This window comes from Pleurodeles waltl, chromosome 1_1 (assembly GCF_031143425.1).
Source record: "Pleurodeles waltl isolate 20211129_DDA chromosome 1_1, aPleWal1.hap1.20221129, whole genome shotgun sequence".
In the NCBI taxonomy this organism is placed as follows: domain Eukaryota; kingdom Metazoa; phylum Chordata; class Amphibia; order Caudata; family Salamandridae; genus Pleurodeles; species Pleurodeles waltl.
In genome coordinates this window covers 66,964,128-67,108,306 of record NC_090436.1, presented here as the reverse complement: position 1 = coordinate 67,108,306, position 144,179 = coordinate 66,964,128, and the positions used below count along the sequence as shown (strand labels likewise).

Genomic DNA, 144,179 nt, shown 5'->3' with positions numbered 1-144,179 from the left:
AATATGGTGCTTTGCTGGATTAGCGTCACATATTATGGTGCTAATGCAGCAAAGCACAGGGAGGCCCATTGTTTTCAATGGGAGTGTCATCTTAATGATAATGTTAAAAATGGCACATTGAAATCTAGTACATTACACTGCCCCATTTTTCTGGCCCTCCCTACATGGGAATGCCCCCATGCATACATCATGCCTGGAGCAGGCATAATGTGGCGCAAGGGTTTACAAAGTAAAGCATTTCTTGCATTGTGCCACTTTGGAAATATGGCATAGGGGAAATGCCACCTTAATGCCACATTTGTGTAAAAAAATGATGCAAATGTGGCGTAAGGTGGCACTAGGGGGCATCATAAATGTGCCCCTTAGTATTTGTCAATTACATTACAATTCACCATTCCTGTTATAGCTGTCAGCTTCCTGAAGCTTAGACCTACTTAAAGACCTTTCTTCCATCAACGCCTTTAGGTGGCAAATGCTATGGATTTGCCATCTAAAGTAGGAATCAGGGGACAACAGTGAATAAGAGAAAAACAAAGGATCTCTCTCTTTATTATCCAATCTTCTCAGTGAGGGGGTGGCATAATGCTACTTCAGAGCAGGAGGGATAGGAGCTCGCTAAATCTTGCTGCAGAAGAGACAGAAGACAACATGTAAGAAACAAATACAGCCAGGTGAGGTTGTACCACACATTAGCAGCTGGAGAACCTGACCAGTTTCAGCAGTGGATATTTCTGTGTTGAGTCTTAAGCAGACCTGGAATCCAGCTGAGGGCCCCAGTATGCCACTGCAGATCCACCAGTTGGAACTAGGAGGCAAGCAAGAAAAGGAGCGCTCAATAACAGCACCAGGGAGAAAGGAAGGCCTAATGGGTGATCTACCACTGCGCGATTTGTGAGGGAAGAAAACAACAAATATGAGGCACAGAGAACGAGTGTCAACTGGTATAAAAGCAGAGGGTCACTATAACTCACTACACATTGCCAGGCAGGGACTGCATGTCATGAATTGTCTTAACTTCTGTTCTGTCACCTCTGCCTCTGAATAGTTCTCAAAACTAGGACATGAGTACAGTGATGAGTCTATAAGTTCATGGTCTAGAGTTCTCAACTTCTTCAGTTTCCACTGGGCCTCTCTCCACAATCTCCAACTCCTGTGCATCTTATGCCTGATTGTGCACTTCTGCTTAGCCAGAATCCTGATGGTACCTACTTCTGCCTCCCAAGTGTGCCCCTTGGGGAGTAATGTTAGGGATCAGGTTTCAAATGGTGGTACTTATGAACCTTCTTTACCAACTAAGGGGTGCAAACAGAATCTGTGGTCTGCCATGACCTTTCAAACACATCGTACATCATACAAGCCACCAGGGACTAAAGTTAGCCTCATTGTATACGTGAGTCTATGATTTCCTCTACCGCATACTTCAGAGATCCATCTTTTAAGACACGTGGAAATGTATTACTTACGTTCATAATAGTGAGCTTAATCTGGAATCCATGGAATATGGGGTGAATGTGCTAATGTGAGGGTTGAGATATCTTACAGAAGAAGCATCCACCTTCCCTGTTTGCTGTGAAAGGGCACATAAATTGAGGTATACATTTGAAATGTGTGTTGAAAATGTTCAGATACTTGGTGGTTAGCCAAACCATGTTCCTCATCTGATATGCAGGTGTTTTCTTTAGTGTCTATCTGGAAATCATTTAAATACTGATTTGGCTTGCAACAGATGTTGATAGGCAGCTTTTTGATTGGTGTGAAGTCTTTGTGAAAGGTTGGTTACTGAAGGGACAGTAGAGGTAGTAATCTCCTGTGGTCACATCTGTGGATGGAACCTCTAAGAAGAAAATAAGGGAGATATTCCTTACAAGGAGTGCAAAGAATTGTTATAGTCAAACTTAGCAAATGCAGTCCACTGGTACCAGATATTTTGAAGGTCCATCGAAGAAATGTCTAGATACAGTTATGTGGATTGGTTTCATTATTCTGTTTGTCCATCATTTGCAGGTAGTAACTGATCATTTGAAAAGCCTGGTACCCTCTTTGCTCATGAGTTTACTCGAGAAATGTGCTGTAACTTGAGTTTGTCTGTCTCTGGTTATAGTTTCTAGAGGTTCAATGAAATATAAGATGTGAAATATGAACATGCCTGCTAGTTCAACTGCTGTAGGTAGCTTCTCGATGGGAATGAAGAGTCCCATCTTAGTAAAGTAGTCAAAAGAGATCATGCTTCAAAGTTGTCATGGGATAAGAAGAGGTTGCAATATTCCTGCTGCAAGCATGTGTTATTGTCAGGACTCAGAAAGGCATCTGAGGTTCATCCGAGGTTCTAGAAGGATTACTTGATCAGCTGTGGTATACCGGCCTAGGATGGCTGGGAACTGTGTATAGCTAGCCAGCCTAGTTCGAAAGGTTGGATGTCTGGTTCACAGCAGGCAACATTATTTAAACTTCAGGAAAACACCAGGAATCTGTCTGGCAACTTCACATTGTATGGACTCATTGCTGACACTACTTCATCCACCTTATCTATCCTTCACCTTTGTTGTGTTCTCCCTTTGCTGTTCCTCTGTTCCTTCCTCTTGTTGCCTGTTGACCATGACCTTGCTCTTTGGATTCTGTTTGACTTTGGAGCAGCATTATGGCTCCCTTTAACGCCTGTTGACTCTTTGCCTGTTTATTCTGAGCTTGCTCCTCTGGTTCTGTTTTGACTTTTAAGTTTTACTGTGGATTTACCTTTATGACTCTGATACTTACCCCTCTAATGCTGACTGTGCTCTCTGAACTTTGTTAAGACCTTGTTGTCTGGCTGTGTTCCTCCTATTCCCTTTCTCTGCTCAGGCGTATCCTGAATCTTTGCCTGTGTTTGGGGACTACTGGCTTCACTTTCTCCTGGCTCAGGTTCACAGTGACCCACGTTTCAGAAGTCATTGAAAATACATGCTATTATTTGTGTGTTGGAAACATCATGTATTTTTGATTAACACTAAAAGCCTGCATGTACTTTTTTCAATTAGTGCGTAGGTCTACCTCTTGCTTCTCTGTAAAACCCTACACTAAGAAAAATTGTGCATGCTGCGTGTCTCTCTCTTTCTCTCTCTCTCTCTTTATATATATATATATATATATATATATATATATATATATATATATATATATATATATATATATATATATATATATATATACATTTGCCCAAAAAACAAAAAAGCAAAGGCCAAAGGTTACAGAGGCATTATAGTTAGGTTCACAGTTTACTCACATAAAAACATAGAACTTCAGCAGCTGTAGTTATGGTTATCTCAAATAATTATAACTTGTGCCGTAAGGTAACTTTAACTCACCCTCACACCATGTTCAGTTTTCTCCTCAATAATTTTACTGCAAATGTTACACTGATATTATCAATGGTGTTATAAAACATGTCATGAGTGAGGTAATATCTGGGGTAACTGGCAGTGCATGGCGTCGTCCCTGAGGCCTATCCCCTATAAGCACTCAACCTCATGCCATGCATGGCCTTTGACTGTGTGCGGCGGGGGTCTGCCAAACCCCATTAACCAGTCTTCATGACAACGGGTAGGGAAACAGATGAAAACTCCTCTCCCAGCAAGCAGGAGCAGTTTTACAGCTCCCGCTTGCTGGGAGAGGAGTTAATGTTTGCTCTTGCTTGGTGGAAAGTGTCACTGCTCCTGCCGAGTGAAAACAGATTGTTATCTCCAGAGGGTGGGCACCTCAGGAGATAGCTGGAGTGGGCCCTAATGGATGGCAGTCCCAGGGGCTAGTAACAGCTCCAGGAGGGGGGCACCTCTCCTTTATTGTACTGGCCAGCCCCAGAGGGGAGCTGCTCGGCCCCTGTCCCAGTTTTAAATATATTATTGGCCCTGGAGAGGTGGTGGTCCCCAAATGTAATTTTAGCCCGGGGAGGTGGTGGTCCCCGGTGCATCAAACTGCCATAGGAGGGGGTCTGCACACCCCCCACCCCCATATTACGGTTGAATCCCTGAGGAGGTTGTGGTCCACAGGGCTCATAAGAACCTAATGGACAGGGGTCCTGGTGGCCCCCTCTAATATTTTTAAAAAGTCCCAGAAAGGTGGTGGTCCCCGGAGCTCAGAAGAGCCGTAGGAAGGGGCCCTGTGTGCTCCCCTCCTTTGAAAAAAAATTCTGTTTGACCCAGGGACCCAGCCTACCTGGGGGCAAAATAAAAAAAAAGTAAGCGTGGGCTCCCGTGCTTGTTTTTTTTTCTTTTCCATGAAGCGTAGTCCCAAAATGCCTACCAACATTTCCTGGTAGAAGTGTTGGCAGCCAACCAGATCTCACCATGAGATCTCTGGGATTCGCGAAGCTTCTGTGTCCCTAGATATCTATATTTTTTAAGTCCTAAACTACTGAACAGATTTACAGCAAATAACAAAAAGCATGATCTGCTTGCCAAGATTTAGCTTCCTGCCAAATGTAGTGTAATTCGGTTCAGCGGTTTGAGATGCAGTCATGTCTAAAGACCCTATGAGAAAATGCATGGGAAAAACGCATTTTGGGGCCCTCCCTTTTTCTCAGCCCCTGCTTGGCGAATCACCTCGAAAATTTCAAGACAGCAGCTGAAGTGAGCAGCAAACTAGTTTTTGAGAAATTCTGTGAAGATTTGTCAAACGGTGGGAAGGTTATTGGCAAAACAAAAAATTATTTTCCAATGGAAACTAGGTCCTAACTAGGTCCTAACAATACCTACCTAGTGGCGAAATATATGTTTGAGTGTGTGTGTGTGTGCGTATGTGTATATATATATATATTACATTCACTGAAAAAAACAAAGGTTACAGGGTCGTTATGCTTCGGTAAGCATTTCAGACATACAAAACTAGTGAAATTCAGCAGTTATTGTTATCTCAGCTAACTATAACTTGTGCCCCCCTAATGCACTGCTTATGACCTTACCTATTATATCACTTACAACATGGTCAGTGACATCACTGGTCACATCACTGACAAAGCTGTTTGCTTTCTGCAAGTGAGAGCTGCTAAGCATCTCTCACTTGCAGAAAGCGTAGTTTTCATCTGTCTTCCCTGCATGCAAATATGCATGTGGGGAAGACAGATGAAAACATTGCTCCCGAAAGCAGGGAGCTGCATTTTAAAGCAACTCCCTCCTTGGGGGAGCAATGCTGGCTCCCAAAAGACACAGGGATCTGGCTAGGACTGCGGGGGCCTTCTTTCTCTTTTCCATCCCAAAATGGGACGGAAAAGAGATAGAGAAATTCTCATTTTAATGATCTCTCCATACAATAACGTCAAAGAGTTAGACTGACAAAATGTTTGGTACGAATGTTATAGTTACGTTTGGATGCAGAGCAGAACACAGTCACTTCTGGTCTAATTGTCAAGGTCTTGTGCTGTCACTCAGTAGGCTGAAGGTTCAAATCCTACTATAGCTTGGCAGTGTGTTCGTTCATTTACTACTGTTTTGACTGTTAAACCTTCCTACTGTTAGAACATTCATGTTTCTTACCAATCACATGTTGACCATCATAGGTATGTCTGAAAGCATCACAGTAGTCACCTCTAGCCTAAAGGTTAAGGTCACAGATTCTCACACTGAAAGCTGAGTCGTTCTACTCCTGGTGTGCCAGTGGTTGTTTCCTTCATACAAATCTAATAGACTTCAAATGTTTAAGGTTCATACTGAAAGGTGATCTCACTCTTTTTATTTGACAAATGCATTTTTTTTTTCAATTTGTCCAGACATATCTCATTCTAAGTATATCATCCATCAAAACCTAAGAAACGCTCTCTCTCTCTCCCTCTCTTTCTATCTCTCTCTTTTTTCTCTCACTCACAGACCCACTCAGACCCTTACGCACCTACTCACAGACCCACTCAAACACTCATGCACCCACTCCCACTTAGACCCTTGGGCACCCACTGACAGCTGCACTCAGACCCTCACGCATATAATCACAGACCCACTCAGGCTCCCACACACCCACTCACAGACCCACTAAAATTCTCATGCACCCACTCATGGACCCATACTGATGCACCCACTCACAGACTCACTAAAACACTGACACACCCACTCTCACACCCAGACAGACACTCTCACAGCCACTCTCACACCCAGATACACCCTGTCACACCTATTCTCATACCCAGAGAGACAGGTTGCAGCCAACTCCCGCTGCTCATGGCCAAACATTAAAAAAACATAGAAATTCACTGAAAAAAACAAAGGTTACAGGGATGTTATAGATAGGAAATAGAATTAAAAAACCCATAGAAATTCACTCAAGTAACTGTAAATCATGCACTAAGGTAAATATAACATGTGCCCTGGCCATGCACTCCTAATTACCCCACACATTACCACAATCATGACATCTTTGATAACATCATTGATAATATCAATCAAATATTTGCAGTACACTTTTTGACGAAAAAACTGTGCATGGCGGGGACGCGAGTTATAGTTACTTTAGGGCACGAATTATAGTTTCTTGAGATAACTAACAATAACATGTGAATTTATATGGTTTTGTACGCTTAAAATGTGAGCCTAAACTCTAAAGTCCCTTTAGCCTTTAGTTTTTAAAGTTAATTTCTATGTTTTTTTAAATTCTATTTCCTAACTATAACGTCCCTGTAACCATAGATTTTTTTCAGTGATTAGATAGATAGAAGTTAGATAGATAGATATGTATATACACATATATATACATTGATAGTACACATATAGATATATATAGTTATAGACACACACACATATATATATCAGTACAGACAAGGACACACTCTAGGGATGGAGGTGACATATTGTCAGAAGTGGTCAGATTAGCATTCACACAACGTGAGAGTCATGACTCAACCTGAGCACTTACATTACATTCTGAATGTAATTCTTGACTGATGTCTTGACTGCAGGTTGCCAAAAATCTGTACTGATCAACTCTAACAACTTCCTTTGTTGTGGATATCTAGCGACAGGAGAATCATGAAATCATTTTATAGCCATTAACTGAGTCACTCTGCAAGAGAGAACATGGCTTCTCTTTGTCGAGTTCTAAGAAGTAAGTTTTCTGATACATGGAAATTTCAAGCATTCGTGGTGCGTTGTTTGCTGTCTCTGAGTATTCGGAGTCATCAGTCTGTCAGGAGAATGCATCAGGCTTCTGTTCTACACCGATAAGAGATGGCATAATGAAACCCGGAAAAGAATAGTATCCAATGGGTATGTCCCACATTTGTAAATTTCACAGGCATTAGGCGGAGTACTTAGGCGGAGTTTTTATGATCCGGCCATACTGTGATCCTATGAAAAGCTCTTTCCAAATAATGTCTGAAATGCAAGAAGGCTTATTTGATGGCTAGGATCTCTCTGTCAAGAATGGTTTATTTTTTTTTATTTCTGAAGGAGTTCTGTAATAGTAGGCTACCGGATGCAGATCAATGGCCTCAAAATCTTGTTGAGATAGCACAGCTCTTACTGCTAAGGTTGAAGTATCCATTTCAAAAGCAAAGGGAAGACTTTCTTCTGTTGCCTCAAAATTGGTAACGATAAAGGTGGATTTAATTTGTTGAAGGCTAGTCCTTGTTTCTTATTTAAACAAAATTGCACTCCTTTCTGTGTATTTGAACAATGGGCTGTATGGTGGTGGAGAAGTTATGAATAAACTGTCAATTGAAATTTGCAAATTCAATGAAACTTTATACTTCCTTAATAGATGAAGAAGGTGACCATTTGAGAATTGCTTTTACTTTTGCAGGATCCATGCTAATTCCCCATTCATAAATCTTGAAACCTAGGAATGTGTTGTTAGCACTTTTCAGCTTTTGCATACAGTAAATGTCTCCTTAATCAGATGAGAACTTCTCCAAAGAATTCTCTTCTAATTGAGTCTGCATATATTAGAAAGTTGTCTAAACATACCACCATGATTGCATCCATGAGATGAAGGAAGATATCATTCATGAGGTGTTGGAAGATAGCTCGGTCATTAATAAGGCCAAAAGACATTACAAGGTACTCAAAATGAGGATTGGAGAAGTGTGGCTCAATGGTTAGAGCGGCAGACCGTGAAGCAGAAATCTGGCTCAAGACCAGGGTTCAAGTCCCCCTTCGGCAGGTCTTTGGCTCAATTCCCCTTGACCAGATCATTCTCGCCTCGGTGCCTAATCTAATTCATGGGTGCAACTCTGGGCAATAGCTTGCTTAATCTCCACAACGGCCCCAACAGCGCTTGGATGCCTGGCTTCACCCTGGGGGTGCTCAGGAGTGGGCACCTCACAGGGAAAAGCCAGGAGGGGTTCCATAGCGGTATGAGTACAGCACCTTGAGACCCTAACGGGTGAGTAGTGCGCTATACAAGTGCTAATTTACATTTACATTTAGGATGCAGAGTATTGAAGGCCATTTTCTCTTTATCTCCTCTCAGATTTTTAAAAGGTTATATGCTCCTCATTGGTCAATTTTGATGAAGAATATTGTGGTTTTGGTTAACATCTGGAAGAACTGAGATGAGAGGAAGATGATAACGGTTGCAGATAGTAATAGTGCTCAGTTCTCTGTAGCCAATACAGGTGCTTTATAAGTCCAGGTGACTTGTGTGACAAGTTGTTGTTAATGTCAAGTATATCTAATGGGTACTTGATTGTCTTGCTTTATTTAATTTTAGCAGACCTCCATGACAGCCTTAGTGTGGTCTAAGAGTTGTGTGCCTTTTATTAAGGATTGATAGAGTGCTGCATTGAATCCAATTGCCTATGTAAGCCCATATTTGGTTAAATAGGATAAGTGTTGGAAATGCCTTTTCCCTTTGCATTTTTGCTGAATTTGTTTTTGTTGGCCTTAGGACTCTGTGCACTTTACGACTGCTGACCAGTACTAAAGTGCATGTGCTCTCTCCCTAAAACATGGTTTTATTGGTATGCACCTAATTGTCATATTTAATTTACTTATGAGTACCTAGTACAGTGCATTATATGTGCCCAGGGCCTCCAAATTACATGCTACTAGTGGGCCTGCAGTACTGCTAGTGCCACCCACTTAAGTAGCACTTTAAAACATGTCCCAGGCCTGCCATTGCAGCCTGAATGCATCATTACACTGTCTTGTCGATTTGGCATTTAAAGCCACTTGCCAAACCTTAAACTCCCCTTTTATTACATATAAATCACCCCTAAGATGTGCTCTAAGTAGCCCATAGGTCAGGGTACTATGTAATTAAAAGGCAGGACATGTACTTGTAAGTTTCACATGTCTTTGTATTGAAAAACTCTCAAATTCACTTTGCACTACTGTAAGGCATACTCCTCCAATAGGATAATGTCGGGGATTCCTTATTACATTTATTAAATTATAATTCCTGATTGTAAAGGGGTTGATCTGTCATGTGTATTACCTAGGGAATTGTAATGATAAATCCTCCTTAATGGTAAAGTCAGATTTATTGTTCTAATTTTGAAAATGCCACTTTTAAAAAGTTCGCATTTTCCTGCTCTTAGCCCAGTGTGTCTGCAGCCTGACTCCAAAACACGTCTGGGATGGGTGATATCTGGACTTTGTGCATTCCCTCTAGACACCCACACAAAAAGGGAACTTAGGTGTGACTAATGGGCCACCAACATGCTGATGGATCATCCTATGCAGGACGGAGGAGCTGAGCACAGTTGCACACTTAGGCCCTCATTATAAGCCGCCCGCCAAGATCTGACCGCCGGGCGGCCGCCAATGCAGGCGCACTCCCTCCGCGGTCATTATGAGATCCCCGCTGGGCCGGCAGGTGGAAATCTGGTTTCCGCCCGCCGCCCCAGCGGGGATCTCGACCGCAACACAGAAGCCGGCTCCAAAAGGAGCCAGCGGTGTTGCAGCCGTGCGACGGGTGCAGTTGCACCTGTCGCGCTATTCACTGTCTGCTATGCAGACAGTGAAAAGTTGCATGGGGCCCTGTCAGGGGGCCCGCGACTCCCCGTACCGCCAGCCTTTTCCTGGCGGTTCAAACCGCCAGGAAAAGGCTGGTGGTCGGGGACTCGTAATCCCCTGGGCAGCGCTGCCCAGGCGGATTATCACCACCGGGGCAAATGTGCCGGGAAACCGCCGGCCCCGGCGGCGCGACCGTGGTGCTTCCTCCGCGGTCATAATTCCCTGGATTGCACAGCCAGCCAGGTCTGCTAGTCTGCTGGATTTCTACTCTGGAAGAACTGCTTTCTTGCTGTGCTGACCTGCTGTCTGCTGCTCTCTTGGCTTGGGAAGGAGAACTGGACCTGCAACCCTCCATCTTGAACCCAGGACCCCAGAATGACTCCAAGGGCTAGTGTGCTGGCCCCCTCATCTGAGCTTCAGGGACATAACAGGCTCCCCACAGCTCCTGGACTCATCTTCAACAAGCTCCTCACCCCCCCAGAGGTGCCTCTCAGGTCTTGGACCTTGGAAGTGGTTTCTGGGCTCCTGAAATCAAGCTTTTTGGCTCTTCATGACTACAAACAGGCCTGTTTGCTTTGGAACTGCACTGCTCACCTGAAGAATCAATGCCAGCCGCCACTACTTCATCTCTTCACACAGCATACATTACTGCTCATGACAGTGAGGCTCCAGCCTGCACGTCTGAGACACCAGCCGACTCTTTGCGCCTATGGACCACCACCAGCGATTTTCCCCTTGCTCCTGGTGAAATTCTTCTTCATGAACGGGACTCTTGGCCCAATTCTTGAGAAGGTGAAATTTCAGCTGGACTTTCTGGGACTGTATCTGGCCCACGCTCCATCGTGGTGGGCTTTAACATTTGGATCTAACCCGGTCTAGCACAACCAGATAGCCCCGGGTGGTGCTTTATGCTTTTAAGCACTATATTGTATCTTAATCTTTAAAAATTAACATATTGAGTTCTACTAATTGTATTTTTCTAGTTTTGCTCTTGTTTTGTTTATTAAATTAAGCTCTATTTTTCTACTTAGGTGTGGTATCTTTTTGTGTGGTGTTTTCACTGTTTTACTGTTTGAAGGGCTGCACAAATACTTAACACATTGCTTGTTAAGTAAAGCCTGACTGCTCTGTGCCAAGCCACCAGTGGTGGAGAACAGGTTAGTTTAGGGTCTGTGGTCACTTAACCTGACTAGGATTGTGGTTCCTGGTTGGACACGGTGCATACCTCTGCCAACCAGAAACCCAATTTCTAACAATAACACAAAGGTTGAGTTCACTGTATTGTCAATTTAATGCCGAGTAGGGTCAAAGCATGTAACTAACATTGCTCACAAATTCTGAAACTTTTGCAGATCTTTCACAAATTTCTCAGAAGACACTAAGGCTAAGTTGTCAAATGATGGTGATTTTCTTTCAGTGCTCATTCCCAAGTTGTTACTACTGTCAGGAGTATTATTACTATTAATCGCCTAGGGATTTCTGCACAGTGCGAGGATGTAACATTATTAGGAGAACTAGGCTTAAAGGGGGTTATTACAACTTTGGAGGAGGTGTTAATCCGTCCCAAAAGTGACGGTAAAGGGACGGATATACCACCAGCCGTATTACGAGTCCATTATATCCTATGGAACTCGTAATACGGCTGGTGGTATATCCGTCACTTTACCGTCACTTTTGGGACGGATTAACACCTCCTCCAAAGTTGTTATAACCCCCTAAGTGATAAATTCAAGTTAACAAGAATGCACATTCTTGATGAGTAGTCTCTAATTCTTCATTTATTTTAGCAATAGCTTGCGCCTTCACTTGAAGGGGGCCCATGGATGGACCTAGCATATTGTCAGGTTCCAGAGATTTAGATTCACTGAAAGCCCCTCCTATTTATGAACACATCAGCAGGTGAGCAAGTAGTATTTGTCACCTACAGTAGGAATCAGGGGAAAATATAGGAGAGGAGTGAGAGAAAAGCAATAGACTGGATCTCACCCTTCCAAATGCAAACAGTCTCATTCAAGAGATGCCACAAACCAACCTCGATGCTTGAGCGCACGAAACAAGCAGAGGACCACAGGTAAGAAGAGGCTGGTGGGCACATACCATATATTATCATCTTGAGAGACTTGTCAATTTAGTGGCGTTTATTTCTGTGGTGAGACCTGGAACACAGCTGAGGGCAAACCTACTAGGGGGAGCTAGGAAGCAAGGGAGAGAGTGCGAGCAATATCAGCACCAGGAAGAAAGGAAGGCCCAATGAGAGATCTGCCAGTAGAGAATCAAGGGGGTACACAACAAACATGAATGATGGGGAAAAAATGCAAACTGGTATGAAAGCGGAGAGCCACAACAACTCACGGTACATTGCCAGGAAAAGACTGTGGCCCGCATTTAACAGAAATTGCCGCAGCGCGGTGCTGCACCAAAATTGGCAGCGCCGCACTGCACCACCTCAGAAACACAGGGATGCACTGTATTTATTAGAATACGAGGCACCCCAGCGTTTCCCCTGCACTGGCACTAAATTGAGCTGCCTAGAGCCAACGCAGGCATCCTTGTACCATGGTGCAAGGAGGCCTGCATTGAGGAGTTTGATTGTTTATATGCGGGAAGGTGTCCCTTCCTGCACATAAACAATCTATAATAGCAATTTCACACTTCTGTGTGTGCTACAGAATGCAGTGCACACAGAAGTGCCAAAGTGTAATTTTGAATGATAGGTTATGTACAGGAAGGGACACCTTCCTGCACATAAACAATCATTTCTGGCAGTTTGCTCTTTCTATGCATGCTGCAGAATGCAGCACACACAGAAAAAGCAAAAAAAAAGTATTCCTCTTTATTGTGCCACTCTAACGCCACCCCTGAGATGGCGTTAGATTTACAAAACCAGGTTACGAAAACACGTAAATCTGGGGCAGCATCAAAATGAAGAGGGTGTTGCTGTGGCACGCCCACAGCAACACCCATTGCACGCCCCTTCCAAGCAAAGTGCTGCGTGTGAAGGGGCCGTATTTACAAGGTGGCGTTAAGCCACAAAAAGTGGATTAACGCCACCTTGTAAATACGGTGCAGGGCATAGCTCCACCGGAGCGTCACGTAAAGTGATGCTCCGGCGGTGCTAGGGGCTCATAAATATGCCCCTGTATGCCTTGAAGTGTCTTAAATGCTGCTCTGCCGCAAATGACCCAGAATTGTACCCAAAATCAGAAAGTGGGTATAATGAATAGTCTATCCGTCTGCAATGGTTTGCATACTGGCAGAGCCACGTTCTGGGAGCAGGGAGGATTGTCATCGTACTCTATTCAACATTATTCCAAAAACAGCAGCAGGGACCTTAATATGACATGTTTGTCCACTGGCAACTTTGATACCCTTGACACCAAATCAAGTTCTATGCCTAAGAAAGTTACCATCATCACCAGGCCTTCTTTCATCTTCGGCGCTAGCATAACTCCTAGGGCAGATCTATGAAAAGTGGCACTGCACCCAATGCAGCGCCACTTTTCCTACTTCCATTACCACCCCCCTAACGCCATCATATGTGCACCGTATCTAACATATGGCGCAGCATGGTGATAGTTAGGGGACTAGCGTCATCATTTTTTACACTAGTTCCGAGTTTTGCAGGATTAGCATCAAATATTTTAACACTAATCCTGCAAAGCCCATTGAGGCCCATTGTAAACAATGGTGTGCCTCCTTTTAACGCCTGCTCTGAGCAGGCATTAAAAGTGCCGAAAAAAATGACGCAAAGAAATCTCTTAGATTTCTTTGTGCCAATTTTCGGCCTCTCTAATAGGGGAACGCCCCCTTTACATACATTATGCCAGGCGCATGCATAATGTAGCACAAAGGGTTACAAAGTGGCACAATCAGGCATTGCTCCACTTTGTAACTTAGGCGCTGCGCTTTTGGCTTTGTTGGGCCACATTAGCGTAAAATAAAATGACACTAATGTGACGCAAGGAGGCGCTAGGGGCTCTTAAATATGCACACTAAAATCTAGGCCACTTGTTCCATCACTCTCATCAGGTAAGCTCACTTACCATGATTGCCTGCCCCACCTACAGAAAGACTCAGACTCCACTACCATCTTCACTACACATTCCAGGAAGAAGCTGACGGTCTCCAACACTTCACAGACCACCAAACACCCTTAGGGTAAGATCTTGTTGACAAAGGACCTGAACTGTATTCTCATCAGGAGAAATCATCCGAGTGAAATGGCAGCAGCAAAGCACCGACTATATGTCTGTCTTTTCCATCTCAAAACCCACACTGCAACTCTGCACCATCAACTGCCTCATCAATACCAGTACAACAGGCTCAACATTCCACTCAGGCAGTGTCATCGTTGACTAATTCTGCCACTGGTCACAATATGGTGAATCAGCCTGTATTCTCCTGCTATCTTCTAACAGCACAATCCGCAATGGACAGACCATCAAGGTCAGAATAGCGAGGTCCATGAAGGTCCCTCCACCTGCCTGTCTACACTTCCTTTATCAGGTTTCTATGATTAACATCCTCCAATCCCTTTACACACCTCAAGTTGCTTCCACAGCCTTGCTGACAACACAAGCCTATGGAATTTGAAAACCTAGTTCAAAACCACAACTCAACTTCTCTATGGCTGCCCTCTCCAGGCTCCACCATGGGACCAAAGCCTTCAGTCCTGGCCTTTACCCATGTTCCCTTTTGTACTGCTCTTGCCTCTGAAGTATCCACCGATACTGTGCCCTGCGAATCATTGAACCAGTTGGGGCTTCCCATTTAACTTTAAGCATTCTTGTCTCAACCTGAATGGGGACCTCAAATAGTCCTTTTCTTGAAATTGCATCACATCTATTTAGACCTGTACCTGCTGTAAAACCCCCTCCAAGATGGTTGGGTGGCTCTCAAAGGGCACATGATGCAACAGCAACTCGCTTACTGTATAAACTACTGGTACCGGCCTGTTTGACATTATAAACTGCAACCACAACTCTACCTATGGTTTTTTGGTGCCTTGCTCTAAATACCTCATTGTACATAAATCAGCTACCCCTCTCATCTGTTCCTTTCTGTCTTCCCTTCTACCACCTCTTCCTGTGCCCACCTATCCCCACCAGTCCCCCGCATACTGATGCTTGTTGTCCATGACTTCGTAGCACACAGACCCATCCCCATGTCTGCCTTTTGTCGCCTACTTCATATTTCTCGGGCACCCGCCCTTGTGAAAACTTGTGTTTCTCTGTGTTGTGAACCTTAAATGAACAATGTGTGCTGTAGCTCAGCATCCATCACCCCTCACTGCCTCTCCTGGTCTCCACCAGCCCCCCCTATATCTAAGCTGCTCACTGTTCAACAGCACCAACATTGATGCCAATGTCATCCACCTCTGATGTGCTCTTGTCCTCTTCAAACTTTCTATGTCCTCCATCCTCATTGTCACACAGCCACTTGGCTGTCCTTTGACCCTTTCAAAACTGGTGGTTGCTTAGCCCACTGCCATGGGTACTTAGCCTGTTCTGTGGACCTTTATCACAGCCCTTTCTACTGTGCTTGTTCTCCATTTCTTTTGCCACTCCTCTGTGCAGCCCATCACATCATCACTGCCAAAGCTTGTGTCCTCTAAGTCTTCCCTTCTTGAGGTTTGGGAGTGCCCTATTTCCTTCCGATTAGGCTTGCAACAGGAAGCCTACCACTAGTTCTCCAACATGCTATCATCCTGGGTAAACAGGGTAAATACAAAAGTGATAAGCCTAGAACTGACTTCTCCTAATCTTGGCCAAATTCCACCACTTCATTTTGAAATGAAACTACTTGCTAAACTACTGATGAAAATGCTACTGCAATCCATTATGAGGCTGGTCTACAAGGATCAGACATATTACATGCCCCAAGGACTGCATAACTGGTCTACTAGAACAAAGCACATAAAGAAGCCACTGGCAATCCTGGCCCTTGATGAAAAAATGACTTTGATTCCGAGGTCTGAGGTTAGCTGAATCAAGGCCCATATTTATACTTTTTGACGCAAAACTGCGCTAACGCAGTTTTGCGTCAAAAAAATTAGCGCCGGCTAACGCCATTCTGAAGCGCCATGCGGGCGCCGTATTTATTGAATGACGTTAGCCGGCGTTAGCCGGCGCCGTCTGGTATGCATTAAAAAAAACGACGTACACCAGGCAGCGCTGGCGTAGGGGGATATGGGGCTTGGGCGTCAAGAAATGGGGCAAGTCAGGTTGAGGCAATTTTTTCGCCTCAACCCGATTTGCGCCATTTTTTTTCACTCCCAACCCCCATAGAAATGACTCCTGTCTTAGCAAAGGGAGGAGTCATGCCCCCTTGCCCAATGGCCATGCCCAGGGGACTTCTGTCCCCTGGGTATGGTCATTGGGCATAGTGGCATGTAGGGGGGCACAAATCAGGCCCCCCTATGCCACAAAAAAAATTTAAAAAAAACACTTACCTGAACTTACCTTAATGTCCCTGGGATGGGTCCCTCCAGCCTTGGGTGTCCTCCTGGGGTGGGCAAGGGTGACAGGGGGTGTCCCTGGGGGCATGGGAGGGCACCTCTGGGCTCCTTCAAAGCCCACAGGTCCCTTAACACCTGCCTTTTGCAGGCGCTAAAAAATGGCGCAAAAGCGGGCGTACGTCATTTTTTTTGATCCGCCCACTCCAGGGCGTGAATTTTGCCCGGGAGTATAAATCCGACGCACATGCCTCGGAGTCGATTTTTTAGACGGGAACGCCTACCTTGCATATAATTAACGCAAAGTAGGTGTCCACGCTAAAAAATGACGCTAACTCCATGGACTTTGGCGATAGACGCGTCTATCGCCAAAGTATAAATATGGAGTTAGTTTTGCGTCGGAATTGCGTAAAAAAAAAGACGCAATTCCGGCGCAAACGGAGTATAAATATACCCCCAAGTGTTTAGTCTTGGCCCATCTTTCTGTGCATGGGTGAGCTTTCTATACACAGATCCTACTGTAGCAGTAGATGTGCATCGGACTTTACCCTCTATCTGCGGAATAGGATGAGGTATAAGACAGCACTGTATACTCTCCCCACTCCACAATACATCGAACCTCCTGAGTAAGAACTGACCGCTAATTTAAGGGATGTCAAAAGTAAATGAACTGGAGGTCAGGATATCGCTTTATGTCGATGCTATCCTTCTTTATGCATCGAATCCAACCCCACTGGTCCCCAAGCTGATCTCTGTACCTCTCCACTTAAGACTTCGGGAATAGTGACCCCTTACTGTAACGTTCCCTACCATTAACTCTTGAATAGTGCTTGGAAGTATCCCTGTGCCCAATGGTATGGCATGTGCGCCAATGGCACTAATGAAAGCAATAAAAGATCAATAGGTAAAGAGAGTCTTAATCAATCAAGGAGTAGTAGGGCTCTCAGACTAGTTTATCTGCATCTACTGCCCCACTGATGGCTACAACTCTGACTGCGACAATCATCATAATAAGCATTGGCAAATCCAATAGGCCTTTTCTTTAGCAGTCATTGGCTCTGGCAATGCTTGTTTGCATTGAGGCTGCCCCAAAAATACATGTGCATGGGGAGGCCATTTTTTAATGCAAACATTCAAAGATAAACATCATGTTTGCGCATACATCACCATGCATGTATGCACATGCCTCTTGACTCATGCACTTTGGTGAATGAACAGTCATGAATCGTGATGCACCAGCAGCCATTTTGGCTTTATGTTTACTTTACCTTTCCAAGATGGATGGTGCATAGGGGACACGTGGGCGACCCACCTTGTGAAACAGACGAGAAGGCTGGTGGCAGGCGGAAGGGTAATTGTCTGAGCCTTCACAATAAAATATAATGAAGAAAAACAAAAGGGAAAGAACTGAATGCAAATGTGGGTGTGGACTACTTTTTGTAAGTGATTCACATCTGTGAAATTCCTTCAGTGATGAAAAATCCTGTCAGCCAATGCTTAAAGTGAGCTGAGATGCCATAGATCTGATATGTTCATTATTAAAAGTTCTGACAAAGTCACTACACCTCAGTTATTTATTATGAAAAGGATATGGTAAATCAGTGGCCCTTTAACAGTGGACTAGAATTGCACGGAGTTAAAGCCTGTGAACATGAATTTTGTTACATGAGATCTCATGTATTATCGTCTTAGGCATGACTTTTAGTGATGTTCAATTAGGCTCTTTAGCACACCCTATTGGCAAAGGATTTTCACTGTAATAATTCTTGGTAGAATCTCTCCTGAAGGCCTGACAAGCTTAGTTGTTTGCCAGGAACAAGTAATCAAAAACATTCACTTAAAATGCACACAATATTTAAATAGCAATACATGTAGATACATACAGCAACTTTGGTTCAGCAATGGTATGCCATGGGTCTGTATATGTGTCATTTATATCCAGGACAGCATACAACATAGGGCAATGGGTCAGATCCCTTCAGCCACAGGCCCTCTTGCCCTGTGTGTGACAACATTCTTCTGATCACATGTGCCTATCCATGTAAAAATTACGGTGCTTCAGTGCCAGGGCTGGGAGTCCAGTCCTGTTTTGCCTTTCTTATTTTATCTGTCCCTTTTCATATTTTCCTTCTCATCTTTTTTTATTTTTTAAAACATATGTTAGCTCCTCAGAAAGTGTAACCGGATGCTGGCTTGCCGCTCATTTTATCTGCAGTACACAACATCCCCACAACCACTGGATCCATCAAGGCAACTATCGTGGAACGGTATTTTCTATAGGGCATCGCTGTTTTACTCTTCCAAGATGGCTGACATGTTGGTTCTAAATGTGGTGACCATGCTTGAATTTTGAAAAGATACACTATATACAAGAGCATTGTAAGATGGATGCGTGATAGAGAGATGAATGGTGACTACTCTATGCCTGAATCCATCAATGAATTAAGGGACACTTTACATTTATTCGCCCAGCAATAGGCATTGTCGATGCTCAGAGCTTTAAACGGGCAGGTACTGTAATGGAGAGCATTTGTCTGTAATTACCCTTCCGGCTCTCCACAGCACCACTCCTCTCAGCAGGGTTGGTAAGATGGATTCAGGCCTGATCATGGTCGGCGGTCCCAGCCGTCATCTGTGAGTGTGCGCTCTCTGTTTCTCCCTGCTGTGTGGGAACCGTGACTATGAGTCCAAATGAGTGGGGGTATTGGGGTCAGTGGCACTGCTGAAAAGAATAAAATATTTTGTTGGCCTTTCACCTTCAGGTAACTGAAAATAACATATAATGCAGGCAACTTAAATGAAAAATAAACACAAGTTGAATTATTTGGTGGAAAAAGCACTCTTTTATGATATAAAAGCTACCTTGGTTAATGCAAGCGTTGGATATGTTTCTGTAGGGCCACTAAATGAGATCAGGGTTAGCACAGTGGGTAATAGTGACTTGTAATTCTAGTGCTTTGAGGTCCCAGCCTGCTACAGAAAGCACCGTGGGTACGCAAGTCATTATTTTAAATTGCATTGCGCACAGCATGTCTTCGGAAAAAAATACTCTGAGTTTAAGATAAAAATAATGCTTTCTAAACATATTCTTACAGTAAAACGCAGACTGTACTTGGTGCAAACCTTTCTCACCATTAGCGTAAGCATGGAGGCGTTCCAGACTCTGCTAGTAACACACTTAAATTACCAGTGCCTTGTCAACTCTCCATCAATTACACCTTATAGTGGCTCCCAACCAGCATTTACATTTGCAGAGGTAAATATGAGGGAAATTGGCAAATTATGCTACATAAAGCTGCACATTTTGTGGCTGTATTACTGCATTATTTATTTTGTCTTTTTTACATGTTAACACTGTTTGGGCAAAGGGTCCACCTCTTTAGTAACAGTTTAACACCTGTCCAAGGTCCTTACCCACTATGGATCCCAAGCAGCTGGGCCAAGTACCCCTTCTGTACTTGACTTTCAGTGGTAGCTGTGGATGAGCAGTCAAAGGCTTTCTCAGGGATAGGGAGTGGAGGGCAGAGGGGGGTGGCGTTGCACAGTGTAGATACAAGTTAGTGAACACGACCCATAACTTAAAGTGAACTTAGCAGTGTCAATGTATCAATGTCCATTCAAAAACTTTCTTTTATACTAAAAAGAAGTATTTTATTTCTATCTGTGCACATTCAAAGAGATCCTACGACATTTGTAACCAATAACACAATCCCCTTGAGGTCAGGCTCTAGTGAATAACTAGCAAATCCCTGTCCCGTCCTCTTCCTTGTAAAGTGGTCAGGGTTATTCCCCATTCACTGGTGGCTGCATCCAGGGAATGCTCACTAGTAGGCCTTGCTCAAGAGTCTACTCTGACTCTTAGGGAACAGTCAAAAATGTATTTTGTGTCGCAGCACCGTAGCAGCTAGTCCCTTATCAAATGTTACCTCCTCCAGAAGCAAGGAACCATTCGGTGTTAAGGTGGTTGCCTCATCCAAGGGCACTTGCAATGCTCCAGTCCTGCTTGGTCGAGTCGGTTTGTACGTGGGATATACAGGGGTCGTCGAATCAATCCTACACACGGGCAAGGGACCGTTCAGTGCTCAGCCATCTCCTCACAACTCGCACCGCAGGGCTCCCTACTGGAGATCACTCTTTCCAATGCTGTCCTCTTCCTCACAGGGCACGCTGGTCTTGACAAGCAAAAACAACAAGTTGATTGATGGGATGGTGCAATTAATCTCAGCCACTGGCGATCGCTCGAGTCGCATCCCAATCCATTGTTCTTTTGCCCACCATGCCACCTCAGGTTGGACCCAGCCACACGCAAATCTGTCTTGACCCTGCACCTCATGGGAACAGTTCAGCCCGAACTGCCAGGCCAGGTCCTCCTTGAACCGGAATACAAGCAACCTAGGATCTGTTTCCTCCTAGTTAGGGTCTCTTCAGCCAGTTATAGCTTGGTTCCGGTGGCACAGTGAGCCCGGGACTCACATCTGGGCACAACTGATGCACTTAGGGCCGCAAATGCAAAAACAAGGTGATGGATGGAATGCTTGAATTAATCTTAGACACTGCCTGATCAATGTTCCCTCTAATTATTCTGCCCCTTTGCGGAAGCAGAATGTTTATATGCACTTCACACTGTGAGCACAACTGAGTGATGTGATGTGCAGCAAAGAAGGTGAACCAGCTACTGCTGGAAAATAGGTATGGATTTAGTGAACCCAACTGTCCGGAAAACCCCTTTTTCCATCTACCCGGGTTTTCAGCTTTCAAATGTGTGCATTTAAAAGCACATTTGCCAGTGATATTGTCTGAAATGTCCTAGGTTTAGATACTGTTGAAATTGATGGTTCACAAAATTGTCCAGCACTTCAAAAGCCAATGTAGACAAACCATTACTATTCTGGAACAAAGAAAAAAATTGTATAATATTCTGAAGCATGCTTTGTTTTTCAAGTGTCAAACAACTACATATCACTTACAGGCACAACAAATGTGTACTAGAGGAACCATGCCTATGTGAAAAAGTGCCACTGCAAAAATATCGACCATTGAAGTTAAATGCCAGGCAAAAAAGACATGAGGCATCTTGTATCCAGTGTCAGGATCTATAACTGTTATCAACATATGTCCCTCAAATACCTATGACACAGAATAAGGTAATCAAATGTAATGAAAGAACAGTGCGGGCATACAATTTGCTGGTGTTTGGAATATGACAAAATGTTAAATGTGTAGATGAGAATACATAAAGCTGCTCTGTCTTTGAACTTTACACAGAGAACAAGCACTACAGTGACTGTGCCAGAGTACTAGCCAATGTGCCACGGAATACTTTACCGTAGATGACTGCGAATAGAACCCACACTTCATCTGTTACTGGGCCACACCATATGTGGCATGAAAGGGCAGCTCAAATCAGGTCACAAATCCCAACCCTGTAGTGTCCACAAGTCACCTGTCTGCTCTCTGAGGCAGGGGTGGTTCCTCCGTGGAAGCAGAAGAGTGCCACCACCCTCCACACTGCTGTGCAGAAAGCGTCACAAATAAAATGGTAATAAAATAATTTTATCAGCATTTTATTTTTTACACTTTCTGACAGCAAACGGAGTGCAAGAGAAGGGTGGGGCCAGTGCGTCAATGCTACCAATGATTGGCAGCAGTGAGGAGTGGCCACTTAAGTTTGAAGTGCGCATGTTAGTTTGGCTGGCTACCTTTCTAAGGCCAAACCGACAAGAACAATTCAAACCTCTCCGGGTTGGAGAGCAGACACGGGCCCACAGTGGCTTTTGGAGCAAGACGCCAGCCTGCTCCAGCCAATCCAGATGCTTTACTCACGCTGCTGAACAGCATGAGAACAGTGTCTTGTTTGGATGAGAGATTTGGTTGTGGGCTTCATGATTGGAGGATGTGTTGCAGAACAATGAGGACGAAGCTACAGAACATCAAGTGTCAGTGTAAGGGAAGTGATTTTTTATGTTTATATTTATATTAATGTGTATATTATTGTGTATATTGTTATGTGTAGTTTTTATATGTGTATATTTTTCTGCGCCCCTCCAATGTCATTTGCCACCAACCACCACTGCTCTGAGAGTGGTGGTCGGGAGAACTTCTTATATAGGATGACCATCAAACCTGCCCTCCTGCTTTTAAGGCTTTGGAGCTGTGCACCCTTCCCTGCTGATTTAGAGCTCTGCTCCACTGGAAGTGTTCACATTCCCCTTACTGCACTCTCTAAATTAAAAAGTCCCTAAAGCACCACTTAACACCACATTATCTGTGGTGCAGCTCATCCCTATAGATATCTCCTTTCAAGCTCAGATACTTCTTATGTGCACAGTCACTGTTCAGCAGATATCTCCAGGCTCAATCTCCTTGCTCACACAAATTGCTGGCTAGTGCCTCTATAATGTTAAGTTACTCAAATGCTCCATAATTTATTATGCAGATCTCAGTGTTAAATATATTCTGGAAACTCAACCACTTTTTTACAAACATAAGGTTATTAGTTCTGAAAATATACATTTTTGTGTTGTATACACGCTTTCAGTTTTGGTATAAATCTATTATTTCAGTCAAGAATAAGCTTATAATGTAGTCAGCTGGACTGCATACAGGAGAGCTGCCTATAGGGAGCTTCAACCAGCTACTCTTTGGAGAACCCTTGTCTAGTTGAAAGATCATCTACAGTCCCTGCACCAGGAGAGTTGCTGCCACCAGCTTTTAAAGCTTGGTGAAACATTAAGGTGCTGAGGAAAGACCATTAGTAAGGGAAGCTAACCTGAAGACCTTCCCCTGCCCAGGAACAGCAGGTAATTCCTGTGGTGCTGGAATAAAGGCACTGTCAAGTAAGTTTTTAGTTAAATCCAGATGCACCATCTATTCCCCTGGAAGCAAAATAACCATGAAAATAAAAATTGTCTCCATCTTGAAATGCCACTGAAGAACATACTGACTCAGATCTCTCAGATTTATTATCTGATTATTTGATCTTTTTTCTGCACCAGGAAAATATTGCTAATAAAGTAATCCAGGTGCAGGACCCAAGGCTGTATTGCCCCTTTCTACAACAACCCCTGAACCTCAGCTGGAACCAAATGCTTGCCCTCCTAGGAAACCTACTTATGCATTAGAGCTGCTGTTTACACTGGGGTAGCACAGAACTCTATATGAATACTCCACAGAGTCTGATGCATCAAAGAAGTGTTTGAAATCACATCTCAACAATGTGCAAATTGAACAAAATGCTGCACACTTCTGCATGGGGAGAGGAAAGCACACTTCTCTTGAATTACCCTTACCCTTGTTTGACACCTGCTGATGTAGAAATGTCCTTCCATTCACATGTGGGCCTAGAATACCTGAACTGTTGTCTGAAGGGGTAACAATTGTAGAAGACTGTCCAGCCAGTGAAATGACCCTCATGCTTGCCAGCCATGGGAGAAAACTGCCCGAACCGTGTCGCAAGGAAAAAAAGGGCTTTGTCCAAAGATGTGAAAGTCTGAACATACCATGCATTACCTTTATAGTTTCAGCCCCAAAGAGGAAACGTTGGTTGTTTTGAGTCTATGTGTAAAAACAAGCTCTACTTTGATAATCCTGCACTGGTGTTGCCTAGCAAGTTACATGCTCTTTGAGCCTAATCAAACACCACATCATGGTCCAAATCCTCATTGGAAGTTTTTGCTTGCTCCCTCAAGCATAGCATCCTCGCAACAGGACCCAAAGCATCCAGTGCCTTATCCTGGAATGAAAGGAATGCCCTGCCTACCCCTTTTCTCATCTCCTTATCCCTCTGCTAAGCAAGGCAATAATTGTAGGTTTCAAAGTTGGCACCATAGCTGCTTTATCTGAATTCATCAGCACTGGACATTCCACCTTCATTTTCATTCGTATTGCCCTATCTAAAGAACTCTTAATCTTAATATATTCATTGAAAATGGTGGGTGAAGCGGTCTGAGTTGGATGCCTAATACGTTCAAGTTCAAAATTACAGGTGCCCCCTGCATCCATAATCACGATATATTTTTTGACTTGTTGCAACATTTTTGCCTCTTCATCTTCATCTCAATAATATCATCCAACATATCAAAAGGTCTTTTGTCTGGACCTTGAAATGTAACTATTAATAAGTCTTGCCAATTATACCTCAAGCCATCTCCAATTATACCTCAAGCCATCCTCAAGCCATACCTCAAACCACCAGCACAATTATCACCTCCCACCTTCCTGAGAGGATTCAGTTATTATGTGCTTTATTTTCATTTACCTTTTGCATCCTAGACAACCTCGCTCTGCTTACTGCGGAGAATTACTCCCACTTGTCATTATGTTCAAGGAGTTTGATGCAATAGTTGCCAATTTCACTGGGCACATTTTTGAATGAGGAAGATACCATCTTAAATATTGAATCTGACACCAAAGTGCCCAAAACAATCATATAGGTTTCTTCTAAAAACCTCATACTCCGTGGCTTGTATATTACCACTACTGCAGACTTTTTCCATGCTGGACAAATTTTATGTACAGTTGAACCCTCTTCAAATTATTCAACATGCCCGTGATTTTAAAGATAGTCAAATAGAAAGCCAAAGGCATACCTCTACGCACCAGTCCTCATCTGGCCCGCATTCAGCACCAACCATGCTGGTGGTTTGTTTAGGGATACCCGGGGTAAGATGATATACATTGTCAATGAATTGACAGAGTTAGGACTCCACTAGAGAAGAGGGAAGCGGTTGTTGGCATAGAGACCAAAAATGTGGGTCCTTCATCCAATGCCCCAATGTCCCAATGAATAATATCAATGTGTGTTTGTTAAATGTAAGATCCCTGCTGAAACACTTACTGGACATTTACCATCTCATTTCATCAGATGATTGGGTCATAGTTTTTGTTACGGAAACTTGAATTACCCACTCTTCCTCACCTGATATAGCTGTTCCTCACAATTTCTAAATTCCTCATATATACCTTCAGAACTGCAAGGAGGCCAGGGTTGTGATGATTTACTTTTCCGATAACGTTTGCACCACCTTTAAGGGCATTGACCCCATTATGGTAAAGTGATTCATATTTTCCCTCAAAATCACAGCAAATTTTGACTTCTTGGGAGCATGGATATGTAGCTGACTTTTTCAAAAGACCTGCTGAAGGAAGTGGCTATGAGTAATCTTCAGCTTGTTAATTTTACTGTTCTTGGAGACATCAATGAACATGCGGAAACAGCAGGTTATACTGTATCTCAGACTATCGATGGATAGCCACACGCTGGATCTTGTATTCTCTACTTATTCTGATTTACAGGTTCTTGTTCCTATCCTGCTAATGTGGAACGACCATTATTTGATTCTGATATCTTTTTATCTTCCATCTAAGGTGCCTTCACATGTTAATCTCCCCCATATCGCTCACTACTAGCATGAAGTAAATAAAGTTGACCCGGGACATAACCTTTACAGGAATCCTCCATTATTCATGGGCATCTGGATCAGAATGATTTCCTAATAAATAGTAGGCTTTCGTCAGCTATCGATTCTATTGCTCCTGCCAGATGTAAAGTTTCCTCCAGATCCCCTCATTCTGCTTCCTGGTTTTAGGCCGCATTGATGGTCCAAAAATGTGTAAGAAGCTTGAACAGTCCAGAAGGAAACATTACAATTCTGCAGAAAAAGAGACTTATATATCTGCCATAAAGGATTATTGTTGTGCAATTTTCAAGACTCAAGCTGATTATTTCACTGATCAGTTTGCATCAGTACCAATGAGCCTAAAGAGAATTCTAAAAAGCCTAATCTTTTCTTGTACCCAAAGCATGTATATATCATGTTATTCCTTCTGCCTAGCTTTGTGAAAACCTTTCACTCTTCTTCCAGTAGAAGATTGAAAGAATCTATGTAGATTTAAATTTAGGCACTAGACATCTAACCAATCCTGGTCCTTTTCTGCTGATTGGTAGGCATTGAGGATCGTTTCATTTGTATTCGAAAGCATTTCACTTGAGGCGTAGGCTCAGGCCATCACGGACTGTCGATCTGCAAAGGCTGTTCATATTGTAAATCCAGTCATCACTAATTTCATCACTTGTTGTAACAAGCCTTAGTTCCTAAGGCCTGGAAACAGGAGAGTTGGTTCCTTTATTGAAAAAGCCATCTGAGGACCCTGGGGTCTTTGAAAACTTTAGAATAATTTCTCACTCATCTGCTTTATCTAAAAGGGCTTGCGAAATTAATCAATGTTGAGATTAATTAGTACCTTGAGGATAACAATATTTTGCACAGTCTGAGTTCTGGCCTTGTCACAGCATGATTCACTTGCTTGTAGTCACTGAGGTCCAGATTTATCAAAAGATTGCACTACCCTTTCGGTGCCATAAGGGCAATTGCAATCCTTAAGTCAGATTTACCATGCCACTTAAGGCCACCTTGCATGGTCCTGCATGGCTTGTAAATCTGAAGTAACACAAGGCAGTGCAAGTCACTGCCTTGCCTTACTCTGCACCAGGAATGAGTTACATGGATAGAACATGAGTGGTAAAACCTGGGAATGTGTCAAACTTGAACAGCTCCCCGACAGAGGCACAATTAGAAGAAATATCTTTATTTATGTCTGGTTTTTTTTCGTTCCAAGGCCCAGATTTATACTCGGTTTGCGCTGAATTGGCGTAAAACATTTTACGCTAATTCAGCACAAACTTAACTCCATACTTATATTTTGACGCTAGACTAGTCTAGCGCCAAAATATTAGAGTTAAAGTCATCTTTTGGATGTGTGAAACCACCTTGCGTCAATGAGATGCAAGGTGGGCGTTCCCGTTCAAAAAATGACTCGAATGCCCTAGCGCATTATTTATCCTCCTGTGCAAAAATGGTACACGGGAGGGAGGTGGGCCTAAATAATAGTGCCAAGCCTGCTTAGCGCCATTATTTAACGCCTGGGTCAGGGCAGGCATTAGGGGACCTGTGGAGCCATTTCCATGGTCAAACACCATAGAAGGAGCCTACAGGTACCCACTCCAAAGCCCCAGGAACACCCCCACCCACACCAGAGGGACACCACAGGATGGGGGAACCCATCCCAGGTAAGTAGGGTAAGTATAGGTACTTTTTTGCTTTTTTTAAAGTGCCTTTGGGGGCCCTGAAATGGGCCCTCCTACATGGCACTGGGTGCAATTGCCATGCCCAGGGGACACTTGTCTCCTGTGCTGGCCATTGGAGTGGTGGGCATGACTCCTGTCTTTTATAAGACCGGAGTCATGTGGTATGGATGGTTTTGCATCATGAAATTACGCTAGGCTGGTTAAAGTCATCTTTTTTTACTCTAACCAGCCTAATGTCATTTTGTTGTGCAAAACACCATTCTCCCATACCGCCAGCCCCACCCGGCTAATGTCATTTTCTATGAATTTAGCCCACCCTTTGCTCCAGATTGTGCCATTTCATTAATTTGGTGCCCCGCTGGCATCCTGGAATGGCGCAAGTCAACGCTATACTTTTTGACTTTTTAAATGATGCATCGCTGCAGTTGGGTAGAGAAGAACCAATACATTGCTGTTAAGGTGTAGGTTGGAACCGATGCAACTAGGATTTAGGGTACTTTGGTTCAGCAGGGCAAACTGGGTCCCTGTAGCCAGCCCGCGCTCCATTGCGGTTGGCCTGAACTTTTGTTTTTGTCCCGTCTGGCATGACCAGATATCCCTGGTTAGCACTTCTTCTTTGAAAGCAATATTTTTCAGTATACTCTTTAAAAATGCATAACTCAAGCTTTATTTGTTGGATTTTTCATAATTTTTGTCTTGTTTTATTTATCAATTTTTTTTTCTAGCCTCGTGTGGAATCTTTTTGTGTGGTGTTTTGACTGTTTTACTGTTTGAAGTGTTTCAAAAATACTTAACAAACTGCCTCTAAGTTAAGACTGACTGCTCTGTGCCAAGCTACCTGAGGTTTACACCCAAGTCAACCAATAACCCAATTTCTAACATAACATATATGTTTTTTATTAATGTCTTATTTAGAACAGAAATGAATTATGTTAAACACATTTAAAGATTAACGCCCCAGACACGGAGACTTGGTGAGGTGAGGGCAACTCAGCTCATCCCGAATGGGATTGCCGGCACCCATCAGAGGTGGAGGCCATGAGGACCTGGAGTGCGCAAGGGCCGAGGTGAGGCCCACTACTGCAGCGGACGAGGGCCCAGGGATCAGCTTTGCTGGGCGGAGAGCAGTGGCGGCCTCTGGTGAGTCTGCCAAGTGTAAAGAAGATGCGTGGAGATGCGCAGGTGCATGGACCCGGTATTGGCACGGCAGGTGGCTGCAGGTGAGCCCTAGACACACTATGACATCGCCGGGCTGTTGCCTGAGTGCAGAGCAGAGACACCAGACACTACGGCGAGACACTTAGGTGCCCTGCGGAGTAGGAACCCTTAAGAGGCACCACATGAGTGGAAACCCCCCCTGACCTCCCCTAAACACGTGCTGCAGAACTTCCTACAACAGCAGATGTGCGGTGCCTGTGACACTAGATACTGGGGGATACTCTAGATGGTTCTTTACTGAGGGCCTTGTGCCAATTGTCGCCCAAGCTCTTCACCGGCCTGTGGTTACTGAACCCCTATCAGAGTCGGTCCTGTGGGGGGCTGGCATACAACACGCAGAGTAATTTTCTTGACACCAAGGCAGCTCCACACTGCAAGTTATGGGTCGCACTGGGGGGCCGCCGCCTGTGCTGCAACACCAGAGATCCCCATTGAGATCGTCAATCACCATGGGAGGCGTGGAGTGCCCCAATGCACTACAGGAAAAATTGGATGCTGTGCTACTGGCTATTGACAATACGCGGACCTCTATAGAGTACAGAATAGACACGGTTTCCTCAGATCTGAGCCTACTGCATGCAGATCATAGGAAGCTGGCAGACAGGGTAACGCTGGTGGAACGATACTCAAGCATTCCCTCTTGAGCACAGAGCTTGGAAACTTCCCTGAAGGACTTAGCAGGCAAAGTACGAGTACTAGAGCAGCGAGCAGAAGATGCGGAAGGAAGATCCCACACGAATAATGTGCGACTGGTTGGATTACCGGAGGGAGCCGAGGGGCGCGATGCTGTGCAATATATCAAGGACTGGCTGCGAGCTGTGCTCCTATTGGGTGCATTATCCTGCTTTTTTTCCATCGAACGGGCGCACAGAGTGCCCGCCAGGTGCCCTCCAGTGGGTGCTAACCCGAGGCCGATGGTGGTGAGATTTCTTCACTACCGTGACAGAGACACAGTCCTAAAAGAGACACGCTCAATGACTGAGGTGCGGATGGACAGCGCTAAAGTGATATATTTCCCAACTACACGGTTGCTGTACAGAGACAACGCAATAGTTTCCTCGTAGTAAAGTGGCGCCTTCATGAAATGGGAATCGCTTTCTGAACAGGCATGGCGCTGGATTGAGAGCCCCGATAATGGTGCCACTCATTCGCCATGATCAAAATTATCGGACGGCGGTAAAGCATGAGGGCAACGCAAGGAACAGCGAGGAAAGAGAACACGAGAGGAGGAGAGCCTTCCCGCGGTTCATGGCTTAGAACAGAGAATACAGGAACGGCGCAACGCATTGCAGCGGGCGGCCGCCGGATCCAACTTGGGTCGTTGCTCTAGCCCCGATGTCCAGGGCTCCCACTCCTCAGATGGAAAAAGTTCTGCTGTCACCTGGCCATCCATGCAGATCTCGAATAACCCACCGGACATCACCACGCAGACGTCAGACACTATTATTTGAATTCAACTGTTACACTATCTGGGACCTCTCGCCCTATGCAATTGCACCTGTTGTGACTGTATAACGCTCTCACTGTGGTTGTGCACACTGAACTACCTGCTAGGTGGCAAAAATGAGACCTCCCACATTACTGTATCTAGTAGGCCCTCACACGGTCGCCCCTACTTTAAAGATACCTTTTCTCTTGATTTAATTGCTATCACTTGGTTTGGGCGGCCACAGGTTCTAGTGTGCTGCCCTTTTGGTATTCACTATGTTCTTGTTACAATATGTTACTTGTTGCTACCTGTCCTTACCCCTATTCAGCGCTAGGCAATTCATGACGTTCCTTACCATATGTCGTTCAGCTCCCCCACACACTCCAGTGTCACTGTTATCTATATGGTGATCATGCGCAGTATCTCCATTTGTCGGCCATAAGCAAGATGGCGCACATTAATGTAATGACATAGAATATACATGGCATGCATACTCCTGTGCGCAGATATGCCATATAGCCCTACTTGAAGCGTCACAATGCCCATATATCCATGTTACAGGAGTCTCATCTAACGAGCTCAGTGGTAGACACGCTTAGGAGAAAGTGGTGCGGCGAGGTATACTCCACTAATTATTCATCCTATGCACAGGGTGTGCTGATATGGGTCCGATCGGGGGTCCTGTTCCAACTGCTGGAACACGTTACTGATACTGATGGTCGATATGTATTTATCCGAGGTCGACTGAGTGGTCAGCAAGTGCTCCTTGATAACATATACGCTCCCAATGGAGAACAGACTCTCTTCTTCAACACACTCAGTCGATTGCTGGCACACTGGAGTGATATCCTGTGACGCCGTGAAGACCAGCGGCACCTCACTTACGCATCACGGTCAGATCAGCGGTCTGTGTCTCAGACAGCCGTTTCTGCTGCGGTCCGCTTTTTGGCTAAACTTTCGCCTTTGGGCACTGTTTACGCAGCCCTCACTCTTTGCCCTCTGAAGTTGCTTACCTGTTCTTGCTCTTTTCTTCTTTTCTTCTTTTTTCTTTTCCTTGCCTTAGCCATGTTTCTTCTTCCCAAATGTCTGTGTTCCTTTCCCTGCATGCTTTGCTTACTACCTTTCTATACTATGGCTATTTTTCAATTCACCTGACTGTGGTCTTTCCCAATCCAAGATGGTGTCTTCAATATTTCCTGCATGTCACTTTTTTTCAGTATATAAGCACAAATTTATTTTCTGTTCTTTGTGTTGTAAACACTTCCTTCGTGGTTGTGCTCCTCGCTCCTGTATCCTGTGATTTTAGATGTTTCCTGTTCTTTTTCCGCCTGCAGCTTGTTCCAGCTCTTTTTTGTGCTTTTGTTTTTCTTTTTCAGGAGTGCTTGATTCTGAGGTGTTTCCACGTTGGGTTTTTTCCTCTGGGACTCCTCCTGGAAGTTATGGCCTGATTGGTGTTTTATTATCAGCAGAACCGTGGCTACTGGAAAGGGTCGCCCCTACCTCGGTCAATCCAGAACAAGCAAGAAACCAAGTGGTGCCCAGAGAATCCCTGATTGTAGCGGTAAGAAGCACTCAAGTCATGACAGATTGCAACGCCCAAAATTTCTGCGTTGCTCTGGAGCCATGGAAGGTCCACCAGAAGATGTAGTGGAAACTGCACAGTCGATGCTTCATACCGTACAGCAACAGGCATAAGAATTACAACTACGTACCGAAAATACTGCTCTAAACAGGCCCTGATGACTCATTCCATTGATGTACCTACTATCTGCGCCTCAACACCACGTTATTCTGGAGACCCAAACAAGTTTAAAAAGAATCTGGATTCCTTAACAGTATATTTTGCTTTTCGACCCTCTCAGTTTACCCAGGATAAGACCAAGGTTGGTTATTTGATAAGTTCCCTGTCTCGTCCAGCCCTAGCCTGGGCAACCCCCTTGGTAGCCACCAATGACTCCTTATTATCTAACTATTCAAATTTTCTTCAAACCTTTAAACAAATGTTCGAACAACCTGGACTGGAAGCTGCTGCTGAAGAGCGGTATGCGAGATACAACAAGGGAATCAGGATGTCCTGACTTACATAACTAGTTTCAAACAACTAGCAGCCGATACCACATGGGTTGAATGTACTTTGGTGACACTCTTTCGTCGAGGGTTACGAGACGAAATAAAAGATGAACTGGTGCATTCCATCCAGGCATCACCATTGAAGGAACTGATGGATCTGGCACTTAATATCAAGTACCATTTACGAGAGCATAGATTGGAGAAATGAAGGTCCAGGTTTCCATCCCAGCCTGTGACTATGCACCCCTCTGCACATCGTCCTGAAGAGGATCGATCAGAAAAAAATAGTTTATACAGATGAAGAACCTATGCAAATAGATGTTGCTCATGGACCGTTATCTGAAGCAGAGCGAGAAAACAGATGATGCAAAGGCTTATGTCTTTATTGCAGCAGTGGGGGCATTTAATCCAAATTTGTTCAGTCCGCCCCATTAGACCTTCGGGAAACACCAACTCCCATCCCCTGTGAGAAGGAAGGGGATGGGAGGCATTGAGATACCTTCTATCTGCTCCTCCAGAGAAAGTACCACAGCTCTCTTTATATTCTCAGTAATTCTACAGTGTCCTAAACAGGAAGAACAAATATTCACATTATTGGATTGTGAAGCCAGTGAAAGGTTCCTTGATGAGAATTGGCCTAAGGAAAAAGGAATACCCCATGTTACTAAAGAGGTTCCCGAGCATGTTCAAACAGTTGATGGCTCTCCCTTAACTTCCAGACCAATGGTGGATACCACTCCAACTTTTTGCCTGCAATTCGGAAAACATAAGGAATATGTTGCTTTTGAGTTGATATCTTCCCCTAACCATACAATGATTCTCGGTATTCCTTGGCTAACACGACATAATCCATATATCAATTGGGAAACAAGGACCATATCACTTTCATCCCACTTTTGTCAAGTACATTGCTATCTGACAGATTCCTATTGGTCTCAAAGAGGGTACATTTTTTCTTCCACTGATGCAAGCAATACTATTAATCTGATTCAAGGAGTACCCAGATGTTACCAGGATTACTCCGACGTGTTCCAGAAACCTCATAGACCCATTTTGCCTCCTCATCAGGAGTATGACTGCACTATTCCTGTGATACCTCGGGAGGTGGTTCCATTTGGAAGAATGTATTCCTTATCAGAGCAAGAAAGGAAAGTTCTTAAGGAATACATAAAAGAAAACATGCAAAGTGGCTTGATTGTTCCCTCTAAATCACCTGCTGTGGCTCCTCTTTTCTTTGTACCAAAGGAGACTAAAGATCTCCATCCCTGTATTGACTTTCGAGGGTTAAAAAAGATTACCATCAAGGATAGGTATCCCCTACCTCCTATTAAGGATGTTTTGGAAGCAGTCCAAGGAGCCACGATTTTTACCAAGTTAGATTTGCGGGGTGCCTATCATCTGTTACGAATCAAGGAAGGAGATGAAGGGAAGACCGCTTTCCGTACCCCGTCAGGTCATTTTGAATATCGCATCATGCCTTTTGGGCTGACTAATGCACCTTCCATGTTCCAAAGATTTATAGATTCAATTTTCTCAAATCTTTTGACTCAAAGTGTCGTAGTCTATCTGGATGACATTCTGATATATTCTCATTGTCCCAAACATCATACTAAACATGTGCGTCAGGGTCTGGAAAGACTCCGACAGAACAATCTATATTATAAGCCTGAAAAGTGCGAGTTCAACAAGACTGAGGTACATTATCTTGGTTTCTGTATCAATCAAGTTGGCATTTCTATGGATCCAGAAAAAGTACAAGCCATACTAGATTGGCCATATCCCACTTCTGTCAAGGAGACACAGTGCTTTTTAGGGTTATCTAATTTCTATAGACAATTTATAAAGGACTTTGCACTACAACAAGGTCAGATAACCCAGACCATAATGAAAGAAAACCCAAAGAAAGGTTTTACTTGGACAGAAGAAGCTGAAAGAGCTTTTCAGAATCTAAAACGTGCCTTAACAGAAGCTCCGATACTATGTCATCCTGACACTACAAAGAAATTTATAGTGGTCACTGATGCATCAGATAGAGCCATTGGAGCCGTGCTATTGCAAAAACAAGATGATGACGACCTAGAACACCCTGTCTTTTATCTGTCCCATGTGTTATCAGATGCAGAACGAAACTACTCTGTGTTGGAAAAAGAATTACGAGCACTGAAAACAGCCTGCAAGGAATGGAGGCAATTTCTATGGGGTTCACAGGAAACCTTTGAAGTCAGGACAGATCATCGCAAACTACAATGTCTCCACAGTTTTCAATGCAGGAATAGTTGGCAAGCCAGATGGGCTTTTTTCTTTGGCCAATATGACTTTGTGCTAACACATATACCTGGATCCCAAAATATTGTGGCTGATGCTTTATCCCGCCGATATCCAGAAAACACAATTACCACCTTTCCACACATAATAGAACCATGTCGAATAGTGGGGGTCGTTCAATCCTTTCTCGACTGAGTGAAGACCGAGTATCAGAAGGTACCTATGGAAGAATGGAATGCCTTAAGTTTCAATGTACAGAAATACCAGGAGTATTACTATCATAAGAACACCTTCTTTTTGCCTACTAAGAAGGTGCAAACGGAAGCCCTGCAAATGTGTCACGACTCTCCTATTTCTGGAAATCGTGGAATACAAAATGCACAGGAACTGCTCCTTCGCTCCTTTTGGTGGCCCACATTAAAATCTGATATGGAAACATATGTAAGATCTTGCCCGATATGTGCTCAGACTAAGACACCTCATACTAAGCCAGCAGGTTTATTGATGCCATTGCCTGTGCCTTCTGTTCCATGGCAAACAGTGACTACAGATTTTATATGTTCATTACCATCATCTGCAGGATATCAGGTCATAATGATTACGGTAGACTCTTTCGCTAAGATGGCTCATTTTTCAGCCCTAAAGAAGTTACCCACCGCCAAGGAAATGAGTCAAGTCTTTCTACAAAATATTTTCCGATTACATGGCCTCCCGCAAGTAATCATTTCTGATTGAAAACCTCAATATGTGTCTCATTTTTGGAGAACTTTTTGTAAGTTTTTACATATAGAGGTGGCTCTATCATCCAGTCTTCATCCCCAGACCAATGGTCAAACAGAACGTTTAAATTAAGGACTACAACAATTTCTATGTTGTTTCTCTAATGCAAATCAAAGTACTTGGTCATCATATCTACCATTAGCTGAGTTTTTCTATAATAATGCAGTCCATAGTGCAACAAAGTCCACATCAATTTTTTGTACTTATAGATTTCATCCTACTGCTTTTCCTACCATCACTCATAAAGATACCCCTGTTCCCGCAGTTACCTCATTTTGTCCGAAATGTCCGTCAGGTTCAAGACCTGCTGTGTACCAATCTCTTGGTTACAAATTGTTACATGAAGAAGGTAGCTGATACTCGGCGTAGTCCTGTACCATCTTACCAGCCTGGAAACAAGGTCTGGCTCTCTTCTAAGTTTTTGCCTTTTTGCCTCTCCCAAAATAAGTTCAAACCCCGTTTCTATGGTCCTTTTAGAGTTCACCATGTCATCAATCCAGTCTCTGTCCGACTTTGTTTACCAGTGACTTGGAAAGTTCATCCTTTTTTTCATGTTTCCCAACTCAAACCTTTTGTTCCTGATCCTTGCAAGAGAAATGCCCATTGCCCTCCTCTTCTTCTAGTTGATGGTATTCCCGAGTACGAGGTACAAGAGATATGCGATTCGCTGGAAAGGATATCCCATCAGTGATTGTTCATGGGAATATGCCTCTTTAGACCATGCTCCTCGTTTTGTCCGCTCATTTTTTCAACATTTTCCGGACAAACCAGGGGCTTCGGTGAGGGGGGAAAGACCGGCGGCGCCTCACTTATGGCCTGCAGTCAAATCGGCGATCTGCGTCTTGGATGGCCGTTTCTGCTGCGGTCCGCTTTTTAGCTAAACTTTCCCTTTGGGCACTGTTTACGCTGCCCTCGCTCTTTGCCCTCTTAAATTGCTTACCTGTTCTTGCTGTTTTGTTCTTTTCTTCTTTATTCTTCCTTTTTTATTTTCCTTGCCTTAGCCATGTTTCTTCTTTCCAAGAGTCTGTGTTTCTTTTCCTGCATGCTTTGCTCACTACCTTTCTATACTATGGCTATTTTTCCATTCACCTGAATGTGGTCATTCCCAATCCAAGATGGTGTCTTCAATATTTCCAGCATGTCACTTCCTGTTTTTCAGTATATAAGCACAAGTTGGTTTTCTGTTCCTTGCGTTGCAAACACTTCCTTGGTGGTTGTGCTCCTCGCGGGAGTATCCTGTGATTTTGGATTTTTCCTGGTCTTTTTCCACCTGAAGCTTCTTCCAGCTCTTTTTTGTGCTTTTGCTTTTCTTTTTCAGGATTCCTTGATTCTTTTTCCCACGTTGTTTTTTTCCTCTGGGACTCGTTCTGGAAGTTATGGCCTGCTTGGTGTTTTATTATCAGCAGAACTGTGGCTACTGGAAAGGGTCGCCCCTACCTTGGTCAATCCAGAACAAGCAAGAAACCAAGTGGTGATCAGAGACTGGCTGATTATAGTGGTAAGAAGCACTCAATTCTTGACATATCCCCTTGCCCATTGGGGGAGATTTTAATTGTGTGATGGTTACCTATTTAGATAGGTCCTTCCCACCATTAACACGTACTACTGCTATATCCAGTGCTCACTCTCTTGTAACATGGTTGCATCATTGGCAGCTAACGAACATCTGACGTCATCATTTGTTCGCATATTACACTATGCCCCCCCAATGCTTGCCACGAGCGGGCTGCCTAGTGATTGACCTAGAGAAGACGTTTGACTCGCTAGAATGGCCTTACCTTCTTGCAGTTTTACCAAAATATGGATTTGGCCCTCATTTCATACAATTGGTGAACTTGTTGTATATTTGGCCGTTGGCCCGTAACAGAACAGGGCGCCTCGAATCATGCCCCATTCATGTTATAAAGGGCACATGGCAAGGAAGCCCTTTGTCTCCCCTCCTTTTTGCCCTTGCGGTGGAGCCATTGGCAGTGGGGGATACCGCTGGGAGGTGGGTGCCTTGCCGTCTCTTTATACGCAGATAACCTTCTGATTTATATTACAGAACTGGCAAATTTTTCTGGAGACATAATGCCCTTACTCAACACCCATGCGAGGATCTCTGGCTTGCGAGTTAACTGGGCCAAGTCCTGTATTTTCCAGTTATCGCCTACTGTGTCTGGCTCCCACCTTCCGTCTATACCCGCTGACATGAAGTGGCAGTCTACCACATTTAGATACCTAGACGTACAGGTATATCATGAAAAGTCGGATCTTTTTGATGGGAACCTCACAAATGCTATATCGGGCCGGCAACACCAGATGGAGTTTTGGAAAACACTGCCGCTGACTGTCATGGGTAGGGTTCCGCTTGTTAAAATGATAATACTACCTCGCCTATTGTATCATTTTGTAAATCTACCATTATACATTCCAGCTTCATTTTTTCGATCCATGGAGCGAGATGTGCATAGTTTGATTTGGAGTGCTTCCCGCTGCAGACTGGCCCTCGCTAAGCTTTATCACCCACTAAATCAAGGGGGTTTGTCACTGCCGAATTTAGAACATTATTATTTAGCCGCACAATTACAGTGGGTAGCTCGTTGGCTCTCTTCAAGGCACTTGGTAGACACAGCCACTGATCTTCTGGCGTGGTCATGGAGTAGGTTACTAAACCTATTTTATCCCTGCACTAACTTCACAGCACAGGCACCTGTATTGTTAAACCTAGCATATCGCTGTTTCCGAAGATGTTGTTACCTCACGAGAGACACTAAGGGCCTGATTTATAGTTTTTTAGCGCCGCATTTGTGTCATTTTTTTACGCAAAAGCAGCGCAAACGTACAAAATTCAATTATATTTTGTAAGCTTGCGCCGCTTTTGCGTCAAAAAATGACGCAAATGCGGAGCTAAAAAAGTATAAATCAGGCCCGAGCCCTATGCTCCGGCCATATCGTTATTGGGGACACCATGTGGCATGGGTGGTATGTTGGCCCCAGAGCTAGCGACCTGGCATGCAGTGGAAATACATACCCTGGGGGACCTTTACACAGATGGCACTCTCAACACTCATGGCACCGTGATGGAGGTTACTGGGCTGCATCCAGGTACCTTTATGCTCTACAATTCCATCAGACATACTCTGCAACGTGCCTGTGGTGACATCGTGGAGGAGCCCCGAGTGCATTCCACAATTCAGTACTTACATGTGTTTGGGGAAGGGAGACACTTAATACACTGATTAGCAGACTCTCTGCGTCTCGATGCATCTGGCCCACTGGTAGCTCTCCGAAGGAGATGGGATGGAGATGGGGAGGGGGACCCTTCACAGATAGAGAGTGTGCAACCCTACTGGAAACCCCCATACATGTTACTCGTAATATGCGACTTCGACTCATTCAATACTATATCACTCAAAGGGCCTACCTCACCCCTGATAAGATTAACAGATATTTTAACCGTGCAGACGCCATTTGTCGGCGATGTTGGTACCTGGGAGCGGACTTCCTACACATGATGTGGTCATGTCCCACTTTGAGTAACTATTGGACTTTAGTCCATGCCCACCTCGTGCATTGTGTAGACCGACCCTTATTAATGACTTGGGAGGTATGCATTCTGGGTTTATTTCCTAGGGGGAAGAAATGGAAGGCGACGTCCCACTTTTTGTACTTGGGGTTCTTAGTAGCTAAATGCCTTTTAACCCGTAAATGGCAGTCTACTGAGCCCCCGACATATGAAGCATGGGCACAATAATTTTCTGTGTGGGCGAGAGCAGAGTGTACGGCACTCAGACGGGAGGATATATTAGGAGTGCGCAAGTATCCTCTCGTGGCACAGTGGGAGCTCATGTTGACGGACCTCTGCACACCACTAGCATCTGCACCACATTGATCCTTCTTCCGGAATTGGTAGTGACTTGGAAAATTCTGTGCCCAAACAGCATGATATGTGATTATACACAAGGCTAAAACAGATGAGCCCGCCCTTCAAATTGCGAGACACTGAGCCAGCTCCGAACTGCATAGAATAGATGTGTGGGCCAAGGTACTATGTTCATGGGAGTGGAAACACAAATTTGCTAAAACGGTGATGTGGGAATTTAGATTTGATATGCCAGCGTTCATACCCCCATATGTTTACTGTTGTGAAATGACATTGAATATCCACATGAAGATCATATTTAAGTTTATTCTACAATATGTCATGTTAAAATATAAATGCAATAAAGAAATATTTTTTAAAAAGATGAGGGAGAATTGAAATTGGTTGATTATCTCAAGAACTACTTATAAAAGGAAGCTGTGCAATGTAAGTAAATTGTAATAGCTAAAAAGCATGCAAAATTCCACACCATAAGGATAAATTACATTCTTTCTTAGGTCTTGCCAAATGATGTACAAAGTTTATGCCTATCTTTGAGGACAGAGATTTTGGGAGTTTTTAATAAAACCAACTAATTTGCTGGGAGTATAAAAAGTGGATGAGATATTATTTATTGCACCTAACTAGCTTATTTATAAAAAAAAACAAATGTGCCATTGTTTTAGATGCTATAGTGAACAGACTAGGGTAATGGTGATGCAGGAATTACATGGATGTGATCAAGACCCTGCTTCACAAATGCTTTGCACTGGTGACCCAAAATACATTGTGAAAGGGATGGAGGCCCTGGCATGCTACAGAGTTGAAACATTTCAGGGCTTATGTGTGAGGTACTGAGTTTAGCGCAAACATGGGTCAAAGATGGTGGTAAGTTTGTTGTCAGTAGAACCACATTTGGTGGATGAGCAATGTCACATCATGTAGGTAATGTTGCCATCACCTGCATATGGATAGTTGTTGGATGAGGACCAAGATTATTTAGGATGGTGACACATGTTTTGGAACTACTGTTGAGCGTCTCCTGGATAAGGTAGATTTTTTAAAGATCCAGGGAAGAACACAGGGGCAGATTTAGGAAAAGTGGCGCTGCACCTAGTGCAGCGCCACTTTTCTTGCGCCCCATAGTGCACCATGGCGGTAGTTAGGGTGACTAGCATCATAAATTATGATGCTAGTCCAGCGCTTTGCAGGATTAGCGTAAACAATTATGACACTAATCCTGCAAAGCACCCACAGGCTCATTGTAATCAATGGGAACCTCTTTTTGACACCTTCACTTAGCAGGTGTTAAGAAATACCGATAAAAATAGGGCAAAGGAATATCATAGATTCCTTTGTGCCATTTTACGGCCCAACTATCGCTGGAACACCCCCCTTCCATACATTATGCCTGGTGCAGGCACAATGTGGCGCAAGGGGTTACAAAGTGGCACAATGCAAGCATTGCACTACTTTGTAAATATGGCGCAGCCTTTTTCCCCATTTCAACGCCACATTAGCGTAAAAAAAATGATGCTAATGTGGCATTGGAACACCGCAAGGCCAGCATAAAACTGTCCCACAGTGTTTTAACAAAGGTGGATGTGTTTTCCATGAGGCAGTGGCCTACAAATGGAAAGGTAGACAATGATGTAACTATGTAATTACATGGACCTTCACCTGGAGCATTATCACGGTCCAGATCCAGTCTTGTTGACTTTGTGAATTGGACTGAAACACCTAGCTCCTAACCCTTCCTAGTGAAAGCGCAAAGAGTACATAGTCCTCTCTTTTTGTAGTAATTGCATATGAATATTACCTGTAAATTCCCATTTTAGCCCTGTTTTACATCTTTTGGGACCAACTCAGAAAGACATGTAAGTGCATATAAGGAGTACGATAGGAGAACTACTTTGCGTAATGCCTTTGTGAGTAGGGCCCCATGGCTCTCTTTGGATGCAACTTGTTATGCCTGTTGCAGCTGGATTTCAAAGTTTTAGAACATCTTTGGCTTGCTGATGCTGCTTTCTTCATGTCTTTGCGCTAAACTCTCAAGCTAATAAAGGCTGATGTGCATTAGATGCATGAAGAAGATTTGCCTGCAGACGAATAATCCCTTCTTTAAAAAATAGCTGATTTTTCATTTCATCCAATTTATGTTACCCTGATCTCATTTTTATAATGTGTAATTGTACATAGCATAAAACTGAACCCTGGGGAAATGCAACCCAGTGGTCAGTTTTCCGTTTTTAGGTTAAGCGTACGAACTCTTGTAAGCCTAAGCGTATACTTCTTCTATGGGCTTCCAGCTATTTCATTTGTCAGTTTCAGTGTCAATTAAAATCCTTGCTTGCTAGTGGTCAGTCATGCCTTTGTCCCTACTTCTTCTGTGTGAGAGCAGGCACTAACTACTGTATAGTTACGCTTTGTCCTGTTCTGTAGGGGACTTTTGTTTTTTTACTTTGTTTCCTGCTCCTGTCCAGGGAAGCTTCCCTTTTCATTTGCAGAGCATTCTTGCTTTAAACTTAGCTGTAAACAAGGCTATAAATCAGGCTATCTTGGTCACATTTGGTCTTTCTGGGCTCTCTCCACTCTCTCTCAGCTGCCTGGCTTGGATTTTCTCTATCAAGTGTTCCTGCCTGTGGTCCGCAGGGCGGAGGATCGCTTGTAATTGCTTATAGCCTAGGCACCCAGCTCGACCAGTGCTCCGCAATTCTTAGATACAGTGCCTACTTCTTCTCCATACTGGGATCCCACTTGCAGCTCCATCAGTGCACCTCAGTTCATACACTCCAAGCCCTCAGCTGTGCCAGTACCAGAACCCCACACATGCTGTCTGCCAGAGCACCTCAGTTCTTGCAGTCAGTACACTCTGCTGCTCCAGTATTGAGTCATCGGGCACAGCTCCATCAGTGCACTTCAGTTCACACACGCCAAGCCCCTCAGCTGTTCCTGTGCCAGGACCCCACACACGTTGTCTGTCAAAGTACCTCAGTTCTTACAGTCAGTACACACTGCTATTTCAGTACTGGGACCTCGGGCACAGCTCCATCAGTGCACCTCAGTTCACACACTTGAAGCCCCTCAGCCGTGCCAGAACCCCACACATGCTGTCTGCCAGAGCACCTCAGTTCTTATAGTCAGTACACACTGCTGTTCCAGTACTGGGACCTCGTGTGGAGCTTCATCAGCGCACCTCAGTTCACACACTACAATCCCCTCAGCTGTGCCCATGCCAAACACCCACACATGCTGTCTGCCAGAGCACCTCAGACCTTACAGTCAGTACATTCTGCTGTTCCAGTACTGGGACCTCGGTGGCAGCTCCATCAGTGCAGCTCAGTTCTACTCTGGTAAGGTCACTTCCTTTCCTATACTGGGAACCTGCTCACATACAGTTCCATTACAACAGCTCACTTCTAATATTCAGTCCCACTGCCAAGCCAATACTGGACCCAAAAGAGCAAAACACAGCTCAGCCAGTGCACCTCAAGTCTAAAATCCAACACCACTGTTGATGGGAACCATCACAACTCCGCCAGAATCCATCAATTCTAGCACTCAGTGCACGTTTCTTCTCAGCACTAAGGCTCACACACACGCCCCTCGCTTCTGTGATTCAGAGGCAAAGCGACTCCCGTACTGGGCCCCACTCACAGCTTCACCAGGGCACCTCCAGGCTAACACTCTGCAACACTGGCACGCCAATACTAGGTTCCACACATAGCTCCATTAAAATACCTCACTTCTGACCCTGTGTGCCCGTTACTATTCCAGTACTGCAGACCACATACAACTCTGTCAGTGCACTTCAACCCTAACCTGAAGCGCGCCATTATTCCAATACCAGGAATTACACGGTGCTCCATTTCTGATTCTATGTCAGGACCGGAGGCTTCGGATTCTGCTTACTCTTTACTTTACTGACAAAACAGCAGCCAATAAAAAACTATATAACTTAAAACTAACATTCCCATGATGCCAAGTCCACCAATCACTGCCACACCATGAGCCCATAAATAGCCTGTGTGCTATAGTCCTTCCTCTTTCTTTGCTGCTCCAGCAGCCAGTTAAGTGACGCGCGCAAATGTGCTTAAACTAAATGTGTTTTATTGTGCTGTGAAACGCGAGCACGATTGCAAGTGCTTCTGTTTTCAGGATAATTACGTGTTCTAGGGGCTTCAACTCCTTTAATTGGAGCGTTACTTCTTTTCCCCCTTTTCTGCCGGCGTGGAGTGGGAGCAGGCCGTTCGGTGAGCGTGCGCTCACTGTAAAGAATTTCTGTGCCCATTGACGCGCACGAGGTGTGAGCGGATCGGAAGTTTTCCGACCGGCTTTCAGCGCGTGTGTCTCGGAGGGCACTCACAACTTATAACAACAAGTTATACGCCGTTTTTCCGCCCAACGGGGCTGCAATAATACTATAGAGCTTTGCTCAGGGGACATTTTCTTACTTTCTTGCAATTTTTCATAGTCAAAATTATATTTGGCAAGCAGGTGGCTCCCTCCACTTAAAAATAACCGGCTTTACAGCTTGCTAGCTGTTTTTCAAAAATAATATATTACTCACCTGCTCAGGGTTTCCCCCCCGTTAACTCCTCCAATACTTTAGAGGTCTAGTATGGTGTACTACGCCAATGACGAAGAGCAGTATCAAGAACTGCAAGAGAAGCCTTTGGAGCATCAAATGGAGGAAAGACTTGTGGAGGCACTAGGGCATCACGTGCAAGACTCCGTGAATTGGGCACTAATTCAGGCCCTGAAACCTTTTACCCAACAATTGACAAATTTTGCCAAAAGAGAGTTTTTGGGCGAGAGTAGTCAACAACCTCGTTTACAATCTGGAGAACCCAAAGAGAATGTGGGTCTCCCTCTGCAACGCTCAGGTGGCACTTCCTCAGCAGAGATCTTATTCTGCCCCATCTGCTTTCTCTCCTGAGGCCTAGTTATCAATGGAGCAACAGGGGCCCAGAGACCTACGGACCTCACTCAACTCTAATTACTGCTGAATTTTCCTACCGAAATTGCAGTCAAAGATTTTCCTTTCGTAGTCCAGAGCCCATGACACCGTTACTACAACACTTGTCCTCTCCATCTTTAGTCCGTACTCCCTACTCCGTCTTTCCTTTCACCTTCCAATCCGTCCCAAATTATATTTTTGTTATGGTGTTTTGAGCATTAAACTCTAATGCCAAAAGTTTATTTCTGATCAATGTTTACATGATAATTGTATATGTTTTAAGATAGAGGAAAAGGTAAATGGAGGTGCTTTAGTTAAATGCTGGGCCACTGGAAATATATGGCAGGAAAAGACGAAGTTATGAGGCAGGGTTGACCAATTTATGTGGCAAGAAAAGTCCTGTTATAAATTTACAATGCCAATAAGAGACAAATTGCATTGCAAATGCTTGTTTATTTTCTTCCCAATGGAAAAGCTCCTTACCCTACATCACCACCAGTTTTAACATAATCTGTTCGCCTTCCCATCCTGGATGGGGAGTTACTTCAGCCACTTTCTGGAATAAAACTCTCACCATTTCCAGGGTGGGAAAGGATAGGCTGAGTTTGTGAATGTCTACAAACTCAAAAATTTGTGGATGTTTACAAACATACATGTTTTCCAACAACTCTCTGCTACTTGCAAAGGTTCCTACCGCGTATGTGTATGTACTCATGGGCAAGAATTATGCAATATTTAATCCATTTACTACCTTAAAGGGACCTTACGTGAATTTCTGATGTAAACAGAAATATGCATATACTTACTGCCTGAAATGCTTTATGACTCAGACCCACGGTGTTCAAAACTCTGTTGAACACTGGTAATGCTGATGGCTCAATTATAGCCATGCTGGAACTGGTGGCTTATGAGAGCCTGGTCTGGCAGCTATTGACTATCAAAATATTGTCAGTTAAGTAGATGTGTAGCTTAACTCTCTATCTATACTACCCTATGTCTGCTTATTTTGATGGTGCGCTGGTAGAGGATGTTTCTCAGTATACATATGTGTAGGTGCATACGAATGACCTCAATATTATGACAGGAAATCCATCACAATGTGCCATGTGTTGCATGTGACCCTATGCCCTCCAGCTGTACATCACCCTGCTCCATTCTCTTGCACATCACCCTGTGCTCCCCTGTTGCGATCACCATGAGCTCCTTTGTTACAGATCACACTGTGTTCCCCTGTTGTACATCACCCTCTGCTCTCATGTTGCACATCACCCTGTGCTCCCCTGTTGCACATCACCATGAGCTCCTTTGTTACACATCACCCTGTGCGCCCCTGTTGTAAATCTCCATGGACTCATTTGTTGCACATCACCCTGTGCTCCCCTGTTGTACATCACCCTCTGCTCTCATGCTGCACATCACCCTGTGGTCTCCTCTTGCACATCACCGAGTGTCCCTGAGACGTATGCCAGCCTTTGTTCCCCTGCTGTATGCCACCCTGTGCTCCCCTGCTGCACACTACCTTTTCCTACCTGCTTCACATCACCATGTGCATCCACCAATATATTCTGGTATGTGCTGTACATGGGTGAGCAAGTTTATTGGTCTGCCCTCCTAATAGCTCTATGTCTGTCGGCTGTGTGTATGAGTGACTGTCTTTCTGTGTGTGTTTAGGTGGCATGGGTACCTGTATATGTTGGTGTGTGTTCACATGTCCCTGTGTGTCTGTTGGTCTTGTGCATACATGTGCACATGTTGTATTCCTATTGGCATTTAATTTAATATTGCTATAGAAAAAGTTCCTCGAACTTCTGCTAACAAGCCCCACCCCCTTGATCATCATTTTGATAAGGGCTTCCTTTGTACGTGCGGTGTTTGGACAACGCAGCACCTGGTTCTTTCCCTGTCACTGTGAGGATCTGAGGTGGCACTGCAATACATTTGTCTAATGTATGCAGCTCAATAGCTTTGGGGTAACGAGGAAAAATTAAATAAGCTTCACGAGTCTTATGGGCTAACAGTCCATGTTAAGTCCATCACACTAACTCACTATGGACCAGATTTACAAGGCCCTTGCGGCCCTTAACACCACATTTGCCGCAAGTTTTTTCCACAAATTTGACGCTAACGGGCCACTACCATAGCGCCATTTTTAAAAGGTGGTGCAAACTAGGTTTGCGCCACCTTGTAAACCCTTTGCGCCACATCATGCATAATATGTGCATGATGTTTGCAAACGGGGTGTTCCCTCGTTAGAGGGTCACTAAAAATGGCGTAATGGAACCTACGAGATTCCATTGGGCCATTTTTAACTCCTGCTTAAAGCAGGCGTTAAAATAAGGCTCCCATTGATTTCAATGGGCCTCTTAACACTATACTGGATTAGCGCAATCTTTTTTAATGCTAATCCAGTACAGCATTACAATACCGTCAAAGATATGCCACTATTGCCCCAAAGATGATCCATAGTGCGCTGTATTGTAAATACGGCGCTACCATGGTGTCGTTAGGGCACGCAAGGGGGTTGCAAGAAAAGTGGCGCATCGCTAGTGATGCGCCACTGTCTTGTAAATATGGCCCTATGTGTGTTGTGTAGAGCTTAGTGCACGAGGAGACTCCACTACAGACGCTAAGCCTCAGATTGTTGCCCACACCTCTTAAACAACATTCTTTACATCAGCACACAAAAAACAACAAAGTGCTGCACGGTGATTGGCTGTATTATAGGCTCCACAAAAGGACGCATATTTGGAGTGGTAACTGGGACCCGCTAAGAGGGTGAGTGAGATCTGAGGATGGTAAGGACGCTAGAAAAGGATATTTCACAACACAGTGGAAACAAAAATCTAGATTGATGTGTGTGTCTCTCTATTTGTTTACATATCTGTGTCTGCCCATGTTTGTCCCTTTGTGTCTCTTTCTGCAGTTAATTAAAACAACAACATACTGCATACTGCAATTCCCTCTGCCTGATAGACTAAGTGCAAGCCATGTTACCCAAGCAGTCACGACTCCAGGCCTGTCCCCGGCTGTCTTAGAGATATCAGTCAAGATTTAGAAGCCAAACAGGGGCCTAGCTATCAATGGTGCAGCTGGTGCAGTGGCACCTAGCCCAAGCCCTTAGAGGAGGCTTCCTAACCCTGCAGTAGGTGCATTTACTTTAGAAACTGCCCTTTTTAGATTTTTTCAAACTCTGAGCCTGCCTGAGCCTAGCTTGTGTTTACTGTTTGGGGAGGATGGGAAGAATTAGGGGTAAGGCGGCTCCTACGCAATGGCGAAGGAGCGTCATCCCACTGGCTGAGCCAGCAGCTGAAAACTAAAACGATACTTCAATATTGTTTTACTTTTCAGCTGCTGGTTCAGCCAGCAGGTGCAGGGAGGGGTGGGTCTGGTCCATGGGATGGGGGAGGAGGAGTAGTGGAGTCAGTGCACTAAGTGCTCATGTCAGTTTGGGCGGCCGTCTTAGGCCAGCCAAACTGACATGCACACTTAGGTGTCTCCGGTTGGAAAAACTGCACAAGCTCCAGTGCACTGTCTGAGAGGGAGAACAAGCCTCTCAACCCAATCATGTTGCTGCTCTCATGCTAGGTTTAGCATGAGAGCAGGGCCAGGATTGCTGGGGAGTCTGTGCTGGTTTCCCAGGAAATGCTGGGACACCAACACAGTTGCAGCAAGAGGATCGAGGTGGGCGGCAGCAGCCACAGCAGCAGGTAAGGTTTTTATTTTTAAATATTATTTTATTTCTCCCCCCTTCCCATACCTCCCCCTCCTCCTCTTCAGATTTGTGGTAGCCGCCACTGAGTAGGATAGAAATGGAGGACAGGAAAGCGTGGAAAGACGATGAGCAGGTGAAAGAAATGCAGCAGGAGAAGAAATTGCAAAATGGGACATGGAGTTAAGAATCGGCGTGTAAGAGAAAGTAGGTAAGGACAAGCAAAAGGGGCAAGGCAAAATTAAACAAAAAGGGCCAGAATAAGGATGTCAGGAGAAAAGGGAGGAAGAAGGGATGGAAGAGTGAGAGACAGAAGATAGGGAAGAGAGAGTGAGAGGAAGGGGAAAGCGAAGAGGGTGTCAAAGGGAGGATGGTGATAGAGGTAGGGAGATTTTGCTTCAAAAACATGTAGAATGGGGAACTTGGAGACTCTTAAGCAGGGGTGCAGCTTAGTGCATCAGGTGCAGTGACACCTCGGTCCAAGGGTGTGATTAGTCCACTGCACCAAATTATATAATTATCAGGATAATGGCCCATTTCTCTTGCTTGCACTAGGGTCCTTAACACCCAGGCCATGCCACTGGTGCAAATATGGCTACATAGCCATGGGAGCCATTTGAGAATAACCTAGAGAGACATGCCCAGCTCAAACTCATTAAAGTCACTGTGATACAGGTCTGAAACAAAGGAGGATTTTGATAGGGAATGACTTTTAACCAGAGGCCATGGTGCACCACTTCTCCGCCTCCACAACAACCATATAACATTAAACAACTTAAAGTCATATTATTGAGCCAGTACTCAAATCACTATATAAATTTCCATATGACTAGAATACTCAATTGTTATTACATCTTATTTGTGAAGTTCATTTAGGCCCATATTTATGGGCTTTCTGGGACAGGGTATCAATTCACCTTGTTGTGCTGTCCTGCGTCACAGGGAAAGGGCAGGAATGCATATATTTATCTAAACACTGCACATTCCTGTCTTTTCTCCTGTGCCAGAACTGTTTTAGCTGCCTAGTGCCAACAGAAGCACCTTTGCACCATGGTGCAAGGGTGTCTACATTGCATGCAGGAATTTTTTGTGCAGGAAGGAACACCTTCCTGCACAAAAAATAATTGTGAGATGGTTTTTGCTCTTTCTACGTGTGCTGCAGAAAGCAGCTCACATTGAAAGAGGTAAAAACAAAGAGAAATAAACATATATCTCCTCATTACGCCTCTCCTGAGGACACATATCTTTTTGGAACATTCCCAGGATTCCAAGTTCTTGTAAATCTGGAAATGCATCAAAATCCATGGATGTTGGGTGGGAACACCCGTGTAACACCCATGGAAACGCCTACCAGGTGCGGAGTAAGGCAACACAGACATTTGCCCTGCGTTACATCACTCAAGATTTATTAAGCCATGCAGGGCCACACAAGGTGGCCTTGCGTGGCTTCATAAATCTCACTTAAGGTTTGCGCCACCCTTGCACTGCATTGTGTGGTGCACAGGTGACGCAAACTGGGTCATAAATATGGCCCTCAGTGTATTTAAGGTTATTTAAATGTAATGCACAATACAGCATTTTCATCCATATTCTTTTAAATGTGTCAGCAACTCGGTGGAGATCACGACAAAACTAACAAGCAAGGAGACTTTAGCAAGGATGGGGTTATTCTGAAAGAGGGGCTTAGTTTAGTGTAGTGCCTGCAAAGACACAACTACACAGATAAGGTATTTATAGTGAAAAATATAAAATAAGAAGGCAAGATGACAGTACAAACAGAGGCATGAGCAAACTTTCTTGAATATTAGTTTGTATGTTCCTCGGGAAATGATCTTTCCACAAGAGGAAAAGGTTGTGCAAAGGCATGAGCAGTTATTCTCACAAAGTCTGGGAACATAACCAGCAGCTCTTCTGGGAAACGAGTTATGTTGGAGTCTGTGTGCAAAAGGCACCAAGCCTTGGAATCTCACTGGCACCCTCAGTAACAATAATCAAAACCATCCCAACCACAAGATAGGACAAGAGGGAATAGAGCAAGGAGCACTGAAAACAGGAACTGAGTTCAAGGAAAAGAAGGACCAGATTAAAGAACAAGCAGAGGACTGAATCCAAGATCTGTGGAAATAGGAACACTGAATGCCAAGAAAGCTATATACAAACAGGGAAAAGGAAAGGACCCCCACAAGGAGCACAGGGCGAGGACAAGAATCTGAGCCTCAGAACTGACACACAAACAAGGGCGTGCAGACAGACAGAACTAGAAGGAACAGAACACAAACAAAGAACTCACAGTAAAGAAGAATGGGCTAGATCTACTAACATTAGGATTAATGAGTTCCCATTTTGGACTCTCTTCGAATCCCAATTAGGAAATCGGTATTCCTGATGTATAAGTGATTCCTTGTAGGTCACAAATCAACCAACCTCATGAACATTAATGAGGTAAGTAGCAATTTGTGACCCATTAGAGATCGCAAACATCACAGGCATGGTGGCCTGCTGCGGTCAGCAGACCGTGTCTGTGGTTGCTTTTAAATAACACAATTGTCTTTAATGCAGCCATTTTTATTAAAGGAAAAATGAAACTTTAAAGTGTTATTCTTTTTAAGAGTAGGCAGTTGTACATGGGACCACTTCCTGCTCTTAAAAAAAATTATTTTAATTCTCAAAGGGGAAGGGGCTCTCTTGTGACCCCCTTCCCCTTTGTTTTAAACTGGTGGTAATGTATTACTGTTTTGCAATTAAAATTTGGTCGCAAAACAGTAATACACACCATAATAATGCAGAATTTGGAAGGGACCCCTAAACACGCCCCTTCCAAATACTAAATCTGAAAAACAAAATGCGATTTGGTAACAGGTTACTGAATCTTGTTTTGCCTCTTGTACATTGGAAAAGGCATTTTCTGGTCACAAACAGATGTTTGCGACTGGAAAATGCTTTGTACATCTGGACCAATGATCCGAGACTTCAAATCTGCACACGAGGGCAAGAGAGGGAGTGTGTAGACAGAAGAAGAATAACAGGCAAGGAGGGGCAGAAAAGTAGCAGCACCAAGGAACTGAACCATGGAAAGCAAGGTAACGAAGCAGAGATTAGGGAACAAGAAAATAAAAGGGAACCAAGGTAGAAGGAATCGAGGAACAAGCCTGTAATGAGAACATCCAGGCAAAACCAGAATAAGTTGAGCTTCAACAGGAAAGAGATGCAAGTCGCTGCACAGTGACCTCACAGCGATTAAATAGCTGGAAGAACGGGGGCAAGAGCACAGGTGAGAGAGTGAGATAGGTGCGAGTCATCAAGCAGGTGCAGGGAATTAAGGAACCACCAAAGGAGGGGAAGATACAGGGACATGCGAGAAGGGAAGACTATGGAAGTCAACACACACATGAAAGGGAACGGGGAAACCAGAACTGGTGTGCAGAATGGAATGTGACAAGTGAAGAAAGCAAGTCTGAAGGTGTCCATAGAACTAAGCAACACGAAAGGATGATGGACAGAGTGCTGAACAATGCAAACACTCACCCCCAGTCACAGATCTGGGTTTAATCCATCGTTCTTCTGCTCACCATGCCACCCTAGTTTGGACCTAGCCATATGCAAATCAGTCTTGACCCTGTGCCTCATGGGAACAGTCCAGCCCGAACTGCCAGGCCAGGTCCTCCCTGGACCAGAACCAAGCACCCTGGGACCGGTTTCAGGGTATCACCCTTCATCAGCCAGGCTACCTTGAATCCAGTGGCACAGTGAGCAAGGGACCCACGTCTGGGCATCCCCTTCCCACTTAGGGCAACTTTAGCAACACAATAGTACTAAGGAAGCCAGTAACAAAGATGTTGGACAGAACTCCACCTCCTGGACCAAAACTGGGTAATGGTCAACAACAGAAGGAACTATGGGCCAGATGTAGCAAACGGTTCGCCGTTTGCGAGTCGCAAACCTGAGTTTGCTATGCAGAAATGCATTTTGCGAGTCGGGACCGACTCGCAAAATGCATTTCAGAGTTGCAAATAGGAAGGGGTGTTCCCTTCCCATTTGCGAGTCGGAGTGGTATGCAACTCCATTTGCGACCGCGTACGCGGTCGCAAATGGAGTCGCAGTTACCATCCACTTGAAGTGGATGGTAACCCACTCGCAAACGGGAAGGGGTCCCCATGGGACCCCTTCCCCTTTGTGACTGGACCCCAAATTATTTTTTCAGGGCAGGTAGTGGTCCAAGGGACCACTACCTGCCCTGAAAAAATTCCAAAACAAAAGGTTTCGTCTTTTATTTTTAAGTGCAGGAAGAAAAAAAACTGCTTTATTTAAAAGCAGTCACGAACATGGAGGTCTGCTGACTACAGCAGGCTTCCATATCCGTGAGTGCCCATAGTCGCTATGGGGCCGCAATTTGCGACCCACCTCATTAATATTAATGAGGTGGGTCTTTGCGACCCCATAGCGACTCGCAGACGCTGTCTGAGACACCGTTCTGCATTGCAAATTGCGAGTTGCAATTTGTAAGTCGCTCGGACTCGCAAATTGCAAGTCGCAATTTGCAAAGTTGCTACATCTGGCCCTATATGTCCCACAATGCACCGGAATGGTCAGGTAAAAACTAGGACTGGAACGCAATGTGGAGCACTGTGTCGTGTGTGCTGGAGAGTGTACTTTCATGGATAGGTCTGATGGCAGGGTCTCATAGGGCCTACATGAGCGCCAAATGGTGGCCGCAAAACAGAATTCCAGGAATTCTGACGAATAGCTAAATAGGTGTTTGGCAAACATCTTTTCACTTTGTATACTAATAACATATAAATACAGAAAAACAACATCAAAGGAAAACATGAATCAAGAAACTTTGACGAATAATATGTACGTTTCTGTTCATTCTGTTCTGTTCATTTAAGGTCAAGTAGAGAAAAAGCTAAAGAATATATCTGTATAATGGTATGTGGAAATAACCAAAACCCAATTGGAAATTCAGCATTGAGTTTGGCATAGCCTTCTTTATAACTGAGATTCTGTGGATGTAATGTCTGAAGAATGTGGGTATCTGGAAGTATTATTTTCGATTACTTTAGTTATGAGTTTTTGCTGAAAATACAAAAGGGGCTGGATATATAATAGCCAGTTTCAGAGTATTAACTGAAAAAAAAGTCAGTTTTGTGGGCATTTTTAATTAAGGATTAGGTGAATCCTCTACTGTTGTATATCCAAGAAACTAGGAGGCAGATTGGCTAAATTACATCGCAATGCAGCGACCAAAGTAGGGTACCCTTCCAAAACCCTATACGAGACCATGCCTAAAGCATTCCACACATTGGATATGTTCTCTACAGTGCAGCACACATACATTGTGTGAAATGTTAGGTGAAACAAAATCCTGGCCCAGATTTAAGATAAAATGATGGAGCGCGATGCTGTGTCAAATTTAGCACCGCCGCGCTCAGTCATTTTAAAAAAACAGGGTTGCGCCATATTTAGTAGAATACGGCGCACCCCTGTGTTGCCCCCTAAATTTACTGCTGAGCGCCAACGTAGCCTCCGTTGCGCCATGGTGCAAGGATGGCTGCACTGCAGGGGAGATTGTTTTGTGCAGGAAGGAACCCCTTCCTGCACAAAAACAACCTTCTATGGCATTTTGCTCTTTCTATGTGTGCTGGAGAACGCAGCACACATAGAAAGAGCAAAAAACAAGGAGAAGTGAAAGCATTTCTCCTCGTTGTGCCATGCTAACGCCATCCGTGGGGTGGCGTTAGATTTTGGTGCTGCCTCAGGTTTACGTAAATCTAGGACACCGTCAAAATGCAAAGGGTGTTGCTGTGACACTCCTATAGCAACATCCATTGCACGCTCTTCCACGCAAAGTGCTGCGTGTGAAGGGGCCGTATTTACAAGGTGGCGTTAAGCCACAAAAAGTGGCTTAACGCCATCTTGTAAATACGGCGCAGTATTTAGTATTTCACCCTGAGGGTGGTGAGGTTGGGCATGCCAAGGCTTATTCTGGGAGGAGATGCAGGCTAGAAAATACAGAATTCAATAATTCAATGATTTCATCAGCAACAGTTAAAAAAAATAGAAGGCCTGTTGTGACACAAATAACAAAATGTGCCTTTATTCTGTACACATAAAAAATATTACAGCACTCATCATGAGTATCTGTGACTCTCAGGATTCCTTCCACTCTTCACCCTTACCCATTCATCCGCTGTGGTCGCACTTCATGGGAGGTCGACAGGGGGCATGAGCAACCGGCCTGTAATTAAACGACAGATGCTGGTTGTGTGGGGACCTCACTGGACTGGACCCTCCTCACTGATCTATGACCTTTCAACAGGTCACCCTGCCCCAAAACTCCCACCACCGAAAACAGGATCAAGAGCCCACCCATAAAGTAGGAGTGATGTGAGGTGAGAGAGCTCCCCAGATGTACAGGCTCTTGGTGACAACTGGTTCCCGTCCCACAGGTGGTGGATGTTGCTATTCCAAAGTGAATGGGGTACTGCCGAAGTCTGAAAAGAATTTTGGCGTTCTCACTATCCAATTTCAGTTATTTCCACAGTCATTAAGTAATTTCATTGGTAGTTATGGTCCTTCAACACTGATATACCTGAAAATACTCCTTCAGGTAATCAAAGTATGTTGAGAGGCTGAGCATGGCTCTTGTGTCCCAAATTGGCAACCAGGTTGAATGCATTGATTGTCAGTCAAAGCGGGCTTTCCATCTCCCCAAGCAGACCCGTTGTCCTTAGGACCCCATGTAGTCAGGGCCGTCAAAAGGATGGGACTGAGCGGTCATTATTCTGCAGACCCTTACTCTTTCGGGCGCTATCTTTATGCTGCAGTACTTCTTTATAAACATTCAATTATACCTGCCCTCTTAATTCATGCCAGGACAGGTAGTCACACTAGATGACGCCAGATGATGTTTCTGCTGTGGTTTCATTTTCCCCCGTAGAACTTGTTTTTATATACTTAGAAATGGATACTAGTTTATGTGACGCAGTCCTGAAGCTGATGGCCCAGACCTTGCAAAAACTTGTTGGATGCCTAAAAGTGGGACGCACTAAAAGGATCATTAGGGATGATGGGCTGCATTTTTTAAGTGTCCACCGGACAGTACCGGCCCATTTAAAGCACTGAGTGCAATAATAAAATGACAAACAGCAAAGGGAACGAAGCCCTGACTGACGTTAGTAAGGGCGAGCCGCAGCTGTGTTCCTGCAATGAATATGCCACGTCTGAAGCCAGGGGTCGCAAAGGCAGGGCCAGTGGTTGCAGATGGTAAGCCAGGGGTCGCAGCTGCGACCCCTGGCGACCCTTAAATGACGTTCATGGCTCACTTATGTGTAATTTTGTATCTTAACTTTTAACTTATAATTGAAGGTGAGCTCTGGCTTCAGGGGACAGGCGCTCTTTGACACATGCTGCTGAGCCACGTCTCTCTCGATTTGCAGACTTGCCAGAAAGGGGCAAAATCCCAGGGGGGGTAAAAATGGCACCGAAGGAGATGAATCTTCCCTACTTGGCTACTGCACACACCTTTGTTTAACACACCCCTGTTGTAGAATGAAACACAGAAGGGCTTGTTCCTACACTTCAAAAAGGACTTCTTTCCTCCACTCTCCATGCATATGAGCCTGGCTGGCTTCACATGGCCTCAGGCTATTCCCTAGTTTTCCATCAAGTCACATCCAGACTCATCGCAACCTCCATCTTGTAGGCCACACACATACAGGAGACGCAAAGTGCATCTCTGCACGCACATGTTAAGCCCACACTGCCTCGCTCACGCAGAGCAGATATACCCGTGCCCTCCTGGCCCCGTAAGGACGGAGCAAAGTACCCAGGTGAAACATACCCGTGGCCTCCTGGCCCCGTAAGGACGGAGCAAAGTACCCAGGTGAAACATACCCGTGCCCTCCTGGCCCCGTAAGGATGGAGCAAAGTACCCAGGTGAAACATACCCGTGGCCTCCTGGCCCCGTAAGGATGGAGCAAAGTACCCAGGTGAAACATACCCGTGGCCTCCTGGCCCCGTAAGGATGGAGCAAAGTACCCAGGTGAAACATACCCGTGGCCTCCTGGCCCCGTAAGGATGGAGCAAAGTACCCAGGTGAAACATACCCGTGCCCTCCTGGCCCCGTAAGGACGGAGCAAAGTACCCAGGTGAAACATACCCGTGGCCTCCTGGCCCCGTAAGGACGGAGCAAAGTACCCAGGTGAAACATACCCGTGGCCTCCTGGCCCCGTAAGGATGGAGCAAAGTACCCAGGTGAAACAAGCAGACCATCTCCAACAGGAGAAGCTGGCGAGCAACTCTCCTCTCTGGTCCCAAGGGCAACAGGTGAAAAGCCCTGCTCTTCCCACCAAAAGGATGCTCAGCCTCACTGCTGGGCCTGCGCAGCCCATGATGGGGGCAATAGTCACCCGCATACCACAAAACGCTACCTTGTGACCCATGACATTTAACAGTGGAGTTAAGTGCACGTGTCACTGTTGTGTCTGGAAAAAAAAACTACATAGACATGCTAACGAGGCTCTCAGGGCTGGGGTGTAAGCGCTAGGGAGCCATGAGTGGGACATTTCCATCTCAGCAGCCACAAGTTTCTCAACTTTTATACACACACGCGCGCGCACTAAGAACAATGGTGGTATACAAAGGAGCAAAATCTGAAGAAAAAGCGACATGGTGGCAACATCATGTAGATTCAATCACCACACAATACCATACAATGTGACTGCACTAGTTAAACAACCGCACACCTGTTTTATAAATGGATTACTTCACCGCGGGATGCGGCTGGTCATCCTCGAACACAATGACTGATGTGTCGACCAATCTGGGGTTCAGTGCTTTCGAAATTCAATACCAAACTTCGCACTTGTAGTGTTGGTGCCTCTGGGGAAGACACAACAGTTAAACAATGGTGATTACCACTCTCGGTTTTTACAAAGAAGAAACGACTGCTTCTCGTGTTACACACGGGGGATAGGTACACACGCTTCTACACAACGCACGCACGCACCGAAGCGCCTTGCGCTTGTCAAGGCCGCTCTTATCTCTGGCAATAAACCACTGACCCTACCAGGTGCTGGAGGTCATGGATTGTCCTAGGAGTGGACTGTCCACGCTGTTGTGTGCTGACGAGGTCAGCAGAGCCCCCGTGGTCCACATGCAGCCACGGTGGCGCCTCGAGGCTTTGTAACCCGGCTCTATACAATAGGGATTTATAGCGCCGACATTTAACCAGGAGTTTCTTTCTTCTAGGCGCACACTTTCAGCCTTTGGTGTATACTATTTCATTTTATTGCTCCCATCAAAACTGGACCCGAAATAATTAGAAAAAAAAACACTATGGATTAAATCCGATGGCATGCGATACTAATTTAGTGAACAACAACATTTAAACACAGAGAATGGATGTGGCATTATGTCACAATGGGAAGGTTCGAGAACCAGTGCGGGGTACTCCTACTGAAGTTGTGTGCCTTAGTGTCACGAGACCAGGCGGGGTATATTGCTGAAATAATGGTGATTATTATTGAAAAATTCTGCGGGGTGTATTAACTGACAGTTCATGCAGCAAGCCACGAGCATTGCGTGAAAGGGAGAGACCGGAAATGCGTCATATTTTCAAAGATATAGTGCCGCTCGCTCTCTTGTAGAGCGGCGCACCTGTGACTGCCTCGCGCCAATGCAGACACTCTTGCGCCATGTCCCTTGCGCCATGTCCCTTGCGCCATATTGCAAGGGTGCCTGCGTTGCACACGGGTGCGTGCATTGTAGTCAGGCTAGTTTTTGCACAGGAAGTCATGCCATCCCGCACAAACGTTATCCTTTGAGGTGTGGTTTACATTTTACGTAGGCAGAACACATGCAAAGAGGGTGTAACAAGGAGACATAAAGATATCTGTAAATATGGGGTTGCATCAGAATACATGGGTGGATGCGAGGGAATGCCCATGCACTACCCGTAACACCTAGCTGATGCAAGGTAGCACTATGCACTGCATTACTTTTTATTTTTTTTACAAAGCCACACAAATGCAGATTTGTGTGGCTTTGTAAATCCCAAAACAGATTTTGCTTCAGGGCTGTGCCAAAAAAGTGATGCAACCCTGATACAAAATCTTAGTAAATCTGGGCCTGGGTGTTCATGGCAGCCATTTTTATATAATATTATCCATCGCATAATGAGGATCCTTATTGGAATATTGTGGGTATCCATGGCATGATGGTACCCATTTCTGGTATAATGCTGATCCTGGAATTATGATGGTGACTTTTGGCACATATTGGTTAGCCATGGTAAGATAGTGCCCACCCGTGGTACACTTTCGGCCTTACACTTTGATGGTTGTCAGCATGGGTGTCCATGGCATGGATGTGCCCAACCACGACTGCAGGTTTTTGTTGGGGCAATCTACCTGTGGCCGAGTTGACATTCACCCAACCACCTTGTGCCCTCTAAGGGTTTTCTTGTTTGCACCTCAACTTGTGCCTTTTCTAGGTGTTTGCTTGTTTGCACCCCATCCTGGGCCCTGTAGGGGTTTCCTTGTTTTCAACCCACATTCTGCCCTGTAAGGGTTTGCTTGTTTGCACCCCACCTTGTGCCTGTTGGGGTTTGCTCGTTTGCACCCCACCTTGTGCCCTGTAGGGGCTTGCTTGTTTGCACCCCACCTTGTGCCCTGTAAGGGTTTGTTTGTTTGCACCCCACCTTGTGCCATGTAGGGGTTGTTGTTTGCCTCCTACCTTGTTCCCTGTAGGCGCTTGCTTGTTTGTACCCCACCTTGCCCTGTTGGGGTTTGCTTGTTTGCACCCCACCTTGTGCCCTGTAGGGGCTTGCTTGTTTGCACCCCACCTTGCCCTGTAGGGGTTTGTTTATTTGCCCCCCACATTGTGCCCTGTACGGGTTTGCTTGTTTGCAGCCCACCTTGTGCCATGTAGGGGTTTGTTTATTTGCCCCCCACATTGTGCCCTGAGGGGCTTGCTTGTCTGCTGAGTGCGATGCACCCACCACTTTCAAAGCCCGCCAAGTGACAGCGATATTTAGGAGACTGACATCCAAGCTGGTGTTCTGCATCTGTGGGCGGGGCCCCAGCTCAGCCTTCACTCCGACGGAATGTGACTGCTCTCTGAGGACAATGACTGGGGCGTGCGGACCCTCCCACCTCACGGTATTAATGCCAGCTCCTCGAGCGCCCCGTGAAGAAAGTGTCTAGGCGCCTCAGAAACATCACCCCGTGAGAACAGCGGAGTAGCTGTAAGATGGCAAGATGACCGAAACTCCCCAGCGTCCCCACACACTCGTCAGACCTGAGGGAAGGACCAGAGGCATGTAAATACAGAGGTAAGACGTTTGCATCAGAAGGGCCTTTGGGGGTGAAGAATGTGTGAATTGAGACGCCATTAAACCTATCCTGTAATTTTATTTTAATCATACGAACTAGTGTCCTAGATGCCAAAGCCCCATATCATGAGTGCGACATTCAGCTAGTCCTTTTCAACTATAGCACTAAGGATGCTGGGAATGGTAGTCTCCTTTCCCGAGCTGAAGCTTCGCGACTCAACAGGTACTGTGCACACTGATGGCACCCTCGCGCCACTGGTTCAGCTGAGCGCGGTGCCTACCCTGCGTCTGCCTTCAGTTGTTACTATAACTGTTATAAAGTGTTTGTGAAGTGCCATGTCAGCGGCTTCTTTATATTGTGTTTTAAAATCTATTTAGCGAGTAATACTCCTGCATGGGGCACTTGCCCTCGTGGGTAGTACACTACACAGTGTAGGATGTGTGGGGGGAAAGGGTTGGGACCAGTGCTTAATTTGTGCTTGTTTCCGGTGCAGGGCACCGGCACTTATTTTTGAGGGCCGGCGCTTATTTTCCTGCCTCAAGTATTTACTATGAGCAAAAGACACATATGGTAAAAACGGAGGAAGAGAAAAACGAAAAGGTGTCACAAAGGATAAAGCTGCAAGAGTGAGTTGAAGGGACAGGGAGTGGCTGTAAATGGATTAATGAGGCCTGGGATGGCTTCAGGATTACGCTGCCTCAGTATTCCCTGTTCGCTCATTTAATTTCTGCGTGTTTAAGAGGAGGGCTTTGAGCACTGGCACGTTTTTATTTACTAATTAAGCAGTCGTTGAGACCTCATATTTAGGCAAAGGGACCTACAAGGGCGGAGCTCTACAGGGCCCTGGTTCTGTGCTGCATTGAGGGTGGGGTTACATCATATGCTCCCAGGGGAGGCTTGGGGGTGCACTGCACTAAACAAAGTATAAAACAGGCGTCATATGACTAACACAGAGAACTGAAGTGTGTCACTGACGCCACCAGTGGGACCGTACAGTCACCCTACAGACTGGGCCCACCAGAGATGTTTTAAGGCAGGGGCAAAGTGGGCTCTGGCCCAGGCTGCCAGCCTTTCATGGGGGGCCCTGTTAGAGCCAGATCTGTTCTCCACACAGTCCATCCCTCATGATCTCGACTGATTTTTGAAACAGAGGTTATTTCAAATACAATTTTCCTTTATGTTTAATACCGGTATTGTGTGGAAGTCTTTTACAGATATTTTGCAGAAAAATGTTGTGTTTGTTTTTCAGTACCCTGCAACATTCATAAATAGTTCCTTTTAGATCAAAACAGGACCTCACATATGACAAATGACAGCAGGTAAGCTGCTGTGTTACAATATTCAACACACACACTATGCCCACATATAAAATGGAAACACATTTAGAATTAGGACGAGTGTGCCTGGCAAGTGTCAGGGACCTGGCCAAAGAGGGCACGAAAAAGCTGAAACTGCAACATAAATCCAAAGCTGCTCCTCTGAACTGGGGCCCTCAAAGTATGTCAAGCCCAGGGCCCCCAAAATCCTTAAAATGTCCATGAGGCCCACCATGGGCTCCTGGAGTCTGCCCACCTGTCCCAGCTGATCTCTCACTGTACCTGGGTCCTGATCCCGCCTTCTTCAACCCCACCCACCCAAATGAGTGAGTCGAATGGGCTGCAGCACATAGAGGCACTCGGCCGGACTAATGGGGCTCCAGAGTCAGCTGGATACATTCCAAAACAGCAATGGCTTCCTGGAAATGTGGACTCATCTGGTAAAAAGTGGTGCCTTTCCTCGCAATACTGAGATGCCTGCAAGAGACTGCAGGGTCAACACCGGTGTATTTAGGACAGATTCTGGCACAGCCCCGGTGAAGGGACTTGTGAACAGGACAGGGCGCTTTGGAAGCCGTTCTTAGTTTCACTACAAGGTTGCTCTTAGTCTGGTCAAAATGTGTCTGAGCACCTGCTTTTATGGCCTCAGTAGATGTACTTTGCCTTCAAACTCAAGATGAGGGAGGGGGAAAATCAACAACAGAGGCTCTGCAGTTCTGTTTGCATAACAAAAGGAACCCTTTTTTTAAAGGGGTGGGGGTTTTAACGCTGCATCCAGGAGCATTCCAAAATATACCACATTTTTCGTACGCTTGGGTCTCTTTACCGAAGATCAGGAAAGTGTGGGACACACAGTGTGAGGACCCCTTTTGAGGCAAAGTCAGGGATAAGTTTTAGTTAAATTTTGCTGACATCAATGGGGGGATTTATATAGCAAAGTGAAGTAAACCAACACAAAGTCTTAATAAAGTATTTACTTCCCTGTAAAAAACACTTTTGACATTGGAAAGTTACCCTAATTGCAGTGCTTCCTTTGAGCTGCGGTTTCCTGTGCCTGGCACTTAGTTGTCAACATTGAAACTTATGACAGTTTGCCACGTGGCCATCCAATATAGGATGAGCCGAACAACAGTTGTTTTTGAAGTCAACATAAATTAAGGGGCGGAGTCTGGCTGCCATCTGAAATGACCGCCTCAACGTAGCGCTCCGAGGTTCGAGGGGAGAAGGATTACCCAAACAGCTGTCAAAAAGCCTCCTTGGAGTCAGAATGAAAGGAAATATACATGTGATAACAGCGACATAACTCTGAAGTTTTTTTCGAAGTAAGAGATGCCAGTTAAAACGGAGTTCTTCATTGAAGCCCTGAAGCCCGGCTACAAATCACCTGAACACGGACCCCTCAGCTGAGCAAAGAACAACACTTTCTGTCAGGACACAGAGTCAGCTGCTGAAGAGATAAGGGGCTTTCTTCGTGTTTAAACTGGGAGGCTGCACCAGGGGAATTAAATTACTGTTAACCTCTCCACACAGCACAGGGAAGCCTCTGACAAGTGCCAACTCTGAGGTATTTTCTCTTCACTTAACTGTTCAGACTCCATTACCTGAATGTGTGAGCACAGGATTTTCTTGTCAGCCGAGTGTGTGGAGCAAATGCAGTTCGGAAAGTGAGTGCTGTACACCATTTCTGCAGCTGAGAGAGTCTGTGAAAGTTACTCATTCTGTCAGGAAACACAGCCAGTTTCTTAACAGTTAAGTGGAATTCCCTTTCTTGAAAGTTGAAAGGCTGCTGTAGGGGAAACATATGGACTTTCACTTCTGAGGTACTTCTCTTCATTTGACAGTTTAGAGTCTGCTACGCAATTAAGTAAATGCTGGAATTCCTATCAGTAGAGGGTGTAAAGCAAATTTGGATAGGCAGGCAAAACATGTGAGCTATTTCTGATGCACTGATTCTCAGGGACACCTGTCTGAAAGCATTCAGTCATTATTTTTTTTTAAATTATAGAAGTCTGTGGCAAAGACTAATTCTGTCAGGAAACACAGCCAGCTGCTGGTGAGATAAGTGAAAAGGCTGCTGTAAGAGAAGCCTCTGACAGCTCTCAACTCTGAGGTATTTCTCTTCACTTAACTGTTCAGGATCCATTACATGATTATGTAAGCGCAGGAATTTCTTGTCTTCAGGTGTGTGGCGTAAATACAGTTTGGCAAGTGAGTGTTGTACACCATTCCTACAGCTGAGAGAGTTTGTGAAAATTACTCATTCTATCAGGAAACAGACAGTTTCTTAAGAGATATGTGAAATTCCTTTCCTTGAATGTCGAAAGGCAGCTGTATGAGAAGCATATAAACTTTCACTTCTGAGATATTTTTCTACATTTGACAATTCAGACTCTACTACGAAATTAAATAAACGCCGGAATTCCTATCAGCAGAGGGGGTAAAGTGACTTTGGGTAGGCAGGCGAAAACTGTACAACATTTCTGATGCACTGTTTCTCAGCGACACCCGCTTGAAAACATATAGCCATAATTTTAAAATCCCAGATGTCTGTCACCATTTACAGTGTTAATATCTACCTACTTTATGAGTCAATTGGATATCATATTTGATTATTAAGCTGTACTTATTTTTTGTCTTCTCTAACATTAAAATATAACAGTATGCCCAGTGGCAAATCTAATAGAAAGCCTTTGTTTACACAAATAGTAGGGAACACTGTACCTCCAGGCACGTCTACTATTGTCCCACAAGACATTTCTTCTATGGACCTTATTTTAAAAGAGATCTCTGCCGTGGGGCAAAGATTGGGATCTATGGATGTAAAAAATTCAGATCTCGCAACAGAAATGAAGACAATACGGATGGATCTAAACTCTTTTCATACCAAAGTGGAAATTTTAGATCAAAGAACCACTTTTTTGGAAGAGAAATTAGATAATGCAGAGTATTGGGGTCCGGATATCTGGCACCTAAAACAAAAAGTTATAGATTTGGAAGAGAGGGCCCGAAGAAATAACATTCGTTTTTATGGAATTCCAGAAAAAATGGAAGTCAATAATGATGTGAAGAACTTGCTACTAACGTTAATACCGCGGCTACTAAACATATCTTTTGAGCATCCCCTTGAGTTGCAGAGAGCTCACAGAATTCGATCAAGAACTTCAACTTCAACTCTTGAATCTAGACCTAGATCGATCATAGCATGCCTCTTACGTCATGAACAGGTCTGCCAAATATTAACAGCTGCTCGTAAACATGGTCCGTATGACTTGGAAGGCCATAAAGTATATATTGCTGCAGACTTCTCCACTGAAACCAATGCCAAATGAAAAGCGTTCCTGCAACTTAGGCCAAGACTTCGCAAATGGGATATCAAATATGGTCTTTTAGAACCTGCCACAATGTGGATCACAATGGATGGGAACTCAAGGGATTACACAGAGCCTGAGGATCTGGTACGCTTCCTGGACAGTTTGGATGACCAACATATGGACTCAACGCCACTGGACAAAACATCTATGAATAGTCCGCTTCAATTACAGAAAGATCCACAAAGCCATCGCACCGGTAGATTACACGTCCGTACCTTTAAGAAACAGTTTGACAGAGATAAAGCAGTCCACTGCGTAAAGTCAATCACACAGGAAAATCCCAGAGACAAATCGAGATCACCTCTAAAGTCACCCACGTCTTTTAGTAAAGTAACTGATGCTCAACCTTCCACTATCACTTCTTCCACCTAGATGAGTATATTTATACATGCTATGTATTAATATAATGTTATTACTGTTTTACTACAGTTATTAACTCTGATGGATATGATTTATTTCCAATCCTCATATATTGCTGTTCAATAACCATGTACATTTCCTACTGTATTTGTATTTGCAGATTTTCTCTTGGATAAACTTTATAACTCCATGGAGTGGTTTTTCTTATAATCTATTTACCATGAGTGGTTTTCCTTTCCTCCCCTCCAGAGTCTGGGTTTCGAATTGAGGTTTAGACCCACCGGCGAAGGATACATATTATTTGATCTGCAGTGTTCTTTTAAATTTTAGCACTTAGAACGGTGTACTTACACCATTTAGAGTTTAGTGTTAACAATATTTTATGATTATAGTTCCACATATTGGTTTCAGGTTTACTATACTCCAGATAGTTTTTTTTTTTTCCCTCCAGTAAGTTCTCATTATCACATTACCATATAATTTATCTACTTCCTTTTCCCTTTTTTAGCATTTTGACTCTGTTTCACACAGTACAAATATACTCTAAAATTTTTAGTCATCATCATGACAACAAGTCCTATGCAAATTGTCTCTCTCAATGTCAATGGCTTTACTAATTACATTAAAAGGAAGAAAATTACTTCCTATTTAGCCTCCAAACATACTGACATTGCTCTCATCCAGGAGACTCATCTATCTGATATAGAATCTGAAAAATTAAAACGAGATTGGGTAGGCCAGATTCTTTACAGCTGCAAATCCCCTTCTCACATATCAGGAGATGCTACATCCCACACTACTACTAGGAAAAGTGGTGTAGCCATTCTAATACGGAAAACACTGCAATGCCAAATACTTCAGTCATGGTCAGATGAGGATGGTAGATTTGTTTTAGCAAAGCTTAAAGTTGGTTACAATATATTAGGGGTGGGTTCCATTTATGCCCCTGTTGGGACTAAAGCCCCCTTTTTCCTTCATCTAAATAGAATTCTAACAGAAATGGAAATTTCCAGAATAGTTTTGGGAGGCGATTGGAATCTTGCGCCAGATGTGATCTTAGACAGAACAGGTCCCCTGGACACAACTCATGGTAGAGATAGAGCCATACTGGGGGACATCAGAGAAGATCATGGTTTGATCGATATCTGGCGTTTACTACATCCATTAGATAAGGGGTTTACATATCATTCGACAGTACATGATTCCCATTCTAGAATAGATTACTTCCTTATTTCACATTCTATTACACCACAAGTACTAGATTGTGATATTTTAGAAATTGCACTGTCAGATCACGCTCCTATCAGTCTCCAGCTTGATTGGGGTCTGAAACGCCCTTGTAGGAAACCATGGCATTAAACATATCACGCTACAAACTACCGGCAGAAAAGTCACAATTACAATCACATTTGACTACTTATATGAAAGATAACAAAGGATCAGTTTCTTCTCCACAAATCTTATGGGCAGCCGCAAAAGCCACTATTAGGGGGCAAATTATGAGGGGTTCTGCCATAACAAATAAACGCAGAATAGAACAACAGGCCATTTTGGAAAATGATATCAAAACACTGACACATACTAATTTTAGTAATCCAACTGAAGCTTCCAGATGCAGATTGGAAAAAGCTAAGATGGAACTTAATACACTATATACTTCCAAAGCAGAATATATGCTATATAGACTTAAGGCTCGCAATTATGAACAAGGAGAAAAAGCAGGCCATTTACTAGCGGCACGATTAAAACAGCGAGAAGCTATGACAGCTATTTCAGCTGTATATAACCCTGAGGGTAAACTAATAACTGAGACTCAAGCAATAGCTAATACGTTTGCAGATTACTATACCAAGTTATATAGTTCAGAAGTTGATGATGACCTCCTCAAAGAACAGGAATTCTTTGATAAAATAACACTCCCCTGTCTCAATGAACAGGACCGGCTCATACTGACTGGTGAAATAACAAAGGATGAAATTGTGCAAGCAATCTCCAGTCTCCCATACAATAAAACACCGGGAGAAGATGGTTTTCCTGGGGAATTTTACCGTTGGGTAAAACCAGAAGCAATAGATGCCCTTTATGAGGTTTATAAAGAAGCAGAGGAAACTGGTAGTCTCTCCTCTCTCTCAAATAAAGCTATCATAACTGTCCTTCCCAAACCTGAGAAAGATCCATTATACTGCAGTAACTATCATCCGATTTCTCTTCTGAATACAGATTCAAAGCTATTAGCCACCATTCTTGCCAAAAGACTCAAACAAGTTATCTCTAAAATCATACATAATTCTCAAGTTGGATTCATGCCAGGCAGAAACTCTCGTAGCCATCTCCGCACTTTGGCTCACATACTTTGGTTTTCCAAGGATGCTGGAGAAGACAGAGTAGAATTATCCTTAGATGCTGAGAAGGCCTTTGACCGCATTGAATGGAGCTATATGTTCCGTACATTGCATAGGTTGGGATTGGGTGATGATTTTATCTCTAAGGTTAAATGGTTATACAAGACACCATCTGCACAAGTGAATTGTGGGGGTTTCCTTTCAAAAACCTTTTTAGTGCCAGGGTTGCCCTTTATCGCCCCTCTTATTTCTTCTTGCACTTGAACCACTGGCTGCAGCAATAAGACAGTGTTCACAAATAGCAGGCATTCCTACACCAGCAGGCATCTCAAAACTACTTCTATACGCGGATGACATATTACTCACACTTGCAGATCTACCTACTTCACTCTCGGCACTCATGTCTACTATTTCTCACTTCTCAAACATTTCTGGATACAAAGTCAATTGGAATAAGAGTGAAGATCTCCCATTGTTCCGGGGCACAACAAAAGCAGCTATCTTAGGCTACAATTTTCAATGGAAAGCGGATCGCCTGAAGTATCTAGGTATTTATATCAACACTGGTTTAGAACGCATGATTCAAGATAACTTAGATCCACTCATTGCTAAAACGAAGTCAGAGTACGAAAAATGGTCCCATCTTAACCTGTCCTTTTGGGGTAGAGTCCAGGCAGTGAAAATGATTATAGTACCTCGTTTCACATATGTTTTAGGTATGTTACCTTTGACAGTTAAAATACCAATACTGCAAGACATTGACAAAGGTATTAATTTGGGGATCTCTGAGACCTAGACTCAAAATCTCCAAACTGATTGCTCACCGGCGATCTGGTGGCCTTAGTTTACCATGCACTATACAGCCCTCCATTTATCTCAATTGGTTTATCTTTGGCCAATACAGGATGACCCCCCACTATGGGTTATTATTGAAAAGCAATCTTTACAGGTATCTTCAGGTTTGCAAATGTTTTATACTCATAAATCGCCTGCTTTACAAAGTTCTAACCCTATTATTCAGTCTATGCTTAAGATTTGGATACACTCCCACAAACTCTTTAAGAGTAATCCGAGGAAACATAATAAGGCACCAATATGGCATAACGCTGATATTAGAATAGGGAAACAGACAATTTCCCGGGATACATGGGAGAGAGCAGGTATTCTAATGCTGGATCATTCACTTTAGAAGGCGAGCTTAAAACCATTACGATGCTTCAGATAGAATTTCAACTCCCTAGCTCTCAAAAGGGGAAATACTTACAATTGAAACAAGCTCTACTTAGTAGACTAGGACCATTTCCGTGGATACCTGAGGATTCCCCAGTCGTACAATACTTAAAAACTTGGGGGAAATTGAAAGGAGCGGTCTCTGGATTTTTTAATCTCATTGTGCATAAAGTACATTAATCACCATTACTAGCACAACTCCACGTCAAATGGCAAGGATTACTTAATGTAGCGTATTCCAATGAGGACTGGGCGGATGTTGTTATGAACATGGATAAAGGAATCAGAGCGGCAAGAATTAAATTTACTCTTTTCAAAATTCTTCATAATTGGTACTGGTCACCACAAAATCTCAAGGCAGCAGGTTTACTACACCATTCTACCTGTTGGAGGTGTCCTCATGAGGACTGTGATATCCTACACATTTTATTTCGAAGTCCAGTTTTGACGGAATACTGGTCTTCTATAACTTCCTCTATACACAGAGCTATACATGTGCCAATTCCTTTAACAGAAAAATTAGTTATATTACATGATATTACTGATCTCCCAAATCTAACAAACCATACAAGACGATTGATTGCTATTGCACTCACTGTAGCAAAAATTTGTATATTACGACATTGGAGAACACCACAACGTCCTACACATGATGAATGGCTTATTGAAATGTATAACATGGCATCATATGAAAAGCTGATTTACAGATTGCAAGATAATGTTGGGATTTTCATCCAAATTTGGAAACCCTTTCTAGCTAATACATATTCTATTAATATTCACACGTAAACGTTTTCTCATTCTTTGTCTCCTATCTTTATTAAGACATTTTTATTATTGTTTTGAGTCATGCTGTTATTAAGACAATTGACATCTCACCCATTAACACTGTTATTTTAAGTAGGGCTTACTGTTCACCAATTCAACACTGTTGAATTGGCAGGAATATCTCCATTTGAAATGTTATATATGTGGATTTGTATGATATTACTATCTCGACTGTCTTCTAACAACCTATAATATATGGTTTAATACATATTGCATAATTCTTTCTTTCCAGATTTTCTGTTATAGGTCTACTTCTAAGAGTTAATGCACAGTTGGATGCCTTATAAATAATCTCATATATTGCATTTATTGATACATGTATAATGTTTTTTTTTGTTTTTTTGTGTTTAGAAATCTGAGAAGTTAACATTTCATAATATTTTTCATATATGGCCATAATTTGATGTATTGTTTCTCTATTTAACACAGTTTGTATATTGACATGTACTTCTCAATAAACATATACAAAAAAAAAAAAAACATACATTAAAAATGACTAATACCTGCCAACCCAGCTGTAGGGGCCTGGAATAATCTGAATTGTCACATTTGTATGAGTGTGATGGTAGTAGTTGTGCAGGTGTTGTCATTGGCAGCGCTGGCAGGAGCTATGGATGGCAAAGCTGCAGTGGCCTCCAGGCAAGGGCGCTGGCGCTTACTCCCCCCCCCACAAATTCAGCACTGCCTAAAAGTAACACAGATGGCACACGGGAATTTCCATGTCACCACCCATGATTTCTGATGCAAAACCATATCCATTAACAATGGTAGACGGGGTTTCCCTTTGAGGCAGGCGCTAAATAGGAGAAATGTTTCAATTTCTTCTAACTTTTCACAGATTGCATCTGTTGCTCAAAGCTGCGTTCACGGCGCCAGGCACCGTGGTTGTCTGCCAGCAGTGGAGAAGATAGCGGCAGTGCCATATCTTAGTATCTACGGTTCTGTGATGCTCTCTCCCCCCGTGGACAGCGCAACCCAGTGGAGCAACTTTAGAATAATGTGCCAACAATTCTGCTCTGTTGCCTGCTAAGTGGTTATACAGTGGCAACTCCTCAATAGACTAGGATTTCGGGCGATGTGCCCTGGTACAAGACTATTGTAATCATACAGGGCTGTGCAGTGGAGGCCCCTATCACAAGGTATTCCCTTTGTGTCCTGAATAATATAAGCAGATTGTGTTGTCACCATTGTCATGTATCTGAGCTGGTCATGCTGTACAAGCAACTGGCCTTGGTCTGTGTTTGAAAAATCTTCATCCCACCCCAACGTTAACCCACTGATGGTCCCAAGTATGCCAAGCCTTCGATTACACAGTAACTGTCCTGTCAGGCTTACCTGGCTGCACAAGGTGATGTGGTAGTGCCCGGTGTGGGTGGAGCAGGAGACCCCACACTCAGTTTAAGGCAGGGCCTGGGGGTAGGCAGCGGACCATGCCTACACGTCATCGCTGTGGCTCTGTGCATCTGCCTGTCCTCTGAATCTTGACTCTCTTTTTTGGTGGTCTTGACCTATTTATCCTGTTCTTGTGCAAGACTTCCTTTGTTCCAATCTTGAGATCATCCCAAGTTCCACCCGGATCAGTTACATACTGTTCTCACATTATAACATTGCCTGCGCATCAAGCCAAGCTCCAGGATTGTGGGTGTGGGAGGGCTATGAAGAAGCATTTTTGGAGGTCTTCTGTTTGACAACATCTGTCCAACATGGACATGTGTAAGAAGGGAAAGTAACATGTCTTTAGTAATGTTAGTTCTAGTTGGTGCAACCCTAGGCCTTGCACAGTGCTCATCTTTCTATCTTTGACTTACAAGTAACTTCTAATGGATGTTTTCATTCATTGTAGTTTGTTGTAGCGGAGCATACAGTGATAGCTCTGATAAGGATGGTTGATGGATGTGATTATATCAGATTTCCCCCTCACTGGATTCATATCTGTCCCTCTCTGCAAGTTGGTCAAAAGGTATGATGTGGTCCTGGTTCAAAGCTACTTCCAAGGTCCCATTCTCGATTCTCTCCCAACATGTTTACCAGCATCCATAGCAAAATCTGCAATTTAACTGGTTAAACGCTGAGAGCATCTAAAGAACGTTTACAGAAACATGAATGGCGAATCGAGCTTTTTTAAAACAATGTGAGCAAGTAACAATAATCAAAATAAAATATGTGTAATAGTTATGGTGGGATGGAGTCCACTTACAGAATTGTAGGAAGAACTAGTGAATGGTGCATGTTAATGCACACTGGCCAGCAATACTGCATGAAACTCAATGATGGGACCAACAGTTTCTCTTTAAGAAAAAAGAGAATTAATTTAAAATGCGTTTAGTAAAAGGGAGATTTTATATCATCATGGCATCCATGAAAGTAAGGATAAGCTGGCCCTCATTTGGCCACATGTTGGGCAATATTTTCATTAAAGTATTCCCTGACAGGTGATTCACTCTGACCCAGCAGAATCAGCATTTTAGAAACAGCACCTGCAATGAATCATTACCATGAATCATTAAAGTGAAGCAGTTCCATGGTACTTTCTTTGCCTCTTGTTGAGGCCCCACGATGCTCTCCCAGGAGGCTTTAGGCTGGATCCAATCATACATGGAAGTTGGCAGGTGTTGATTGCTGTAAAGTGCAGAGTTTTCATGTTGTGAGTGAGCAACCTTACAGTATGTGGCAACATTGTTGTAGCAGTTTTCACAGCACTCTACACATGAACTAGTATACAAAAGTGAGTGTGAGTGCCATTCTGGGCCATCTGTGTCACGTTTTAAGAGAGCCCAAGTATCTGTAGGTGAAGTAAATACTATTGGCTCTGAAGTTCATTATTCACTGTGGAAATGAGAACCAAGGGTTGCACGACAGGGCAAGGGAAGGTGCACTCTCAAGGGGCTATAGTTGATGTTGTCCATGGTGCAAAAATATCCAGAATTCTGGAGGCACTGCTAGTCCACCAGGTATTCAGTTTACGGAGTCCACTCAAGATCCATACAAGCCTGACCAATGCTTGGCTAGCCTCTCGGGCAGCACCTGGATTCTAGGAGAGGATGAAGAATTCCGCTCCACCAGCGGAGTTTGTGGACTTTTGGCCACTCCATGCTTTGCGTGCAGCGTGGAGTTCGGAAAAATCCACAAAACAATATAGAGCTGTTATTTTTCTCTCACGCATCTCACCAACATTAAGTTGGCAAGCATAAGCAAGAGAAATCAATATGTTGGCAAGCGTGAGCGAGGTTTCTGAACGCAGGCAGTCACGGCAGGTCCCTTCCACCCACCCGCCTTGAGAAAGCTGTTGCTCACGTTGAGGAAGCTGCCGCTTGACTAGAAAATTTACTGAAGTGGCAGAAAGAAGTTAGCGCCCTTTGGCGTGCCGCGCGATGCCATTTGCACTGATTTTACAGCATGGAACAAACTCCTGTCACTGAAAATCAACATGAACAGTGCAACTTACCCAAACTCCGCTCACTTGCAAAATTCCACATAGCGTGGCAGACTTTTTTCGGCACTTTTCCAAGTAGTATAACTCTGCGAACTCCACCCAGGCCTACTGGATATCCTCTCGGGTGATTAGCCATGCTATACAAATCCAGATTGATTGCTTGACTGACCACTGAAGGTGCTTTTACACCACCATTAGATCACTTTATGAAGTCCATTCAGGAACAATAGAAGTCCCAAGATCACCTAGGCACATTCAAGCCAAAGTAGGACACTTGCTACATATTGTACTAAAATCCAGCTTTGTTGTGTGCACTCCACATTTGATTTAGATAAAGGCTAACTGTAGGTGGGAGGAATGAAAGAGGATGAAGGTGAGAGTTGTGGGTTGAGTTCCATGGTTTCTGCTCCTAAGCCATAGCTGCCAGTAACAGACACAAACAGGAAAAATGCTGCAGGAAGAGACTCAGTGAGAAGGAGTAAAGTGAATGCGGTGTAGTTAGGAGACGTGGGTGGAGGGAATGCCTGTGATGTTGCAGGGGTTCAAGAACCAATTAAAACAAAGCCCAGCCTGGAAAATTGAGGTAGAAATGGAAAGGAAGGAAAAGAACAGTCTCTATACATGATCTGTCTAGCAGGCAGATGTGCGAAATAAAAATTAAGGGAAACAGCAAACACAGGCTACAATTTATCTAATTAAATTTGAACTTTAAAATTATAAAAAATTGCATCTTGCATTCAAGCGCTACTTGTTTTTACATTCATTAACTTCCATATTAGTTTCCCAATTTATCACATAGAAGAGGCAATAATTTTACAGATGATACAGGTCATAATATAGAACATATACCTTCACTCAGAGATCATGTATGCAATGGCTTCAGAGCAACTTGAGGTTCGCTCACTCTGGAGCTGTGCATCTTGTTAGCATGAAAAGATACATAGCAATGGAGTGCTGCAGAGAAAGATGTGCACAGGCATCAATGGCAACATTGACAAGAGACTGTTGGAGACATGAGAATAGGAAGTTGGTGGAGAACCAAGGGATGAAGATTGGGGGGCAGGAAGAAGCGGAAGATGAGCAGGAATGAAGATTTAGAACCTCGATTTAATACTCACTCAATAAGATTCTGCCTGCTCCCCACAAGGCCAGCCTACACAATTCTCAAAGGGTAATGGGTGTTTTTGGGCTTCCTACCCCTTTGGAACCCCATTACCACCTCAAATGGAAACTGGTCAATGGAATGACCACTTACACATTATATTATGATTTACAATTAGGAACCCACTTTTATGCCCCTAGTTGCGATTTGTTATGGGTCACAAGAGCTAGAAATTAATTTCTGACTCGCAAAATGGGTGTAATATATCATCAAAATAAATTGTCATTTTGTGTTAGAAATGTCTATGATTTTGCAAATTGAAGCACCAAAGGGTTTCATATGTCTGACCCCTATTTCTCGACCTGGTCTTGGGCTGCAGTAACACGTAGCAATTGAATAAGTTGGAGTAGCACCCGATAACTACCCTAAAAAGAAATCAAAGGGCCAAGACCAGAAACACTGTTTGTCATTACCACTAATCATTATGGCCCGTCTACCCTTGGGAGACCGATGGAAGGCGAAGCGCTGCCCTGGTCGAGGGCCACAAATCATGCTCCTTATGGATCATTCAGTCAATCAATCAGTACTTGTAAAGCGCAACTACTTACCCGTTAGGGTCTCAAGGCGCTGGTGGGGGGTGAGAGGGGCGGGAGAGTAGCATTTACCAGTGAGGTGGTTTAAAAAAGCCATGGATAGGACCAAAGGTATGATGTCCAGCTAATGTAACTGCAGTGTTTGAGAGTCAGTTTAGTGAGTAAACGTAGGACACAGAAGCCTTCACAGCCTCTTTGAGTGCTCTATCCATGTGGCAATTAAAGAAAACTTGGTATAGGTTGAACCCCAAGGCAACAGTGTGCTTTCACTTCTAAGATCACATGCTGATTGTATCATGGGCTACAGGTAGTATGGAAATATAAAAAGTGAAGGTACTCACCATCTGAAAGTAGAAGTGTGCGAGCCAACAAATTAATATGGAGAGTCGAGCCAAAGATGTGGCTCGGCTCTAAGAGCCTTTGCACGAGCCGGGCCCAGGAAATGTTTGCCATGTGCATCTTTCAACAAACATTATGTAAAATATGTTAAGGTCTCTTCAAAGATAAAAAAAAGTCAATTTCATTACCATGCAGCTGCTGTGACATTATTAAGACAAATGATAGGTTCATTGAGAGGTAATTATTGTAAGTGATCATTTTTCAACATGAAGTTACAACTGTTTCGACCCTTGCCTCTGCGACAATGCCATTAGTCACGTAAGAGGCGAGTTAGTGTCATTTCCATCCTGTATGTGGCCCAAAGTCGTACAGATGGAGCAATATTCTATTCTATTAGATCAAACATAATAGTTTTGTACAGCTTGTATTCTAAACACAAGTATTTGAAGGTGCTTTCATATGTGACAATGAAGAACTAGGGGGAAAAAGGGAAACAAAATATGTTTCTAAGCTCACACATTTAGGTAAAGTGGAGAAGCCACGATTTTCTGGTTTCACTTTGTACAAATCATTATATGGGTATCTATTTGTCTCTCTGTGTATTTCAAATATTAACACTCAATTTTTTACTTTGTGCACAGGAGTAGAACGTAGGGTAGCAGCCAGAAGCCACAAATAAGCTTGGCTTTTTTATTGGCTCGAGGTTCCAAGAGGACCAAGAAGGTCGCTAAAAATGGTGCAGTGGAATTTACTAGATTCCATTGCGCCATTTCCAGGGTCATTTTTAACACCTGCTTAAAGCAGGCGTTAAAGTGACGCTCCCATTGATTTCAATATGCCTCCTAACACTATACTGGATTAGCGTCATTTTCTTTTTTACGCTAATCTGATATAGTGTTACAATAGCGTCAAAAAATGATGCTATTGCCCCAAACATGCGCCATGGTGCGCTGTATTGTAAATACGGAGCTACCATGGTGGCGTTAGGGATTTCAAGGGGGCCGCAAGAAAAGTAGTGCATCACTAGTGATGCGACCCTTTCTTGTAAATATGGCCCCTAATGTGTATGGGTGCACTCAACGCTGTTAGTTTGCAGGGCTCGTATTACTATGGGATCTAAAGTTGAAGTTGCCTGCAGATTTTCCTAGTGTAGCTGGTAACTTGCTTTATTCAGGATACCTTTGGCAGAGTTAAAAACATAGAAAAATGTTCTCAAGTTGTGCAATATACCCCAATATCCAAGGTCGACAAGTTTTAGCCAATGTAATCACCCAAAAGAGTCACTTGGCCTTCTTCAGGACTGAGTTTAGACAAGGTCCCTAGATACTTAGAGCTGCATAACACAGTTTCTGTGACTTAATTGACTGTGACAATCTCACATGCTTTGTATCATGCACGCCAATAGCAACCATAAGGGTATGTCCCTAATTTTTGTACCTAAAACAATATGCAAAAGAGACCTTAATTACCCTTTTATCAAACACTGTCTGATCAAGTGACTCTACTAGTAAAACTATAGGAATGAGTGTTCATACAATTCCTTATGTTGTCATCACTCCTAGTGAAGACCGACTATCAAAGTGGTGCGGTAAGAACACTGATCAAACATTGCATAGGACATGTTTACTCTCCTGTAGAAAATCAGGAAGAATAATCACGGATTAGGACCAAAATTCGCTAAGTACGTTCAGTGCTCTATAGGGTCTTAGAGGCGGGCGGACTCTGTAGTCAGACTCTACAAGGGAAATGACCAAATTCATCAGGGTTGCTCAAAGGAGCTCAGAACAGACAGGTATTTGTGAAATAATAGACTTACTTCATCGGCTTACCTAGAGGGTTCCTCTATTAAAGTGCTGCCCTGGGCGGTGAGGTATGAAAGCTCTCTCTCTTCCTGGGCGTGTGGTGCATCTTAAAATGTACCAACATCACCCCACGACCAGAGGATTTTTTGGGAGATGCAGTTCTTGCTCATTGTGGGTTTCTCTTTCTTCCTAGTTGCGGGGTGCATTTTGAAACATGCCAACATCACAGCCAGACTGGAGGATTTTTGGGAAAGTGACTGTACGGCCAGTGTAGAGGGGTTTACTGACGTGTATATATAAGCAGTCAGCACTTCACCAAAATTCAACTCATATTACCAATATAAGATTATTGCTGCCCTCTCTACAAGATGGTGGCTATAATGAAAGTATAATTTCATCCCTCTTTGAAGAGTGATGCTGTTAACGGTCAAAGAGGTCTTTGTGATGTCAGCGCTTGCGTGATCCGCAGTGTGGTTCTTACGAGTCCCATCATTCAATAAAAAAAAAATTCTGTTGTAGGGTGTAGAACCTCGCTTTTCAGATTCTAGAAGGGAACACTTGAAGCATTTACGTCCACCAAAGTCTCTGCCCTCAAATCCTAGGCAGGTCACTCAAGTGAGCCAAGTGAGAAAGGTGTAACCCTCATGGAAGGTCGAAGTGAAGAAGTTCCACCAGTTGCAGAAGGAGTAACCTTCATGGAAGGTCAAAGTGAACGCTATCCACCTGTTGCAGAAGAAGTATCCCTCGGGGAAAGTGTGAGTGATGATTATTTGCAGGGCTGAAGGAGTAACCCTCCTGGATTGTCAGTGAAGTCTCTCCACCAGGTGCTGAGTAACCTTTAGGAAGGCTGTAGTGAAGCATCTCCACCAGTTGCAGAAGAAGTAACCTTCAGAGAGAGATCAAAATGAAGACTCCCCACTAGGCCACCAGGTGCTGGAAGGCTGACCCTCAGGGAAGGTGTAAGTAAGACACTATACCACTGCCGAAGGAGTAACCCTCCTGGATGGTCAAGGGGAAGTCTCTCCACCAGATGCCAAAGACATAACCCTCCTGGAAGACTAAAGTGAAGTCTCTCCACCAGATGCCACACGAGTAACCCCCTGGAAGATCCAAGTGAAGACTCTCCACCAGGTGCCGAAGGAGTAGCCCTCATGGAAAGTCAAAGTGAAAAATCTTCACCAGGTGCTGAAGGAGTAACCTTCCAGGAAGGTCAAAGTGAAGACTCCCAACCAGGGTTGAATGAGTGACACCCAGGGATGGTGAAAGTGAAGACTCTCAATCAGGAACAGAAATAGTAACCCTCAGGGAAGGTCAAAGTGAGGACTTTCAACCAGGTGCCAAAGGAGTAACTTTGAGGGAAGGTTGAAGTGAAGACTAAACTCCAGGTCTGACGGAGGGACCCCTAGGGAAGGGTGAACTGAAGACTCTCCACTAGCTGCTGAAGAAGCACCCCAAGGAGGGTTTAGGTGATGAAGAGGTGCATCCGAGAGAGTGCCAAAGTGAAGACTCAACTGGGACAGGCGGTGAACCCCATGGAAGGCTGAAGTGAACTCTCCATCAGGCATCAAAGAAATATCCCCCTGGTAAGGAAGGAGTGAAACCTGTCCATCAGTGGTGACCTCGAGGGTTTCCCCACTCCTGACTTCCCTCCCTCTGAGAGTTCCCAATTGCATACCAGCAGGGAAACATCTAGGGATTCCAGCTATGCCGCATTTTACAGGTTTGTTTTGCAATTGTAGCTTCTGCCCGCTGTCTATAAAGAAGACCTGTAGGAAGCCAGTTGTCCCACTTTTTGGTTCACCAACACATTTAACCCTTTCACAGAACAAATACCTTTCACTCTTTCAGTCCTTTATGAGGTGCTTCATAAACGAGGTGGCTGTCGGTAGCTGGACGGGGGAGCTGCAGCACAGGAGGAGTCCTGCACCATGCAGCTCCAGGAGTACGTTCAGCTACTGGGATAAAAATACAGCCACTGTCCCATCAACAGGAGTATGTGCTGTTGACCCATCCTCGTAGTAGAGCTTAATTTGTGAATCAATACGTGCAGAGGCCCAAGATTTTGCTCCAATGTCTGTGGCCAGTACTATTAAAAGTTGGGTGCCAAATACTAAGGATCCAAAATTTTGATTTCACTTTAGAGCTCTTTCATCCATCACCAGGCACTCTCTGCCACACTCTCTCAGGTACTTGTTAATCCCCGCTTCCTTTCTCTCTTTGGCACTGTTTTTCTCTGTCATTCACTTCCTCCTCCGTTCCCTCTACTGTCTTCTTCTCTGTCCTCCTCTGGGTCAAAGTCTGACAAGGAAAAGCGCTGGTCAGCCCCACCTGCAACCGCAGGCTCAAAGTAAGCACTGCTTGGGAGTATTGTTTCTTTTTTTTGCAGTTTTATGTAGCACAGAATAGCCTGAGGCCATTGGAGTGCTTTACTTGAGAACCAGATTACATTACACAGGGTCAGATTTTTTTTTTCTTCCAGCAGCTCTGGTCATTAGGCCACATCTCCCCCCCTCGTGCATTTGATGTTTATTTCTTCCATTAAGCATGTTTCAAAGTGCTTACATATTGTGAGATCAGTGGCATTTCGGGGCGGACAGTTCCCATGAGAAGCTGGCCTTTTTCTAGAGTGGTATATTGAGCAAAAACCGATGTGGACGAATGTGGCCTGAGTGATTGCCAACTGCTGAGATTAATTCAAGCATTCCATCTATTACTTTGTTGTTGTGGTCAATGGACAGAGGAACAGGAAAAATGTGATTTGCCCAGAGTGAAACAATTTGGTAAAACAGTAGACTTGAGAGTAGATCACAATGCTACTTGCTTTAAAAGCTATACACATACTTCCATGCTGTATTTTAGGAGTATACCATGAGACTAGTCACTTACTCCCCTCCTGCGTAATAGCCAGTCTATTTTTTAAACACACACTAGCAGCTTGTACACTGATTCCAGTTACTCCCAAACTTTCCAAAAGGAAGCAGAGGTAGTTGTCCAAGAGCTCGCGATTTGGCTAAATGGGAGACAGGGATTAAAAGCCATGTCTTCAAGGGTATAGCGTACCTTAGTCACTAATGTTAGGTGAGAGTGAGTCTGTGATTTCCCAACAAGCAACATGGTGTACCCAACTGAAAAGGATAGGGAGGCTGGGGCCATTGGATGGGGGGGTAATTGACAGGGTTAGGAATGTTAGTTTTGATTTATTTAGAAGAGTAAGGCCAGTCAACGCAGGGCATCAGTGAGACGTGTTGCCCTCTGCAGGCCAGTTCTTCTGCACAGCTTTGTCATAGAGAGTGGCATGGAAAACAAACCAAGCACCAACCCAGACATGGCATCAGCAAACCAGGCTTAGGGAGGGCAGTGGGAGGTGGCCTAGCATAGCCCTGTCTCCAGAGCAGATCATGCTTGACCATGCTTAGAAGGACAGAAGGACCAGGGAGATGAGTCTAGGTAAAAGCTCTGAACCAGCATTAAAAGCTAGGAAATATCAAGCAATAACTTTTACTCTAAATCAGTTGAACACTGTGGTGAACGAGGCAGCAATGAACCAGACACTCCTTCTGTCTCCATTTTAATTGAAAATATACTAATGATATCACAAATTCAGAGGTATGAAGATTATGTGTGATGAATCGTGTGTCGTAGGAGAGTGTTGTTTGTTTCATTACACTGGGATGTGCAGTTGTCCATTGCTCGACTTCAAGTAGTTGTTAAGTTTTGTGATTTCTTTGCTTATTTTGTGGCTTCGATGCCAATCTATGAGTTTGTGACCATGGTAGGTTTAATTTAGCCTATTTTTGATGGCTCTATAAATGGGTGCTAGGACATGATTTGTCAATATAACTTGAAAGGATGTACCTTTGAGGCAGCAAACACTTATTAACTGTATTGTGTGGAACTCTACTGAGCATGTGCTGATGACAAGAGCTGACTAATCTGCACTGTTCTATGCATTATATGTAAGTGTTGCTTGACCGGGCCATGTTGTTTAGGTAGCAAACATTTAGCCAACTATAAAGGTTGGAGTAATTTTTAGTGCATGATGAGCTAGGAGCGTATGTCTAACTTGTACTGATGTTGGTGGATCATGTGCAAGTAAGGTTTAAACTGCATGTACTATTCAGCTAGCAAACACTGAGTCAACTGAACAGTTTGTAGCTGATTTATGTATATGATGGGTGTCTCCTCATCCACTTGCAATGAGGCATGCATAAAATTGGACATCACAGTGCATTATGCCAGTGGTTCCCAACCTTTTGACTTCTGTGGACCCCCACTTTTTCATCACTGGATCCCGGTGACCCCCACTGAATTATTAAGGGATTACGGGGACCTCCCACGGAGTCATTACTGAAGTCTGGGGACCTACTCTGTTAATATTATTTAATTTTTGAAGTAGTCGCAGACCCCCTGAGGAGGCTTCATGGACCCCAAGGGGTCCCCTAACCACAGGTTGGGAACCACTGCTTTATGCAAAAGAGCAGAACTTGAAGGGGAATAACATTACAAGGGGTAGATGGAACCATGTAGGAATACGTGAGACCAGTCTGAGGCAGGACAAAGATGGAAGACTTCATCTAAGGACGTGCGGTCTCCCACCACCAACCCCTTTGCAGCAGATTATTAGTGGTCTCCAGAGAGACGCAAAAGGAATGATGCAAGTGTAGGCAAAGTTCAGAACCAAAAAGGTCTCCGCTCTGATCTGTGGCTCAGAATGGGAGGACCATTCCTTTGCTGCCCTCCAACCCGATAAAGTGTCAGAAAAGTACTGGACTAGTGCCATCTCCCTCCACCTCACCCCCAAAACCACTACTCCGCACATATAAGCAACGCCAGTCAAACTTGTAGCAGGCCTGCTCCCAATACCCCCTCCCCTGCTTTGCACAGACAAAGCAAGACAGGGGAAACCCCCACACAAATGACAGGCAGGCATGCTAAGGAACCCAGTGGCAAAAGCATAAAAATGTCTGTGTGGTATTAAACTAATAATTATCATCTATATCAGTCTACAAGGTACTAGACTAATAATTACCAGCTATGTAACACTATACAAACTGTCTTTTTAGGCAAGTGATGATGTTTAGAATCACTTACTGAACCAACTACATATGTCTCAGAAGAATGACAGTCAAATCCTAGAGGATCAAACCTTATGCTTTCATTGTTGGGTGCAGCTGCGTGGGAGTTCAGCTCACTGAGCTATTGCACTGTACTTTAAACGTGTGTCCCACAGGTTACACAAGGATCTCTGCAATGAAGGCATTAACCCACTGAGCTTTGTTACCAAAAATACAAATCTGAGATCCTACACTACATTACAACCAGTGCAGATTGAACCTCCAAGCTGCTTTATAAGGAATAAAATCTGAGATTGTCCTTGGCAGTATTTTCAGGCCAAGTTAGGAATGGAAAATCATCAAAAGCTGGTATTTTTTACACTTTGAAATACAACTGTAAAACAACTACATGATGAAAACATGTCACAAATGTTCTGGAGCTGTCCAGGCTAATCTTAAATGATTTTAATGCATGTTGAGGCAGTATAGCCATGTAAAAAAATACAGAAAATTGTTTGGAAGCCTGTTATTTAAGTATCATCTTCTGGCCTTTCCAGAACCTCTAAGGCACGCAAAAAGGTGGCATCCCTTCTTCAAAGAAGACTGGGATGCCGACTTGGTGCTCATGGTCAGGGTCACCTCTGTAGACAGCGTTGGCTTTAGCGCTGGAAGTGCCCTGTGCGATATTCTTTTGTGGCATTCCCCTTCATGACCAACTCCTCGCATTGCCTCACTACCACCCTGCAAAAGTGCCCCTCATCTTACCATAGCCCTTCTCTCACATACATTTTATTTATTTTAAACCACTGGTTTTACTAATTCACTCAGCTATCCACATAAAATACAGATCTGTTCTTTGCAGCAGGCATATGAACTTTTTGTGCTACTATACGGCGAGTCAAAACTGCCACTATACAAAAATCCGATCTCTCTCTCTCAAGTGGGACCATTAATCACCAAAGTTATCTTGACATTTTTAATGCTGCCTAAAAGCTGGATGCACAAGGAACTTTGAAGCAGGTGTTTTAAATCATATATCATTGCTAAACACAGCGCCCCATCTGAGGTCAGTGGCCCACTCCAGGCTAGCACCCAATGCATCTTCACCGGTCGCACCACCCTAAAGCCTGACTGTAGAACCTGCATCCAGTTGTACCCATGGTACACCAGCAGATAGGTACCACACAGTGTGTTTGATTAATGCCTGTGAGACAGAGGGGCAGCTTGAGTGCTAGATTCCCTCCCTCAAAGAATATACGCAGCACTAAGTCAGCAGTGCAGGCATCCCTCACAGACCAGGTATAGCCAGTGAAGGTTTCCCAGCTGCCTACTACAGATTCTTCACATTCATCAGTTTCCATCATCATGGACCAGACACAGTGCAAGCTTCTCTCTATCACCGAAGGCCTACAGCACACTATAAGCAGGGCGAGTTTCATCCTCACAGAACAGGTATATCACTGTATTATCAGTGCAAGAATACCTATAGCACTCCTTGAGTAACACAAGCTTCCTAGTGTCACAGAACATATAAAGCTCAGGAGCATTAATGAGGCTTCCTCCCTCATTTCTTATGAAAAGCGTAGTCTGCAGCAGCAATGCGAGCACCCTTACCCAGGGCCACTGCAGCAAGAGTGGGCCAAATAATGCAGCAGAGATTAGTAAATTATGCAGCAAGGAAAGGCATAATGTGGCACGTTTTGTAATAGTAGTACATTATTTCATCATTTTTAGGGTCGAGCGCAAGCGCTCTGGACCATGTTGTAATCTCTCTGTGGGCTTCTAACCACGCCTATGTCATACCCATTCATTAGTTTGTGGGCTTGCCTTTTAAAAATCGATTGATTCCATTTGTGAAAGGCATGCACATGTCATGCCTTTTCCGGTGTTTAGCCCTCCTGGAGCGCACCGGTAAACTACTGAAAACATACGAGGCTCTGTGTTTTCAGCTGGTTTCTGGAGTACTTTATCTTTTCATTTCCTCTGCAGCGTGATCTCGCTGGGTAGAAGTCAAGCACTTTGTATGACATCAACCCTGATACATGGATAATTGCACTTTTGCTGGTTACATGGATAACTGCACTTTTGCCAATACATTTCAGTGCAAGCAAACTTCTGTTTCCTTTTCTGTGTCTCCTTCACGCTCATGGCAGCCATCGGCTCACATTTGTGAAACTGTTTTACTTTTCATTATTAGTTTATGTGACAAGAAAAGTCCGGTAATGAGTTTACAACGCAAATAGCTCTAACTCGAGCAAACGCGAGACCCGTTGCATTGCAAATGCTTGTTAAACTTGGTAACACTGTCTGGGCATCGGCTGCACCTCATTAGTACCAGTTTAAAACCCAAATGTAATAATAAGCAACAGAAAGGTGACCAGTCCAGCTTTGCAATGGGCTTACCATTGCATGGCAACACGTGTCGCTGCATTTTTAGTAACTTTAGAACCATTTCAGTTAGAAATTTTTTTTTGTGAAAAATGCACATTACGTGGCAGATGATGGATTATGTGGCAAGTGTGGCAAATCCACAATGATGCGAAAATCAAAGTGGCCGCACAATCACAAAATTTCAGTGGCTCTGCCCTTACCTAATCAATGCGATTGTTTCTGCATTGGTGTGTAGATCAGTAAGTGCATTAGCAGATGAGAGGGTAAACAATTAAATATGAATGGGTAGAGCGGAGGGGTGAATAGCTGCATCCATACGTAGGGGACCGGATGTAGGAGTGGATGGGAGGATGAGTTGGTGGAATGCTAGATGTCGCTTTAATTTATATTTAGATGAATACTGATGTTGAATGGCAGATTTATGGAAGAGTAGATAAATGGACAATGTGTGTATTTTTTCAAGGATGGGCAGTTATCAGTTTATGGATGTATAGGTGGATAAATGGTAATTCTGTGTATGTGTTATAGGTGTATGGTTGTGTGCATCGGTGGGTGGATTACATGTGCATGTCCATGCCTAGATGGATGCATATGTGTATGGATGTCTGTAAATGACACTGGGGTTGCTCTTCTTATGCATATCCTAAGCTTCAGAAAGGGATTAGTGACCTTGCAGAGGATGCCGTGTCACTGCTGGGCAATGCAGCACGGTACATCACTGTGACCGAGCAGCAGTATCTTTGAGAATCACAAGACTTAGGTATCACATCCCAGCAGTGCTTAATTTGTAAATAAATACGTGCTGGTGTCTGCTGCATTTAAATGTGAGAGCAGGAATACTGAGGCAGTGTAATCCTGAATCCATCTCGGGCCTCTTTAATCCATTTACAGCCACTCCCTGCCCCTTCAGGTCACTCTGGCAGCTTTCTGCTTTCTCCCTTTGTGACGCTTTTTCGTTTTTCACTTCCTCCGTCTTTCCCATGTGTGTCTTTTGCTCGCAGTAAATGCTTAAGTCAGACGAATAAGCGCCGGGCCTCAAAAATAAGTGCCAGTGCTCAGCACCGGAAAAATTAAGCACAAATTAAGCACTGCATCTCAGTGATAGAAGATTCTGAGACCGACAAACACAACGTCCTGATAGGACACTGGTGCTCCTCCGCCGCTGTCTGTACGGCAGAGATGGTGCAGAAATAACAGCGACGAGGCTCCTCAGAATGAGGCATAACATGTTGTGCCACTTCAAATAAAACCAGGTGACAGGTACGTTCCAGCTCAAAGATCACACGCAACTGTGGCCCTAGTGGGAGAGTTATCCACACATTCTGAGATGACATTGCATTTATTATTACAGCACCTAAGAATGACACTGCATGAAGTATTTCAAATTCTATTTTTTTTTTCAACTAAGCAAATGTGACCAGAGTGTTTCTGTCCGTGCTGTGATTTTGTACAAATACCACAGACCTGGACCGAGCTGCCCCTGTCACTCTGTACAAACAGATTTGTGATGGTTCTCTAGAAGTTTTAGGAAAGGGGGCCTTGCAGTGCTGGGGCTTCGACGACCCGATTGCCTGCTGAAATCCCCGGCACACACATCCTGTATCCGATGCTTCTCATAAACAAGGGCGAATTTGTCTGGGTGAAAGCCAGTGCAGCAGCGGGGGACACCGTATTTACAGACGGGATGCTTGAGCACTACGTCACAAGTGCCTGAGTACCACACCCAAGGCCTGACTTGGGCGCCAAACTCCTACGTAGCGCATAGTTTGGGTCACTGTGGGCTCCTCTTCCCGGGCAGCGCACAATGGTGTGAGTGACAGGCAGGGGCTAACACCAGCTCCACGCCCTGAGCCCAGGGCCCCGCGTGCGCATCGCACACACCCTATTGGGTGCTCTCAGCTTCCCAGCCCTAATATGTGTGTTGATGTCACCAATAACTTAAGTTATCCTTAATAGCAAAAGCATACTTGTTTAGCCTACGGGTGCAACCTCAGTCAATTTTAAAAGTACATATTAGTACAACACAAAAATATGTTTTATTTGGAAATCGACTGTGTATTTTGTAGAGCCGGTCCCTCCTAAAGAGCTTAACTCAATATATTCCTTGTCATCAAATCTTCCCTGACAAAATTATCACATTGTTATCTTTATAGAAATCATGATTGTTCACAGCATTAGCATTATTGGAAAAGTCTCTGCCCATTTGCTACAAAAAAATTACCACACTATGGGGGTCATTCTGACCCTGGCGGCCGGTAACCGCCAGGGTCACCGACCACGGGAGCACCGCCAACAGGCTGGCGGTGCTCCCAAGGGCATTCTGACCGCGGCGGTTCAGCCGCGGTCAGAAAGGGTAAACCGCCGGTTTACCGCTGCCCCTTTGAATCCTCCATGGCGGCGGAGCACGCTCCGCCGCCATGGGGATTCAGACACCCCCTACCGCCATCCTGTTCATGGCGGGAAACCCGCCATGAACAGGATGGCGGTAGGGGGTGCCGCGGGGCCCCTGGGGGCCCCTGCAGTGCCCATGCCAATGGCATGGGCACTGCAGGGGCCCCCGTAAGAGGGCCCCACAAAGTATTTCAGTGTCTGCTTTGCAGACACTGAAATACGCAACGGGTGCAACTGCACCCGTCGCACCCCTGCAACTACGCCGGCTCAATTCTGAGCCGGCGTCCACGTTGCAGGGGCATTTCCGCTGGGCCGGCGGGCGCTCTTTTGGAGAGCGCCCGCCGGCCCAGCGGAAATGTTTGAATGGCCGCCGCGGTCTTTTGACCGCGGTGCGGTCATTTGTCGGCGGTACCTTGGCGGACGGCCTCCGCCGTCCGCCAAGGTCTGAATGACCCCCTATATCACTTTTATATGTGACTGTTTCATAAATGTGTATTAAAAAAGGAAGTTGAGAATTAAAAGATGATTAACGTTTAGGTAGACACAATTCCTACGTGGCTCCGATGGAAAAGTCTCTCACATGGTGACAAACGTGTATCCCCCCCCCCCAGTGCCCCAGCTGCAATCTTGGGTACCTGGTGTTGATTTTTGTTGTCATGGGCAAACACGGACCATGGGTGTGTGTCGTGACTTAGGCTGGTCTCCCAGATTGCAGTCTTCTTGGAGTGGGAGTGGAGCCCATGTGCTACCTTCATAGTAGTGAAAGGCCAAGGCCTATGTCAGGAGTTAGCACGAGTGTGGTGGTAGCAGCATACCGTGTAGTGGTCAGAAGTGAACAGGTCCTTTTTACCTGTGTCACTGGAGTGAGGCCCACAGGTTCACTCAAGTAAAGTTCCACTGCTGTGTGCTTAACTCTTTTTTGGCCTACATCAAGTTAGAATGTAGTTCTGTGCATATGGGTTGTATGCATGTGTTGGGTATATGGGTGCCTGTGATTGGTACAATGCATGGTAGATTCCGGGTTCCATTTTGGGACACCCAGGGCTGACTGGAGAAGCATTAGGTAGCAGAGGAAACCCCCACAGACAGTTTTGTGGATTGCTGCATTCCTGTGAGCTGGGTGAGACACACTTGAGAAGAATAGCCAGGCTTTTCAGTACACTTCCCTGGGTGCTCTTTCATTCAGAGAGAGAATACTGGAAAAGGACCTGGGCACATCTAAGGAAGAAGATGTTGCTAATACGAGAATCATAAATAGCAGGGTTGAGGGCCCTGGGGCAATGTTTTCATCTGCATATTACTGTGGCTGACATTGAAACTCTAGCCTCCCCCATGGCCTGTTTTGTGGGGCTTTGGAGTTGCTGCTGCTGTGACATACTGCTTTCTGGAGGAAGGGCAGATCAGAGAAGAGGGCACTTCCAGAGGAAGAAGACCATCCACAGAAGCTTCAAAAACTCAGACCCCTAAATCACATTTCATGTCTGGATATGGCCTATAAGAAGGGTAGCTCCAGCCCCCAAACTTGTCAACTGTCTAGCAGCGTGTAGGGCTGTGGGAAGAAGAGAAGCTGTGCACGGTTTCTGCCTGTGACCAAGACTGCAGGCTTAGGCCTGTCACTCTCCCGACTGGTTAAGGGGACATCACCCATTGACTCCCATCTCCGGAGTCTGAAACACCAGTGCCTGCCTGCCTGCCAAGAGCAGTGTGAGAAATTTGATTATTGATAGAGGGGGGTTAGAATCCTACTCAAACAACAACCACAATCCTTGTCAGGGTGAAAGTCAAAAGTCACTAAATGAACCTGTGCTTAATCTTCTGGTAGCTTGGCATGAAAGCAATCAAGGATAACTTGGTGACAATTTTTGGAGGCAATTTGTAAAGTATCATATAGCACTCAAATAGTAATAAAGCCAAAATACAACATATGAAAAATCCCTATCCAATTTAGAAAAATAGAATACATTTTACTAAATAAAATGACATAAAAACAATTAAAACCAATCAGTAGGATTTGTAAAGTTTTTGTAAAAAATAGCACCTAAAAAACTCAAAGCTCCAACCACAGGTATCTGGTCGCTTGAGACCGGGGCAAAATCAAAAGTTAAAGCTGAAAGCCATGGAGCATGGGTCTGATACACAAGGTGTATTGGGCCTCGCCTTGGCTCACCTTTGACGTTAGAAGAAATGTAGGAGAAAAGTCCAAGAGAAGGTAGAGTTCAGCGGGCCAAGACAGCAGGCTGTGCTCATGGAAGAGTTGTCATTGATCGGGAGCCTGTTGCCGTTGAGCCTAGTGAAGATTTTTGCCTTTCGGCTTAGACAACTTTTTGGAAGTTAGAATCCTCCAGAGGGATGAAGCTGCAATCCGAGGCCGCAGAAGGCTTCATGAGGCAGAGTTGTATTTAATGTACAGGCCCTGTGTACATGAAGTACCATATAGTAAGGACCTATAAGTAAAATAATATGACAATCAGGTGTAAGCTAATTGTACCATGTTTTTGGGGGAGAGCATATGCACTTTAGCCCTAGGTAACAGTGAATGAGGAATAACCATTACTGCTAGTGAAGGGCAGTGGCGCTCAGGGACCTGCGTATTGAACACTAGAGCCGTAACCGCAGTGGGGCTTTGTATATTGTTTTTAAAAATTATTTCTTTATTTATACAAATTTGCACAAACCAACAATAACAGCCGCAAGAGCTACAGATATAACACAAGGAGTCCATAAGTGTGCGCACAATAAGATCCGGGATAACTAAAAGCAAAGTCTGAGGAAACAAGGATCCCAGCGAGGCCGGAACCCTAAGTTCAAGTACCATCCCATATACATGCCAATAGGAACGACATGAAGCACACCCCCCAGGGGGAATCTGAATGCAGAAGTTCTTGCGGTATAAACTAACAACAACCACAACAGCAGAAGGATGTAGGTGGCCGAGCAGACTCAAACAGCAGGAACGTCCACCAAACAGCATTCCCCACACGTGCAGGAGCAATACCCAATCCAAACAGTCATATGCGTGGCCTCGCACACGCCCCAAAAACTCTCTCAATTTAACCAGTTGATTCCAAAAAGGAGCGGAAAGGCACCCAAATGTCTCTAGGGCGAGAGCACGCCAAGGCCATCTCCCAAAAAATGGACAGCTGCTCCTGACAGAATGCGGCATCACGCAGCCAATCAGCCCTCCGCGGAGCCCTGTCCCACCCCCAGCAGATCGCCACTCTTCTCTTTGCCAGCAAAAGTAACATACCCACGAGGTGTCTCCAGTCCGACGGCACCCCGTCCATCAGGCCCAGCAATGCCACCACAGGAGAGAAAGGCAGATTCAAGCCAGCCATGCCGGCTATCACATGCATCACTTCACCCCAAAAGACGCGCACCTCACCACAAGTCCACGCCAAGTGCAGAAAATCAGCATCCGGAGCAAAGCAACGTTCACAGCGTGCATCGTCGCGCAACCCTATAGCCCGTAGACCGCGGGGATATAATATAATCCATGTAAGAATTTAAAGTGCATGAGCCGTAGTCTATAGTTGGGCGACAGTGCACAGCAGCAGCACAGCAGCTTCTCCACATAGCATCAGTAACCTCCTCCCCAACATCCCTCTCCCATTTAAACCTAGCAGCCTCCACCACCGCCCTCCGCTGCTCCTGCATGCACCTATACAATTTAGTAATAAGCTGACGCGGGGACTGCACGCGCCATAGTAGCTCCAGCGCCTGACAAGTTTGAGGCATAGTCGGAAGACCATTAAATCGTGCCCGGAGCATCGCGTATACCCGCAACAAATACAACTTATGCAACACATTATCAGCTCCATCACTTAGCGCCTCCTCTGGCGACCGCAAACGCTCATTCACAAACCAGTCCCCCAACAGAGACAACCCGGAAGCAGTAAGAAAATCCCGCAGCCGCACATCGCTGGACATTCTTTCATCTGCAACATCCAACACCGGCATTGTGGGCGCAAAAGGCTCACATCCATCCGACCATCGCAGCAGAGCGGCCCAAGCCCCAGAAGTGCACGCAACGGTGGCCACTCCCCTGGGGCGAATCCGGGTCATACATCCAAGCACCCTCGGCAGCCGGTCCGGCCACACCGCATCACTCTCAGCCACAAGATGAGGTAGATATTGCACCGGGCGGACCCAAAAGTACGCAAAATGGGCCTGAGCGCAGTAATAGTACAGCTCCAGATCAGGGGTGGCAAGCCCCACCAGCTCAAACAGCAGCGTCAGCTTCTCCCATGCGATCCTGGGCAGCCCGCCTGCCCACACAGCCGCACCAAAGCCGATCAAAGCCTCCGCAGGAAACTCATGGGCAGCACCAGCGGAAGGTTAACAAAGAGATACACTCAACAGGATAACGCGACGGAAAGCGCTCCGTACTACTAGTAAGAGGGAGCACCACCGACTTGGACGAGTTCATCACTATGCCAGAGTAGGTACCGAAGCGGACAACCTCAGTGAGCAAAATATCCAGATCCCCACTCGGCTCCCGCATATACAGTGCAATATCATCCACGTACATTGAGACCAAGATCGGACGCTGCCTAAACTGCAGCCCTCTATGGTTATGATGTTGCCGCAAATAGGCCTCCAGCGGCTCCACCGCGATAGCGAAAAGGAGCGGGGATAGAGGGCATCCCTGGCGAGTTCCCTGGGCCACCGGGAAGGGGTCCGATATGCATCCATTCAACCGGAGCCTCGCAACCGGATCCGAATATAGCAAGCGGATCAACCCTATAAAGCGCGCACTCAAACCAACCCTGCTCAGCAGCGCAAACAGATAGGGCCAGGACAGGGAATCAAACGCCTTTGTCGCATCCAAAAACCCTGCAGCAGCCTCATCTTCCGCCGCGAGGCTACCCAGCACCGCGAAGAACGTGCGCAAATTGTGCACTGTCGATCACCCCGGCACAAACCCAGACTGATCCGGAAGCACCAAACGCGACATCAACGGCTGCAACCGGAGCGCAATCAACTTGGCCAAGATTTTATTGTCAACATTAATCATGGAGAGCGGGCGGTACGAATCGCAGCTACAAGGATCCTTGCCTGGCTTAAGTATTGCGACGATCAGCGCCTCCCGCAAGGAGGCGGGGAGAGAGCCCGCATCCAACCCCTCAGCATAGACCTCCAACAGGTAGGGAGCCAGAATATCAGAGTACTCCTTATAAAAGGCAGGAGTCAAGCCATCTAGGCCCGGAGCCTTATCGCCAGGCAGTCCACTAATTACTGCCTTGACCTCCTCCACCGAGAAGGGCTCGTCGAAATAAGCTCTATGGTTGTCATCAAACCAGAGCAGACTGATCTCGGAAAAATAAGCCTGCGCCATATCAAGATTCGGTTCAGCAGGGGCCGAGTATAGATCCTCAAAATATCGTGCAAAGACCTGCATAAAACCGGCCGTTCCAGCCACCCGCTGACCCCCCTGCCCATCTATTTCAGTGACATACCCACTTGCTCAAGGCTTGCGCAGCATGTTCACCAGTGTACGACCCGCCCTGTCGCCCTCCCCATAACGCCAAACCCTGGCATATTTCCCCAGGAAACAAACCTCGCGATTGGAGCCTCTTCATATTGGGAGACCGCATCCCGCAAAGCCGCCACCATCTCACCAGCCCAGTCCATCACCAATATCACCTCCAACTCCACTATCTGAGGCTCCAGCTCAGTTAATTCACAACACAAGGCCTGAAGCACACCGTGCTGCTTAGAGAGGCACACCCCTCGAATAACCACCTTGAAGGCCTCCCAGAGCGTTCCGGCCAAACCCACCGACCCATGGTTCTCAGCAAAGAAATGCAAAATGGCTTCCTGAATCTCCTCGAGAAACACCACATCCCGAAGAGCTCCCTGTGGCAAACGCCAAGCAGACGCGACCCCCGGAATCCCAGGTATCGACAGCTGCAGCTTAACCGGAGAATGGTCCAAAAGGGTCCGGGCCAGATGCTCTACGGATTGCGTCCACTTCTCCAAGTCCCTATTTCCCAACCATCGGTCCAAGCGAGACCAGCTATTATGAACATAGTTAACGCACGTGCCCTCCCTCCGACCCCCATGCTTAGCTCTCCATAAATCAACCAAAGCACCATCACTCATCACAGTCTTCAGAGCAGCAGCAGCAACAGAGTGTCGAGGTCTAGTCGAGCTCTCCCGGTCCCTCTCTGGATCCAAAACCACATTGAAGTCACCCCCCCAGATCACAGCCCCACTGCCCAATGATTCCACCAAACGCCACACCTCACAGAAGAATCCAGGGTCATCCACATTAGGGCCATAAACTGACACCAACCGACAGGGCCTGTCCAGCAATGTCCCACCCAGCAGCACATATCGCCCATTCTGATCCACTATCACACAATGCTTACGCCATTGCAGCCCCTTACGCAGCAAAATCCCCACTCCTGTAGCGTAGCTCGAGAACACCGCTCCATGACACTCTCCAATCCACCCCGCCCTCAGCTGTTTCACCGTGTGCGCCTCAAGATTAGTCTCCTGAAGCAGACACACATCGATATGATGTCTTTGAATGTAAGCAGACATAAGACGCACCTTACGCTGATCATTCAGGCAACACACATTCCAGGTAAGGCAACTAACTGTGGTCATTGCCCCCAGCCTCATCACAACAGTGCTCCCATTCGTCCCGCCACAGAGCCGCCCGCCACCTCCTACCAGCCCCATCCAGCGCAACAAGACAGTAGTGAAAAATCCAAACTTCACGGACACAACAAACCAGAACCCAATTCCACCCCCACCCACGCAGACCCCCCAAACGGGTCAAAACAAACCCCCACCCTCCCCCCAACAGAGGAGATCTAAACCCCACAGCATAAGAAAAGGACTCATCCAGGGGTCGTAAGTCTAGCCATCCAGCCCATCCGAATAACAGACAGGCTAGAAAGGACTGGAATGGCTAGAATAAGCAGATAAACTGATACAGCAGCGCTGAAAGAGGAAGTCAGAGGCACAACCAGAGCGGCACCCAAAGGATTCAGGGCCAACCATCAACGCAACTTCAAGGCAGTCAATCAGTGTCACTGAGGTGTGCCCGCCCCGAGCTCGAAGCTCCAGATTGTTCAGCTGAAGAGCACCGAGGAAGCGTCTTGAAGAACTTGGCCGCCAACTTCGGATCCGTAAAGAAATGCAATGTTCCGCCATGTTGTATCCGAAGCTTAGCCGGGTAGATAAGCGAAAAACGAGCTACAGTTAGACTCAAAGAGCGCTTAACCGGCAGGAACACCTTACACGCCGCCTGCACACTCGGAGTGTAATCCGGAAAAAATTGCAACTCAGTGTTTCTGTACACCACCAGACGGCGGTCCCGAGCCAGTCGCAGCACAGCATTGCGGTCGCAATAATTCAAAAAGCGAAAAATAACAGGTTGCGGCGAGGTCCCAGGAGGGGGCCTAGGGCCCAGAGACCTATGACCCCTCTCCACCACCAGCATACGAGAAAGCTCACCTGGAAACAAATCAGCAAGCATTTTCTCCACAAAGTCTTCCATCCTACCCATGTCCGTGGACTCAGGAAGGCCAATCAACCAAACGTTATTACGCCGGGACCGCGCCTCCAAATCTTCATTCTTGTTCCTGATGACCTCCAGCACTCGCTCCATCTACAGCAAGCGCTCTCTCTCCCCGTGCCGCTGATCTTTCATCTCCGAGGTGCGCGACTCCAGCTGCTCAAACCGAGCATCATGCTCATCTACTCGAGCCCTGATGCGGTCCATCTGCACTGTCAAATGGTCCAACATGGCATCTATTTCAGCCAAGCTACTCTTGAGATCCATAAACATGGATTTAACCAAGACCCCAGAGGGCCCATCGTCCATCTGCACCTCACCAGACTGCAGCCCCTTCCGTTTACCGCCCTCAAAGGAAAGCTTGGCCTGTCGCTGCTCCGCCTTATCCATTGTGGCTTCTGCATGAAGCCCAGCGCTAGACGCTCCACCAGGCACCCAAAGGCAGACGGGCCCACAGCAGGCAAAAGACCAGCAGACGACCCTCAGAGTGGTCTCCAGCCACTGGTCAAAGCGCACCCGCCAACAGCTGCACTTCTCCAGAGGTAAGTGCCCAACAGCAGCAACGCCAGCAGTCGTCTCCTTAAATGCGCAGGAGCGAATCCGAATGCTCCCTCAGCTCTCCACAAGCGCCAAAAAGAAGGAAAAGAAAAAATCCTCCGCTGCCTCCAACAGAACAACAATGGGCAGCAGTAGTACAAAACGCCACTGCCACCTTTGGGCCCAAACAAGAAAGGGCCCCCGGCCCGGCCGGCGACAAGCGACTCCACTACCCCCTGCTGGCCCAGCAAGACTCCCCCCGGCCCGATCCGGCCGGCGACAATTGATTACAGGCTCCCCCAGCAGGGGCCCACCACCTGGAGTCCTAAGGCGAAATCACCCCTCACAAGGCCAAAAAAAAAGGAAAAGTAGGCCCCCAGCCGCACAGGAGGATCCCCTGGCCTTCAACTCATGGGGGCCCCCTCACCGCAAGGGCACCACCTGCCCTGCCAGCCACCTCCAAGTCGGCCCAGCACCACCGTCGGGCCAGCCACCTCCAGGGCGGAAAGGCCTCGCACCCGCGCCACGCACCGCCAGGGAGCCGCACGCCACGAGGCAGCCGCGCGGCACCAGGCCCAGCCCCAGCCCGGGCCTACAGCTTCACGGGGGGCCGCAGTCTGGCAAGACCGCCGATGGCCCCCCAAGCAGCACCTCCTCTCACCTCGCTCCGGCAGGGGCGCAGGGGAACCCCTACTCGGCCCTCACAACAGCCCGCGGTGACTCATCCAAGCCAAGCACGCTGCTCCCCCGCTGGCCAGACGCCGGCAGGGCCTCTGCCACCCCGCCGGCCCTCAGAACAGCAAGCCGGTGAATTCACGGAACGGGGGAAGCCCAGTCCAGTCAAAAAGGCCTCCAGCCAGGGGGAGCACCTCTAACGCCGCTGTATCAGGGGAAATAAAGAATAATAGCCCTAAGTCCGGCAGAGCCTCACGTAGTGACGGCCATCTTGCCGGAAGGCTAGCTCCGCCCCCCCTGGGGCTTTGTATATTGTTTGTGTGTGCCATATATCACTTTGCGTTCATATATAAATATTACTTTTGTCATCAAAGAAAGTATTTGACTGGACAGTCATTTATTGCTGCTATTTAATGTACTTTGAGTTTTAAGCTGGTGTTCCCCTCACTGTAACTACCTCCACCCTTCCTCCCTGAAAAGCCTTGAAGTGCTTCATCCACACTACCACTGAGAGTCAAGTGCTGAAGTGGTGCCTGGCCCAGTTGCTCAGGACCCATAGTAGGTCAGGCCTCAGGACACTGGAAGTAGAAGGCCTTGACCCCTACAGTTAGGCTCAATCGCTCCTGCTTGCCCTGTGGCCCTCTGAAAGGGGTTCTGACATACAGCTAATGCTTCATAGTTCCTCTTAATTTATTGTGTACAAAGTGGAGAGAATATGCTTGAAGCACTGGGTTAAAGTCCTCTCAGAACTTGATCTGACTGCTCTCTATATATCTTGCATATAACACCACTTTTTGTGATGTATTAAATTTATGTTCATAACTCATGTGTACTTATACAATTAACGATTGCTTAAGATATTGCCGATCAGAGTATTTTCTGTTATTGCCTCAAGAGTGGGTTTCCTCCTAGTTTTCTCCTGGTTCCAAAGACCCAGTTTGATTTTTCCTGGCCTAATCTGGATCACCCATTAGCATTATCGGGACTAGTTATTTTTGATTAATCCATGGATTTGCAAAATATTAAATACAGAGCACATGTACTAAGAGGCTTGTTTGCTTGTTTTTTGCTGCTTTTTTTTATCAGCTGGTATTGGTATGCTTACGGGTTGTACTTGTCTAGACAGCGTTGCTCTCAAATAAGCTCCCTAAACGAGTCCCAGGTAAGCAATGTTCCTTTCATATCATACAAGTGTGACAGCCTGGAGCAGGACCTGACTGTTATCAGGCTCTGACCCAGCAGAGAATGTTTTTTTTTTCGGGGGGCGTTCTACCCCATGCACCCCCATAAAGCTAGCTCCCTCAGTTTCTTCTGGTTCAACAGTACTAACTAGCCCATGGCCACTACACCACTACTGGGGTGAAAGTGGTTCTGGTGGCCAACGCGTCTCAGGTTTCTAAACCTAGGATAATCAGGACAGAAGGAGCTTGCTCAGCCCAAATTTCACCAAGGTGGGTCTGTGCCTCACTCCATCTATTTTAAGACCATGGCCACCATTTCAAGGTCTCTGAGTGATAAGAGCCTAATCTAGGACAGTTCTCTCCCATCGTGGTATGCACTCATAAGACCAATGGCACTGGGTCTGAAAGTCTACTCGGAGGGAGTGCTTCAATTTAGTCCTTGGGAAAGGGACAAAACAATATGGAGCCAGTGTGCTTCTTCCAAGCTAATACTCCACTACCGTCTTTTGCACTCCTATGACTGTTGATACTGGGTCTATTATGGTCACCTAATAGATGAGAGTACTTTTTCCAACAGTCCTTGTTACTCAATCTAGCCAGGTCTCCTCTTGGGTGGAGTTCTTTGCTGCATTCCTAGGTACTCGTAGGAGTCAGCTCACCTCACTTCGGAGATCACTTCACTGCAGTTGTTTGCACTCATAGGCCAAGAGGCACTGGGTCTGGTAGCCTCCTTGCAGGAAGTATTCACAAGCGCAGCAACACCGATAGAGGGTGAATCCTCAAAGCAAGTACTCCAACATCGTTATTTGCACGCATATGGCTAATGATGCTTGCTCACGTGAGGTCACCTGCTGGAGGAGAGAAGTTTGCTACAGTCCTTGATACTCAAGGGAGCCAGGTCACCTCCTAGAAGGGAGTACTTTGCAAGAGTCCTTCTTACTCATAGGAGTCAGGTTATCTCCTTGAGGGTAGTACTGTGCTACAGTTATTGATATAGTTGTCCCGTGAGCTTCTCAAAACAGATTACTTGGCTACAGTCCTCTACACTCATAGCTCTAGTGACAGTGGGTCCTAGAGCCTCATTGCAGGGAGTACTATGGTACTCATATGAAACAGTGAAGAGGGGTCAGGGTGCCTCCTTTCTGGGGCATACTTTGCACAGTCCTTGATTTTCAAAGAAGTCAGGCTCAGACCACTGCCTTGAGGGGATTACTTTGCAACAATCCTTGGTACTCAGCTGAAGTAGCAATGCTGATTCAGGTCACACCTTAAAGGGAAGCACTTTGTTACACTTCTTTATACTCATATGAGTTAGGTCACCTTCTTCGAGGGAATACTTTGCTTCAGTCATTGATACTGATAGGAATCAAGTCACATCTTCGAGCAGGGTACTTGGCTCAGGTACTTTGTACTCATATGTCTAGTGATCCTGGCTTTGGGAGCTTTCTTGCTGGCTACTTAGATACAGTCTTTAATACTCTGGAGATGAACTTAGCTTAGCTCACGCTCTCTACAACTGAGACATCACCTGCTGAGAGGATTGGTCAGGAGACCGCATACTGCTAAAAAATTACTTCCATGACCCACAGTTCATGGTAGGTTTTGTTTTCTGGAGTCACTTATCTTTGGATGGTGGGGAATCCCACAGTATGTAAAGTCAGGCAATAGGCTGCCATTCTGTAGAAACACAAAAGGGTGATGGGGGGAGTGCTGAAACATTTCAAGCACTCACCCCCAGTCACAGATCTGGGTTTAATTCATTGTTCTTTTGCTCACCACACCACCCCATCATTGGACCCAGCCGTACTCAAATCAGTCTTGAACCTGTTCTCCATGGGAACAGTCCAGACCGAACTGCCAGGCCAGGTCCTCCACGGGAGAATCACTGCCGCTCTCATGTTTGGGCTACCCATACACACCACCGTAGCACAGTGGCTGACATTTATTAGTGATATCAAACTCAGAACAAGTGATAAAGAAAAGAAGATACAAATGTATGCAATTGACCAGAGACCATCCCGGTGTATTAACAAAAAAATAAGGTGACTGGGTGATTATCAAGTAATCCCAATGAAAGAAAGCAAACACTCTATATGATAGCGAGCCTGTGGAAGTGATGGAATAGAAGGGGAAGCCATCATGGTCACAGCTTACTGTGCAGGCCAATCCATCCCACAAAACATATCCCAGGTAAAGCCCATCACATCTTGTAAACTCGTGGGAGAATAAAAGGAAGATAGGGTTTGGAAGCCCAAGGCTCACAAAGAGTGATGAAAGTTGAGACAGAGATGGGAGCAGGAAGAGAAAACAGATCATGCGTAACTTAAGGAGACTGGGATGCACCACCACCAGACTTAAGGGAACATCACAATATATATTCTGAGCATAAGACGGGAGGAGGCGTGGAGTTGGATATTGAACTCTGAAGGTATAGGGCGTAGGTTGGAAGTCACCTGACTATAACTGACACCTTACTCACCTTGGTAGAGGTGAGTGCAGTAATAGACAGTAAGTGACGTAAGCATCGGCAAGGAGAGGACTTTGCCTTTTGACCATTGATAAGGGAGTTTCAGATACCTGCGGACTGGAGATCATCTTTAAATGGAGCTGCGACAATTAATAAAGAATTGTGGCCTCCCCTGACATATTTTGTCATCTTGTGGGCTGTATCCAACATCCTTGGTGGTACCTAACAAAAAGATGCGAGATCTATATTCTTGCATATATATTGTATATATTAGCAGCACTTATTAGTTTTTTCATTTATCACAGAAACACTCAATATTTAAAAAATCATAACTACATAATTAGTAAATTGCAGTTAATTCCAAAAGGTACTAGCTGTTCAGGCTCTGGCAGTATTGGGCGAGTGAATTTTTGCAGGGTAATTTCCCATCACAATGTTCAATAGCACTGGCTTCTGGTGCATCAGCATACTTCTTTCAAGGCCTGTGAAGTTTATGGGTCTGTATCTCCCAGTTTCTCAAGTAATTCATCTCAATGTGTGAGTAGCTGTATATATTTGTCATAGAGACGAAGAGGGATTCTCATTGCCAGGTGACATTAGATACCACTGCTTTAGTGCCAGAGAACTTATACACATTATGCTCCTTACTCATAGCTCCCAATTACATTATTTTCCAGATTGGGACATGGAAGTCTAATCCTGGATTAGACCACACACGGCTCAGAACAAAATGGAATATGAAAACTCGATCAACTTCTTATCATATAATTTTAGGTATATTCCAATTTTTGTTCTTTCCATAAACCTTAACTCATATACACCCATCCAAAGAAACGTGTTGGCTGGATCTAACACAGAATGCAACAAACATGATTGGGCATAACTTTGTTACTGGAGAAAATGAAATAAAAGAACATCTGGAGATTCAATGCTTTATCACTCATGGACATTCAGTTGGTAAAATATATTGCGGTGCAAATATTCCATATATATATTACCTACTGTCGCCTGCTAGTAGGCAGTTATAGTTAGGACCATTTTTTCCATAGACAGAGCTATTTTAGTTTTGCCAATAACTTTGGCTCAATTCAGTCAGTTCAGCTGCTGTGTTGAAAGTTTCCCCTACCAACCCTAAGGACCGCCACCTCCTTGGGGCTAAAGAATCAATTAATGCTTGGGGCCTGCACGGCCTCCCCGCAGCCCCAGGGACCACCACCTCCTCAGGGCAATTCATATTAAGGGGGGTGCACAAGGGCCCCCCGCAGCCTCAGGGACTGCCACCCTTCCAGGGCTGAAAAAAGATAAGGAAGGGGATTCATTGCGGTCCCCAGATCCTGGGGACCAGAACCTCCCTGGGAAAATTTCAAATCTTGGAGGGGGGCACGCGGCCCCCTCAAGGAGCCAAAAATGGCCCTGGGGACTGCTACTCACCAGGAATGGTTCCTGCTATGTCCTGGGGTTCCCACCCCCAGGACATAGCTGTTTGCTCTGACTTGGTGGAAAAAAGCTCTGACTTGCTGGGAGCGGAGGTTTCCTCTGTTTCCCTGCCCATAGACATGCGGGCAAGGAAAAAGAGGAAACTATTGCTCTCACAGACAGGGAGTTGCATATTTGGCAGCTCTCTGTCTCTGACAGCAATGCCAGCTCCCGCAAGAGGCAGGGAGTGGGCTGGGACCGCAGGGGCCTTGAGGCTCCCCGTGGTCCCATTGCACACTGGGGGCCCTGGGCCCAGGACAGCTGCTCCCCACCCCAGGGCTGAGATTGGAGCCAATTATTTTTTATTAAGGCCGAGACCCAGGGGATGAAGTCCCTGGGCCCAAAATCGGCCAGGGGAGGGGGTGCACGTACCCCCCACCCCCTAAAGTTTTTATAAAGTTGGGTCCCAGAGGATGGGTCCCCAGGGCCGAATTTGGCTGGGAGACAGGGGCCTCATGGCCCCCCTCCTCCATTTATTGAAGCCTGGGCCCTGGGGAATGGAGTCCCCAGACCTTTTAAATGGCAACCACACCTTTCTGTTCAGGTTGTGGACAGCCAATTAGAGCGCTTCTATCCGCGCGTGCATTCACAAATATTCTCGAATATTTGCAAAATATTTGCGCTTCTAGATATGCAAATTTGGATTTTCCTTAATTTCTCATAAACTACTGAACAGATTTACACCAAATACCCAAAAGCGTAATCTACGTACCAAAACCTACTTTTCTCTCAAATTTGGTGTAATTCCATCCAGCAGTTCGGGCTATAGTTATGATCAAAACTCCTAACAGAATTAACATGGGAAACACATGTTTTTTGACCCTCCACCCTTTTTCTCAGCCCCCCGCTTGGTGAATCACCCCAAAACTGTCCGTGTGCAAGAATCACCAGCATACTTTTTTGGGGAGAATTTCGTGAACATTCATCAAACAGTGCCAAAGATATAGGCAAGTCAAACTGCAAAATGTTATTTTTTTCTCGAATGACTGTTTTTTCACAGCACACACACCTTGCGTTCATGCAAGTTAATGAAGGAAACTGGTTGGTGCCAAAAATGTATTTTGATGTGATATTATCTGTGCAACCCAGCCTCCCTGTGATGCCTCATCAGATTTTTTTTCATGCAAGGTGCACATTCACTTAAAAATGTACACAAAATCAATTAATGTGAATTTTCGAAAATAATGTTCTGATTTTCATTTAACATGAAATTCAGGAATTTCTGAGATTTCACCAACATAACTTAAATTTCTGCTAGGCATAGTTTTTTAGGGACACTCATAAAAAGTGTGCTTTTTGTTCCACTATAAAAGACATCACTTAAGGTGTTCATCCTTTTCCAATGGTGAGAAGTCAGTCTCATTGCCTAACCACAGGGTATGAAGTCTTGAGTCCTCTGCACCACCATTTTTACCTGGTACAAAATTGATAAATGTGGTTTTGTATGAAGATATATTCCTAAAGCTCTGCATAGCTCCAGTATAAACTAATATGTCTCCTACTTTGTGCTGTTGCATTGCAATCACTAATATTGTTTGTTCTCTTGTTACTTCACAGCGCTTGGTACGCCATGGTGAACTATTTTATGAAGGTGACCTACATATTCGTCCCAATTGTGACTGGTCTTTGGTACTTCATCTACTTCTCAACCTTCACAGATGTGAAACCAATAAAAGTTAAAATGGCTGACCAGCTTCTCCTTCAACACGAGTCCACTGCAAATCCCCAGAATGCATCCCTTTCCCCTGCTGGAAATAAGCAGACTGAACTGGTAATCTTGCTCTGGACGTGGCCTCATGATTACAGATTCCCCTTGGACAGGTGTTTGCCTCAGTATGGCATTTCTGGCTGTCACCTAACGGCAAACCGGAGCAGGTATAAGCACGCGGATGCAGTGGTCATCCACCACAGGGACGTGAGCTCCAACATCTCACTGCTTCCTCAGCAGCCAAGGCCACCACACCAGCTCTGGATATGGTTCAACTTGGAGCCACCTATTCATCTGAGCAACCTCCATTTAATGGATAACTTGTTTAACCTAACCCTGTCCTACCGCCGGGACTCGGACATCTTTACCCCATACGGCTGGATGGAAAATGTAAGTGAGCCGGAGAATTTCACCATACCTATAAAATCTAGACTGGTGTCTTGGGTGATCAGTAACTGGAGACCAAGCGACAAGCGAGTGGTATATTACGAAGAGCTTCGGAAACACATCCAGGTGGATGTTTTTGGGAGGGGGCACATGCCCATTCCAGATAGCAAGCTCTTGACCACTATCATCAGCCAATATAAGTTCTACTTGGCCTTTGAGAACTCCCAGCATAAAGACTACATCACTGAAAAGGTCTGGAGGAATGCCTTTGGTTCAATGGCTGTGCCTGTGGTCTTGGGTCCTCCTCGTGCCAACTATGAAGTCTTCCTTCCAACAGATTCCTTCATTCATGTCGATGACTTTCCTACTGCACAAGACCTGGCTGCTTACCTTCTAGAACTGGATGCGGATGACGAGCGGTATGCAAGCTACTTCAGTTGGAGGATGCAACTTCAGCCAGTATTGAAAGTGTCCTGGATCACCCATTACTGCAAAGCATGCCGCGCATTGCATCAGAAACACTATGAGAAGACTGTGCCTAGCATTGAAAGATGGTTCATCTAATTGCATTTTCTAAAAGTCCACAGGGGATGCAATCTGTTGGAAAGTTCCAACTAACACACATAGTTGTTCAGCTCTGAGCCTGTGAGTGTTTTCATTACTGTGGAATTTGTACATTAATTGCACCCTCCTGAATGAATAAAGTATAACTCAAACTGTAAAAGAGATGGCCTAAAAACATCATGGCTATGTAATAAATGTCTAGGGGGCGGAGTCTCTTGTTCATGAGGATGAATACTTTAAGGCAAGAGGTCGGATATATCATTTTAAAAAACTGACTGCAAAAGTTAAACATGAATAAAAATAGAAACAATAATGAAAAGGGCACCCACTGCAACTATAGACATAGATTCAAGTTGGCTGCCTCGTGGTGTTCAGCTCATTCGTTTGAAACCATTTTTATGCACGTCATTAATGATCTTCTGAGAAGTGGTCTCGAAATTCTCCACAAATGACAACAAAATATCACGGGCCTATCTCCTCATGTGCCTATTGCCATTCGGGGTGTAAATATCAGTAGTGCAGCAGGCACAGTTGCACCGGGGCCTCGGGTATTAGGAGTTCAATAAATTATAGTTAATTATAGTTATGGGGTGTCCTACTACCGAACTAGTGGGCAGGGTTCACGTGCATGCACCCGGCCCACGACACCCCTGCTACATCACTGATTACAATGTGGTATTAAGGTAGGTGAGACAGCCACGAGTGACCAGGAGAAGAAGTCATCATCCATTTACTTGTGTTTGAAGCAAAGCTGTAGCTGTCCCATGATTGACATTAGACAACAGGTAATCATGTGCCCTTCAAGCAAAATAAGGTTTGCTTCTAAACTGTTCAGGAGAGGCAGTTCTGGTCATGCTGGAGTTGTTTTTGGCAACCTTTATTTATGCATATTAGCTGAAATAAAAGATCAAGAAAAAATATACAATAACAGAACTGGTAATAGAATGGGAATAAATGGAAGAGGGCGGAGGTATACAGTTGAGGTTCATCAGTCAGCGTGGGTCAAGCTACAGCCAATGGAAGGAGACTCGACAGTGCAACCAGGGAAGACGAGATGGGAACAGCTACATCAGGGGCGAACATTGGAGAACCGGCGCTCACTTATGTGATCCACTGTTTTTCACTCTAATATCCATCAGGGTGCTCAGAGGGAGGATGCCCAACCTACACCCTCTAAAAACCCGCTGGGGTTATAGCAAATCTCAATGCCTCAAGCACACGCCAAAAAGTCCAAAATCTGAATTTTCTTGCAGCAAACACCAACAAGCATTTGCAATGCAACAGGTCTCGCATTTGTGAGAGTTAGAGCTATTGGTATAGTAAATGACAGCGTCTTTTTTCTATGCGCTTAGGTTGGGGATGTCTATTGAGTCAGAGCATACCAGCATTTGCAATTAAGGCAAACGTTCCTAAAGAAACTAAAGTGCACATTTCAGCAAATGTGTGATGTGGGCTATTGTTGGCCCCGTACATCACTCCTTTCGTGGGGACCCTCGGCCTTGCGTCTCACATGTACCAACGTGCCTCGTGCACAGCACGCTGCAGGTACTTCCTGGGGTGAGTTCTTATCAATACAGAGCAATTTAGTGCAACACTAGCGCCTGGAACCCTTTTGCGTTAAACTCATTGAATTTTCTCCCAAAAGATGAAAGGCTTGCAAATTCTGTAAATATACAAAAATGCACGAAAGCGCATGCAGAATTTGTAATTATACAGTGTATTTTCCATTCGCCAACACTGACTTCATGACGGATAAAGGCAGAGACGGCGCAGTTCGCACACTGATCTCTGCTTAGGACCCATGAACCTGCCTAGTTATTCTGTCGACTATCTCAAATGTATATTTTGAACATGCGAAGATCTAGGACACAACACAGCGACTGTACAAAATGCAGAACATGCCAGACTGAGCATCAGTGCAGGTACAAAATAACACCTACAAAGCAGTTTCTTTCGGGGACTGAGTAAGAATGAGTTTTAAAAGCTGTGGTGACCTTTTACAAAGTGATAACGTTTTGACATCAGCCATAAGCTGGCACAACGTAAGTTTGGCCTCACAGTTCATAACACCGAGGCACAAATGCGCCGGTGAGAAAAAGAAGAAGCGCAGTATGGCCCTGATTTTTACTTTTTGACGCAAACCTGCGTTAGCGCAGTTTTGCGTCAAAAGAAAACCACTGGCTAGTGCCATTCCTGGACGCCAGCCGGGCGTCATAGTTAAGGAATGACGCTAGCCGGCGGTAAGGCCCGATTATCGTCAAAATAAATGATGCTAACCAGGTGGGGGAGGCGTAGGGGAAACAGGAGGCTGTGCGTCAAAGAATGGCACTAGTCAGGTTAGAGTCAAAAAATTACTCTAACCTGCCTAGCGTCATTTTTTTGACGCACGATCCCCATGGACATGATTCCTGTCATAAAGACAGGAGTCATGTCCCCCAGCCCAATGGCCATGTAGGGGGGCCCAAGATAGCCCCCCTATGGCACTGCAAAAAAAATAATTAAATACTTACCTCTACTTACCTAGGATGGGGTCCCCCATTTTCTGCTGTCCCTCTGGTGTGGGTGGGGGTGTCCCTGGGGCCTGAGGAGGGTCCCTGTGGACTCTTCCCATGGAATTCCACCATGGAAATGAGCCCACAGGTCCCCTAACGCCTGCCCTGACCCAGGCGTTAAATAATGGCACTAAACAGGTTTAGTGCCATTATTTAGGCCCGCCTACCTCCCGTGCACCATTTTTGCAAGGGAGGGTAAATATGGCTTTAGGGCCTTAGAGTAATTTTTTGCCCGGGAACGCCTACCTTGCATCTCATTGACACAAGGTAGGCTTCCACTGTAAAAAATGACGTTATGGCAAATATTTTGGCGCTAGACATGGCTAGCTCCAAAATATAAATATGGAGGTAACTTTGCGCCAGATTTGCGTAAAAAAAAAGATGCAAATCCGGCGCAAGCATAGTATAAATATGGGCCTTAGTATTTGACTGAAAACACAAGTGCCAAGAGCAAAACAGTTCAAATAAATTTAAAAAAAAATATTAAATCAGAGTGTCAACATACCAATAACAAATAGAACGATGGGAGGGAGATGGTGAAGAATACAAGTGGAAGGAAAGTGTAGTTGAGCGGTGCTCCTCTGTGGAAAAACGGAAGTGACATATTGCTGCATGAACCACTTAGGAGGCAGCAAAGAAGAGCGGCACTGGACTAAACCAATGGTAAGCAGCAGGTGGGAGCAAAGTCCTTTCAATACAACAGGTCTTCCAGACAGCGCATGTGCGCTGCCTAGGCTCTACCTAAAAATATCCATTCAGAGTCATAGATCCATTAAAAAATATATATTATTTGCCCTCTGACAAAGTGTGTTTCATCGTTTTTCGCATAGAGCCCCTAGAACTTCAACAGGGCTAGAAATAAACACAAATAATACTTTTTACAAATCAGTGAAAACTTTTCATTGAGCTATTAGACAATACCTTATGTCATGCACATGTAGTTCTGTAGAGACATGAGTCATATATATATATCCTCAAAACTAATCCTATAACAATAATTCTGAAAAACTTCTGCATATACGATTCCTTCATACTGACCCAGCGTTTGTGCCTCATGCAGCGCGTGCACTGTGCACTGAGACGTTTACTGCATTGAAGACTAACTTGCCTCCTGCCGTGCATTCGTGTAATCAAAGGCAGACTATCACTACGTGCTTTATTCCACACCATAGTCAGATGAACTGAGTAAAGCTAAAAACCCTCATTGGAATCAACATGCTCGTGACAATAACAATAAAGGTGGACTTGCCTACTAGTGTGCATCAGCGTAGTCAAGAAGGGAGTACTATCACACCTTGCCTTGTTGTACACTCAAAATCTCTTGGTCGCCATTTTTATAGAAACAAACTATCCAACTTAAAAACCTGATCTACATCCTACCACACTGGGTTTCTGTGCAATTATGTAAACTGAAGCAGACTTACTTCTTGGTATGAATAGTAACACCCACTGTGTTCACTATTTAATCAAACATGCTATTCCATCTAACATGTTGCTTAGGGCCACATGTATCAAAGGATTTTGCATTCGCAAACGGTGCGAATCGCAAAATTCCACCATTTGGGAATGTAAAATCACCTTTCATGATTTATGAAAGGAACTAGCAGTGCAATTTTAAGGAATCGCAATTTGCGATCCCCTAAATAGGTAATCGCAAATAGGGAATACCTATTTGCGATGACCTATTCACATGTATCATGCATTTCCTAAATGTGAATTTGGCATTTAGGAAATGCAATTACAACAAACTCAAGTTTGGTGGTAAGCATGTGCAATTTTGAAATTACAAATGCATTTTTTTAAATTGGCATGTCCACAAACATTTTTTTTTGGGTTGCATCAAAGGGTCCTTAGGCCCCCAGCACCCTGGGGTTTGCATTACCTAATTTGCGAATTCCTAAAAGGAATTCGCAAATTAGGTAATGCAAAACCATTCGCACCTACAGGCCCATACGGATGAATGGAGTCCCATTCCCTAATTACTATTCGTTAATAGCGATTGCGACTTTTAAGAAATCGCTATTACCGAATCGCAATTTTCATACATCCCATTTTGCATTTCTGAAATAGCGATTTCTTAATAATCACTATTTAGGAAATGCAAACCGGGATGATGATACATCTGGCCCTTAATGAGGTAGGTCCATTTGTGAGCCCTTGCGAATCGCAGTATGAGACTCCTGGAGTTTCATACATTCCGATAGCGATTACTTAATTGCGATTAGCAAAAAATCACAATTAGTTAATCGCTATTGGATAAAATGAGACATCTGGCCCTTAGTCTGACATGAACTCACTTCAGCTATATCCGTGGCAGACATATCTTAGTGGCAATTGAAAACTCCAAAGTAAGCCAAACAAACTGCATTCCACCTGTTCCATATCCCAAAATATGGTCAATTCAAACTTTACGCAGCACGTTGCTAATATGCTGTGTCATGATGGTGCAAGTAGATAATAAGAACCCCATTATGCTGCACACATAGGAATAAATGGAAGAGCACAACAATATACAGTTGAGGAACAGCAGTCAGCCTGGTTCAGGCTATATCCAATGGAAGGAGACTGGCCAATGCAAACAGTCAAATCGAGATAGGAAAACCAACCTTACCATGGATGGAGACACCTAAGGATAAGCATCAAGGGAGAATGAAGAATGCACCCTGACCGGTCCGCGGAATCCAAAGATACGTACCCTTCCCATTGCAGTAGTGACAAGAAGGAAGATGGGAGTAGAGGCAGGGGGAGAAGAGCTGGAAAGGGGGGAAGGTGTGCAGGATATTGAGGAATAGTAGAAGAGACGAAGATGTGGTCCCCAAAGGGAATACACACTAAGCCAGACCATCAAATACAAAACAACAGCTTTTGAACTTTAGCAAAGACAAAAGTCAGCATAACATTGCAACAGGCAGGTAGATGTAAAAGTAACCATACTGGGACAAAGAGGCAATCGAGTTAGAGCAATAGGGGTATGCGAGAGGTGATGCGCATTGACTCTCAATTGCATCTACATAGCCCAGGCATTGAGGTGCCGTGCAAGGCAAAGAGGTATTACCCCTTTATTCACTCCCTTGGTAGCTGATGTCAGCCTACCCTTCCCCGGGAGACCATCTGAAGACATCAGAGGCACAGGGTGGAGAGGGTGCCAGTCTAGCTAATCAGCTTCCAGAGACTCCCAGAAAGACACAGAGTGGCACCAACTGTTTCAGGAGAAGAGCGGTGAACAGCAGCATATGAAAAGACTCCTATATAAAGGAAGGCGCCCCACACCCCTTCATACATTTGCTATCTTATCATTCAGTATGACGGTGGTTCGTTGATGAGGTGCTACCCTATGTAGTTCAGTAAGCCACTCCTGTCCTTTAGGGGTAGCAGGCTGTCTCCAGTGGCAGGGATTGCATATTTTGGCCACCGCTAGGGAGGTGGCTAGCCATTGGTGGGTATGATATTCTAAGTCAGGCATGTCAACAGTATCCTATAAAGGTAACAGGTGGGAAGAGGGAGTGATCACAATGGTGCCGTAACTAGAGAGACTGGCTATTAGAAAAGGGGTTTCTGGTCAACAGAGTTTTTCACCCTGATCAAGCAGGAACCACAACCCTAATCAGGGTAAGTCACCAACACAGACTAAATCAACCTTTGCTCACTCTCAGGTAGCTTTCACAGAGCAGTCAGGCTTAACTTAAGAGGCAATGTGTAAACTATTTGCGCAACACATCAAACAGTAAAGCAGCGAGAACACCACACAAAACGATTCCACATCTGTTTAGAAAAAGAAAACTTCACTTAATAAATAAAACAAGACCAAAATGTCAAAAATCCAATAGTAGAACTTGGGTTATGAATTTTTAAAGAATAAATTGTAGAAAAGCACTTAAATGCAAAAAAGCGCCAACCGGAGCTTTCTGGTCGTGCCGGACCGGGACAAAGTCAAAAGTTCAAGCCAACTGTGATGGAGTGCAGGATGACTAGAGAGATCCAGTTGGGCCCTCTGAACCAAAGTACCTTAAAATCCTAGTGCAGGAGTGTTGCGGTGATTCCGTACTACACTGTTGAGGAGATGCGTTGAATTTCCCCATGCAGTCAAGGAGATGTGTGAAAGTTCCCAATGCAGAGGTGGCAATGCATCTGAGCCAAAATGCGATGGAGTTTAGATGCCGAAGCCGGCCATGTCGATGTCGAGTGAAAGCGTTGACTCTGATGAGTGCAGTGGCTGTGATGTGGAGTTGGGTGTCATCGTCATCAAGGCTGCAGGAGCCTTGCATAGTTATCCACACAATGGCAGAGAAGCACTGGTTCGATCTACACGACGGCAGAGATGTGGTGGTGCTGCTGGAGCAGCACCTGAAGATCTACCTCCAAGGGTCCAGGACTGGGGTGGCACCACTAGGTAGGTCAGGCTCACAGCGTCAATTTGGGTTGGTTGGAAGCCTTTTATGTGTCTAGAGGGAAAGACCTGCTGTCACCCCCCCCCCCACACACACACTCAGACACACACAAGCGATCAGATATAGGCTGCAGGCACATAGGTCTAGGAGCAGGAAATGTCAATTTTCTAAAAATTGCATTTTTAAAATTGTAACAATAAATCCAATGTTATCATTAAAGAGGGTATATCATTACAATTCCATAGGTACTAAACATGACAGATCTACCTCCACCCACTCAGGAATTATAGCTTAATAAATGTAAGAAGGAATGTTATCCTATGAGAGGGGAGGCCTCACAGTACTGAAAAATCAATATGGAAGTTTTTCACTGCCCGGACATGTAAAACTGGAAGGCACATGTCCTACCTTTCAAATAATGGACTACCTAGGGCTTACCTAAGGGTGACTTATATGTAATGAAAAGGGGAGTTTAAAGCTTGGCAAGGTGTTTTAAATGTCAAGTCGACACGAAAATGTGATACTGTGATACTTTACTAGGGTCTTATAGGTCAATTAAATATGCCAATCAAAACCATGTTTAGAGGAGTGAGCACAAGCACTTTAGCACTGGTTAGCAGTGGTAAAGGGTACAGACTCCTAATGCCAACAAAAATGAATTCAGCAAAGTTGGAGGCAAGCAGGAAAAAGGTTTGGGGGAAGACCACCCTAAAGCTGACAGGTCTAATACTGGTGCACACCTCTGGCCAATAGGGTGTAACATCATGCATGCCCACAGGATTCGATATAGATTGCAGCCATCAGTACCACAGGTCCAGCACTGATCATGAGGTAGCAGCTAGGCCTGATGCAGCTTCTGGGACAACCAGTACCAACTGTAGAGCACTTTGAAACAGAGAATCTTCAATCTCGATTATCGGAGAACCTGATCGTGGTCTAGAAAGAGTGCCACCCAATCCTCTGGTGGCTAGTTCTTACCTAGCAATATCTGCCAATGTGTCTGGCAGAGTTCAAAGACAGGGCAGAGTGCAGGGTCTTAATCAAAACCCCCTACAGTACTGAGATAAGCCCTCCCTGAACTAGCTTCAGGGTTGAAGATATTGTTGTATGGAGAAGGTGGGGATTTCCACCGGTGAGGGAAGGATGGCACCCTAGAGTCGGTAAGCCAGTTGTCTGTATTTCCAGTGGTCTGCACCTAATAGCGAGAGCGACCTAAAAAAAAAAATGTAAATTAGCACTTGTATAGCACACTACTCACCTGTTAGGGTCTCAAGGCACTGTACTCATACCGCTATGAAACCCCTCCTGGCTTTTTTCCCTGTGAGGCACCCACTCCTGAGCACCCCCAGGGTGAAGCCAGGCATCCAAGTGCTGTTGGGGCCGTTGTGGAGATTAAGCAAGCTATTGCCCAGAGTTGCAGAGTGGGACCCATGAATTAGATTAGGCACCGAGGCGAGAATTATCTGGTCAAGGGGAATTGAGCCCAAGACCTGCCGAAGCGGGACTTGAACGCTGGTCTTGAGCCAGATCTCTGCTTCAGGGTCTGCTGCTCTAACCATTGAGCCACACTTCTCCACCTAAAGGATGCTAAGGTGCTGTTCTGAAACAGCTAGCCAAGATGCTGAATCTCTGCCATACCACATCACCCAGTAGAACCGCGTATTGGCCAGAGAGATCAATTGTTTCACAGCAGAGCTCCAACGTGTAGACAGGGAGACACACCAAAGAGTTTGTGCACTGAGCATCACAACACGAGTGTTGGATTGAGGATCAGGTTCCTTGCAATGGAGCGATGTCTGAGAGGTAAGCAGGCCATGAGGATGAGAGTGAGGCATTTCAGAAACTGTTGTTCTATCTCAATTCACATGGTTATATCCCCAGTCGCAGTCCAATATGATGACAGTCACAAGAGGTGGAAGTCAGAGACCTCCAGCCTAGTGTCAGCCCACAGCCATGACACCCGTAGACGGGGCCTATGACCACTCCATGAGAATGATTCACAAAGGTAAACTTACACTTTTGTGTAAGTTTACAATTGTTTACTATTCACAGAGGTACTTTGTTAGTAGTATCTTTATGACTGAGGAGTCTCCACGCATAAAAATATAGGACTATCCTATCTTTTTATGTGCAGAGACTCAGCAGTGGTAAAGATACTACCAGCAAAATAATTTGTACACACCAAACAATTCTAACCTTACATAATAGTGTATGTTTACCTTTGAGAATCAGAAAAGGCATTGATTTGATTTGTAGAAGCCTGGGTCTTGGCAATATAAAGAGAGGAACAAAAAGAGGCAAAGCAAACCCGGGGTGAGTCAGAAGCACTCCCTAGACATCTCAAATCTCCGATATGGCCATTCGTGATTCATAATAGTTTAATTGTGCCACCAGTAACTGGCTCACTTTCTTTCCATGATCATACCTCCTCCCTTTCAACTTGACCAAAGCCTTTTCAGCAATTGCCGCAAGGTGTGAATTAAGATGTGATTTAGCTACCTCCAGATCCTTCTGAAGCACCAGAGTGGGCGCCCATGTAGCTAGATATCCCCTTGAGATCTGAGCTTCCACCTTGGCAAAGTCTCTAATCATCGTGCCCCTCAACGTGGCATAACTGTTGCTCCTAGCGACCTACTGTAATCCACAGACCCCTCGCTTTCCACCAACTAGGCACTGATATGAGCCCTGAGCAATTTTTCTGTTCGAGTTGTTTGTGCACAAACACATCTTCCAACGAATAGGCGTGGGAGGTAACAGGCCCATGTCCAGATCCTGTTGCAGTGGACTGTGGTCAAAGAGACCAGCGTACAATATGCAACAGCCTGTCATGTCCAATAGTACACGCCCATGCAATAGAAAGTAATCTATAATGCGGGAAAGACAGAAATGGAGGTATACGGCCGAAATCTGTAGGGAGCCTGGATAGACAGGCCATAAAGTTGGAATTATCTGTATTAGGAGCATAGATAGAGCCCACTTTTAATGATTTACCCATAACATGTAATTTGACAAATGCCTATGTTCCTTCTTCATCGATGAGAATGGCCACTTGGTCCTTCTTGGCAGAGTTATGGGAAAGCGCCATTGAGCCAGTGGCTTGCTCCACTCTGCTGCTGCTCACTGCCATGCCCTTTCAATCCCCCTTGAGCTTGAGAGATTCAGGAGATCAAGGTCGATATATTTCGTATTGAGATAATGCTGAACCTTTTCCTACTTAACATACTGTAGCAAACCATTCACATTTCATGTAAGAAGAGACAATGCTTTAGACCTACTTATATGAAGTCTACTGGTATTCCCAAGTGGGTAAGAAGGAATGAGTTGTTATGGGATGACGGAGAGTGGTAAGCACTGTTAATAGAAGACCCAAATGAGGGAAGCAACCTAGAATCCCCATACAGAGTCTGGAAACTCAGTAGGCGTGCAATACCATGAAATCCAAGAGACCTAAGGGGGAGAAGGACAAGAAGCGAGGAAATATAGGAAAAAAGGAGAAGAGGGAAGCCTAAAAGGGAAAAAAACCTCTAATTTCTTATTTTTGATTGTGCAACAGAAAGGAGAGGGGAAACAACTATATCATGAATTTGTGTAGGGTCCGAGGAACCACTACAGAGGGGAGCCCCGCTGAAATAGAGCTGTGCAACTGCAACCCTGTGTCCTTGCTTTACCATCTTGTAGTTCTTCTTTCACCTCCTTGGAATCATGTTGAGATAAACATTAAGATGATAACTGCATATATTTTTTCACAATAGCCTCCCATTGGATGGAACCAGCATCATCTTTCAAGTCTCACAATTGGCATGCCAATAGAAAACCGCACCGGGGCCACCCTGCTGTAGTACTGCACAACCCATCTTTTCCTACTATTGTGCCATACTTTAGGCGGCGTCCATAGTACATTCAAACAAACTTTTAAATACTTGAGGGGGAACCAAAGCGGGTCCAAAAGGGCAGTTTGAACAAAAAAAACGTGTTTGAGGCAGAATTTTGATCGGTATAGATGCGACAATGCTGGGTGGTAGGAATTTTGTGGATTCCGGTAGATTCCGGCAGATTCCATCACAAAAATGTGGGGAAAATGTGTAATTTCAAGCAAAGTTAGAGGTTTGCAGGGCATTGTGGGTAGGAAAATGGTGCGGGTGCATGTGAAGCACACCACCCTGAACTCACCCAGATTTTTATTTTTCAGATATGTCTAGGTGTCGTATATTTTGCTACATGGCAGTGTCCCAAAGTCCAAAAGGTGCAGCCCTCACCAGGGCTCGAAAAAACTTCTCACATTGGCGAGTCTTATTTGATCAGGAAGAGCTTTTTAATACTTACTTTCCCTTCTGGCAGTTGACACTGAACAGGTGTTCTGTTCAGCTGAAAAGTGGAGGGGCAATAAAAGATGCCTTTAAATCGTGTTCTTATGTCACATTTGCTCTGTGTTAACAGACAGAGGTCAAAAGTCAGTTTTTCTTACAATTAATTTTCCTTCTGACTGAAGAATTTCAGGACTTTGTAAGGTGAACTGTGTGACCTGCTGCTTAGAATGTAAAATAAAAGGATAGAGGGTGTCAGGTGTTCCCTAACACACAACATTTAAATGTCAACTGTGCAAACATTTCAAAATATATTTCAGTAATTGTGAAAGCCCTTTTTTATTTTTCTGTGTGATGAAAAAAGATTTTGATAGGATGAAAACAAATCAGAATACTTTACATGTTGGTGTGCAAAGGATATGTTTTCTGAAACCCAATTTTCACAGATTGTTAATACACTATAATTTTATCAGTACAGCTGTAAGTTAGTGAAGAGGTTTTTGGACATGTCTTGGAAAGTTACTGTGTGTAGATGACAACATGTTACAACATCATGGTTTAGTAATATATTTATTAAAATTGAGAAACACTCCTGCCCTGATGTCAATGTTGTTAGTAAACTGAAATAAGTCCTAGTTTACGTGGGCTAGACCTCATGGGTATGTGTGCTAGATTCTTGTGATACATGCAGCAAACCTTAGTCTACTTAATCAAACAAAAGAGGTTTTTTTGAACTGCAGAAATGCTGAGCTCACATATTTGAAGGTGCAATCATATGTGAGAATTAAGAAAAAGGCGACTCTGTAAACTATTTGCCTATGTTCACACAATTTGAGACCTGTTTACGGGTCAAGTACATTACAGTTGGGTCGAGTACGTAACTCGACCTACAGGTCTAGTAACATTTTTATGATTTTTCAAGCCCGGCCTCACCATTTCAAGTGGGACAATTTGGAGAGTTAGACAAGCTCTCATGGCCCAAATGTAAAACCAAAACCCAAAATAGTCAAATGTCCTCTTGCTTGCCGTTGGGATAAGATCTGTTAGTGTGCGTGGGGAGAGCTGAAAGACTGTTACACCCATCAGTTGGGGAGTTGGGGTGGGGGCATAACCATGCCCATACTGGTTGGCAGCCACCACCCCACTATTTTTTTTTCTAAATTCCTTGGCATCTAGTAGGCTTCTGCCCCCCAGGGGGGTGGATCAGGGGTAATTGCCCCATCTGCCCACCGGTGGGCAGAACAACTTTGTCCACATTTATTTGGGGTGGGGGTATGGCCATGGTCTCTAGTGGGCTTTCTGCCCACCTTGGGTCTTACAAAAATAGGCTGATCTGCCCCCAAAGGGGGCAGAAATGGTCAACAGTAATGTGCCCCCATGGGGAGCGACCCTTACCCAAGGGGCTATCCCCCCAAACAAAACACACACCAATCCCTGGCGCCTAAGTGGTTTCTGCCCCCCCCTTGGGGGCAGATTGGCCTAATAGAAATAAGCTGATGGGGGCAGATATGGCCTAAAATAAATTTGCCCCGCAGGGGAGCGACCCTTGCCTAAGGGGTCCTCCCCATCTGTAAAAAAAAAAAAAAAGAATCCCTGGTGCCTAGTGGTTTCTGCCCCCCTTGGGGGCAGATCGGCCTAATTAAAATGGGCCGATCTGAAGTGGCCCAAAATAAACTTGCCCCCCAGGAGAGTGACCCTTGCCTAAGTATTTCTTCCCCTTGCGTGAAACTGACGTAAAAAAATAAATCCCTGGTGTCTAGTGGTTTCTGCCACCCTTGGGGGCAGATTGGCCTAATAAAAATAGGCCAATTTGCCCCCAAGGAGGGCAGAAAAGGCCTAAAAATAATTTGAGTGACCCCTTGCATAAGGGGTTGCTCCCCAACTCTAAACGTTTTTGTTTAGAATTATCCAGGTGCCTAGTGGCCCTAATTAAAATAGGCCGATCTGCCCCAGGGAGGGCAGAAAAGGCCTCATAAATAATTGCCCCCAGGGGAGCAACCCTTGCTCAAGGGGTCCGTCCCCTTCATTGTTTATGTAAAACAAAAACCTCCCTGGCGTCTAGTGGCTTCTGCAGATCGGACTGATTAAAATAGGCCGATCTCCCCCAGGGGAGCGACCTCAAGGGGTCGCTCCCCTTTATTGTTTATCTTTAAAAACAACAACTCCCTGGTGTCTAGTGGCATCTGTCCCTCCTGGGGGGTGGGGGGGGGGGGGCAGAAAAGGCATAAAAATAATACCCCCATGGGAGCGACCCTTGCTCAAGGGCACGCTCCCCTTTATTGTTTACATACACCAACACAAACTCCCTGGTGTCTAATGGCCATTTTTGCAGCCACGATCGGGCTGCAGAAATGCTGAGACAGACAAGAAAGGAAAGGCCTTTCCTTTCCTTTCATGTCCTCTGCCTGCCTCCACCCTCTGATCGGAAGAGAAATGCAACGCATTTCTCTTCCGATCACGCTGGAAGCTGGGCTTCCAGTGCAAGGGGGGTGGCCTCTGATGAGGTCAGCGCGTGATTGTGCGCTGACGTCATCAGACATCACTGGAGGGGGGGCGTGGGGGAGGGGGTGGAAGGGGAAGCGATTCCCCTTCCATCCCTGCCCATGGGAGTAAGTGGGAGGCCCACCAGGGAGCGCTAGCGTTCCCCCCGTGGGCTGGATGCAGGACAAGGTGGTTACATCCCTGGCGCCTAAGCGCCACGGCCGAGGACGTAACCCCCTCGTCCCAGGCACCTGAGGGATTAATATCCAAGTAGTAAACTAAAAGTTGATTTCTCTTCTGCCTGATTCACACCCCCTCCAGATATTCATCTTCATTGATTGAATTCATGCATCCACTTTCCCATCTTCTCTGATATTGTACTCTTTATTGTGCAACATAATCCTTAACACAGCAGGGAATTTCAGCTGAACTTTTGCTTCTATTGTTTTTTTAGCCCCTCCATTCACTGACCTGGCTCCCAGTGCCTCTTCTCAGTGACACAGCATATATCTGATCTCACAGTATAGGGACAGTTCTGATGCATCAGATTTTTGCAGCTGTTAGTAGCTGTTTCTTTACTGAATGTGGTTGGAAAGATACTAATATCTTTCTTGGTTTTTTTTTGGTTTTGGTTTTTGGTATTTAACTTAAATGGGTTTCAATGTATCCTCCATATTCCCTGTTCCCATTTTATCTCTGAGTTCCATTGAAAGATTTTCTCCTTTAGAGGTTAATCAGAATGGTTTTAAGATCCATACCTTCTACTTCCTCCGGCACATACAGTATCTTTGCTTTATTTCTTCTGAACTGATTTTCTAATCACCATATGGTCTCCACCAGTGTTCTGTCCTCTGTCCTTTTCAGTAGCTCAGCAGGCCTGTTATATAGTCTTTTAGTTACTCTCTGAGGAGACAAAACCATTTCTAATATCTATGGATACAATTTTATCATATATTTGAGTCCTCCATTTGCTGCATTAATGCTCTTTTCCTCCTTGGTTAGACCAGCTATTGAAGCAGTAATTGTGCCCGTATCTTGTACCCACATGCACTTCAATTTCTTCAGCTAAGCATTCTCCCAGATCTACTGTGGCGTGAACACAATCTCCAAACACCATTTTCAAAACATCACATCTCTTCTGTGTTGCTATAGTTGTTACAAAAAATGCTTCACCTATATGAATAGTATCTTTCCGCAGTGGAGCAACTTCCAGGTTTATGTCGATATTGTTAGCTAAGGAAGCCTGATTTATCATGCAGTTTTCTTGTTTTTATTGTATTTTTGTGGCTTATCTCTGCTGCACTCATTGTCTCTCTTTCACTGACAGTACTCTATGTCTGAATCCTGTAATTGCTATTAGTATGTTCAATACAAAATAAATTGGGACCCCTTACTTCCCTCTCAGGCTTATTATAATCTGAGCCTTCCTGTGAGAAGGTAGCCTCTTTCTAGCATTGTTACCCCCACTTTTGGCCTGTTTGTGAGTGTATGTCACTGTGTTTTTACTGTCTCACTGGGATCCTGCTAGCTAGTGCCCCAGTGCTCATAGTGAAAACCCTATTTGTCAGTGTGTTTTGCCTGTCTCACTGGGATCCTGCTAGCCAGGTCCCCAGTGCTCATAGCTGTGACCTGAATGTGTTCCCTGTGTAGTGACTAACTGTGTCACTGAGGTTCTGCTAACCAGAACCTCAGTGCCTATGTTCTCGCTGCCTTTAAAATTGTCACTATAGGCTAGTGACCACTTTTACCAATTTCAATTGGCACACTGGAACACCCTTATAATTCCCTAGTATATGGTACCTAGGTACCCAGGGTACTTGGGTTCCAGGAGATCCCTATGGGCTGCAGCATTTCTTTTGCCACCCATAGGGAGGTCAGACAAACCTTTACACAGGGTGACATTGCAACCAGAGTGAAATAACGCACAGGTTACTTTACAGCCATTTTTCACTGCACTTAAGTAACTTATCAATCAATTACTCAAGCAAGTAATTTCTTAAGCACACTACTCATCCGTTAGGGTCTCAAGGCGCTGTGGGGGGGCTTGCCGGTAACTGCACAAAAAGCCATGTTTTAAGGTGCTTTCTGAAGGTTAGGAGGTCCTGGGTCTTGCGTAGGTTGGTGGGGAGGGAGTTCCAGGTCTTGGCGGTGAGGTGGGAGAAGGATCTGCCGCTGGATGTGGTGCATTGGATGCGGGGGCCTGTAGCAAGGGAGATGTCGGCGGAGCGGAGCTGTCGAGTTGGTATGTGGAAGTTTACTTGTTCGTTGAGGTAGGCCGGTCCAGTGTCATGGAGGGCTTTCTGAGTGTGGACGAGGTCTTTGAAAGTGATCCTTTTGTTGATGGGCGGCCAGTGTAGGGATCTGAGGTGGGTGGATATGTGTTTGTGGTGAGGGAGGTTGAGGATGAGATGTGCGGCTGCGATCTGAATTCGCTTTAGTTTTCTTTGAAGCTTGGCTGTGGTCTTTACGTTGAGGGCGTTGCCGTAGTCCAGTCTGCTGCTGATGAGGGCGTGGGTGACTGTTCTTCTTGTTTCTAAAGGAATCCATTTGAAAGTCTTGCGTAGCATGCGAAGGGTGTTGAAGCAGGAGGATGATATGGCGTTGATTTGCTGGGTCATGGTGAGATGAGTTTAGAACGATGTCAAGGTTGCATGCGTGCGTGGGTGGTGGGTGTTGGGGGTGGTCCGAGGGTGGTGGGCCACCAGGAGTCGTTCCATGCAGTCTTGTTGGGGCTTAAGATGATGATTTCAGTTTTGTTTGAGTTTAGTTTGAGGTGGCTTGCTGTCATCCATTTGGCGATGTCGAGGAGTCCGGCATGCAGGTTTATCTTGGCGGTGGCTGGGTTTCTGGTGAGGGAGATGATGAGCTGGGTGTCGTCTGCGTATGAGATGATGGTGATTCTGTGGGGCGGAGGATGTTGGCGAGAGGGGCCATGTAGATGTTGAAGAGGGTGGGGCTGAGGGAGGATTCTTGGGGGACCCCGCAGATGATCTTGGTGGATGGAGACCGGAAAGGAGGGAGGCAAACTCTTTGGGTTCTTTTGGTGAGGAAGGAGATGAGCCAGTCCAGGGTTTTGTGTCGGATTCCGGCATTAAAAAGGCGTGCGTGGAGGGTTTGGTGGCATACAGTGTTGAATGCTGCAGAGAGGTCTAGGAGGATGAGGGCGACGGTCTCCCCTTGTCCACTCTGGTCCTGATGTCCTCTATGCAGGCGATGAGGGCTGTCTCAGTGCTGTGGTTCTTGCGGAATCCAGACTGGGAGGCGTTGAGTATGTTGTCTCTTCTAAGAAGTGAGACAGTTGAGCGTTAACTATCTTCTCAGCGACCTTTGCGGGGAAAGGGAGAAGAGAAATGGGACGGTAGTTTGTGAGGTCTTCCGGGTTTTTGGAGAAGAGTGTTGACTTCGGCGTGCTTCCAAACGTCTGGGAAGGTTGCGGTGTCAAAGGAACTGTTGATGACGGCGCGGAGCTGGGGAGCAATGATTTGGCTGGCCTTGTTGAAAATGTGGTGGGGGCAAGGGTCTGTTGGGGAGCCTGAGTGGATAGAGTTCATGGTTTTGCCGATTTCTTCGTCGTTGGTGGGGATCCAGGTGTGTAGTTGGTTGGTGCGGGAGGGTGTTGTGTTGTTGGTTGTGTCGGTGGTGGTGATGGTGGGTGCTGATGCTGCGAAGCTGTTGTGTAAGTCACCTATATGTCTAACCTTCACTTGCTGAAGGTTAGGTGCAAAGTTACTAAGTGTGAGGGCACCATTACATGCGTGCACTACATATAGGTCAAAACCTATATGTAGCTTCACAATGGTAACTCCGAATATGGCCATGTAACATGGGGGACCCCATCCCAGGTAAGTATAGGTAAGTACAGGTAAGTATTATATTTTAGTTTTTAAATTGCCATTGGGAGACCTGAAATGGCCCCCCCTGCATGGCACTGGGTGCAATGGCCATGCCCAGGGGACCCTGGTCCCCTGTGCTGGCCATTGGGGTGGTGGGCATGACTCCTGTCTTTTCTAAGACTGGAGTACGTGGTATGGATGGTATGGATGGTTTTGTGTCAGAAAATGACTCTAGGCAGGTTAGAATCATTTCTTTTACTCTAACCTACCTAACGTCATGTTTTGGTGCAAAACCCCCTTCTTCCATACCTCCAGCCCCACCTGACTAACGTAATTTTTTTACGCTAGCCTACCCTTTGCACCGGCTTGCACCATTCCATAAATATGGTGCCCGGCTGGTGCACAGAAATGGTGCAAGCCGGTGCTAAACCTTTTGTTGCAAAACTGCGTTAGTGCAGTTTTGCACCAAAAAGTATAAATCAGGGCCTTTGTGCAGTGTATGAGAAAATCAAATTCCACAGTATCTCAGAGACATTGGCAAAGTAAGACGATACTGCCCCTCAGATCGAGAGCCACAGCCTGACTGTTTGAACACACTAGATACGAGCCATTGGTCGGTAATGAACGGTATCTTGGAATAATGGAGTATGGGCTTGTCCTGAGATAGCTGGGAAGGTTAGGCTCACAAAACCTATGCAGATAATGTACACTAATTCATTAATGCACTAACTCATTTGGCTCCTCAAAAAGCAATGTTCAGCCAAATTAATCGTTGCAGGAAGGGGCACTGAATAAATCAGGGATTTCATCTAACAGACAAGAATGTTGGTATGGTAAATCCCAAACATGAAATAAAAAAAATACTTTGTGAATGTCTTCATAGCAATATAAAGATTCACTTTTTGACACTACACACATCAAAATGTGAATACTAGAAATGAAATAATTCTGTGAACTAACCAAGTAAAAATGGCTATTGATAGGCGATTGCTACCCAAAATCCGAATGTACCGCCAGGAGTATGTGGGAGGTATCCGTACAAGGGAACACACTGCTGAGATGAGCATATGGGTTAAAAAAGCAGAACCGTCGAGATGCGCCCAATGAGCTCTGTGTGATTTGAGGGTTTGTAATGTCTGCTTGACTCTAACCGCTTGTCCATGCACCTGTTGTTATTTAAGAGAACCAAAACCTTAAACAGAGGTAGGAGGGAAGACCTGACTCCCAGTTTGACGAAGATGACTGGTCAGAGTTAATGAAGGTCCATGATAAACTTCTAAGAGAGGCTCTGCTGAAATGTCTTATTGCACAATTCTACACAGGTGGCACTGGGCGCCTTAGAAAATGCAGAAGGAGAAAATGGCAGCTGGTGCTTTGTGTTGGAGACTGAGGCCATTTAGGTGCATTCTATGGGAATGTTAAGGATAAAATGATACTGGGACAGGATTTGGTGAGAGGCACAATCTATATGTGACATGAGAATACCACCGACTCTTCAGATCTCAATTCTGCATGACATGTCAGATGTCCCACCCATGCCAATCTGCAAGCGCAGGAGGGTAGCGTCTCCTTATCAGTGCGGGTGATAAGTTGCGCTTTACAAATCCAAATAACATATGATTGACAGCTTCAATTTGTGAACATGTGGATTGTTCTCATGAAAATTTAAGTACTAGAGGCTTTCAAGACATTGTTTACTCATAGTCACTGGTCCTAACAGGCCAACTATTTTTTGTATCCTCTGCAAGTTGTTGCACATGTGATTTAATGGATGCAATAAAGTGTGTGCCCGCCTGTAGTTCACACAGCTTAACAACACTAAAAGTGGCAACAGTGGCAGAATCATAGGTCAAGCACACGCTTTGAACTGAAATGTAAAAAGTACAATACCTTTTGTATCATATGTGAGGTAGGGGAAGGTACCATTAGCTAAAAGTTCTTGGAGAGTGTTAAATGTTAGTTCCCAACCCTCGAAGAAACAAAAAATGATAATATATTGTCTGAGGTGCAACTGAAGTGCACATTTTGGATAGGGAGGTGAAACACATTGGGGGTGATTCTAACCCTGGCGGTCGGTGATAAAGCGGCAGCCAATCCGCCAACAGGCTGGCGGTCCACAAAATGGAATTCTGACCCTGGCGGGAACCGTCAACACAGCCCGCCACATTAACACTCCGCCCGTCACGGCGGTACAGACAAACAGCGCGGCGGTCACCGCCAACAGGCAGGCGGCAGACAATGTACCGCCCACAGTATCATAACTCACCAATCCGCCACCTTTTCCGGGGCGGGAGCCCCGCCGATAAAAACACGGCGGAAACAGACTACGAACGGGAAAACGCTCACCTCTACGCACTCCACGAGGAAGGAGGACAGCATGGAACCCGAATTAAACATCCTACCTGCTCTCGTCTACCTGCTCATCTACCACGAGTACGAACGCCGGCGCAGACGACAACGGTGAGTACTGCACCTACGACACACGGGAGGGGGGAGGAGGAAAGCTTACGGCACACACATATGCAACCCCCACCCCCCCAAACTATGTACACACCAATGCAGAGCAACAAGTCACAGTGACACCACCCAAACCCCCCTGAAAAATGCAAAGACATAATTAAATTGTGAATAAAAATTTATGTACAAAATAGGCTCTGAAAAGTAATGGTCAACTAGCCAAAAAATCAATATCAAAATAATTCAATATACAGTGCAATGGATAACCGAGGCAATTAGTCCTGCACATCAAAAGAAAATCGAAGTGTCCGTGGGCCAAAGTGTAACAACACAAGGGCAAGGCCCACACAGGAGAGCTGAGTCCTCTGGAGAGAACACTGCAGGGGCATCTGATGAAAAAACTACAGGCACCTCAGGGGGAAGGGAAGGGGGGGGCACCACAGCCACATGAGTCCACGACGCCAGAACCACGAAGGGGCCACCATCCCTACTGTGCCATCCTGGGGAGTGCAAAGCCACAGTCTCTCAAGTCTCTACAGTAGGTGGGTTGCCCACTGTTCCATCCTGGGGAGTGCAAAGCCACAGTCTCTCAAGTCTCTACAGTAGGTGGGTTGCCCACTGTTCCATCCTGGGGAGTGCAAAGCCACAGTCTCTCAAGTCTCACAAGTGGGTGGGTTGCCCACTGTGCCATCCTGGGGAGTGCAAAGCCACAGTCCATCAGGTGGATTACAGTCTCCACTGGTCAAGGAGGAGGCATGGTGGGCACAGTGAACCGTTAACAGTGCATGCAGGAAGGGCCCAGCGGAGCGGTGCTTGAGACGGCGGTGCCCAGCGGAGCGGTGCTTGACAGGAAGGGCCCAGCGGAGCGGTGCATGAGACGGCGGGGCCCAGCGGAGCGGTGCTTGACAGGAAGGGCCCAGCGGAGCGGTGCTTGACAGGAAGGGCCCAGCGGAGCGGTGCTTGAGACGGCGGGGCCCAGCGGAGCGGTGCTTGACAGGAAGGGCCCAGCGGAGCGGTGCTTGACAGGAAGGGCCCAGCGGAGCGGTGCTTGAGACGGCGGGGCCCAGCGGAGCGGTGCTTGACAGGAAGGGCCCAGCAGAGCGTTGCTTGACAGGAAGGGCCCAGTGGAGCGGTGCTTGAGACGGCGGGGCCCAGCGGAGCGGTGCTTGAGACGGCGGTGCCCAGCGGAGCGGTGCTTGACAGGAAGGGCCCAGCGGAGCGGTGCATGAGACGGCGGGGCCCAGCGGAGCGGTGCTTGACAGGAAGGGCCCAGCGGAGCGGTGCTTGAGACGGCGGGGCCCAGCGGAGCGGTGCTTGACAGGAAGGGCCCAGCGGAGCGGTGCTTGACAGGAAGGGCCCAGCGGAGCGGTGCTTGAGACGGCGGGGCCCAGCGGAGCGGTGCTTGACAGGAAGGGCCCAGCAGAGCGGTGCTTGACAGGAAGGGCCCAGCGGAGCGGTGCTTGAGACGGCGGGGCCCAGCGGAGCGGTGCTTGACAGGAAGGGCCCAGCGGAGCGGTGCTTGACAGGAAGGGCCCAGCGGAGCGGTGCATGAGACGGTGGGGCCCAGCGGAGCGGTGCTTGACAGGAAGGGCCCAGCGGAGCGGTGCTTGACAGGAAGGGCCCAGCGGAGCGGTGCTTGACAGGAAGGGCCCAGCGGAGCGGTGCTTGAGACGGCGGGGCCCAGCAGAGCGGTGCTTGACAGGAAGGGCCCAGCGGAGCGGTGCTTGAGACGGCGGGGCCCAGCGGAGCGGTGCTTGACAGGAAGGGCCCAGCGGAGCGGTGCTTGGCAGGAAGGGCCCAGCGGAGCGGTGCTTGACAGGAAGGGCCCAGCGGAGCGGTGCTTGAGACGGCGGCGCCCAGTGGAGCGGTGCTTGACAGGAAGGGCCCAGCGGAGCGGTGCTTGAGACGGCGGGGCCCAGCGGAGCGGTGCTTGACAGGAAGGGCCCAGCGGAGCGGTGCTTGACAGGAAGGGCCCAGCGGAGCGGTGCTTGAGACAGCGGGGCCCAACGGAGCGGTGCTTGACAGGAAGGGCCCAGCGGAGCGGTGCTTGAGACGGCGGGGCCCAGCGGAGCGGTGCTTGACAGGAAGGGCCCAGCGGAGCGGTGCTTGAGACGGCGGGGCCCAGCGGAGCGGTGCTTGACAGGAAGGGCCCAGCGGAGCGGTGCTTGAGACTGCGGGGCCCAGCGGAGTGGTGCTTGAGACGGTGGGCCCTGTTCAGCGGTGCTCTTCTGCACGGCGGGGCCCTCTTCAGCGGTGCTCTTCTGCACAGCGGGGCCCTGTTCAGCGGTGCTCTTCTGCACGGCGGGGCCCTCTTCAGCGGTGCTCTCCTGCACGGCGGGGCCCTGTTCAGCGGTGCTCTTCTGCACGGCGGGGCCCTCTTCAGCGGTGCTCTTCTGCACGGCGGGGCCCTCTTCAGCGGTGCTCTTCTGCACGGCGGGGCCCTGTTCAGCGGTGCTCTTCTACTCGGCGGGGCCCTGTTCAGCGGTGCTCTTCTGCACGGCGGGGCCCTGTTCAGCGGTGCTCTTCTGCACGGCGGGGCCCTGTTCAGCGTTGCTCTTCTGCACGGCGGGGCCCTGTTCAGCGGTGCTCTTCTGCACGGCGGGGCCCTCTTCAGCGGTGCTCTTCTGCACGGCGGGGCCCTCTTCAGCGGTGCTCTTCTGCACGGCGGGCCCTGTTCAGCGGTGCTCTTCTGCACGGCGGGGCCCTCTTCAGCGGTGCTCTTCTGCACGGCGGGGCCCTGTTCAGCGGTGCTCTTCTGCACGGCGGGGCCCTCTTCAGCGGTGCTCTTCTGCACGGCGGGGCCCTGTTCAGCGGTGCTCTTCTGCACGGCGGGGCCCTCTTCAGCGGTGCTCTTCTGCACGGCGGGGCCCTGTTCAGCGGTGCTCTTCTGCACGGCGGGGCCCTGTTCAGCGGTGCTCTTCTGCACGGCGGGGCCCTCTTCAGCGGTGCTCTTCTGCACGGCGGGGCCCTCTTCAGCGGTGCTCTTCTGCATGGCGGGGCCCTGTTCAGCGGTGCTCTTCTGCACGGCGGGGCCCTGGCGGGCCCTGTTCTGCGGTGCTCTTCTGCACGGCGGGGCCCTCTTCAGCGGTGCTCGTCCAGTAAGTCAAGGGAGCCAGACCTGGCCTGGACTCCCTGCTCAGTCGCCCTCCGACCGTGCTGTTGCTGGACCCTTCGGTGACGGAGTCCTGGGCCCTTTGGTGTCCTCCCTAACACCCGGGATGGGGCTTGTGGGCCCCTCCTGCTCCGCGCTCCTGCTGGCTGACTTCTCCGCCCTGCTGCCCTTTCGCTCCTTAGATGGGGCTCTCGGGCCCTTGCCTCCCCTAGATGTTGTGGCTTGTGAAGTGGGCGAACTTTGCTCCTTGGGGGCAGCCGTGTCAGTCCTCTCACGGCGGCCCTTTAGTTTCCTGGTCCTCTTGCCTGGGGGGGGGGCTGGCTGTCCCCTTGCTGCTGATTGAAGTGTCACTGCTGGCAAAGGGTGGACTCCAGAACCCATGCACCACAGTGACACTCGAAGCTGGGCTGGTGGTGGCTGAGGTGCTCTTGGGACTCTTTGCAGATGGAGGGGGTGGGTCAGTGGAGGGAAAGAGGTTAAGATTAGCGAGGAAAAGTTTTTTAGGACCAAGGTAAAGGGTAGGAGAAGTGGTGATGGGAGTGGAGGAAGAGGATGTGGTTGTAGGAGAGTCAGGTGTGCTGTCTTTGGGTGCAGGTGCTTGTGCTGGAGGCTGTCGTGAGGTGGATGGCTGTTGGGTGGGTGTCTGCCTGCGTTTGTGTGTCTTGGAAGAGGGGGTGACAGACACAGTGGGAGAGGACACAGGGGACCTGTAAATGGTAGTGGGGGTGGTGACTGCACGTGTGCGGACTGTACTGGAGGGTGTGCTGGTGATGGAAGCACTGGCTGATGGTGGTGTGATGCAGGTGTGAGTGTAGACGTCACAGGGAGGGAGGAGGGAGACGAGGAGGAGGGGGACACAGAGGTGGTAGTGACTGTTGGAATGTCTGCATCTGGGTGTTGCTTGCGTCAATGCTTGTGGGTTCTGTGGTGCTTGTGTCTGGATGAGCTGTTCTTGGGTGTTGAGGTGTATGCAGGCTGGTCTGATGGTGTGAATGGGATAGGCTGAGGAACAGGAGACAGAGACAGGGCGGAGGCAGTCAGAAGAGGGAGGCTGGAAACAGGGACAATGGCTGCCGTCAGTGCTGAGGCCAGAGCATTGAACGATCGTTGATGGGCAGCCTGACCCGAATGAATGCCCTCCAGGTAGGCATTGCTCCGATGCACCTCCCTTTCTACCCCCTGGATGGCATTCAAAAGGGTAGTCTGCCCAACAATGATGGTCTGAAGGAGGTCAATGACCTCCTCACTGAGGGCAGCAGGGGTAACAGGGGCAGGGGCTGAGGTGCCTGGGGCGAAGGAGACGCCCGCCTTCCTGGGCAAGCGGGCACGGAGCGTAGGCTGAGGGGCTGCTGGGAGGGCGGGGCTGGTGCGCTGGGTGGCGGCTGTACCTGTAGAGGTGGGGGGCCCGGATGTTGCCGCCACCGCTAGGGAGCTCCCATCCGAGGACGTGTCGGTGTCGCTGGTGTCACCACCGGTCCCCGTTGTGGTGCTCCCCTCGCCCTCCGGATCACTGGTGCCCTTGGTGTCTGTTCCTGGGCCCACCGGGGCCTTGTGACTTGCAGCTCCCTCGTGCTCCGATGCCAATTCTCCTCCGCCTGATGATGCTAATGCACACATGCACAAGAAGATGAAGAAGAAGGGTGGGGGGAGAAAAACGAAGACCAGGTTGAGTGCATGCAATGTCAACACCGTTGGCGGAGAGGACAGACACAGGAGCCTCATGCACTAAGCCGCGCATTCGGGGTACACTACTCAGTACTTCTGACTAGGACAACAGGTCTAGAGACGACAAAGGCGCACATGTGTGATGCTGGACCATCGATAGCTGTACTTGTCACCCTACAGAGGTGGGGGCCGGGAGCACAGGGCCATGCCTAAAGGAGAGGACTACACTACAGAAAGCGCCCTGGCCTAATGTCACCCACAACCCTCCTCCCCCACCCAGACGCCTCCACTGCGCAGAGAGATAGCAGAATGTGCTGATACTCACCCCCTTGTGTCTGCTGTGATGTCCTCAAGCGCCCATCCAAATCAGGGTAGGCCACCGTCAGGATCCGGGACATCAGGGGGGTCAGGGTATGACTGGCACCCCTCCTAGGTTGGGAGGCCATCCCCAGCAGTGACTCGGCGCTCTTCCTCCCCAACCTTGCCATATGGCACATGCTCTCATCTGTTGTGCGTTGCACTCCTCATTCGCCCCCCACCCCACCAACTTACATCCACCCCACTCCACACAGGCATAGCCCATTCAATGTGCTCCCAGTGTACTTACCTGTTGGTCTGGAGGACCGTAGAGTAACGCATACTGGGGGAGGACCCCATCCACAAGTTTCTCCAACTCCTCAGACGTGAAGGCAGGGGCCCTTTCCCCAGTCGCAGCAGCCATTGTCACTTCCAGACCGAAGTCACAGCAGCACTTGCAGTATAGTTCCTCTCCTGTGGATGATCAGGTCTCGAGTGATTAAGCAGATAGAAAATGACGGTCACGCCCGCGGCGGTGCGTACCGCGGCGGTGCGTACCGCGACCGACGGCGCACCTCGTCATTGGCTCCTGAAACCCATAGGCTTCAATGTTAGCCAATGCGGCTTCGTATAGCGGTCTTCGACCGCCTACCGCCACGGTGTGCCACGCCAGCGCATTGACCTCACATCCCATTGTCCCACTTCACAGGTCAGGCAGCCGCCATTTCAAGGGCCCACATGGCATATTTTGTACTGCGTCACACAGGCCTAGGCCTTGCATTGCCACACATACACGCCTTTCAATACATAGATAATCGTGTGCTCGGCATGCTGTGGTGAACGTACCTGTGATTTGCTTGACTCTGTGCTCCATGTTGTCCTTCCTAGGCACCGTCCGCTGGGACTTGCGAGGAGAAGGATGAATCCTCGCGTGTACCGACCGCTGGTGGACCTGTCGACAATGGAAGAACGCCATATCATACTACGATACCGACTTGACCGAGCCACTATACATGAACTGTGTGCCCAGCTGGAGCCAGCCCTGATGTCCCCCATCCGCCAACCCACAGGAATTCCCCCTCTAGTGCAGATTCTGTCAGCCCTCCATTTTTTGGCAAGTGGCTTATTCCAGACAACAGTGGCCATGTCATCTGGAATGTCTCAGCCTATGTTTTCAAAAATTTTGTCTAGAGTGTTGTCTGCCCTGACGAAACACATGCGGAGCTACATTGTATTCCCTGAGGAGGTTGATTTGGCCACTGTGAAGGGTGATTTTTATGCCCTTGGACATATCCCCAACATAATTGGTGCCATTGATGGGACCCATGTGGCTTTAGTACCCCCAAAAGACGATGAGCAGGTGTACAGAAACAGGAAAAGTTACCATTCTAGGATCGTCCAGGTGGTCTGTTTGGCTGACCAGTACATCTCCCATGTGAATGCCAAGTTCCCTGGGTCAGTGCATGACGCGTATGTGATGCGTAATAGCAGCATCCCTTATGTGATGGAACAGCTACAGAGACAACGTGTGTGGCTAATTGGTGACTCTGGTTACCCCAACCTGCCTTGGCTATTGACCCCAGTGAGGAATCCCCGGACCAGGGCAGAGGAACGGTACATTGAGGCCCATGGGTGAACTAGGAGGATCATAGAAAGAACCTTTGGCCTCCTGAAGGCCAGGTTTAGGTGCCTGCATATGACAGGGGGATCCCTGATGTACTCACCAAAGAAGGTGTGCCAGATCATCGTGGCCTGCTGTATGCTTCACAATCTGGCATTGCGACATCAGGTGCCTTTCCTGCTGGAGGATGGTCCAGATGGTGGTGTTGAAGCAGCTGTGGAGCCTGCGGAGAGTGAAGAGGAGGAAGACGAAGAGGACGACCCAGACAAAAGGGACAGAGTTATCCAACAGTATTTTCAGTAGCACACAGGTAAGAATCACCCACGCCATTTAACATTTACTGAAAGCCCCCTGCATCTTTACTTTGTGTATTTCCCCCCAGTTCTTTTAAACTGATGTTTGATTTTCCCTTCCCTTTTCAGTGCTGTATGACCCACTGCGTGACTTCTGCTTGGTTAGCCCATGGACTAATGCTTATTGACATCGGGATGTTGTCATCACAAAAATAACAGAACATTATTGATCAGTAATGTGTTATACATTTGTAAATAATACAGGCTGACTCCTGAATGATTTCAGTGCAATGAGTGATTTATTTTTAGTGCTAGATATTGGTACATGATATTAAAACGGTGATGGGTGAGGGTGGAGTTATGTCCATGGCAGAGCCCAGTTCTCAGTTTCACAGGTGCATTTTCCATATGCCTGTGGAAGGATGGAGCAGGGGCAGTTCAAGGTTGGACAGGGTGACACTGTGGGACAGTGGGATGACATCAGGGGGTATCTTATGCTGGCGGGGGTCTTGGCATCCTACTCTGTCTTCCTGTGAGATCTCAGGTTCCTCTTGCGGGGTGGTTGTTCTTCAGCAGGAGGTGGGGTTCTGGTGGCCCGTCGTTCTGTGGGGCCCTTCTGACCACTAGCGCCGGCGGAGGTGGTAGGCTGTTCCTGGCTAGTGACAGGGGCCCTTTGTGGTGCCACATGGTCCCGCAATGTGGTTTCTATCCGGTTGAGGGCCTGGACTATGGTCCCCATAGCGGTAGCGATATTCCTGAGTTCATTGCTGAACCCCATGTACCGTTCCTCCTGCTGTGCCTGGATCTCGGTGAACCTGGCCAGTACCGTCGCCATCGTCTCCTGGGAGTGATGGTATGCTCCCATGATGGTGGTGAGGGCCTCTTGGAGAGTCGGTTCCCTGGGCCTGTCCTCCCCCCCCTGTCGCACAGCAGCCCTCCCAGTTGCCCTGTTTCCCCGGGCCTCTGTCCCCTGGACGGTGTGCCCACTACCACTGCCCCCAGGTCCCTGTTGTTGTTGGGGTGTTGGGTCAGCCTGGGTGCCCTGTAGTGGCGGACACACCGCTGATTGACGCGTCCGCGAGACAAAGGCATGGGCCCGCTGGGTGGGAGCTGTGCTGGTGTTCCCAGAGGGGGTTGGGTCTGCTGTGGCCTGTGTCTGTGTGTGGGGAACCGACTGTCCAGAGGTCCCCGATGGTCCGGGCTGGTCATCAGGTTCTAGGTCGACAGTGCTGCTGTCCTCGCTGGGGGCCTGTTCTGGGGGTGGGATGGACAAATCTGGACCCTCTGTGGCGGTGTGTTGGCGTTCGGGCCCTGCAGGGGTAAAGGAGTATGGTTATTGTTTCTGTGTGTGCCATGGCGTGCATTTTGAGTGCCCTTGTCCCCCAGTGCTGGCATTCCCTTGTCGGAGGTGTTGTGAGGGTGGTGGGGGGGGGGGGTGTATGGGTATGTGCAATGGTCATGCTTTGGTGGTGGCTGTCTATGGTTTGTGTTGGCATTCAGGGGTTGGTGTTGTTTAGGGTGGGTTGTGCTGGTGAGACATTGGCAGGGAGGTTGTGTGCTGGGGGGTTGAGATTGGGGGTGAGGGGGGGGGGGGGTTGGCATGCTGTTGGTTGGGGGGGGTGAAGTAGTTGAGATTCGACTTACCAGAGTCCATTCCTCCGTGTACTCCAGCGAGGCCATCAGGATGCAGGATGTTTACTACCTCTTGCTCCCATGCTGTGAATTGGGGTGGAGTGGGTGGGGGTCCGCCGCCAGTCTTCTGCACAGCGATGTTGTGTCGCGACACCATCGAGCGCACCTTCCCCGTAGCTCGTTCCATCGCTTTCTGATATCTTCCCAATTTCTGGGATGCTGTCCCACAGCGTTGACCCTGTCTACGATCCTTTGCCATAGCTCAGCCTTCCTTGCTATAGTGGTGTGCTGCACCTGTGTGCCGAAGAGCTGGGGCTCAACCCTTATAATTTCCTCCACCATGACCCTGAGTTCTTGGTCCGAGAACCTGGGGTGTCTTTGGGGTGCCATGGGGTGGTGTGGATGAGGTGTGGGGTGGTGTTTGTGGTGATGTGCGTGGTGATATGTGGTGATGTGTGCGTAAATGTGGTGTGGGTGATGAAGTTGGGTTCCTGTGTGTGTTGGGGTTTTCGTTTGCTGTGCTCGCTCTCTCTATCTCTATCTCCTTCTCTCCGATTTCCAACTAGTGGGGGTTTGTGGGTGATGTGGGTGTGTGTTTTATAGTTGATTGGATGTGTGGGAGTGTTGTTTGTATGTGTGTCAGGTGTGTGTATTTCAAATTGTCCAATGTGGCTGTGTTTTGGAGCTGTGTGTGTATTTTGAGCGCGGCGGTGTGTACCGCCAATGGAATACCGCGGTTGAAAGACCGCCGCGTGGATTCTTGGGTCAGAATGGCATGGGCGTGTTTGTGTTGGCGTGACGGTGGAGGTTTGGTCATCTCCAGTTTTCCGCGGCCCGCTGATGAGGCGGCCTTCCTTGGATGTCGGATTTTTGGCGGTTTCACAGTTGGTGGTCAGAATGACCGTGGCGGTTTACCGCGGCCGCGGCGGTAGAATGGCGGACTTCTGACCGGCGGTAAGAGTCTTTTACCGCCGAGGTCAGAATGACCCCCATTGTTTGCTAACCTTTAGTGTTTAAGAACATTTAATATTTAGGGTCATTGCATGGAAGATATAAAATGTTATATTCAGTGTTTAATTTGTGTTGGTTGCTTCCGGTGCGAGGCATCGGCACTCATTTTTGAGCACTGGCACTTATTTTTCTGCCTCAAGCATTTACTGCGAGTAAGAGGCACATATGGGAAAGACGGAGGAAGAGAAAATGAAAAAGTGTCACAAAGGGAGAAAGCAGAAAGCTGCACGAGTGAGCTGAAGGGGCAGGGAGTGGCTGTAAATGGATTAAAGCGGCCCGAGATTGCTTTAGGGTTACGCTGCCTCATTCTGCCTAAATGTGCGTGTTCATACATTTAATTGCAGCAGACGTATGTTTAAGAGGAGGGTTTGGGGCACCATCAGGTTTTTATTTACAAATTAAGCACTGGTTATATTGCCTTAGTTCGCCAAGATTCCTTGCTAGGTGTCCTCTGAATAGAAATACTTTCATCCCTAAATGAATTGCCAGACATAATAAAGCAGTGGTTATTAACCTGTGATCGAGGAACCCTGGGGACCCGTGAGGTTTACTCAGGGGGTCCACAAAATTAGATAATATGAAAGGTAATAAATGAAAATTATTAAAGAATATACAAATAAAGATGCACGTTTGAAAATTTGACAACTTTTTTATATTTGATTGTGAATTAAACAAAATATTTCAACACTTTTGGTGTAGATTTGCTTTTGCATTTGTGTGTATTGTTTTGAGACTCAAATCATAGAAATTGCTTAGTCCGGGGGTCCCCGGCTTCCAATAATGACTCACTGGGGGTCCCGGATTCCAGTTACAATTCAGTGGGCGTACACAGATATCACGAACCACTTTACTAATGGACACAGTAAATGATGATGAATAAGTGTTTTTTGTACCTGTAACTGACACATTAGGTAAAGTTTCCAGCACCTATAAATAGACTCTTGCATTGCATTTAACTTTATTATGAAAATAATGAAAATTTGTTTTGAATAATGAACTTGTCCAATGCTCGTATTGACTGAAGTTTTACATTTCACGGGTGACGTCAGACTGGTGGATGTGTCAGTTATGTGGTAAAATTGGTCTTTGTACTAACAGTACATGCCAAGGTCCAGACACAGTTGTCTTTGAAGGAAGCGTAGGCTTTCAAGTCCAGTAACAATCGGTGCATGTCTTTATATCCAGGCCCCCTTGGGGTCATGTGATTCTGAATCAGCTTCACTTGTTTCATAGTTAAGGATTTTCTGCATTTGCCACATAATCCATCGTGTGCTGCATAATTTGCAGATTTTAACAACAACAAAAAACAATTTGTTGCAGAAAAGGATTAAAGTTACTAAAATAGTGACTACACGTGCTACCCAGTAGAAGGCCCTTTGCAGTGGATTGTTGGCTACATTTCTGTTTCTGATTACTGTTTCAGAGTGCTAAACTGGTACTAATAGGGTGAAACCTTGCCTCAGATAGTGTTACAATGTGTAAAAATAGCAAAATAATGAAGTAATACTGTTACAAAATGTGCCGTATAATGCCACATAGTTTACCTTTTCTTGCCACAAAATTTGGTCACCCCTGCTGAATAATTTGGTGTTCTCCTATTGCATAATTGTAATAGCCCTGTTTGTTTCCCACATCCCGGCATATGGGTCTTGTGGCACAATATTATCCAAGGTAAGTCAGAAAACAAGAGGTATCTGATTTGTTTCAATGATATCTTGAAAGTGGAAGATGATTTTTTTTTCAGAGTAGGTAAAATCTTTAAGTGAGACTACAGTGAAATTTACAGGAAACAAACTCCTTAAACACAATGAGAAAACAAGAGTGGCTGGAGCTCCATGGTGACTTGAACTGGAGGTTAGTGCTGTGGGAGGTACTATACAAATACCAGCCTGATGATGCCTACATCATTGGAGTCCGTAAGAAGAAGGTAGAACCTGACAAAGCCAACCACATGGACAGCAGGGTAGCTAGAGGTACTCGCTGAGATTATACAAAAGTGCCACAATCTAAGGCCCAGATTTATGGAAGCTTAGCATCGCCTTAGCGCCATTTATTTTGGAGCTAAAGTGGCGCTAACTTAACTCCATATTTATATTTTGACACTGGACCCATCTTTGGTCAAAATATTGGAGTTAGCACCATTTTTAGGAACAGCCAACCCACCTTGCGTCAATGAGATGCAAGGTAGGCATTCCCATCCTAAAAATGACGCTAGACCAAAATAATGGAACTAAGCCCTCTTAGCGCCATTATTTAATGCCTGGTCAGACCTGGCATTAAAGTGCAGGTAGGCCCATTTCCATGGGGAAATACCATGGAATGGGCACAAAGATGCCCAACCCCCAGCATCACCACCACCCACAACACAGGGACACTACAGGAGAAGGGAGCCCATCCCAGGTAATTTGCAGGTAAGTGTTTGTGTATGTGTGTGGTGTGCCATTGGGGGCCCCTTACATGGGGACCCCTGTCAGGCACTGAGTATGTAGGGCTTGTCCAGAGGACACTGTTCCCCTGTGGTGGGCTTTGGGGTGGTGGTAATGACTCCTGTCTATGCTTAGACAGGAGTCATTTTTGGGCTGCTTGTGCGCAAAAAAATGACACTAAGCTGATTAGCGACAGAAATTGTGCCGCTACCAGCCTAAAGTAATTTCTGACCCACTAGAGCCTTTTTACCTAACACCACCCCCCACCAGCTAGCATCTTTTTTAGTGACGCTAGCCATTTCTTAGCACCATTCTTTGTAATTTCATAAATAAATACAAATATGGCACAAGGATGGCTTTAAGGAATGGTGTTAACCGGCATTAAAAAAAATGACACACAACCGCGTTAGCACAGTTGTGCATCATTTTTCATAAATATGGGTCTAAGTGCACCTAACTGCCGTGTGCACTAAGAGCTTGTGAGGTACATGTTGTTGGACAGCTACAGATGCTCTCATAAAGCCTCTCTCAGAAGTCTCAGTTTCATGTACTGGGGCATCTTGGAGAGTGACTTTCCTATTGAGAGTCACTATAGCTAGTGCATCTGGCAATCCTAGTTCACAAACAGGACCTACCCAGGGTGGAGTGACCTGAGGTAACTGAGGAGCCGGTGATGGCTCCCTGGTGTCACATGACTGAAATTACGCCACTGTCCTCCACAGAGATGAGGACCAGATGTAGGATTGGTTGAATTTAGGGGAAGGATTACTAGAATCTGGACGGTTTATGTGGTAGTTGATGGGATTCCCTCCCCTGCAGTTGCTGAGCTCTAGCTGTGCCTATGGAACCCTGTGAATTGCACTTTACTTAATAAAAGGTTTATTAAAATCTTATACTGCTCCTGTGGAGAAAGGCATCGTCTTTTCATTGTATATTTTACAGTTCACCTCTTACATACTAATTGAAGGTTCAAGACGCATATTCTCATATTCCAATGCACTATGGTCTTTCTTGATATTCATGTGATGAATGTTTCCTCCTATTTTTCTTTAAAGCAGCTTGGCCAAACCACATGTTTTTGCTTCTGGATTCCGTTTACTCTGCATTGGAGCAGATATATACCCTGGCCCAGACTTACAAACACTTTACGTCAGGTTTGCGTTACTCTTTTAATGCAAACCCAATGCAAGGTGTTGTGGTGGGATTTGCAATCCAAATCAAATTGCGATTTGCGTTGGATAGTTGTGGAAAGCAATGCAACACAGCCCAATGCACCGCCTTGCATTACCTCATGTGAGAGAGGTGTTCCATGCTTGGTGCGTGGCCTTTCCAATGCAACCATCAATGGCTTTAGGGCAAATCCCTATCTACAAAGAAAACATAGACGGAGATTTGAGCCAAAATCCTGAATCTCCATGATGCACACATAATGATGAGAAATGCTTTCATTTCTCCTCGTTCTAACACTTTGCATGCGTACTGCATTGAACAGTACACTTACAAAGCAGGAAACACTTTTTAAACATACATCCATATTTGTACTTTTTGGTGCAAACCTGCACTAACGCAGTTTTGCACCAAAATGTTTAGCACCGGCTTGCACCATTTCTGAGTGCCAGACAGGCACCATATTTATAGAATGGTGCAAGCCGGTGCAAAGGGTAGGCTAGCATTAAAAAAATGATGTTAGCCTGGTGGGGCTGGCGGTATGGGAATAGGGGGTTTTGCACCAAAAAATGACATTAGGCAGGTTAGAGTAAAAAAAAATGACTCTAACCAGCCTAGGGTCATTTTCTGATGCAAAACCATCCATACCACATGACTCCTGTCTTAGAAAAGACAGGAGTCATGCCTACCACTCCAATGGCCAGCACAGGGGACCAGGGTCCCCTGGTCATGGCTGTTCCACCATAGAAATAGGCCCAGAGGTCCCCTAACGCCTGCCCTGACCCAGGCAAAGCAAGCTTTGCACTATTATTTGACCCCTCCTCCCCCGTGCCTGATTTTAGCACGGAGGAAATAAATATGGCGCTAAGGCCATAGAGTCATTTCTTGCACGGGAACGCCTACCTTGCATCTCATTGACGCAAGGTAGGTTTCCACATCCCAAAAATGACTTTAACTCCATAAATTTGGCACTAGACAGGTCTAGCGCCAAAGTATAAATATGAAGTTAGTTTTGCACCAAATTTGCGTAAAAAAAATGATGAAAATTTGGCGCAAAACAAGTATAAATATGCCCCATAGTATTTGTACTGGAAGGAGCCACTTCAAGCACAAAACAAATACTTCCCACAATGCAGACACACTTGCATTATGGCGCGAGGGTCTCAGCACTGGTGCGTGCCAGACAAAAGTGCGCCACCACAGGGAGAGAGCAGAACAGTGCCACATCTTACAAGCAAAACAACTTTATTTGCTGCGCTGCTTTGTGTGATGTCTACGTAAATCTGGGCCTCTGTAAATAAACAACTTAGACAATAAAAATAAATACAGAAATGACTGGCCTTTTCAGACAGGAACTAAAGTAAGCTCATCTTTGTCACTGTTCATTAATCCTAGATTTAATAAATTTTACCAGAAGCTGGAGGCAACTGTGCATTTGTCAACTGGCAAATTAACAGTTGTTTTAATAATTCACAATGTGTTTTCTTAATTGATGATTCTTCACAGCAAAGGAGCTAACCGCACATTCCCCTACTTTTTTCTGAAACACATGAGTTAAAAATTAGGTCTCAGAAAGGTATTCCTAGCTGGCTTATATGTGGAAAATGCTGTATTTAACATTATACAGTGCATTCCTGTTCTTTCCTAGTGCAAGCGCACGTTTAGTTGCCTGGTGCCAATACAGGCACCCACGTGTCACGTTGAAAGGGTCCAGGTGTTGTAGGCAGGATTGTTTTTCTACAAGAAGACACAATTTCCTGCACAAAAACAATCTTTTGAGACTTTTTCCTCTTTCTACGTGTGATGCAGAACACAGAACGCTTAAAGGAAAAAATTAGGAAGTCGTAGCTTTTGGACACATTCCCAGGTCTACCACAAATGGTAAATCTGTACATGCCAAAATATCCATGGATCCTCCACTCCACCCATGGAACGCCTCCCTGGGGCAGAGTAATGCAAAGTAGCGATTTGTGCTGCCTTGCATTACTTCAGATTTAGCAAATCCCACAGGGCTACCCAATGCGGCCTTGCATGGCTTGATAAATCACACTTTGGTTTTGTGTCACCCTTGTGCCCCCTTGCGTGGCGTAAGGGTGATGCAAGACCTTGATACATATGCCTCAAAATATCTTCTATCTTGGATCTTCACAACTTGGATCCACCATTGGTAAATTGTGTATTTTAATTTTTCAAAAGTGCAAGTGATTTAGCTAATAGTAGCATCAGGTGAAAACAATAACATCATCTCTTGAATGTCTTGATTGGGCAGACTGCAGATCACTCTGGAGTATATGGGTTTGATGCAGGTTTGAGTAATCTAGGAGTAAATTTCCTTTTTCAATAATATTCATATCTACTTTGAAGAACATGTGTGGGATTTGTACCCATTTTTGTACATTTTTCAAAGACAACTTATTGGATTTCACATGCCCCTTCTACTGCAACCTTGAAAATATGAAGACTCTTTAACAAATAGTGAATGACTGGCTTGACCTGAATCTTATTATTCCTTTCGGGGTACGCTAAAGCCCAACTGGTATCCTATCTAAAAAGGTGACATCACTTGCCAATAGCATAATTCATGAACAGATAGGCTCCCTAATTTTGGAGGGAAGTATCTGTGTTTATTTGGTAATAAATAAAGGACATAGCTGTTTCTTTTTTTGTTGTAATTATATTTATTGACGTTGAAAATTCCAAGAAAAACAGCGTCAGTACAGTCATGAACACTCATCGTGGACTCAAGAAGGAGATACAACATAATCATCAAGCAAAAGGAAAAGGTGTTGGGGGGGAATCAACAAAGCCAGGCACTTGTCGGCGGACATGGTGGGGGGGGGGGGGTGGGGGGGGTGGAGGGAGGAAGTGTTGCCTCCAGAAGAGGTGAAAGGAAGAGATGGAAGAGAAGAGAGGAAGGGAGAAGACAGAAAAGAGAAGGGGGTGAAAGGAGGAGAATGGAGGAGAATGGATGGGTGACGGAAGTGAGCAGCATCCCTGAAAGGCATGGCAAAGGAAAATGTTTAGAAAGGGAGGGAGAGAGGCACATGGAGGCAGAGGGGATGGACAAAGGGCCGGGGCAGTCCTACTGCAGGGAGGGAGACCATATGAGAAGAAACAGGTCAGACGTTTCCATCAGGTTATAAATTGCCTTGTTATAGGAGGCAGTCTTGTACATGGCCATGAGCCATTCCTTGAGTGTCGGCAATTGTGGGGAATTCCAGTGTCGCAGAATGCAGATCTTGGCTGCTGAGACAGCAGTGGTGAGCAAACGGCGAGCAGGGTGCGAAAGCTGGGTGGGTGGTGGGTCCACCAGGTCATGAAGAAGGATCAGTGGGCCCGAAGGGGCAAGACACGTCCATGGATTCTGGCAGAGTGGACCCCACCACTGCTCAAAAGGGGTGTATGACGATGCAGTCCAATAAGACGCGGGTGATGTCACAGGGTGCGTGATCGCACCACCAGTAGGAAGAGGGTGGCAAAACCCATGCGGCCTGGAGCCGAGGCGGAGTCTAGTGCAAGCCCTGAAAGTTCTTTAAGAGGCTAAAATGCATCCGGGCTTCCCAAACTCTGAGGCTCAGGCCCTGTAGGAGCTCCACCCAAGCCTCCTCTTCATACTCCACCTGTAGATGAGCTTTCCATTCCTTCCTAAGACTTGCAATATGAGGTTGCGAGTAGAGGTGACGAATCAGAGCATTTTAGAGACCAGACATTAGGCCTTGAACTGGCTGCAGGTGTTAATGTGTGTGAGCACTAGGAAAGGAGGAATGCACCAGGGCTGTGGGCCAAGCTTGTTCGTCAGGCAGTGACGCAGTTGCATACAGCGCCACTGGTGATTAGGTGGCAGGCCGAATTCATACCGCAGCACCGCAAAGAGCTTTAGCTCACCATGTGCGAGCAGATGTGTGAGGGTCTGGATCTCTGCCGCACACCAAGAACCCCAATCAATCATGTTTTCCCGACACAGATACTGTGGTGTTCCAGATGTGTGTCTTGTCATGCAGGTATGCATCCACCAAGAGGAGTTTGTGGGCTTGCGTCCAGGTTTTGTGCATCATCTGGAGAATGGGGTTTGGCATCCTGGTGTTGGAAGGGCTTGGTAAGTAGAGGGAGAGCATCTCTGGCGGGCCCTCTCTGAGCTGTTTCTCAATCATTCATAACCCAAAGCACGGGGGCATGTATGCCAGTTGTGCCAGATGCAGGGCCATACAGTAATGCTCCACAGTTGGGGGACTCAAGCTCCCCCACACCCATACCTGTGGGCAATGGGTTTCCTGATGACCAACGTGATGTTGCCGGTCCCCAAATTAAAGCTCTGATGGCCTGGTCCACCTTCTGGAGTATTGAGAGGGGCGTTAGCTGAGGGAGCATGACCAGCACATATGTGAACCAAGGGAGGGTCACCATTTTCACTGCCTGATCCCACCCCCATAACCATAAGTTCAATTGCAACTATTTCACAAAATCCGGGCACATGTACTCTATGAGCAGGTTCAAGTTGTCCGCTATCCGTGCTCCAGGTGTCTATTAATGAAGATGGCCAGGTATTTGAGACAAGCATTTTTCCAATGGAATTGGTATCCAGTGATTGGTGCGCAGGTGGTGATTCTCAATAGAGGGAGGGCCTCACAAAGGCACTGATGACCTCCAGTACCACAGGGATGGAGGAGGGAATGTCCGACAGGGTGAGCAGAATGCCATCCGTACATAGGTAAAGTGATGAGGGGCTGCCGGGTGTGGGCATACCCACGATCCTGTCGGACTGGTGCAAAGAGGCTGCCAGGGGCTCATGACAAGGAAAAACAGAAGGGGGTGGTTGAGGGCACAGCGGACACCTCTGGCATGTACCCTGGCAAACTGGGAAAGGAACGGAGAGAGAAATAACCTGCACAGTGGGGGAGTCATAAAGCCAGCGCACTCTGTAAATGAAATCCTCTCCTAGTTTAAATTTCCAGGGTGCAGCAAACAGGTAGTCCCACTCTATCCTGTCGAAAGCCTTCCCAGCATCCAACGAGAGTGCTAAGGCCTCGTCTGGCAAATCTGCAGCCATCCAGACAACGTGAGCCAGTGTCCATAGGTGATTGCATGAGAACCGGGCTGGTATGATCCCCACCTGCATGTGATAAGACAGGGGAGAACCCGCTTAATGCGGGCAGACAGTATTCTGGGCAGTATTTTAACATTCCCGTTGAGCAGTGAGATGGGATGGCAGCTGATGAGGAGGAGGGGATACTTCCCCGGCTTGGAGAGAACCGAGATCAGTGGCTTTGTAGATATGGGACCCAAGGAGCCCGTCCAGTCGGCCTCAGAGAAGGCCTTGAGTAGAAAATCCCCTACCTCTTGCTTAGCCCACCTGTAGAACTTTGCTGGGAAGCCATCTTGCCTTGGGCTTTGTAATAGGGTAGGTTTGAGATAGCCTGCGCAATCTCGTCCTTGGAGATCACTCTACAGAGCAGTTCCCTGCGTTCATCAGTGAGGGTGGGTAAACGGACGCTGTCCAGCAAGGCAGCCGCTTGTGTCCCTTGAGGGCTATTTCTGGGGAGTAGAGGACACGGTAGCAGGAAGCTAAAAGTATCCCCAAATTCTTGCGGTTTGGTAGCCAGGGTCCCTGAGTCAGTGGTGATGGTGGGTAGAGCCATCCCTGCTTCCCTCTGTCTCAGCTGTGACGCCAGTAGCCTGCCTGCCTTCTCCCCTTGTTCGTAATTCCAGTGCCTCCATTTCTGGAGTGCATTGTTCAGCCCTGGAGGTAAAGAGGGTGTTAAGGTCCATGCGTGCTCTCTCGAGGGTACGCCTGGTGGCATCCGAGAGATGGGCCATGTAGGCACGTGTTAAGTGGGCTACAACCTCCCCTAGTGCCACCTGCCATTCCTTTCTCTGCTGGACCCTGACACTCACCTTTTCCACCTACCATAGGGTCTGGGCTGAATCAACTGAGCCCTGATTGTGCTCACGATAGCTATGGATGTGGGTTGTGAGTAATTACTTACCCATTGGATGATTGTAATGGGACAGACTGAGACACCAGGGTTTCTGGATTGGCCACACGAGGCATAGCTCGGCCCATAAGCCAATCAGGGAGTGGCCTGACAGTGCGAACTCAAAAATGGAAGCCTCGCATTCGAGGAGGAGCAAAGGTTGGGCCACATTGCACGCTATGTACCAGAGACAAATAGGTGTACTCCCTGTCGGATGCAGAAGGTGCCATGCATCTTGGGGGCCATGGTTGTCCCCAATGCCACCCAGGACAGCACGGCCCACTTTGAGGATCATGTCAATAGGACCCTACGGTCCAAGATCACGTCTCAGGTCAGATTACAGTGGCCTCCTAACAGAATGTTCACTGTGTCAATTTCTGTTAAAACCTGAGAAAGCTTGAGCAAGAAGGGCCGCTTTGGGCCCATTGGGGGGTATACAGAGCCCATGCATAGCATCTTCCCACCAGCCTTCAGCTTGGCGAATATGTCCCAGGTCTTGAGTACCCCGTGGGTCAGGGACCTACTGACCAGGATGGCCACACCGCATTTCCGGGGGATTAAGAAGCTGGCTGCTTCCCGCGAGGGACAGCTGCTATGGAGCACCTTGCCCACCCAGTTCCGCCAGAGCTTCTCTGTCTCTGATACTGTGAGGTGCATCTCCCGGAGGAGGACAATGTCGGCGAGGTTGGAGTTAAGGTATGACAGCACCTTTTTGCCCTTAACATAGTGTGTGAGCTTGTTGACATTCCAGGAAATAACGTTAAGGGCAGATTACAAGGACATCGTCAGCTGCGCGGCCCAGAAGGGGGGAGTGCGCACAAGGCCTGCAGAGGGTGCAGGAGGGGTTTATCTACCTGCCAGATCCTGAGTGCCAGCCGTGGGTCTAAGGAGTAGGAGGGATCTCCAACAGGGCTGGGAGGAGGGCAGAGGGAGGGTCAGTAAGATTGTTAGGTGGGGTAGTGGAGGTAGCTAACCAGAGGAAAGAGAAGAAGAGAAGCCAAGGAGGTAAAAAAGAGGGTCAAGGAGAGGAAGGGAAAGAGGAGGGCACTAATAAACACAACAAAGGGAATGAAAACCAAATGTTCACCTGAAGTCGCAAGCCAATGTGCCCTAAAATCTAATCAGCTGCTCTAGACCTGAGGAGCCTCTGGGTCTGGAAGGCCTTAGGGCGCAAAGGATGTGGGAGCAGACGAGGGTTGGGAGCCATCTGTTAGGTGTCTTGAAGAGATGGCGAGGAGGGCGAGAGCATACAATCAAGGGAGCAGAGGGGAGGTCCTGCTGGCAGCGGAAGGGGCTGTACCTGGGTACGGGTGCGGGGTGCAGGGGAGAACTGCACGCCCCTTGGGTAAGGCCTGGATGGGGCCAGGTGAACAGGGGCCAAGGGAATGGTCATCGGTGGGCTGGTGACAAGGAAGTATGGAGGTATCCAGTGGCCAGGCAAGTATGGGGGGGAGGCTGCAAGCAACTCACCCCTCGGTGCTCGTAGAGTGCAGGAGGGGACGATGGAGGACACTGTGCATCGTGGTAAAGCGCCAAGCGTGATGGTGTTTTGGATGGTGGGGAGGCAGGAGTGGAGGGAACCTCAGCGGTGCGTATCACCCTGTGACAGCGGGGTGCCCAGCTTTGCAGTCCTTGCCTCAGATGGGTGAACACCACCATCAAATAAGCAATACAGCAAAATAATTAAGCTGAGAACCAACAGTATCAAACATGCAGAGTATACTCAGCCTTCGGGCCAGAGGAAATTGATTGTCCAGTGCACTGCGGTTGACATGATCTTCATCAGTCTGCAGGCGGCCCCGGCTTCAGTGGCGAGCGGGATTTATCACGCCCTCTGTCCTTTGTGTGCTCGGCCACTGCTTTCAGCCCCGTCTCCCTGCCACTATGCATGCAGGTGCCGGAGCCCTCCTGGGTGTGCGTCCGGGCACCCCAAGGCAGATGGACCTTCCTCCACCATGGGTGGTCGGGGGGGCATGAGGCGGTACCCATGGCCGCGTCCCGCAGCCCATCCAGGAAGGCCTGTAACTCTGCTGAGTCATAGAAGTCCTAGGATTTGCTGTCCATGGTAATCCACATACGTGCCGCGTCAAAGAGGCAAATTAGGGCCCATATTTATACTTTTTTAGCGCAGTATTCGCATCAATTTTTGACGCAAAAGCAGCGCAAGCTTACAAAATACAATTATATTTTGTACGTTTGCGCCACTTTTGCATAAAAAAATGACACAAATGCAGGGTTAAAAAAGTATGAATATGGGCCTTGATGTCCTACTTGCAAAGCAACATAGCTGTTTCAAACCCCCATCAGTTGAGATTCTCTTAGGTGCCCGAGTCCACCAAAACTCTGACCCATGAGGCACTGTTTAAGAAACCTAAAACCCTCAAAAGGCAGAAAAAGCTTCTTGAGCAGTAAGCACCATTTACCTCGTTGAATGATGAAGAAAAATCTGTGAAACAAGCTGAGAATTGCGTTGTTGTTCCCAGACTACCTCTAGGACATCAGAATTAATTTCAAATAAATCATTTGTGTTTTCCATGCCTGATCGAAAGCCGGTTTTCAGACAACTTTGTACCTTCTTGAAGATCAGAATTAAGAAGGAAGAGTTCATGAGTCCAAAGGGTAAAGCTTGTTGAGGGTCTGGGACATACTCAACAATGATTTAAGAGAGCAGCTGGAACCCTATGCCTCAGGGCTCAAGGTGACCTCTAGCAAGGGACCCATCTCCCTGGTGTCCTTAGATCACTGAAGAGGATGCTCTGGGCCAGAGAGATCATAGGATAAGGCTCATTCTGCCGTATGTATTTCATAGACATACAGATCCCGCCAACAGA

General features: G+C 46.2%; 1 protein-coding gene across 2 annotated transcripts; it reads left to right on the top strand.

Moving 5' to 3' along the window:
• The first annotated feature begins 58,791 nt into the window (after positions 1-58,791).
• On the top strand, positions 58,792-102,347 carry LOC138265915 (3-galactosyl-N-acetylglucosaminide 4-alpha-L-fucosyltransferase FUT3-like). Of its 2 annotated transcripts, none has more exons than XM_069214141.1 (2): positions 58,792-59,061; positions 101,036-102,347. In XM_069214141.1, exon 2 carries the CDS (start codon positions 101,049-101,051, stop codon positions 102,135-102,137), a length of 1,089 nt encoding a protein of 362 aa, XP_069070242.1. In that variant the 5' UTR covers positions 58,792-59,061; positions 101,036-101,048; the 3' UTR covers positions 102,138-102,347. The 2 variants fall into 2 exon arrangements, with proteins under 2 accessions (XP_069070242.1, XP_069070330.1); XM_069214229.1 differs by lacking the exon at positions 58,792-59,061 and adding an exon at positions 62,373-62,488.
• The last annotated feature ends 41,832 nt before the right edge of the window (positions 102,348-144,179 follow it).

Coding starts and splice junctions, on each gene's coding strand:
- LOC138265915 (XM_069214141.1), top strand. CDS start 101,049: ATGGTGAACTATTTTATGAAGGTGACCTACATATTCGTCCCAATTGTG.